The sequence below is a fragment of the Crocodylus siamensis genome, chromosome 1 (genome assembly GCF_052110815.1).
Source record: "Crocodylus siamensis isolate JL-2025a chromosome 1, ASM5211081v1, whole genome shotgun sequence".
Classification (NCBI taxonomy): domain Eukaryota; kingdom Metazoa; phylum Chordata; order Crocodylia; family Crocodylidae; genus Crocodylus; species Crocodylus siamensis.
The window spans coordinates 136,374,153-136,518,331 of NC_143395.1; the positions used below are offsets into that span (position 1 = coordinate 136,374,153).

At 45.3% G+C, this 144,179-nt stretch overlaps 2 protein-coding genes across 5 annotated transcripts; one reads left to right on the top strand and one right to left on the bottom strand.

Moving 5' to 3' along the window:
* The first annotated feature begins 16,013 nt into the window (after positions 1-16,013).
* AGT (angiotensinogen) lies at positions 16,014-37,526 on the top strand. 3 transcript variants are annotated; one of them, XM_090043780.1, is made up of 5 exons: positions 16,014-16,099; positions 23,062-23,863; positions 33,661-33,925; positions 34,641-34,785; positions 36,041-37,526. In XM_090043780.1, the coding sequence occupies exons 2-5, from the start codon at positions 23,086-23,088 to the stop codon at positions 36,227-36,229; spliced, it is 1,377 nt and encodes a 458-aa protein (XP_089899906.1). In that variant the 5' UTR covers positions 16,014-16,099; positions 23,062-23,085; the 3' UTR covers positions 36,230-37,526. The 3 variants fall into 3 exon arrangements, with proteins under 3 accessions (XP_089899906.1, XP_089899922.1, XP_089899912.1); XM_090043796.1 differs by lacking the exon at positions 16,014-16,099 and adding an exon at positions 18,504-18,656; XM_090043786.1 differs by lacking the exon at positions 16,014-16,099 and adding an exon at positions 18,532-18,682.
* A 5,875-nt stretch (positions 37,527-43,401) lies between these two features.
* Positions 43,402-88,893, bottom strand: COG2 (component of oligomeric golgi complex 2). Of its 2 annotated transcripts, none has more exons than XM_090043759.1 (18): positions 88,777-88,893; positions 80,018-80,179; positions 78,662-78,727; positions 77,475-77,555; positions 76,708-76,811; positions 75,184-75,292; positions 74,126-74,305; positions 68,247-68,371; positions 66,928-67,054; positions 55,944-56,083; positions 52,799-52,860; positions 50,560-50,711; positions 49,375-49,575; positions 48,521-48,593; positions 48,031-48,173; positions 46,208-46,347; positions 44,620-44,800; positions 43,402-43,839 (listed from the first exon to the last, which is right to left on the bottom strand). In XM_090043759.1, exons 1-18 carry the CDS (start codon positions 88,846-88,848, stop codon positions 43,744-43,746), a joined length of 2,214 nt encoding a protein of 737 aa, XP_089899885.1. In that variant the 5' UTR covers positions 88,849-88,893; the 3' UTR covers positions 43,402-43,743. The 2 variants fall into 2 exon arrangements, with proteins under 2 accessions (XP_089899885.1, XP_089899893.1); XM_090043767.1 differs by having other exon boundaries at positions 88,695-88,803.
* Between the last annotated feature and the right edge of the window lie 55,286 nt (positions 88,894-144,179).

Consider the following 144,179-nt stretch of genomic DNA (forward strand, 5'->3'; position numbering starts at 1 on the left):
TGATACATGAAGCCATGTCATCCAGCCCAGGAGGGTCCCTATGGGCTCAGAAATATGGTGATGGGTGAGCAGTGGGCAGCATTATTTGCCAGTCTAGGAGCTACAGCAATTAACTCTCACTAGGAGGGAAGTAAAGCACTGGAACAGGTTATCCAGAGAAATGGTGGACTCTCCCTCCTCAGAATTTTTTAAGACCCAGGTAGACAAAGCCTTAGCTGGGATGATATAATTGGGGATGGTCCTGTTTTGAGCAGGGATTGGACTAGATGACCTTCTGAGGTCCCTTCCAACCTTAATTTTCTATGAACACTACTACTGCTTCCCTACTGCCAAATGTCAGGACCTGTAGGGAGTCTTGTCAAGCACATGACATAGGCCCATGGTCTGTAGGTTGAACACCACTGCCCTAACCACTAGGCAGGGAGTTGAGGTGTAGCAAGGTGGCTTCTTACCCTGACCACTGCTGGTGGACAGGGCAGCACCAGTTGTTGTGCTGCCAGCATCAATGGCTCTGCTGCTGTAAGAGTGGCTATTTTTGCTGGGAGAGGTCCCCAACATGGGACCCTGGGCCTCTGTCCTAGTTGCACCCCCTCAGTTACACTGCTGGCAGGGAGTCGCATTCATACCTTCTCTTGTGGTCCCAAGCCTAAAGAAACTTTATTTCATTTAGGGGCTGAACTCCTTGTTTGGGGCTGACCACTAGTCCCTTCAGCTTGGCATCTTCTTCACTAGACATTTAAGAAAGCAAAAGTATTTACCCAATTCCAATTAAATGTCCTTTACAGTTGATGTTATGACTCTCAATAATACTGGGTCTGCCACTCTCATCTCTATCCGCAGCCAAGGAAATAGGAAGCAATAGGCTGGGGGGAGGGTCTATCTAGCAAGCTTCTGACTTGTAGGGGTGTAACCCCATGAAGGGTGTTGTTGGGGAAGGGATTCAATTTCTGGTGATATGAGTGGGGGTTTTTTACTGATAAATGTTTCATGCTTGACCCCACACACTTTTATACTTTCACCTTTTCTTTTTAACCTGCCTTCCTTGCTCTACAAAGTCTAGAAAGATTTTCTGAAAAGATAAACTAAATTATGCATTGCAAGATGGCCATGTGGGAGAAGGACTAGCGTATTGTATGTCCTCCATCCCCTGAAAAAGGGAATTTAGCTGGATGAACAGCTACAATAGATCTTCATTTGTACCTTCTGTAGGCTAATGGTCTCTACATACTTTCATTATTGTGAGTTGCAGTACCCTGATCAGAAGCAGAGAGGATCTGGGGAATGTCTTAAGTTTGTTTTTTCTTCCAGTGTGCTCTGGGCCAAATGTAAACTTCTTTCTCTTTAATCCATAGAAAATAGTAGAGTTATTCTATTATTAATTTTAGTCCTTGTTCTGAAGTCATTCGCTTTTTCAAAAATCTACCTATTGAATCAATGAAAATAATAAGCTAAAACTTTGGATCATAGAATCATAGAAAATTAGGGCTGGAAGGGATCTGAGGACATCATCTAATCCAACCCCCTGCTTAAAGCAGAACCGTCCCCAACTATATCATTCCAGACAGGGCTTTGTCAAGCTGGGCCTTAAAAACCTCCCAGGTCCTTTTCTGTAGAGCTGCTGCTTAGCTTGTCAGTCCCCAGCTTGTACTGTTGCATGGGACTGTTCCATCCTAAGTACAAGATTTTGCACTTGTCCTTATTGAACTTCATTAAATTTGTTTTGGTCCAATCCTCCAATTTATCAAGGTCCCTCTGAATCCTTCTCTATCCCATCTTCCAGGTCACTGATGAAGATATTAAACAAAACCAGCCCCAGGACCAACCCCTGGGGCACTCAACTGATACCAGCTGCCAGCTAGACATTGAGTAATTGAGATTACTACCTTTTGACCCCAATAATCCAGCCAGTTTTCTATCCACTTTATAGTCAATTCATCCAACCCAGACTTTCTCATCTTGCTTGCAAAAATGTTGTGGGAGACGGTATCAAAAGCCTTGCTAAAATCACATCCACTCATCTCCTCACATTGGCAGAGCCAGTCATCTCATCATAGAAGGCAATCAGGTTGGTCAGGCATGACTTGCCCTTGGTGAATCCATGCTGACTGATCCTAATCACCTTCTTCTCCTCCAAGTGCTTAAAAATGGATTCCTTGAGAATCTGCTCCATAATTTTTCCAGGGACTGAGGTAAGGCTGACTGGTCTGTAGTTCCCCAGATCCTCCATCTTTCCTGCCTTAAAGATAAGTACTGTCTTTGACAGTTTGCATTAAAACAAGAAGCATGTGAAGAAGGACTGTAAAATGCAACACAATAAATATTTTTAATGAAATATCCAATAAAATACAGAAGAACCTAAAACTCCAGTTCACAAAATGACTGTAATCCTATTTATCTCTGAAATCCATTTCAAGCTATTCTTTTTGTTTCTGTAAACCACAGTGGGCAGAATAAGTACATAAAGTTTGGCCTTCTATTTTATTAAAAGTTAAAGGTATAATAAGGTAGAATAATAACATGATCTCAAATGACTATAAAGTAGCCACAATTACCGGTAGTATATAGAAAATAATACACACAACATACAATACCTGCATTGCAAATTTTCAAATGCTGTATACTAGCTGTGTACCTCCACAAGAGGGCAGAATTGGCTAAGAAGACGTGATGCTGGAATATAGTTTTCTGATGAACTGGGTAACTCCCTTTCTTTTTCGGTGAATTTTTAGTTTCTTCTAAACTTAGATTAGAAAATAATCATGCACAGGCATTTTTGTGTATTTCTAACAACTATTGAGAATGGTTTTCACTCTGAGGCATATTTCTGTAGGTCTGTGGTAGATCTGCCTTCTCTGCCACAGACAGCTGCTAACTTTCCAAGATGTACCTACCTTCCATACAAAATATGATTATAGAGTGAATACAGCTAGACACAGCCCTCAAGAACAGCATTAGTGATGAACTTATTGGAGAACTAGAAAAACTGCAAGACCACTAGGTTGATTAAAAATTGCATGCTGTGTCATAAGTAGCCTATATCCAGCCCTCACCTAATGCTGACAAAACGTACCAAAGCTCAGCTTCAAAGTATCCCTTCTCTCTTTAGTTATATGTATATGTACACACAGAGACAAACACTTTGTTAACAGCAGCAGTGCTCTCTCTCACAAACATTATATAACCAATATAATAATATGCAACTTCACTAAATTGCTAGAAGAATGCAGTGCCTGGTAAGTGTCAAACAGATTAAGGCAGTGATGTTGCTACATCCTCAAGCCAACACTGACCTCTAATTCCTGAGCCCTCCCCAACTGCTGCTCTGACCCTCTTTCCCTCTCTGAGTGCCACCCTAACCACTACTGCTGACTCCTCCTTTAACCCAGTTCCTGGGGCTCACATGCCAAACACAATGACTGCCTGTACCTCTTGTGGCACAAATGCCATGGGTTGGCCACACTGAATTAAGGCATTCAGCTGAATGCCTATCAAGAAGCCTATCTTATTTTTCAAGAGCTGCTACAGACCAAGGGCCTTGTCACATGTTGTGCTTAGTATGCATTTTGTTTAGATCAGAGTAAGCTTTATGATGAGTTAGAAAGTTTTTTGAGGTGTCACATGGTAATGCTTATTCTAATATAAATAAAACACATCCTACGTGCTGGAGCCCTTGAAGACTCTGGTGCACTGTGGTGTGCTACATGGCCTGGGAGCAACTTGTCCAACTGCTCCAAAGAGGTAGTATGAACAGGAGACTCTGATGTGGTTGGATGGCCAGGACCAGCAGCTGTTTGTCAGTTCCAACCCTAACACGGGATGAGAGCCATGCAATGTGCCAGTGCAGTGTTGGGCTTGGGATTAACAAAGACCCATTTGTCAATCCCATCTCTACCACCACATTGCAGTCTTCTGATCATATTACCTTCATGGAGCTGTCAAACGTTAGCTCAGCACATGCTAGGCAATACAACCTGGAGATACTCCTTGCCAGGAATGTCCTAACTTTGCTATGTTCTGACAAGACATAGCATGTTCTACTGCTTGAACACTCAGACACCAGCGTTTTAAGTGTAATTAACACAGCCTAAGTCAGGGGTGGAAAATTATTTCAGGTGGAGGGCCGCTTACTAAGTTTTGGCAAGTTGTTGAGAGCCACCTGGGTATCCTAGTCCCTTGACAGGTGCCCCGCCCCTGGCCACCATGTTGTGACTGGAAGTCCTGCCCTCTAATCCCTGATCCTTGCCACCAGAAGTCCCTCACTTTGCCCCCAGAAGTACTTCTTTCAGGAAGGGTTTTGCTGTCTTGGAACCAGAAAAATACCAAACTATATTCTAAAAAGCGAACAACTACAACTTTCATTACTTTGATTTCAAAAAAATATTTTTATCCAGATTTACATGTGTTTGTGTAGCATATACATAGGTGATTGCACAATAGCTCAAAATGAAGTCTTACTCTTGTATATTGTGAGGGGTGTGAATAGGTCTGTGGGGGCTGTGGGTGTGTGGGTATGTGGGGGAGGGTGGGTATGGGGCTCGTTCGGAACTGTGTGTTGGGGGAGGGTGGCTGGAGTGTATGAGGGGGTGTGGGTGTGGAGGTCTGCATGTAAGGCAGTGCGAGGCGGGGTGTGGGTGCATGTGTATGGTGAGGTGTGTGTATAGGACTCACCCTATGAACACACATGCACACACACTCTGCCCCTGCCTGCATACACATACACCCCCCCAGCCTGCACACACACACACACACACACTGCCCCTGCTTACAGACTCACACACTCTGCCTCTGCCTACACACACACTTTGCCCCAGCCGACACACACACACACGCACACACACTGGTGGGGCCCCATGCTCCCCAGCATGGCGATGCATCTGAGAGCCACGTGGTGCTAGATCAGGGTAGGGGCAGGAAGGAGTGAAATGGCTAGAGGTGGAGTGGGACTGGGTTGCTCAGTCCTGCTGATGGCTTCCCCCGGGTCAGCTTTGACAGGCAGCCAGGAGCAAATAAATATTATTTTACTACTTTTTTTAGGGGCCCTGCGGGCCAGGTCAAATGGCCTGGTGTGCCAGATCTGGCCCACAGACCATATTTTGCCTGCCCCTGTCCTAAGTGCAGTGTGTGACAAGGCCCCAACATTCTGATCTTGGGCAGATCATTTCACCTTTCTGAACTTACGAGAGCTAACAGCCATGCAGCTCCCCACTGTAACTCATGGCACTTCACAAAAAACACCATGAGTTACAGCAAGACCTTTCGCCCGCCCCCCAACAGACACTTGCTCTTTGGTTGGAGGAGGCGATCAAGCTCCACTTTAGATCCAATCCAGAGGAGAGAAGCAGTGTGTCTGCAGCCTCTGTCTCCTAACCCTGCCCCCACCCCCAGCTCCAGTGCTATCTTCTGGATGGGAGGGGAGAAAGGGAGGGGAGTTTGCCAGCTTGCACTGGAGGGTAGGGCAGGTGGATTGGTAGCCCCCACCATCCTGAAGACAATACTGGAGATAGCCCTGCTCCTGGGCAGGGACAAACAGAAGTTAATGAAGATGTTCTGCTTTGGCATGCCTTTATCTGAACTCTCATTAAATAAGTGTTAATTTGTCCTGTGATTGGGCACTTTTAAAGCACTCTGCAGCTGTGCAGTTCTGTCAGGGCATGGCTGAGGGTAGAGTGCTTTCCAGGTACCACTTGTGCAACAGACAACTTCTGTTTGCGCCCTACGTCTCCCATACTATCTTTTGTCAGCCCCAGTTCCAAAGAGTTTACAATATAAAGAGAAAAGGTAGCCTCTTAAGGAACCTACTACAATTGGTTCCAATCTCAGATGTATGTTATGGTCATTGCAAATCTCTCTGTGTTACTGTAATTATAATGGCAGGTTGTAAATACACACACATGCACAGTCTATACAGTGATCTCCATCTAAATGCATAGTCTAGGGGCTGAGAAAAGGCTATGCACTTATCCAACCTTAAATAAAATTCCTTGGATCTACAGGGCTGTTGGAACTATGGCATTAGCAGCCCGAAGACTGGATAGCTCTTGTCATTTTAAAGGGCTTCTAATAGCAGCCATTTCATAGCTGCTTCCCTTTCACTCTTTCTGGCACCAATTAGTATGCAGTTAAATGGAATATAATCACATTATAAAGCAGACAATGTGGCTGAAAGATGCTATACATTTAAATGATTCATGCACTTAACTGATATGGATATAATCAATGTTGGTTATAAGTAGGGTGACCATATGTTCAGAATTATAATGGACGTCCCCCAAAAAAGGGGGCACAGGGCACTGCCTGGCCAGGAGTCAGAGTGGTGAGGAGGGCTTGGCAGGTGAGTAGACAGGTTCAGCTGCCTGCCTGGCATGCAGCTCTGCCCCTGTTGACTTGTGAAAGTGCGGGGCAGGGGGGAGGGGGCAGAGCAGTGTTCTGGATTTCCGGGATGAATGTCCCAGATATACAGGATTTCATTATGGTCAGCCTACTTACAAGCAATAAGCAGTAGAATGGGATTGAAACTTTATTAGGCAGGTGAGTGAATGATGCTCTTAACTGGTATACTTGAAGTAGAGCATATATATCTACATATCCATTGTATATACACGTATACATGCACACAACACACATATGCAGATAGAGATACGTAAAACAAATGGGAGAGACTGTTATGTGCACCCCCTCTACAGGTATCTAGAACTTTTGATTCTAAAGCATTTTACACAGTCTATAGCTACAGTTTCACTAAACTGCAGTCACTTTTGAGGTGAAAGATCATGATTATTGTATATATGCAAGCATTTTTAAAATGCTGCTCAAAAAACCTGTCTCTTCCACTGTGAGAGAAAAAGAAAGAGAAGTTTACACAAATTCAGAGAAGTCTCTTTACTGTGGCTTACAAATAAAATGCTTATCAAGCCAAACGTAATTATAAAATGGAACAAAGTGAGCCTGTGTTAATATAAACTCATTTGGAGGTAATAAATCATTAGATGAGCTCCACAGATAGACTATCAGTGTAGCACAGACCGCCCTCAAGGGGAACATTCCTTTAGAAGCTTTCTAGACTCAAGGTACTAGTAGCTGTGCTGACATTTGGATGCGGATGAAGTTAATTAAATTGAGCAAAGCAGAGCCCCATCTCTGTACACAAAGGTACATTCTGAAAAAAATTGCTCAGGGTAGTAATCTACAAAGCAACAGTTTCTTTTACTTGTGACTGTGTGACTGAGTTGGAGGGGCTGGGGGCTGCTAGGTTTTCAGGGTGGAATACTGGCTATTCTTTCAAGAGGAGCTTGAAAAGATAGTAAACTGGGACTAACTGCCTCTTAGCACATCCTCTAATGAAATTTAAGAGTGGAATTATTATTCAGTAGAGGCAAACATTGCAGTTGGACATCAGATAGTTACCGAAGGGCTACATTTACTATCACACAGAAAACTGTAGGCACCTATTCCTTCATTACGTTTAGGTAGGACAAAATATGAGGGAGGAAAAAACCAACTCTGAAGCCTAAGGTATGGCTATCTGCTCTCACTAGGGAGGCAGTTTAGTTGTCCCCCATCCCCACAAGTTTAATTCTATTTTAGAGAACTCACCAAAAACCCATCCTCCTGCTGTGGGACAGAATTGAGTATACCTAGACCATTTTTGACAGTTGCTTGCCTAACTTGTGCCTAGGCTCTGCAAGCTCCCTAGGAAACCTATTCCAGGGCTTAGATGTCCTTATTGTCAAAAAGTTTTTCCTAATACCTAACCTAAATCTTCTTTGCTGAAAATTAAGCTGATTACGGTATTTCTTATCCTTAGTAGACATGAAGAACAATTGTTTTCCATGCTCTTCATAATATCCTTTTACACATCAGAAGATTGTTAGCTTGTCCTTTTTGCTCCCAGTCTTTTCTTTTTCTAGAGAAAACACACCCAGTTCTTTCAGCCTTTCCTCATATGCCAGGGCCCCTATTTTCTAAAGCTAATACTATTCTTTTTGCTCTACCCTGGACTCCCTCTAGTCTTCCTGCATCACCTGTAGAGTGGAGCTCCTGAAGGTCAACACAGTACTCCAGTTAAGTCCCCAGCAGCACAGCCTAGAGGTCTTGCATTACCACATACTGTTAATACATCCCAGAATGACACTGTTGACTTTAGTTCCATTATCACTCCCAGATCCTTTTCTGTAATACTGCTTCCTAGCCAATTAGTCCCCATGAAGTGTACATGCATTTGATTTTTCTTTCCTGAATGTCTTCACACTTGTCTTTATTGGATTTCAGCTTGATTGAATTTAATTTATCCAGAGTCTCAAAATCATTTTGAATTCTACTCATCCCCTGCAGAGCATTTGCAATACATCCCTGCTTGGTGCCATCCTTAAATGTTATGAGTGTGTTCACTTCCAAGGGATATGGCAAAACAATTAAAGCATTCGACCATAGCACCAGAGGTATGTGCTAGGGCCCTCCTCTGGGCAAAAGTCCACCCCTGGTTGAGCTAGCTGTAAAAAGGTACTTGGTCATTCAGGCTAAGAAGTCAAAGATGGCTGAGTACGATGCTGGCCACATAATTCCCTTGCTGCAAAAATTGGTGTGCTCTGCTAATCCAATAAGTCATTCAAGCGTAGATGGACCGTTCATTTTTTTCACTCTCTATTTCAACATCCAAGTTATTAATGATAATATTGAATAAAACTTGTCCTCAATAGACTCCTGAAGGACTTCACTTGAAATGTTTTGCCAGTTTGACAGCAAAAAACTGATAATTATTTTGTTTTTTCAATCAGTTGTGATATGGTGATTTCATTTGGACAGTGCTTTCCCAGCATGCTCCTACTCACTGATTAAATTATTGATTAAATGTATTATGTTGTCACAATTAACCTTTTTTGTGAAGAATAAAAGGCATTGGATAATTAATATTCTCTGTACCAGACATTATATGCTCACTTTCCCCATTAAATAATGGACTTATATGTTATTTGTTTGCATTGGTCAGGAATTTTGCATTAGCTGCTTTGTGGCTGCCCTACCTGGAATCTGTACTGCTAGTCATTGCTGCAATCATGTTGCAAAATTTAATGTTTGGCATGTTAGAAAGCAGTGAATCCAGTACATGCAAGAGCAGTGTAGCTCACACCTTTTGCCTTAAGATAATAGCAGGCTATAACTCATTGGCTTGCAGCCTTTTATATTAGATTCTTTGGGCACCTCCCCATGAGCATGCGCATGCCTTTTCCCAGGAACAAATAGCAGTGGCACATATTTGTGCTACTGCTATTGGTTCCTAAGGAACACCCCTACATGCATGTTCTTGCACACAGCAAGGTGGAGTAGGGGAAGCTGGGGCCAGCACTGGGCCTGGCTTCAGCAGCCTTACCTGGGATCCTGCAGGCCTCCTGGGGCTGTAGTGGTGAGGATCCAGGTATGCAGAGCCTGGCTGACAGCTGAAGTGCAACTCTGGCTGGCCAGGCTCTGATTCCTGATGGCACACACTGCTGCCATGGGTGCCGCACCACTTTTTTCTGATATGGTTTTATTTTACACTGGGATCTCCGGGTGTCGAAAAATGCTAATTAGCAGCACGGCAAATGCCTGCTTTGTGACACATGTAGTTTGTGGCTCTGCAAACAGTTTTGTGGCACTGCAAAATGCACATGTGCACTTGTCTGGATATGCCCCTTGGGCGCATCCAGACGAGCATGCACATGCAGGGGCATGTGTTTGCTGCAACAAAAATAGCAGTGGCACAAATTTGTGCTGCTGCTTTTTGCTACTGCACATGCCACTGCACCCATGGGTTTTGGTGTGAGGCAAAATGCCCTGCTTCAGGGAAACAGCCATTTCCCCACTCCTCATGGCTCCTGGCATGCTGGAGGACCCAGGGTACAACTAGACCAGATGAGATGCTCTGGCCCACAGCCCTGGATCTCCCTAGTGTGTGCTGTGCGGGTTTTTCTGTACCATTTTTTTTTTTTACACCAGGATCTCCATGTGCAGTTTGTAGTGCCTCAGATAGCTTTGAAGTGCCACAAACCTCATGTTTGCACTCATCTGAATGCACCCCTTAGGTACAAAGGGTGGGGGTTAGTGGCTGCTTCCTAGTATCCTTCTGTGCCATTCTCTGATACGGTTATCATGTCTCACCCACTTTCTATCTATATCCTTGTGCCAACATTGTCTTTTAGCCTAAATAGTTCTTTTCCATCTTTGGTGTTTACATTATAAGGAACAATCATAGCCCCTTTCAGTACCCATTCTCCTAGGCTAAACGAGCCAAGCTGCTTAGGTCTCCTCTCAGATAGCAGGTTTTCTGTTCCCAGTAGTTCTTCTCGTCACCTGCTCTAGTTTGAATACCTCTTTTGAATATGAGTGACTAAAACTGCACACAGTATTCCAAATACAGTTAGATCGCACCAGTGTCCTATTAGTGCTTTTCTGGATCGACTGGAAATGTCTCTTCTGATATGTTCTATGATTATAGTTTTAATGGCTGAATCTTTTCAGTGGTTCATAGCCATACTGTGCTTGACTGATTAATATACTCAAGCCCTTTTGCTCCTCTTTATTTCCAACTGATGAATTCCTGCTTATGTCAGAAATTCTTGCTATCCACTCCCTAAGACCAGGACTTTTCACTTTGTCCTGTTACATTCCATCCATTTCTATTACTCTGGTCCTTAAGGGCATCCATTTCTTGTTCTCTGATATTGTAATCCACTTCCATGTTAATGCCTCACAACTTTACATCACAAGCAAATTGCATTGGTCTACCTCTGCTTTTTGTGCCAGAAACAGAACAAGAATGGTTCCAGAACCATCTTAAAGGAATTGAACCGGCAATGCCACTCCAGCCTGACAGTTCACCTGTTCAGCACAATTTGGAAGTTAAGATCTCCCACAATTCCTAGTAGTATTTATTTTGCTAACATTTTCTTTTGCTTAATGTTTATCTTTGTTTTTCAGAGGAAGAATAGTCTAATACAGTTGAGGCTCTGGATTTGGGCATTGGAGATTCCCAGACCTGTCACAGACTTTTGGATGATCATGTGCAAGTCACAACCTTTGTCTGGAGATTCTCTTCTTTTCTCCAGCCTTTGTCTTGTTTGGTTAGACTGACGGTCCTCAAGAGCTATCTGCTACATGTCTGTACAGATCTAATGAATTGTGGACCTTATGTTGGCTGGGACACGTAGGTATTGTATTTTATACAAATAAAGTCAATAAATAATAATAAATAGAAACATTTGCTCTTCCATTGCCTTTTTTTTTACCACTTACATCTCCTTCCTACCTATTCTCCCGCTCCTGGTTAAGCCAGTCTAAGATTCCCAGCCAGGTACCTTCCAGATTGCATTAATCATTTCCCCTGGTGGCATTACCTTTCACTCTTCCCTTGCTGTTATCACAGAGACTGCAGGCAATGTTGTATTATGAGGTATCACTGTGGGAGAGAAAGAGAGCTCAAGGCCTAGTAAGGGTTTCTGGCTAGTGCAGGGGGCAGCCTGATGGAATTCTCTAGGCCTCTTCAGTTGAAAAGCATGGCATTTATGGATCATAGAGCAGTAGTTATACTAGAATTGGCTGAACAGAGACAGACAGGCTCTGTCAAGCATTGCCTAACCAAGGACCATTGCTAATAAGGACAGAATGAATAGACTGTTTTGTATCATAGAATCATAGAATATGAGGGTTGGAAGGGACTTCCTCATGTAGTCCAACCCTCTGCTCAAAGCAGGACCATCCCCAGCTAGATCACCCCAGGCCAGGCTTTGTTGAGTTGGGCCTTAAAAACCTCCAAGGATGGAGATTCCACTACCCTTCTAGGTCACCTGTTCCAGTGTTTCACTACCCTCCTAGTGAGAGAGTTTTTCCTAGTATCTAACCTAAACTTTCCCTGCTGCAACTTGAGATCATTGCTCCTTGTTCTGTCATCTGCCACCACTGAGAACAGTCTAGCTCCATTCTCTATGAAATCCCCGCTTCAGGTAATTAAAGGCTGCTACCAAATCCCCCTTCAGCCTTCTCTTCTGCAGACTAAATAAGCCCAGTTCCCTCAGCCGCTCCTCGTAAGTCATGTGCCCCAGCCCCCTATGCATTTTTGTTGCCTTCTGTTGGACTCTCTCCAATTTGTCCACATCCTTTCTGTAGTAGAGGGGAATAATCACTTCCCTTGATCTGCTGTCAGCACTCCTACCAATGCAGCCCAGCATGCTGTTGGCCTTCTTGGCAACAAGGGCACTGTTGTCTCATATTCAGCTTATTCACTGTAACCCCCAGGTCCTTTTCTGCATAACTGCTGCTTAGCCAGTTTGTCCTAAGCCTGTAGTGGTGCATGGGATTCTTCCATGTTAAGTGCAGGATTTTGCACTTGTCCTTGTTGACAAGTATAAGATTATCACTATGGTTGTGGCATCCTTGTTACTGGGTTCTTGCTGATGATGTCCTTCTTTGCACTGTACATGTTAGGGGGAAATCAAGTTGCTGTAGATGTTCTTATTTGGACTCTGACACGGGGTTTTAAATGTCTTGCGTCACTTAGGTCCAGCCAAACCTAGCATAAACTGGATTGCTGGGATAGCATGGGAAAGCTGGTTAATAATATACCTATCACACAGGTAAATGGAACAATTCAGACTCCAGGGCTGCATCCAGATGAGCACAGATGTGCAGTATGCAGTGCCACAGACCTGTCTACAGTGCCACATGCTGCACACACTGTACATGCAGGCATTCCCTGAACTGCTACTTTGCAGAGTGTTTTTTTTTCTTTTCTTTTCAACCCAGGAGATCCCAGGAACAAAAAAACCCCCACACCTAAAAAGAGTAGGGTGGCAGTGTGTGCTGCCCAGAACTGGAGCCTGGCCAGCCAGAACTATACTCCAGCTGCCAGCCAGGGTCCCAGCTGCAGGATCACTGTGGCTGCAGCTTCTGGAGGCCCCCCAGGGCCCCAGGTGAGGCTGCTGGGGCCAACAACTGTGCTTGCCCCAGCCTCATCTACCCCACCTGGGGCAACCTGCTGCATGCCAGAGTGCACATGGCGTGGGAGTTCCCCGGGGTCAAGTAGCACCAGCACAAGGTGTATCACTGCTACTCATTCCTGGAGAAACATGTGTTCCTGCTCTGTTCCTGCTCATGGGGATGCACCCTGATAGGGTCACCATAGCATCTTTAAGATGCTGCAGATACACTTGAAATAGGACTTTCCTGAGTTACTGTAGGGAGCAGTGATATTCTGTCTCTTTCTGAAGATACCTGTGACAGTTGAGCCCCAGGATCTTTCCTTTTTTCATCAAAATCCTGGAGCCCTTCTAAGAAGTCTTTTTAAAGATGAACAGGTATTCTGCCTGCATGAAGTATTCCAAAATCAGTGAGAATGTCTGAAAACTTCTCCTTCTGCATTAAACCTGGGAGCTGTTAGAGCTCCTTGGCTTTTGTCTTGGATAAGTCACAATTTTTTCCATTTCTCTTCCCTGTGAGAACAGGCAGCAACCATGTTTGGTAAGGTCTCTTTCATCATATGTATTTTGAATGTTGTTGTTTTAAAGGTTTTTTACACAAAAATTGAGCAAGCCCTGTATTCACCACCTGTCTTCATGGTACATTAAGCCAATGAGGCCAGATGTCAAATGAGTCAATAAATGCATGAAAAATGAAAGAAGCACTTACAAAGCTCTTCCTTATCAAGGTTTTATTGAAATGGTTAACAGAAACTCACTTGGTATAGACTTTCCCACCAAAGATAGCAAAAATAAATAAATCAAGCTCAGACCAGTGACAGCTTGCTGCAAGGGAAGGGGGAGAAAACTGGCTTTTGCTTCTGTATACAAATCTGTTTTTGAAACAAAGCCCAATCTGTACCCTTTTCAATTTGTTTTCTTTGAAAAAAGTCACTGGGCACATTGGGTGAGATTCAGATTGGTCTCAGAGGCATCAGGGGGACTTTGAGGGATGGTACATTATATGTGTGTATAAAAAGTGAGTTATGAGAATACAAGACTAGTAAGAGATGAAGAGATTGAATTATGTGTGTGTGCGTGCACGCGTGCATGCACATGTGTGTTTGTGTATATATATTCATAGATTGTTAGGGGCTGGAAGGGACCTTGTAAGATCATACATGAATTCATATTTTATTTTTATATAGTTGATATTATATTATATATATTATATTTATATATAATCAGGATCCCCATGCAACATATATATTTGATATATAGTATATATAATTAATATATAGCTGATATTTACATATATATGTATATCTATACATAAGCACATATATGCCATATAATAATTCAGATATATGTAGTTATGTAATATATATAAATTCAATCTTTTCATATCCTATTAGACTTGCATTCTCATATACACACACACACACATACATGCAAATATATATTTGTGTTGTAAATAAGTTTGAGAATGCCCATCAGTGATATATACATTTTATATATATATATAGCAATAGAGAGAGGGAGAGAGAGAGAGAGATTTCTATCTATTTATATATATCACTGATGGACATTCTCAAACTTTTGTGTATGCATGTATGTGTATATATGTATGTACGTGTGTGTGTATACACTCACAAACACAAGTTTATATATAACTGAGATATATATATATATAAGTTTATATAGCACTGATGGGCATTCTCAAACTTATTTATGGCACAAACATCTTGACAGAGTGACGGAAAACTTTCCAAAAGCATCTACATGGCCCAGTGTCAAAAGTGACTTTTAGGTATTTAAACAGACTCATATCAAGGACTGGGTTATGTATACACCACTTCTCTTGTGCTTTCCAGAGTGTTGCTGAACAAAACTCCCACCATTTGCTCCCATGCAACATGTGCCAATACTGAAAATAAGAAAGTGAAGGCACTGCAGGTTTCACTGCAGGAATGGATGGGTCAGGTCTGCTCCTCAGAACTGTCTTGAGAGTGCGGGTAAGGTGTCACCTTATTCTCTGAAGAGGATCAAATGAGGGTTTTAAGTATCATATGTGGGGTAAATCTACAAAGGTAGAGTCATCTAGTACCTTCTGTCCATCGCACCATCTTTCAGAATAATTCCTAGCATAGCTTTACTGAAGACGAGAGGAATAAATTGAGTTCCTTGATTTCAAAGCAAGATTGGAGTAAATGAGAAAACAAATTATCCAAAATATTTTCATTTTTTTCTAGGCAAAGGGAATGCTGAATTTCCTTCAGCCTTACCCAGAACCACTCTGATCAATGCAAGTCATTCACATCGAGTTCTCGCTAAACATTGAGATCTTCCCCCTAGATAGGGATACCTGCTTACAAGTCTGGAAACCCTAAATACTTTGCAGTGAACTGGGGGCTGTGTTTTATGCTGTTGCCACGCTTGCAGATAACCTGGCTAATATCATGCCTGGAGCATGATGTTAGTGCCTAGGGTTCTATGCAAACAATATACCCAGAAGAGTCCTTTGTTTCTAAGAAGTGAAGCCTGTGGTCTCTCTGTTACAACTAGCAATGTCATTAGGAGTAGTAACATTGTATCAGAGGTGCTATCCTGATAGCATGCACACAGACCATACAAAACTGAGGAGCCTGATGTGATCAATGCTACTTCACCCCTGAACACACCTGACAGAGGCCAAAAATACTCTGGTAGGGTCAATGCATGTGAAGTGTATTTGACAGGATTTACACTGGGAACTATTCTTTGAACAACAGCTACATTGAGAAATATTTCTTTGAACAAGCAATGATTCCATATTTGCCCTTTGGGGCATTACAGGCAGATGGCAGAGACTGACTTAATTTCAGTACAGCAAAAGAGAGGAGAAGGGAAAAAGGAGCAACAGAAATAATGATGAAATCAACTCTTCAACTGCTGTTTGCTCTTTTTCACTGGAAGAGGAAGATGAAATGACCATTAATAACAACTGGAAAAATACAGCAACGTATCCCAGAACACTGTGAACGTGGGGGAGAGGGGGGCCAGGGGAGGGAGAGCTAATATATAACTCAGATTAGGTAACCGTGGAAATAAAGCACAAAGTAAAAGTACCTCTAGAAATCAGAATCAAAGCAGAAAACAAGAACACAAGACTCATTTGGGAGCAGGTTTGGGAGGTGCGTGCTACTTTGTACTCTTGATATAGCTGTTATGGGATGGGATTCATTAGGAAATATATGTATATGCCTCTGCATTTGTGCAAGGAATGGACTTGCTTTTTACCTTCTAGAGTTTCTAATTGGTGCACAGGTTTAGTTAGAGTCCTGTCTGATGCAGAATTTGACTATCTTTGGGAAACCATCCTATTGGATGCCTTAAATGAAAGATGGTGAAGAGATTCTTTTCTTAGAGAAGTCAAACTTCTATCTTTAGGCATGTGTTAATTTTGAAAACCACCTTATTCAACCTTATTCTCTGGCAGATAAAACCTGACAAAAGGTCCACATCTAATTATCTGAATAACGCCTGTGCAGTCTAGCTTAAAATGATTTGAAAGTCAATCACTAAATAGACTTACACCAGAGATGAATATGGCCCAGTGTCAAGCAAGATATCAATAGTTAGCAGGGAAGGGAAAGGAAGGAAATGTCAAAGTGCAAAGATCTGAGAAAAGAGCTATTGCATCCATAGCTTTTCCAGGGGCTATTAATTAGGTGAATGTAAATAAGCAGGACAGCAGGTGTTTGTTGTACCTGTGAGAGTAACAGCACGGGGCTCTGTACTATTGTCTAAGTACAACAAGCTGAAATCAAAAGATATGACCTATCTGGGAATACAAGGCAAGAATAACACAGTATTGAGTAAGGTATAAAATGTTGCTGCTTCTCTAACTTGTGAGAAGACTGTGTCATTATTTATTACCCACTAATGAAGTTGTTCCCAACCTTTTCAGATTCAAGGCCCTACCCCCTCAGAAAATGCCAGCTTTTAATTTTCACTTGTTTTTTCACTATAGTAAAATATTAAAGCAGTTCTTCTATTGCACAGAATCAGAAAGTGCACAGCAGGTCAGGAATGTTTTTAACACTATGAATTCCTCTTTGAAATCTTTGGGTTTATCTTGTGAATCATAATGGCACACTTAACAGTATGTGGCAATCCATGGTACCTTTGAAAAGCTCTTGAGGCACCCCAGGGTGCCACTGTGTTAATGGCTACACAAGGCACAGAAGTTATGATTGGAGCAGGTTGGAAATTTTCTATTGAAATTCTTAAAATAGAAAAATGGGTTTAATCACCTGTCTGTAGACAATCTTAACATTTTGTCAAAAGAAAAGATACCTAAAGAAAGCTGGGGAAAAATGAGCCTCTGTCCGAAAACAAAAATTTCAGGTGAAAAATTAAATGACTTGTTCAGAAACCTCACCATAGCTGCAGGAAGCTTTAATGGGAGCAGAGTTAAACCAATGATGAGTGCTTTGAAAATTCTGTCCTAGTTCCACCCTGCATAAGTACAACCGTAGAACACAATGTCCCAGCACAAGCGATTTGCTCAGAAAAACAGGCAGAGACTGAGTGTGGACCATGGAAACCAAAACTGACTTGGTCCAAACTCGGTTCTTATTGACCCAAATGTAGCAGTGGCACAAGAAGATATGGGACCTCTCCAAATGCAGCAGTAGGTCCCTAAGTCTCCTTGCATAGTATTTGAAAAGAGGGATGGGGGTTCCAAAACCAGGAGGGGGATGGAAGAGGGAGAGGGAGAAGGGGGATCTTCTTTGGAGACCAGGGCCTGGATTTCCAATTTATCCTGTCTGGTCTTAACCCTTCACTTTTCAATTTATCAGTTCTCATTGCTTTTAGGAGATGGAAAGGAGATTACCTGGATCATGATAGCTAGGTCAAGAGGGAGTTAAAGACACAAACTTGAGAGTTACTTAACTCCAAATGAGGGCCCTAAGGAGCAGTGATAGTCCAACACTGTTGGTCTACAGACTTTAAGAGAGATAGAGGGCATGTTTACACGAGACACTACTGTGCAGTTGTTACTGCACATTTATTTAGTACTTGTATCAGAAAATACTAAATAAATGCGTAGTAACTAGAGTTCCTGTCCAGTACTGCTGGCAAATGTCTTTTAGGTGATGCTACTGCCCAGTAGCCTAATTATACTGCACAGAAAGTTATTAGCACTATCCATGCTGTGATGCACTACTATGCAGTATTTTCAGCTACTGTGCAGTCAGCATCTTGTGTAGACATGCCCAGAGAGACTTGTTTATACCCTGGCTCATCGAAAGTGAGGGAAAACTGGCTTGAATTTTATAAGATTCAAAGCCAATGAAATCTGCATTTCTTTGAGTCAAGAAGGAAACAAACTGGGTTCTTTTCAAGCTCTAATACAAGTCTACCTGCAAAAGAGACAACCCCAGTCTCAGTAAATGTATAACTGAAGACTATTCAAATGTACTTGCTTGGTTAAAGGTTGTGTATTGATCTGTAAGCTCTCCAGCTGGCGTAGCAGTGAGCCATACTCAAGTTTCATCTGGTCCCATCTGGTCGCAGCTAGCCTCACTCATGCCTTCACCTGGTGACGCAATGTAGCAACACTGGAGACATTGGGAAAGGGTCTCCTCCTTTGAAATGGCATAAATACCTCAGGAGTCCTGCTACACTGCCTCAGATGCAGGCAGCGCTGAGAGGGGAGCCTAGTTTGCTGAAGATAACAAAAGGGTGAGGTAACATCAAGGACAAAGCTGGTAAATATGGTCTTTGACTGGATGGCTTTACTTTGACTGGAGGTATTTTAATGTTTGTGAAGGGCCCTGGCCTGTGGAAGCAGACCTTCTCTTTATCCACAGATGAGGCTAGCACAGGTAGCAGCAATGCAAGCTCCCTCACACTGCTGGCTCTTCACAGGCCTCCGTGCTCATCTGGAGGAAGTAACTCCATAGTTTTGACTGCACTGAAAAGCTGACCTGCTGGTGATAACTATTGCTTGCAGTGAACCCCCCATCTGCTTTATGGCAGATGATAGTTTTACTGCTAATGGGGTGATATCATTTGAATTGCCATACCCGATAGGAATTTTAAGCCATGGCTTCAAACTTTGTGTTATAGATGAGTACGGAGGGGGTGGCAGCACCTTTGCAAGGGGAGGACCCTAATTTGGACAATACTGACACAGCAATCTGCCCCGAAATGTGATCACAAACCAGCAGTTGGGGTATCTAGGCCAGGGGTTTTCAAGCCTTTTTTTATTGTGCACCTCTGGCAGCCAGATGCAGAGGTGGGGTGGGGGTGGGTGGGTGCATGGCTGGATGCAGAGGTGGGGGGTGGCATGCGGCTGGACATGGAGCGGTGGCAGTGTGGGGTGGTGGGTGGCAGCAGTAGCCACTGCATGCGAGCTTCCTTCCCCGCCACTGCATCTGGCTGGCTGGCTGGTGCTTGTGCAGCCCACAGAGGGGTGCTGTTGCCCTTGCCCCCACCGGCCCTGCTCCTGGCAGTCAGCAGGACGGGTTGGTGGGTGGCGGCACTCCATCTCCGCCTGCCCGCCTGTAACCCTAGGGCCTTCCCAGTTACCCCTAGGGGTACGCGTACCCTTGGTTGACAACCCCTGATCTAGGCTATATGAGAAGGGGTCTGGGAAAGCACATTTTTTTAGCTTGGCTGAAATGTATGCAACACAATTACTAAATAATCAGAGCAGATCTGGAAGTCTTTTAGCTCTTTACTTATAGGTCTGAATATAGGATCTGAGAAGAAAAGTTTGTTTTGACAGATTTAAGCCAAAAGCTGTTGTTAAAGGAAAGGAATGAATGGTGCTGTGTTGACTGTGATTGCCTTAAACTGAATGGGAAGTGCGTGGTGGGGGGGAGATAAGGGTATTAACTACAAATCGGAGACAGAACAAGTACTTTATGGCTGTAGCAATTGGGAAAGTGTTTTAATGTCCCTAGCACATTAGCAGATCCCCAGGTTGCACTTATGGGTAGACCAGCATGTGCAAACTGAGGTTGCAAATGTGAACATGCCAAAATTCAGTCCATGTATCTCTCCGAGTACCAAAGCTCTTCTATTTGCAAAATGGGCAATGCCTCAGATAGATGCTTAGGAACCTCAGATAAATGCTAGGAGGTATGGGGCAGGAAGAGTTGTTGAGCAGTTGGGAATTCTACACTGGAAGGCCCTGCATCAACACAACACAATAGCATAAATTGTGCTTTGACAGTGCTCACCATCCAGGGAGCAGATTCAAATCATGACACAGTCACCTTAGTGTAAACACAGATTTCAGAGGAAGGAGTAAGACTTAAGGAGTGTGATTTAAGGAATGCTTCAGCAGGCTCAGAGGGTGCCAGCCAGGCACTGCTAGAGAAATTTAACATTTTGCAGAATGGAGTGCAGAGCTCTGTTTCACTCAGGCATGCATTACCTTTTTGCCCCATTCATGAGCTCTGCAGGGTGGAAAGGGATAAAAAGATTAAATTTGTGAAAAATAATTAAGAGGAGAATTAATTAAAAGAAAAAAAAAAGTCCTTGTGACTCAGGGAATTTGGACATGATCCTAAATAAAAACACTTTCAAATGACAATGGATGTTGCTTCCTTGTAGGGTCATAACTCCTGACATTTTGATTTGAAATGTGCAGGTTTCCAATCCACAGCTTCAAATTTAGAAGATATGTGGAAAGTTCTACAGGAATTGGGTATACAAGCAGTTAGGACTGTAAAGTGCAAACTCTATAAGAACGCATGTAAGCTGTGCATGCATATTGGAGGAAGGAGGACAGGAGAGGGCTCTTCCTTAGGAACATGGGCAACTGTTGCCTCTTGAGCCAGGGGGGCACTTGCCCCCCCAGTGGCCAGTCAGCAACTGGGAGGGGTCCCAATCCCACAGCCAATCCCACAGCTCCTACAGACCTGCAAGTGGCAGTAATGCACTGCCGGCACTTCCAGGCACACTGCTGGCACTTCTGAGTGAACACAATTGGCCACGGGGGGGAAGGGGGTGCTTCTCCTGGCGCCCCCCACTTCCCAGCCGGCACTCTCAGTGCACCAGTGCTCTCACCTGCCCCCCTTGCCTGGGAATGCTGGCTGTCAGGAGGTGCACCAGCACTCTCAGGGTGTGCATGTTCACCCCTGTGCACTCCCTATGCATCGCCACTGCTTAGGAACATGGAGGAACCTACAGATTGAGCATAGATAGAGTGAAATTCTACTCCTAGAGCAGTAAAATAAAAGTCCCAAATGGTCTTTGTACACCATTATGTCAGGAAAGATAATGTAACAAAACTTCATTCAGGACTGCTACCTCTCAACAATTAATTGTAGGGTAGGTGTTAGGTGGAGAAAACACAGCTTCACAATAAGCATACTGTGTGGAAGAAATCTGTCTGCATTTGTACTCACATGCCTGTTTCAGTAGTGTTATAAGAATTCATTTTTGTATTATGCTATGAAAATATTAAGTTCTGTGTTAGGATTAGCTATTAGGAGGATTAACTACATAGAGAAGAAAGTGGGGGAGCAGACTGTAGATTGAAAGCAAAGGGCTCAAGAGACATGGTTTCAAATCCCTGCTCTACCACGGACTACCTGTGTAACCTTGGATAAGTAGGGACTTAGCCTATGTTCCCCACTTGTAAAATGGGGCAACTCAGAAGGGTGTTGGTGGGATAAATGCATTAAAGATTATGATACAGGGGTGAAGGTTGTAGCCGTGTTGGTCTAAGGACATAGGCAGACAAAGTTCTTTGCATGAATCTGATATCTTTTATTAGACCAACTTAAATAGTTGGAAAACAATTATTATGTAGGAGAGACCAAACAATAACTGCGCACCAGAATGAATGCACACGGGAAATGTCAAAGACAGGAATACCCAATTACCTGTGGGGGCACATTTCTCACAAGAAAACCACTCTCTCCAATCTCTCGGTCCTGATCCTCAAAGGAAACTTACAAAACACTTCCCAGAGACGAGCCTATGAATTCCACTTCATCAATCTCCTGGATACTAAAATTCATGGACTAAATATAGACATTGGATTTATGACACATTATAATCTGCCTGACATCTGACTCCCTAGGTATCTCTCCACTATTCATCCCCCATCTCTGTCTTTCCCCCTCCCCCACCACCTGTCTGTCACCCTTTGACTCTTCAATCTACATTTCCACTGACTGCCTGTCTTGTATGCATACCAGCCCAGCTTCTTTACTTTTCATTCCATCCAGGAAGAGCACACACCGACTGCTGAAACTTCCTTAGCCTGTTGAAGGGTTTTTGAACCCGAAAGCTTGCTTAATAATTGTTTTCCAACTATTTAAGTTGGTCTAATAAAAGATAAAAGATTCACGCAAAGAACCTTGTCTGCTTAAAGACTATGAAGCAATCAGGTTGTACAGGAATGGGATTGATATGAGAACCAACTACAGACACATTGAGGGAAGGATCTGAGTGGAACACAGAGGGGAGGAGCATCTGATTAGGGTTATCAATTCATGGCCGCATCCAAACTGGCATGGAGGTTTGGTTCTCCCGGGACTGCTAGTTGTCCCTGGGGAATGCCTGTGCCACATGCCCTGTGGCATGCAGCAGGTTACCCTGGGTGGGGCAGGGGAAACTGAGGTCAGCAACTGTGCTGGCTCCAGCAGCCTTACTGGTGGTCCTGGGAAGCTACAGCTGAATTGCTTTTGCAGCTGGGAGCCTGGCTGGCAGCTGGAGTGTGGCTCTGGCCAGCCGGGCTCCAGTTTTGAGTGGTGGGCACTGCTGCCACGTGTGCCACCCCACTTCTTTTCTGTGCAGGTTTTTTTGACCCCAATAAATCCCCAGGAGATCCTGGGTCAAAACAACCCCCCACTCTGCAAGGTAGCAGCACAGGAAATGCCTGAGTGTCGTCACAGGTGGGTCTCCAGCACCACAACCTGCATGGCCACACTCGTCTGGATGTGGCCAATGTTTTCACCACTGGGACCAAAATAAGGGGAGCACAAAATCCTTTTGAAAATCTCATTCTTATAATTTCTTGAACTTGGGAGACAAAGAAATACAAACCTCTTACACTATCTACCCAAGAAACAAAACGTATATCAAGTTAATTAAATCTCTGCCCTTCTCCCTCTGTTTTAAACAGGCATTACTCAGGTGGCTTTTCAACATGAATCCAACGAGTCTCTTCAGCTTCTTCCTGTGCCTCATTGCAGTAGCTGGTGACCGGGTTTATGTCCACCCTTTTACTTTGTTTGCATATAACAGGAGTAGCTGTAAGGACCTGGAAAACTTGATCCAGGAGGAGAAAACATTTGTCCCTATCTTCATCAAGTCTCAAGCCATCCCTGCCTATGAAGAACAGCCCAAGCCAGAGATGCAAAGCTTAGGTGCCAATGGCAAGCAAAGACTGAGCTACCTGAAAGACCTAGTGTATGTTCTTGGTGCGCGTTTCTATGGTGCAGTGAGGGAAACACGAAAGGGTCAGAACATTCTCCTTTCCCCCACAAGCATCTATGGGTCTCTGGTATCTTTCTACTTAGTGGCTTCAGGCCAGACAGCAGCTGATTTACAGGACTTCCTGGGATTCATCTCCCCCTCTGGTGACCCAGACTGCACCTCCAAAGTGGATGGGCGTAAAGTCCTTTCAGCCCTGAGGACCATTGATGACCCGCTCCTCACCAACACGGTTGATGATCTGTTCTTTTCAAAACTGTCCTGCCTCTTCTCTGCCCCAAATGTCCGCCTAGCTGAACCATTTGTGCGTGACTTGGCCCTTGCTGGTGATGCTTTCTATGCTCGAGCTGTTGATTTTACAAACCCAAGACAAGCAGTAGAACAAATAAACACTTTTGTGGAAGCCAAAGTCACCAGCAGGAGCAGCAACTTGCTGACAGACATCGACCCAACAACCACCTTGCTCTTTACCACTGAAATTCACTTAAAAGGTAAGGAAAACCAGCAGTAATTTCAGTGGCTATCTCAGTAGAGGGTAGGCAATGAACTCCAGCCCTATCAATTTGGGTAGACATCATCTAGCGAGGATTTAGTTAGGGAGCTTCTGGAGGGCTTGGGCGTATTCAAGTCAGCCGGCCCGGATGATCTCCACCCTAGAGTTCTAAAGGAACTGGCCGAGGTCATTGCAAGTCCCCTGGCACGGCTTTACTAGCACTCGTGGTGCTCTGGTGAGGTACCAGAGGACTGGAAGAGGGCCAACGTGGTTCCCATCTTCAAAAAAGGGAGGAAGGAGGACCCGGGAAACTATAGGCCGGTTAGTCTTACCTCAATCCTAGGCAAGCTGTTCGAGAAAATTATGCTGACACACATCCAGGAGGGGCCAGCAGGGGACTGCATGCTTAGGGGCAACCAACATGGGTTCATCAGTGGCAGGTCCTGTCAGACCAACCTGGTGGCCTTTTATGATCAGATCACCAGATCATTAGATGCAGGGGTAGCAGTGGACATAATCTTCCTGGACTTCCGGAAGGCTTTCGACACTGTCTCTCACCCTGTTCTCATTAAGAAACTGGGGGGCTGTGGTGTAGACACCCACACAGTCAAATGGGTCGCCAACTGGCTGGAGGGCCGCACCCAGAGGGTGGTAGTGGATGGGTCCTTCTCAGCCTGGAGGGACGTGGGCAGTGGGGTTCCGCAGGGCTCGGTCCTCGGGCCCGCACTGTTCAACATCTTCATCAGTGATTTGGACAAGGGGGTAAAAAGCACCCTGTTCAAATTTGCTGATGACACTAAGATGTGGGGGGACGTGGGCACATTGGAAGGATGCAACAGGCTACAATCAGACCTAGACAGGTTACAAGGGTGGGCGGACAAGAATAGGATGAGTTTCAGCACAGACAAGTGCAAGGTGATGCACCTTGGGAGGAACAACCGGCACCATACCTACAGGTTGGGGAACTCCCCTCTTGTCAGCACGGAGGCGGAAAGGGATCTGGGGGTCATCATTGACTCCAAGATGAACATGGGCTGGCAGTGTGGAGAGGCAGTAAGGAAGGCCAACCGCACCTTGGCATGCATCCACAGATGCATCTTGAGCAGGTCCAAAGAGGTGATCCTCCCGCTCTATGCGGCACTGGTCAGGCTGCAGCTGGAGTATTGCGTCCAGTTCTGGGCGCCACACTTCAAGACGGATGTTGACAGCATGGAGAAGGTCCAGAGGAGGGGCACTCGTATGATCAGGGAACAACAGGGCAGGCCCTACGAGGAGAGGCTACGGGACCTGAACCTGTTCAGTCTCCACAAGAGAAGGCTGAGGGGGGATCTTGTGGCCTGTTATAAACTAGTCAGGGGGGATCAGCAGGCATTGGGGGAGTCACTGTTCCCCCGAGCACCGCCAGGAGTGACCAGGAATAACGGTCACAAGCTGGCAGAGGGTAGATTTAGGTTAGATATCAGGAGGCGCTACTTCACAGTCAGGGCGGCTAGGGTCTGGAACCAGCTTCCAAGGGATGTGGTGCAGGCTCCTACCTTGGGGGTGTTTAAGAGGAGGTTAGATGAACATCTTGCTGGGGTCATTTGACCCCAGTATTCTTTCCTGCCATGGCAGGGGGTTGGACTAGATGATCTGCTCAGGTCCCTTCCGACCCTAGAAACTATGAAACTATCTCATTTTGTATCTTGAAACTGCACCCTGCTGGGCTGTGCTCCTGTGAACTCAGCACAGTCAGGTAGGTGACCTCAGAGAAAACTTTGAGCATTACAAGGCTTAATATTGGCTTTGCACTGTGCTGCCATTGTTCTATTTATAGTGCCTAGAGGCACCAGCCAAAATCCAGGGTCTCATTGTACTGTAGGGATATGGAGTAAGAGAGGCACCTCGTATTTCAGAGAGTTCATAGTTTGCATAGGGAAGACACTGGGATTAGGTAGGATCAGGTGGCTATCCCAAGGTCACAGAGGAGATGTGAGATAGAACTAGGAACTGGTGCCAGACCTCCCAAGTGTCAAGCCAGTGCCTTAACCACAAGGTCACACCCATGGTGTATGCCTATCACTGCTACCTGAGCACTGCAGTGTAGTCAAAATCCCATTAGGACAGGGGCAGGCAAAATACACCAGGCCATTCTATCCAGCCTGTGAGGTCCCTAAAAAATTTAGAAAATTAATATTTATCTGCTCCTGGCTGCCTGTCAAAGATGACAGGAGCTAGGGGCAGTAGGACCCAGGGGGAGCTGGCAGGAGCCAGCAACAAGGCCATCCCCACCCGGCCCCCAGCCTCCTCCCACTGCTGCCCCCCCAACTGGAAACCCCTGCCTGCCCCAGCTTTCACTCCTTCACTGCATGTCTGCTGCAGCACCATGTGGCCCCAGGTGCATTGCTGGATCATGGGAGCATGGGGCTGTGACAGTACCTGGGGCCAGGAACAGGAGGGGTGTGTGTGTGTGTGTGTGTGTGTGTGTGCAGTGAGGGAGGGGGAGAGAGAGACTGAGAGATAAGAGTGTGTGTGTGTGTGTATGCAGTGAGGGAGGGAGAAAAAGAGTATGTGTGTGTTCATAGGATGAGTCCCACAAGCACACCCTGCCATACACACAGAACCCCACCCCCACACCGCTCACACACCGCAGCCACCCTTCCCCCCACAAACCCTATACCCACACCCTGTATATCCACATACACACCCCCACATGCTCCCTCACCCCACATACCTATCCACTCCCCTACAAAACTCCCACACACCTACACCCTCCGCACCCTCCACATACCCACACAACCACAGCCCCCCACAAACCTATACCCACCCCTATGCCCCCCCCACAATATACAAGAGTAAGACTTCATTTTAAGCTATTGTGCAATCATCTCTATGTACACTACACAAGTACATGTAAATCAGGACAAAAATATAGTTTTAAATCAAATGAATGAATGTTGTAGAATGTTCAATCTTTAGAATATAATTTGGTATTTTTCTGGTTCTGAGATGGCAAAACCCCTTGCTGAAAGGAGTATGCCTGGGGGGCAAGGGGAGGGACTTCTGCGGGAAGGACTTCCCATCCCAAGAGGGTGGTAAGGGGGTGGGGTACCTGTCAGGGGGAAGGGCCACCCATGTGGACCTCGACAGCTTGCCAAAACTCAGTAAGTGGCTGTCTGCCCAAAATAATTGCCTTCCCCTGCATTAGGAGACTACCAGACTACAGGTGCAGGCAAAAACAGCAAGACAGGAAGTGCCATTGCACAAAGTTAGGGGAACTAAGGGGAACAGGGAGGGACATTTCCTCAGAATAGCTGTATACAGATCTTCAACATGCATAACAAACCAAGCACACCCTGCCACTTTGTTCAGTGTGCCTATTGGCACTGTGCAAGGCAAGGACACTGAAGCAGAAACCAACCCCAGATTGTATATCTAGTCTGTCTGTGGACCCCAGAGGCCTTGAAGATGGAAGTCTATACTGCCAAAGACATGCTGCCTAACAGCCATGTGCTACTGCACTGATATACTGGCCAGGAACAAAGCCATAGTTTAATGCATAGTTTAATGCCAATATTGGCATTTTGGTGCTTATGGCCTTTAGTTGGATTTTCAAATGGGCTTAAGTTTGGCTTAATGGCCAACTCAGAGGGCTGTTTGCCCCATCTGGAGCTCTACCTGTGATGGAATGGGAACAGAGTTAGGTCCCCAGACATTTTTATGAAACAAAAGTTTTTTACTTCAGCCAGTGATACAAAGGCATCAAGTGGCAGCAAAGAGCAGCTCAAGCAACAATCACAGTCCAACACACTGTACATGCCCATTCATAGCAAAAACCAAGACCAGGAGGGACTAGGATGCAGTGGCTGAGATGCAGACCTGGGAATTGGCTGATCTGAGTTCCTGAAGTTTTTGGTAAAATTTTCCAACCCCCATAAAAATTACTTAAGTTCCCCTTTCAAAAGTTTCCATTTTTTTTTAAAGATGCCTTTAGGCATTTAAAGGCCTAAATTCCCTTAACTTTTAATAAGGCATCGGCTCTCAGCCCAGGCACACAAGTCACTTTTCAAAATGGAATGTCAGTGCTTTTTGAAAAATCTGTCATGCCTTAATATGTGAGCTGGAGGTAAGATCCCCCACCCCCCTGCAGTGGGGGATTTAATCCTTTATCTTTTGTAACTGGCTTGAGAACTTTGGATGAAAGGTGCTGGCCCTTTGAGGCAGTGACCTAGTCTTTATTCTTGTTTATGAGGCATTAACACAGTCTTAGCACTGTAGAAATAGCTGGTATTGCTATGAAAAGCTGACCTTTTAACTCAGTAGAAAACTGGTTATTTAGCAGTTATTCCTTTGGTGTTCCAGCATGTGTTGGAAAATAACCATCTGATTGATTTGGGGACATGTATTTGCCATGTCTCTCTGCTTCCCTGGTTCCCCACTATTTCCTTTGCTGTCTTAGGAAAATACACTCACAGGATATGTCCTGATGAGCATGCATGTGCGTTTCCCTAGGGACAAAAAAAAGTGGCACATATTTGTGTTGCTGCTAGTTGTCCCTGGGAAACACCATGGCACGTGTACTCTGGTGTGGGGCAAATTGCCCCAGTAGGGTAGAGGAAGCTGGGGCCAGCACCTGAATTGTCCCCAACAACCTTATCTGGGGTCCTGGTGGCCTCCTGGGGCTGCAGCAGCAGTGATCTGGATGTATGGAGCCTGGCCAACAGCTGGACCATATCTCTGGCTGGCCAGGCTCTGGTTCCATGCGGTGCACGCTGCTGCCATGTGCACTGCAGTGCTTTTTCTCAGAGCACTTTTTTTTGGTAATGAGATTTCCTGGTATCTAAATTTGACTCCACACTACAAATATACAGCATGGAGGACCAAATCAGATGAATGGGATGCATTTTGCGGCACCTCAAAAGCCTTTGAGGTGCTGCAGGGTACGCATGCATTCTTGTGTGGATGCACTCACAGGCTGTGTCTGGACATGCAGGGGAGTGTGGTTTGTGGCACCACAAACCTCTTTGGAGTGCCACAAACTGCATATGGTGAATGTTAAAATGTGTCAAAATTTGCTACTGAGATTTCCTGGTACTTAAAAAAAAAAAAAAAAAAAGATGTCCAAAAGAAAAAGCAGCACAATTCATGCATAACAAGTGTGCACCAGCATACACAAAGGCCGGGCTGTCCAGAGCAATGCTGTAGCTGCCAGCCAGGCCTCTATGCTGCCTAACCTGTGCCCCTGCTGCTCTAGGACACTAGGTAAGACTGCTGGGCCAGCACTGGTGCTGGCCCTAGCTTCCAGCTCTCCCTGGCTTCCAAGAGCCAGGAAGAGCTGGGCAAGTGCAGTTGACCCGTAACAAAGCACACATGTAGAGGCATGCACTGCGGCAATTTGTGCCACTGTAAGCAGATGCCCCTGCTTATCTGGATACAGCTACAGATGGCAAAGACTTAACATGTGGGTTGAAGAAAAGCAGTTCATGCATGGATGAATTAGAAACAACTCATTCTTCAGCCCAACCCTAGTCTTCAGCATTTCTTGACTGGAGCATCCATATTAATGGAGAATTGTGAACTTCACATTCTCTAGTAAATGCGGGAGAGGAAAATACTTTCAATTCTTCTAGAATACACTAAATACAGTCATAAGATATGACCTGTAGCAGGGAGCCAATTAGGCACGGGCAAGGTTTTAATATTCTAAATCTTCATTTATTCTTAAGAAAGGCCTTAATAAAGTCCACATTACAGCATACCTGGTGGTACAACCACCAACTGCAATAAGTGACTACTAACTATTGTATGGCCAAAACAAGAACCATAAAAAAATATCTTTTGTGGGTTACATTTTAATACTACATTTATTGACATGAGAGGCTTTGTAAGTTGCAAAGTAAATAATTAAAGTAAATGCCTGAGAATAGACACTACTTGAGCAGAGCTGGGTAGAGTGGAAGTCAAGACATTTCCCCTCAGACTGTTTTGCAGTGGAACGTGGTTTCCACAGAAAGTGTCTGTGAAAACCTTGACTTCTCAATTGGGGAAAACAAAGAAAAAATGAAAGCCCCCAAACCAAAAATTTACCAAAATGTCAATTTTTTCCCTGAATGAAAAGCTATTTGACCGGCTCTGATACACAAGCATAACATTTGTGTCACAACATATAGAAAACTTGAAACAGAGAAGAAAGATGGGTCCTTCCCCAGCTTGCCAATCTGCAGTTTTAGCAGGTCTCTGGTAGCCTCTGCGGTGTTTACTCCTTGCTTTCTCTTCACTTTCATTTATCGATATAGGTATTTTTCTTTCAATATGGTGATAAAAATCTTACTCAAAGGCACAGACTGCTCTGAGCTGACAGAGTTGACCCACTATAATAACCTTAATAGTACAGCTAAAGAAAGGCCTTATCTTTTTTGCATTAAAGAGGTGTTCCTCTTGTTTTATTTTCACTTTTTTGTAATGTTTCCTGTTTCAAATGCTTAGAAGAACTAGGGTGTATTTAATGTAACATTTTTTGCCCCTTACATCTACTGAACACAATGACATGAGAATCAGACTGTAATAAAGTCTTATTAGTGTGTTGATTGCCTTTCAGCACGTACTAGGAGTGAATGTTTCATTACCAGGCAAATGGAAATAGCTCTCTTTGTAGGCAGAATGCCCATTAGAAATAAACAAGACATGATTCCTTTGCTAGGATGCCGTTAAATCTACATTGCGCTATTGAAATTAGGGGTGTGAGGTGGATTTACAGTGGCTGAAGGCCCTGACACAATTTTAATGGACTTGATCCTACATCCAAAGTCCATGGCAAAGCTCCCAAATGTTACAAACAAGCAAAACCAGGCCCCAAATCCCCTATACCAGGGGACTCCATGTGCTGAATGAGGGTTGCTGGGCTGGCATGTCCTGCATGTGGGGCTGGACCAGTTGTGCATGCTGCACACAGCATAAAAGGCCAGTATGGGTCGTGTGCTGCATGTAGCATCCCACCACACTGGCCCTGAGTGCTGGCTCATGTGGCCCAATGCAAACTGGCTTCAGAGCCAGTGCTTGGGCCAGTCTGGCATGGGCATCTCTTGCAAGCCCACACCCTGGACTGACCTTCAGGTCTGCATGAAGAAGTCTTGGAGCTGAGACAGGCCTGCACACCAGACTGGCTCTGCTTGCTGCATGCAGTGCTCAGGGTCAGTCTGAGACCCTCAGGGCAGATCATAGGGCTCCATGGGGCACTGTGGACAATATATTTGACACTCCTGCCCTATCGGAAATAGTATTTATATTGCAGAGGTAACTCAGTGTCTCAGTCATGGTGATTTGTTTGTCAAACCCAAAGCTCTTCAAGTACAAGATCCAAGCAATTAGCTGTCTGCTACATTGAGGCACCTCATTCTGGAGAGCTACCTTTATGCAGTAAGAACAAGGATCTTAAGATCCGTCAGTAATGCCCCTGCTCTGATTAAAGACATTACCAGTTGCTCCAGAGGAAGGTGCAGTAAGCGGTTTCAATATAATCTGCCCATTCCTAAGGGAAGTTTTCTCTTCGTCCAAAGCATTTAAAACTTGGTTCGTATCCCTTCCAAGCCTCTTTAAAAATATTAATGATCACCACTCTGGAGATATTTATCCTATTTGAAATCTCTGGGTTTATCTTGTGAATCATGTTTGCACACTTAACCAGTGATAACATTGTATGGCACCCTGCATCACCCCTTGAAAGGATCTCAAGGCATCCTAGAGCACCATGGCTCCCTGGTTGAGAATTACTGGTTGAAGCCATTCTTAAACCTTGCTACAGTTGTCTTTCTTGGGGTCTTGCAAGAATGAAGTCCATGGCCCATCTGAAAGCAATTTTTAGCAATTTAAAATTTGCTTCTTTTCAGTCTCAGCTCATGTTCCCTTGTTCTTGTATTATGAGGAAAAGGTGAACTACACTGTCTGCTCTAGCAGCTCTCAATACTTTGCTATTTCACATATTTCTTCTAGATTTCCTCTTAGCCATTTCTTTTCTATAGGACAGTAATACTGTGCTTATTGCTCTTTTCATGGAAGATTAGTTCAGAAACAAACATTTATACCAAAACAGTCATGTTGAGAGTGAATTTCATGTGCTAGAAACAGCCTGGTTTGCTCTATTACAAATCTAAGTGTCTTTAGCAACAAAGATTTGATTTATTAATAGAGATTAGGTCTAGGTTTGAACAAGTAACGCTCTCCATTAATATAATATTAATGCATGGATTTTATTTAATTGGGCTAAAAGATAATACCCCTCTCCACCCTAGTACTTTATTTTCTAAAATAGGGCTTCACTTTCCTCTTTTTCACCTGCTTGCCTTACTCACAAGAGCAACCCCCGCATGAGCTGCAGACAAGCAAGGTTTGATCTATGGCTATGATTAGGTTGTGAGCAGAGTTCATGTTGAAACTTTAACCTGAGAAGAAGCAAAAGGGGTAAGACACAGGAGATGGTACTTACAGCTTAATGGGGAAGAAAAAGCTTATATTTAGAAGGTGTTGCAGGACTGCCCCTGTAGCCTACTTGGAGGCAGTTAGCACTTTGGAATCCTTAAAGTTGAAGTTGTTCTCATTGGCTAGACAGACATTCAAAAAGCTTGAACCTGAATTGATTCAATCTTTGCATGTTAGTCTAACCAGGCTAGGCTGACCCAGTTTGTAATTGTACAGACATCCCCTCTGAGCTGAGGAAATGGAGGCACATGCCTGCAGTGGCTTGGGCTAGAAGCTGGGGGGGTGGTAGAGAAGCCCTCCCTTCCCTTCTATAGTGCTGAGTGAGGGGGGGCATGGCCAGACCCCGACAGGACACTCTGATTAGGGAGAAGTTGCCCCCCACCCCTTGCTGCTTCTCTGACCAGTGACAGAGCCAGCAGGGAGTTACACAGCATTAATCAGCCCATCAGCCAAACAAAAGCCTTTGTCCTGTCGGCCTTACAAAGATGTGTCTCAGCATTAGCTAGCATACCACATGTGGGGTATGGTCCACTTGCTTGAACAGTGCATGGTGAGGATGGGTGTGGGTCAGGGGGAAGCCAGGCAGAGCCTGCTGTGCCTGCAAATCTCTGCCCAAGCTCCAGCCAGGGAGCAGAGGGGCAAGGCAAGCCCAGTTCTCTGGAGCAGAGCCCCACCCAAGGCTGCAAAGCATCTGGGATGCTGGGGGACTTTGGTTTAAGTTAACCAGGAAGGATCATTTTCAGCCTACAAGGAACTGATCCTAACATCATCATTTTGCTTTGGTGCTTTTATCACTTGTGTTTGGCTTTAGCTCTGGTGTGGAAGGGAGAGGACTCCTTCCATAGTTTCATATTCCCCTCCTGTCACTAGCTTACCCAATTGCTTCCTTGCATCCTCTCCTACAAAAAAGGCAGAAAAAACCTGGTTCTGTTTCTGGACCCCTTTGCACCCTCAGTAGATGTGAGGCAAAAGAGGGATAACAGCAGCCAATGTATAGAATGTGGGGGAGTAGAAGAGGCCAAAGACAGGGCCGCCACCCAGGACTGTAAGCAAACAGTATGCAGACAGCTGAATGAATGGAAACCCCAGTGGCTGAAAAAGGACTGCTTGAGAATAACGGCTGAATGTCCACAGTGGTTTTAACAACAGCCTGATGTTCCTTCAATCTGACGTTCTGTCAGGTGTCATGTCATAGATATACTAGGCCTTTGCCTAAAGGTACAGTCAGCAGCTGATCGTGTGCCAGCAAAGCAGTTAAATAAGATTTTATAAAGGTAGTTCTCTTTAATCACAATATGTATTGTTTGAATTCCTTAAAGAAAACTCCTTTGTGCTTTTCAGCCAATGTGAAGAAAGCTTCCCAACTGAAAGAGCCCCAGGAGTTCTGGATTGATTCCAGCACAAAGATTTTGGTACCCATGATGTCAGTAACTGGATTGTTTCAGTACAAAAGAGATGCCAGAAAGCATTTTTCCATCACCACAATCCCCATTACCAAGAATGCGCTACTCGTCTTGGTACAGCCTATCAATGGCAATGACCTGAACACAATAGAGTCTGAAATTTCTTTGCAATCCTCCGATTGGCTGCAAGACCTGTCACCAAGGTACATTTTAAATATACATGCAATCTCTAACAAAAGTTACTAACAGAACAACTTAATGGTTCATGCTAGCCCAACTCCTAATAGCTGGAGCACAGTATAATACTCCTTCCAGAATACCCATGCAACTCGACTATTTTCTCAGTACCCAGGCACCAAGGAAGCTTCTTCCCACCCACAAAACGGTGGTCAGGTCACATGTCTACAAGCATGATGAAAACAAATAGTTGTCTGTCCTAGCTAGTGAAAGTGCAGGAGCTCTTGAGTCACTATTTTTCTTCAGCTTTGTGTTGTCCTTTCCATTTATTTGTAACTAAGCTTATTGGAACTAGGGAGGATATCAACCCAGAAGTAGATGGGAGTTTGGCTTGAGCAGGACCAGAATTTCATCCCAACTATTTGCCTTGAAAGGAAGAAACAAAACATTTTATATAAAGCAGTAATCTATCAAGATGAGTTACTCATTCCTAATCTTATGACTAAAATGCTTCACTGGATTAGAGCCATACTGCACTCTTTTCTCAATCATGACATGCAATGAATTACAACATGCATTAATTACTGGCCTGTTACACCTTATAACTGGATTGTACCTCTGCTTGAGCCTCACCGTCTGTAAGACCCATGGGCACCTTATGGGTGGAGAAGGGGGACTTCCTCAGAGAGATGGGGGAATAAGTCATTAATATTATTCCTTCTTTATGTACATTTTCTACAGACGTATTAAATTATCCTTGCCACAGTTAACATTAGAGAGCACATATGACCTTCAGGAACTTTTTGTAAACATGAATTTGTCTACACTGTTGGGGAAGGAGGCAGATCTCAGTAAAATAAGCAGTGCTAACCCTACAGTTGGAAAGGTACAGTATGCACTATCAGTATTTTTTGAAGTCATTCTCTTCAACATATATCTTTTTCAGTTAAATATAACTAAATCAACTAAATGCCAGGGGAGTAGGACACATGGCCACTGAATTGAAAAGGAGTGAACATTCTGCAAATGGGAAGCTGCAAATAAAACTGCTATTATCTAACCTCCTCAGTGTCACAAAAATTCAATTTGAGGTTTCATTGTATTAGGTCTTGTACAACTACATAAGATGACATGATCTTTATCCATTACAAGTTGGTCGAAGTTGGTCTAGAAACAGAAATACGATTGGCCGTGTTTAGCATGCAGTGTACAATTGAAAGAGTAAACCCTGCAGTGCTGCGCGGGGGCTGTCCAGGGCCCTCTCTGAATGCTTTGGAGCTCATAGCCAGAAACTACACTACCTTTCCAGGAATACATTGGAGTAAATTATCTGAAATCTGCAACTGAAAGCACTGTGTTGTCAAAAAAGCAACCGCATATAGAATTGGGATAGAAGAGAGAGAAAAATCCCTTTCATCTGTAGTTATCAGACATGCTCTTTTTTGAAGTAGCATTAATGCAATTCAAAGCACTGAACAAAAACTCAGTCCATCACTGACTAATGTCCAAACATATATCTGTCTATATATGATATTCTGTCTGATGTACATCTTATTTAGTTTATAAAGGTGTATATTTACCCTGCTTTCTAAGTGATTTCAGACTAACATGGCTTCTAATATCCATACAGAAAGTGGTCAACTGGTATGTTACTAATGCCTTTTCTTTGAATCCTTTAAGATTTTATCCTTTGGAAGTTAATATCCAAATAACTAAGGCTTGAGAATGGAATAATTGTCAAAGTTGAAAAAACGGAGGGAAAGTGTTTGCCGTTTAAGGCAGATTTTATTGGCCACAGGAGTGTCAACAATGATTTTTACCTATGTATTAATCCTCTACGCAGAACACAGGGCAATGTGGCTGAAATTCTACCCTCATAAAGTCTATGGAAGTTCTGCCATTGGCTTCAACATGGCCAGGATTTTATCCACAGTCAAGCTTTGACTAGATAAGGCTGTCTAAGTCTTTTACGTCAGACACTCTCAGGCCTTCCACAAACATTGGTAAACTGCAACTTCTGGTGTAGTTACTACTTACCTCTAATTCACTAGCTACTTCATTGGTTGTTTCTTCATTTATGCTTGCTTTCATTTATCACCTCATCTGGAGACCCCAGACTCACTTACACATTTGCTTTTCAGGTTATAAATAAGGCCTTTTTCAAACTGAACAACCTAGCAGATGAAGAGGAAGACCCTTCAGAACAAAATGAAGATGTGATGCCCATGGAAGTTACATTGAACAACCCATTTCTATTGGCCATTTATGAGGAGAATTCAAAGGCAATGCTTTTCCTTGGCAGAGTAGCAAACCCACTGAATGGTGTTTGAATGCAAGGGAGGAGGAAATGGAAAGTTCATAGATAAACAAAGCATCTCACATTTCCGATCTCCAATTCATCTGCTGCTAGAATCCTCTTGAGCTTGTGTAGTTAGGTTTGAAATAAAGCAAATGGTACTTACAGTACAACTTTTCACAAGGTGCAAGGTTATAACTAGCATCTTATTGTTTTTCTTCCAATCAAACACACATTTAATAGGAGAAAAAGTTCTTTTTGTCCACTGCAAACGTGGTTATGGCAGCATGAATAGCGCCATTAAAGACTGCAATTTTAGGAAATTGATGGTTCAACATAATTGGTGTTCAGTAAAGAGACTTATCGTCAATGTTTTTAGATTTTGAAAGGTTGGTCAGATTTGAGAGGCATACTTGTGCAGCATGAGAAGTATTGAACAAAATCAGGACTTACAAGGATTTCAGGTTAGATAAGCAATATTTTTCCCTTAAATTGCTGCTCATAGTACATGGCATCCATTTGGTCATACCACTTGTACCAGTTTTATCTTGAGATAGAATGAGCATGCTTTGGGAAGGTTTAAAATAAAGGGTTTTGTTTCGGGGAACGAAATGAAATTGGAATATGGTCTTACAACCCATTGGTATTCCTTTCTTTTTAATTATGTTCCATTGAAATCCTTCTTTAGACAGATTAAGACCTATTTATTTTGGATTTAATGGAAAAGATGACTATTATGTAGGGTCCAGATCTATAAGTCTTGACTTTCATTGGGTAGTTTAAGCTCAATTAAGTAGTCCCTCTGGAAGTAGTTTGGGCTAGTGGTGTAAGTACCAGTTGGGGAGGTGCAAGGGAGACAGGGAATGACCCATCAGGTTCCTATGGTCCAATCCATTTCTTACTATAATCAGAGGAGTTTGCTTGTTGTTTCTAATCAGCGTTTCTCAGGCTCTTGCACTGAACGCCTATGGAGGCAAGAACTATGGTCCAGTGGAAGTGCATGGAAGCTTTGCCACTAACTGCAGTCAAGTCAGGGTTTTATCTCGTCTCCACAGCAGTCTGCAAATGTACGTGGGCAACCGATCGTACTATACAAACAGTAGAGTACTACAGAACGTAACCTTTTGTGTGCCCTAATGAATAAAAATAATACAGCCAAACCTGGAAATACTATTCATGGCTTTTGAAATCACAGCTATATATTTATTTGATTCTGCTGCACATAGTCCAGACACCGTAACATTCAATGTGCTTGCATTGTATACAGAAGCAAATCTTATTGTAAATAAGCAAAGTAGGAAAAAAAATAAAATAAAACATTGACAAACTGCTTTCTCAGTACTATAGTTGAAGAGCTTATGCACAATATGAAACTAAATCCCCTAATTCATACATAAGGTCATAAGAAGTGGGAAAGGCACACCTTAAAGCACAAGCCGTGAATTAGCACACATTAGAAACCTAGCTATAATTGTCAGCTTAAACACAGGCAATTTCCAAAAATGTTCAGTAATGTGGTATTTATTAGGGGGGGAAAAACCCTAATCTTATCCTTTAAGAGAGATGCAGGGCTGCATCAGTGATAGCCAGAAATTTTAGCCCACAAATGGCTTAATTTTTCTTGGGAGGACTGAGATATGTATATGTGGGGAAAGGGGAGAGGAGGATAATGTATTCAGAAAATTGAACTCTCCCAGCTATGCTGCTAGGGAGTTCTGTGAAAGAAACAGCAATAATAGTACTCAGGAAATTGTACACGGTTGGGTGAATCCCTGCTCTGCCCTTGCATGACCAGGGAAAAAGCACCTAGCCCTCCAGGAGCTGCATGGAACAGTGTGCCCATGGAGCAGTGTCACAGGGAGGGAAGGAAAAAGGAGCATGCAGAGGAAAGGAAAGATGTACTGAGAGAGGCAAGGGAGTTAATCAAAACTGGGAATGGACAAATGCTGGCTCATGCACTGCAAGAATGAAAGTGGTTTTAAAGAACCAGGAGAGACTAAATAAAATCCATCTTCCTCAGCTTGGGTCCCAGTGCCTGTTACATTTTTTACTTGATTTTATACACCTCTTCCTAGAAATCCAGTAAAACCATAGCATAGAAACATGAATTCTTTTCTGGCTCAGGCACCAACAGGACTCAGTGCCAGCTGCACAATCTTTAGTACCGGTGATGATGCCCAAGCCAGCAGAAGCCAATATTGATTTTCATGCTCATGGGTGATTTGCAGAGCTGGCAATTAGAAGAAGCTATTATCTTTTGACTCCTATGCTGAAATGCATTTGTGCAGGAGTCACTGAGTGAATGATTGGGTACCCTATGGTACTCCACATTATGCAACTGCACAGCATGCCACATAAGCACACTATTAACAACAGCAGCCATTTATCAAAAAAAAAAAAAATCCCAAACCCAAAAAACCCTAGCACTTTATTAACAGGGGAGTAATATAAAAACTTAAGCCCCCTTGTAAACACATTCTTTCCACGAGCTCCTGTTCACTTATCCAGACTCAGACATTACCACATTATCTCCAACTTAGTAACTGCTTATAATCCTCGTTTTTTTCTTATTACCTTCCTCAGCTTTTTCTTATTAGTACAATAATGCCCTTCTTTGTGCACATTCCAAAAATCCCAGGTTTAATTAATACGGTGGTTTCGCTGGGGAGGTCTATGGCTTACCAATAGTCCACAGAATGACATGTAGGGAACCATGCACTGGCAGCTGACACATTTGGAAAAGACAGGTCTACTGTTCTTTTAACAGGATTTCACAGTGAAGTACTTAAGCTCTGAGCTAATTGAAAAATTTAGTACAGAAATGCAGTTATAAGCTATTTCCTTTTTAAAATGAGACCATTTTTGCTAGTGTTTTCACACTTTCAGAAGTATAATTATTGATGGAAGAAGAGAACTGGGGAAGAAAGAAGCAGAAAAAAGCATACCACATTGATCTGTCGCATCTTCTTTTGGAGATTAGATGAAACTAGAGTCTGACCAACTTTTATGAAGCACCGTAAAAAACTTCCTCTTCTAAAAAGCCTCTGTACTAGGTCTGTGTGAATAGGGAACATGCAATTTGGATTCAGCCGATTTGGAGGACAGTGATTCGATTTGGTGATTTGCATCACTGTCCCCATTTGATTTGGCCAAATTAGCTTTGAAAGATTCGGCACCAATTTGGAGAGATTCAGTGATCTGGACTGGCCAGGGAGAGGCAGGCACAGCTGGGTGGCTTCAGGTTCTTCTGCAGCTTCTTCAGCTATGCCTGCCTCTCCCTGGGTTGGGGGAATGGCGGGAAAAGCCCCCATGGCTGCCCTGCCTGGCCTCATCCCCTGCCCAGTCCCCCGGCACTTAAAAAAAGGCTCCACACTCACTGGCTGCAGTAGTGGTGATTGGGGCTTCTTGGTGCTTGTGGCACAGCCCCCCAGTGCAGTGTGGAGCAGTGGGGATCACCCCCCAATGCCTGGCACCCATGCAGCAGCTGTCTCATGGCACAGGTGCAGTGTGGCTCAGTAGGGTGCTGTGAGCTGTCTGAGAGTTTGGCCCATGGGGCTGACCACTGCCAGGCTCTGGGTGACTGCTCCAGCTGGTGAGTGCAAGCCTTTTTTTTAAGTGCTAGGAGGCTGAGGCCAGGCAGGGCAGCCATGGGGGGCTTCATCTGTGGTTCCCCCAGCCCAGGGAGACAGACACAGTTGGAAGAGCTGTGGGAGAAACCGCAGCCACTCAGCTGTGTCTGCCTCTCCCTGGGTGATCTGAACCTCCAAATCTTTTCTGAACCAATTCAGAGCTTTAATGAGTCTCCCGATTCAATTTGGAGGAGATTCAGCCCGATTTGGAGGCTAAATCTCCAAATCCAAATCGAATCGGTGACCGAAGCTTTGCACAGCCCTACTTTCTACCACAACACAAATGTCATTTATAGCTACCTCTTTCTCTGTCCCCTCCCTACAAAATATACTGTATCCCAAGGAAAAATTTCTGTAATCAAAAAAAGAGAATACAGGAAACTCCACAAAGAAGTCCATTAAGGCTTTTAAAACTACCAATTATTTAACTCAGAAGATGCTTACAAACCCTACAATCGGGCTAGAAGTAAGCATAGTCTGGATCCCTTATAACTGAACATGGTCTCAGGGGGTGGAAAGATTTAGTTTTGAAAGGTATAGTAAATATTTGGAAACTGTGCTCTGCTACACTGCTTTCAAAGAGGCCATTTCATGTCTCAGCTGTCCCTTGTTCAGATGACATCTTATGGAGAGGTTCTGTAAATTTCTTCTGGTTTCACCATTCACCATTCTTCAATCAAAAAAAGAACAGATAATAAAAAGATAACAATGTTGCATAACATTGCTATGACTGCTGTTTATCTTATGCTGTGCTGGTCTTTGGTAGAAAAAGAGCTAAATTGAATTTTGTAAGTGTAGCAGCTTAAGACTGTAGAAATCAAAGGTTTGGCAAAGCAAAGCAAAAAGCCACAAGGTACCAGTCTCACCTTACTATTCCCCCCTTTATAGATTATTCCAGCCTCTCTGATTTTAGAAGATGTAGAGAAACAAACTAAAATACTCCTCCAACAGCACTCAGTAGCACACACATATGGTGACCATAAGGAAATCTGGGACACGCAGGACACTGCATCCCCCCCGCCCCACTCGGTGGCACTGCTGCAGACAGTGACAGAGGTTGGCAGGCAGAGGCATAGGGGCAGTCTGCTTGGGAAGTGGAGCTGCCTGGTGTACCATGAGGCTCCACCTCCCTGCCAGCCTGCACCCCTGTGATTGTGGGACTCAATTTTTTTGTCAGCCAGCTAGGACTGGCTTTCAAAATCCAGGACTATCCTGGGGAAACCAGGACGTATGCTCACCCTACACATACAGGCCCTGGGATTCACTGTTCCTTCAGTAATGTAGTTGAAGATTTAAATCCATATATATTCTTCACAGAAAAATATTAGTGGGAAGAACCACGAGTTTGTGGCAGAGATCACCTACGGTTCTATTCTTGACTATTTGACTTCTGGCAAGTGGCTTAACTTCTGTACCCATCATTATGTCTGTAAACTGAGATAACTTTCTCAACTTTGTAAAGTACTATAATATGATCATCAGATGGGTGGTGCTATACAATTACCAAAAGCCAACTTCTGTTTGGTTATACATATGCAACTCCAAAACAAATTCAACACATTACAAGCTAGAATAACAATGTAATAGTGCCACAGCTGGAGAACTATCATTTTAAGAGTTACATTTTATGAAGAGTCACCAAGATCATTTAATCTTACTGAATTCAATGTCCTATAATCAGGAAATCATACTTCTAGCTAACAGATATGGCCAACTCTCATGGCACTAAGGTGACAATGCCTCAATTTTTGAAAGATTTGCAGACTGCAATTTAAATGGCAATCAGAGGATAGTAGTCATACAAGACTTTCCACTATTTCACTGGCATCGAGATGATAATATTTTAATCCAGGTCCTATCAAGTTTCATTTTAAAAGTGTTCACAGGGGAATGGTACAAGCCATTACAACTGCCAAAATAAACCAGCATATTCTTTTGTTCTTTTAGAGTGTTGCGCACTGTATTTCAAACTCAGTGGGAAGCTGACACTTATAACCAGGGAATGGAAAAATTAAAGTGGTATTTTATTTTTAAAAAAAACAACCCCCCCCCACTTGTATTTGAAAAGAGCAACCTAGGAAGCAGTCACGCACAGCTCACTTTAAACACAAAATCCAATTTTAGCATAATGCAAAGGCACACCAAATTGTCTTCAACCAGGACATTAAAGATCATATATGTTTGAGTTAGCAACAAGGTAAGTACCACAGTGTTGCTTCTTTTGGCATCGGTCAGTGTATGAGAGTTGCACTAACCAAACTGCTGCTTCTACTACTGCATGAAGATCAGATCTCTTTAGGGTCTTCTATAATTTGTGAAGAGGAGCTGCACTTAAGTCAGTCTTCTGGACCTTTCCAAAAACTTTAAAATGTTCATATATTTGTAATAATACGATCTGTTAAAAATTTCCACTTTAAAACCTCTCCCACAGAAAATTAGACACTACACACTCACATCGTAAGATACCTAGAACACGTCAATCTTTTTCCATTTGTATGTGTCCAGTCTTCCCAAATGCCTATTAAGAGAAGTGGGTTTTGCCGTTTTCCTGGAAGTATCAACAACCCATTATGGGAAAACATCTTCCCTTCATTTACAAGGAGACAGATCTCACTCAAATGCTGCTGATCTCAGTTATGCATTTCTCCCGACTGTACTTAGTTTTCCATATAACCAGATCCCAAAACTATTCTCAGATCTTCATAGGTTAAGCTGAGATCTGAACTCCACTCAGCAATTTTTTATTTCTTTCTTCAATTTTCAGTCACAGTTCCTAAAAACACAATACTTGTTCCACTGAAATAGCCAGATCTGATGTGTTCAGATTGTATTCAGCATGCTATGGCACTAACTTTTTGTCAGTTTAATATTTCTAAATGGATTTAAAATTTCAACTACAATTTCAAGCCAACCTATACATCCCTAGCAAAACTGAAAATTAGTCATTTTACTGGCAGATGAAGAGATCTTATGATCTGTGAAGTACCCTAGTATCCTTCTGGATAATAAGAAACTACTCTATATACAAGATGTGAAGACAAATCCAGCTAAAGGGACAATAAGAGCTTTTGATTCTTTCATTTTTTATTCTGGTCCCTGGCACATGTTACACTTAAGATGTGAATAATCTTGTAATCATGTCTCAAGAAGTTACCCGACTACATGTTAATACAGTTGATGCTGTGACAGAACAAGGAGTAAGCCACAAAGTTATTACACAAACCAGCTGATGTCCTCCAGCTTCAGAGGTGCATGGTGTCCCCACATGGCTGGGAGCCCAGCAGCTGATGAGGATCCCAGCCATGGGAGCCTGGTACTTGCTGGTTTAAGAGGAGCTCCAGATCTATATCCTGGGCTCCCCCTGTACCAGCAATAAGGTGTGATGGGATCTGATGCTTGATCCCACAATTGTATCTCCTGCCATGCCCATTTGGCATGGCTGGAAATATAACTGCATCAGACCCCATCATAGCTTTAACTGCATGCCTGCCAGGGGCCTTTAACTGAAAAAACCCTAGAACCACAGAGTCCATTGCGCCAAACCTCCTCCCACACAAATGATACAATTAGAAAGACAGAATTCATTACATATTTATTTTAATCACGTTAAATCAATTCTTCCATATTGTAAGATTTATAATAAAAATAAAGACTTTTTTTTGTTTTTATTCTACAATAAAACATTTAGAACTCTTCAAATCGTCTTCCATACAATGGAAGGACTGGTATATGCTCTCTTAGGTGGTGTTTTTGGTCAGACAAGTCTGTATCTTGACAAAAGGTGCATTGACTTGTTGCAGGAAATACGTCAGGAAGCACTTTGTTGCTAAACAGCATTTGAGAGAGAACAGTAAAACAATTCCCCCGTCTTTTGGAGACATGGTTCATCTTCATATGCTTTCCAAAATATTTAAGGCTATTATTCCACAGCAGCCTGATCCTTGGCAGCTTGAACAAGCTCTGTGAGAGCTGAAAAACTTTTTGTGTCACTTGTCTGCAATCCCATCTTTTGCATCTAAAAAAGCCATAGGAAAAATATTAAATTGTTGCCCTTTTTCCGCTTTTGTGGGATTAGCGGATGACACCTTACTAATTGGCATCATATTACTAGAAAAAAATTAGAAAAGACCATATGAAACTTTGCCTTATGCTGACCTGAAGCAAATGCCATCCCAGCAAATGATGCTTTCCATAAAAAGGCTCCTCTCCAAACTTTGTTCTGTTATCTCTTTTCACTTAACATACACACATTTTTCAGGCAAACATTTACATTTTCCAGGCCATCCATCACTAGAGCCAGCGGGAATTTTTCCAGTCAAATGCTTTTGTCACAAAATGCTGATGACACTGATTTTTTGTATGGAAGCGTGCAATGATTTTTAATACAGCTTTCTCAGATGAATTTTCTGGCTAGAGCATGAAAGACAGAGACACCCATCCAGCCCAGAACAGGCAAGCAAAGCTGGGGTTTGAACCTGGGAACTTTGGTACCCAGGGGATTGCTATAAACACTGGCTGTTCTGGGAACAGTCTCTTACTCTGGACTTTCAGAAAAGTATTTTGACTGGCCTTAGGTTTGCCCCCTCTGGAACAGGAACACTTATGATAAATCTGACAAGTTTCTGCAGCACAGGAAAAGCTCAAAGGTTTAAAGGAGAAACCTCATCCAGCACAGACATTTCTACTGAAAGCTCTTTCTAGTCAATCCGAATAAAACTGAACAATTAAGTTAGGCCACAAAATACTCTGCAATAGTAATTCCATTACAATGAAACTTACTCCTATTGCACCTTACCTGGTCCCCAAAGTACTCAACATCCAGGGCTAACTGTAGTCTGATTTTGTTATCATCACTCATGCCCCCATTTGAACCAACATTGTTTGGAGTTACAGTTTTTCTTGCCTGTTTCAGCCTTTTCAAGCTCTCTTCCATTTTCTTTACAGAGCTCAAAACATCTGATACAGTTTCATAATATCTGAGTAAAGACAGAGTAATGAGAAAGAGAGTTAAGCTCTTACATACACATGCACGTCATACAACACACCATGCATACAACAGCGCAAAAGAGAACCCCCCCACCAATATCATTTCTAGACTTCAAACATTTTGAGATGGCTGATACCTGAACCTTTTTCCATTTTTAACTATGAAATACTTAATAAAACACTAAAAATATTAAGAGCTTCATTCCCAAATCTCAAAGCCATTTTAAAAAAGTGGGTAACCACTAAATCCAGTTTAAGATGAAGAGAAAGGCAACACAGAAAGGTTAAGGCACAGATTTTTAAAAGTACTTCAGCGCTGTCCGCTACCAGTCAGTGAGGGGTTCCAGAGCACTTCATTCACTTCTGAAAATGAGACGGGTTCTTGTGTTAGCTCAGCACTGCAACACTAAGGCTCCCTCCAAACATGCAGCTAAAGGTGCAACTGGAACTAATGTGTGATCCACACAATTACTCCTCCTGCCACGCTACGTATCTGCCTTGCCACGTGATTGTGGATTGTGTATTGAACCTGACTCATGCCTTATTGCCAGTGTAGGGGGAGTCTGGTTCTGGGCTCACCCTGCATGGGCAAAAAGCAGGCACCCACAGCCGGGAGGCCCCTTTGCTGAAGTGGCTTCAAGCCATGGGGGACCATGTGCAGCCAAGACCCAAAGACCCTGCAGTTGACAGGGCTTCAGGTCCTCACTGTGTGTGAGGTGCAGCCAGGAACTGGGACCCTGTTAGCTGTGGGGTCTCTGGGTCCCATGCAGGAAGCAGAGCTGAGACTCAGAGCCCCATGTGGGCCTAGGGGCTTCACACACCTGAGCCCTGGGGATCACAGCAGCTGTGATCCCCAGGGCTCCAGGTTTGTACCCCTGAGGCTGGGAGGCCCATCAGCTTATGGGGCTCCCAATGCATGGGAGAGAGCTCTACATGTGCAAATTAAAGCTCAGTAGCAACCAGCTATAAAGCTAGTATGTGTTTTTGAGGTCTAACTTTAAAGCTGGTTGGAGATTTTTATTGTATGATAGTTATTTTGTAGATATAACTGGTCTCCATGTAATCATGGAATTAATCAATTAATTGCGCTAAACCTGTAACACGTAGAAAGGGCCTAAGCAATGCATGTGTGCTTAAGCCCAGGTTGAGTAGCTTGCTGGAAGCAAAGCTATGAACAAGAATCCAAATCTGCTGACCCTTAGGCCTGCATCCTGTTTACACAGACTACACTATGTTTGCACAGATATATTATTATGACAGAGCAATTAATTCTTGCCTTATTTTTACAACTGCACTAAATTATAGATAATTTTTCAGATATGACAAACCAAAACGCATCAGAATTTCAGCTAATAATGTTATTGTTCTATATACGACTCTACTTCTTTTTTACTTACTTCTGTGTGCTTTCAGAGAAGGCACCTTCCAACCACTGATGAACCATGGGCTGTTTCAATATATCTTTGTACTCACTCCGCAGTCGATAAAAAGGTTTCAGAGCACTGTCTACGTATGGTGAAGCTTTAGTTGGTACCTCCTGGTAGATGATGTAGAAAGCAAGGTGGGGAAAAGAAGAGATAAATATTCTGTTATTTAAAAACTTTAGTGCCAAGTATTACCGTGTGTAACGCAAATGCAAGACACATAAGCCCAAATGCAAGACACATAAGTCCAAGGCAGACTTTGTTGATAACAATCTGGCACATAAGATTCCATGCTCAGGAAAGGGAAAGAGTCACACAATTACCCAACAAACCAGAAAATCTTGAGTAACATTAAGTAGCAGCAAACAGGGAACCTGCTGGTTGTAACAATGTGGCAAACTACTGTCTGAAGAGCAGTGCCCCCCTGCAACTAATATTTGCTTTCTACCCACTCCTGGAAAATGTGATATTCCCTAACTCTGGCCTGTCAGAGATGCAGCCTGTGGACCGGATCAGCCATAGAAACCCACCATCTGACCCTTGTGCTGTCTCTGGGTCTGGAGTTGACCCTCACACTACATGTGGTGTGTGCAGGGCCAGGGCACATAGCGCCTACTCCAGCTGACCTGGAACCCATGCTGCACGTGGTGCACCGCGCTCCCCCCTGCCCACCGGATACTTCAGTGGAAGATACCACGTACAGTGGGGGGTCCTGGATTGGCTGGAGCAGGCACCATGTGGCACAGGGTCCTGACTGGCCACAGCAAGTACCACATGTGCTGGTCTGGCTTGTGCGGGAAGCGGGGGGAGGGGAAAGAGGGGGTAAGGGAGGAATAAGGGCAGGACCACGGCCCAACTGTGGGGCCAGCCACGTGCCAGTGACCTACCACATGCCATTCAATTGGCCCATGGACTGGCCCCACACCACTCATCTGACCTGTGGGGTCACATGAGCTTGACACTCCTGCACTAAATGAACAGGTTTGACAGCTCCACAGTTTAAAGTTTCTCATTTGTTCACAGAACAGGTAGAGCAGTGGTAGAGCCAATGCACTTTCATCTTCAGCTCTGGAGAAGTTTGACTGGGAAGATGAGAACTAAATCTGAGGAGGAGATGGGAGGTCACTTTTCATGACCATGACAATCTCCCCTCTTAGCAAAAAATATCTACAAGTGTACAGATGGCTGCAGTACATTGGACAAAACTATACATCTGGTTCTGGAAAAAAACCGTTCTTGAAGGTTCCCAGCCATTGGTGGCTTAAACACAATTATTACAGAATATCACATTTTACTCAATAGTAAGTTTATTCCATAGCAAGGAACAGATACATGACCAGTCCTCCTAAGCATGTTGCTTGTAGTATGCACTACTACAGTGCTTGGCAGGGGAGCAAGTCTGCCGTTACCAGAAGGTTGGGTTATCTGAAAATGATTAGCAGAGTGGACATGTGACCATCTACCAGTGTATAGTTACTCCTAACTTTCTGCAGGGTAACTCTACCCCAGGAGCGGAGTGACTTACATTGGTGTAAGGCTGTGCATTGTGTGTCCACTTCACTTTTCTTACAGAACAGAGCTAATTTACTCTGTGACAGATGTACTGGGAGTCTGTACTGACAGTAGGTTTTAACTATTTTAATAATTGAGCCAGCTGGTAAATATGAAGTACTCATAGAAGGGGGTTATTGCAAGCTCTTATAGATACATTTGATAGGAACTCTGAATCATCGTCTGATTACATTCACAGTCTAAATTTTTCATAAAAGCATTCTTTTCACAAGCATTGTTGTTACCTTATTCGTTCTCCTGTAGAGCCTTGGAACTTCTAGGGCACTTTTCAGGTAACTGAAACAGTTCTCACTTAAATCCTGAATAATCCTATCATTCAAAGTGGGCATGCAGGCTGATAAAGAAGCCTTCGAGTCTTCTAAGGCTCCTGTTGAAGTACAAAGACTGAGGTGTAAACTGAGCTACCTTGCTCAACCACAAAGATTAGCAAACTGATGCAACTTTTCCCATTCCCAATGTCCCAGAACAAGATGCAACACCTTCAACACACAACCCTGGTATTACTGCAGTTCATATCTATATATGGTATTACACAATTTGGAGAACTATCTACTAACAGCTTATTTCATAGCCAGTTCAGTTTCAACACCCGACCCTCCTCCCCAGATCAGTGGAAACTTTTCTGAAGCTGGAGGTTCCCATCAAGACCATTTTTAGTTAACAGCTATGGCTAAAAAAATTAGCAATGGCTAAAAGTCAAACCCACAGCTTTACCTGTGATACAGGATAGATTCTTGAAGCCAATCATTTCAAGTTTTGGTATGATTATTTCCAAGAGTTCAGGAAGCTGAACAAAAACACACATACAACCACCCGTTATGAATGTATTTGGCTCTGTTTTTTTAAGTTCTGCAAATATGTCATAAATTAAAAAGAAGAGAGGGCTATGTTAAATCAATGTCTGTATTTTACTTACTATTAGATGGGAATTAACATGATCAAAGTGTGACATGACAATAAAGTATTACATATTCAGTGCCTTCTCCCATTTCCATCCCCAATGCAAAACATCTCAAGCTAATAAAACAACATTATTCCAAAGCAAGTCTGTTCATTCAAGGGTTTGGGAAACTTCACCTGAATCAACTGAAAGTACAGCGGATGTGCAAAATGTAAGCTAGTTGTGAGACTTGTAAAACAGTAAATGTCTGTTTAAACTACTAATGTGTTGGAACATGGAACCCAATCGTGTACGATGTCCCTGAATACTAGTCTTTCTGACAACTGATATCACACTGAGAGGTGAGAGCCTAGCTCATTGATACCAAAAAGGAACAAAATTCCTGGTTTCAGCAGCTGGTATAGTAACTATCAAAACAGTGTTATACTGAGAAGCTAGAACCTTAAAATTATCTGTACTTGAACTAGTTTCTCAGAGACTAGTTTCTCTGTAAGATCCAAATTAAATATAAAACAGCCTCTGTAAGGCTTCAGTCCTTTGAATATCTCCTAAACGTAGACTGTGCTAGCTTCAACACTGGTAAATATTTAATAAGTTATGAACACTGCCAAACAGTATGAACATGCAGTCAAATAAAGCTTTCATGTACGTACAGTAACACACAAACCTGCTCTTGAAGTTTCTCCAGATCTGCAGCTACATACACCAGCTGAATATTGGATATAGAAGGTAAAGGCTGTGCTTCTGGAGAAGGGACACTTCCCTGATCCTCATTTGAGTTCAGGTTTACAACAGATTCCTTGCTAATGGTTGCCACAGATTTTTTGTTGTCCTTTGTACTTTCATTAGAGATAGGCCTGAGCAAAAGCTGTGATATCAGAATGAACAATGAGCATCCTTCTTAGAAAAGGTTTCACAAGCTGGATATGCAACTCTGATGTGGGCAGGCCTCCCATCTTTCCCCCCACCCCAATAACATATACTTACAAGTTATCAGCAATCAACACAAAGCTTATTCCTGTTTTCTCAGGATCATGTTTTTTAAACACAAACCTAAGACCTCAAAGAGTCTGACCCTTCACAGCATCACCCAAGAGCTGCATTACATAAAACTCAAATATACCTTCTTTTAAAAAGACGCATGTAAAAATTTGGTATTGGAGTCAAGTCCATAAAACAGGATGTTCAAAGTTATATCACTGTGCCTGAGTTTAGACTGTACTGGAAGAAGGCATAAGGGTCATGACTTTATGTTTTTTTTCCATTTTGTAAAGAAATGCGACAGTTATGTTACTTTCACCTTTGTAAAAATATATCATAACCTTACACTTACGGCACCCATCAGAGAATGTAAGCCCTTAGCTTTCACTCATTTTTGGTTATGAAACAATAATAGAACAATTCTTCTGTTGCAGAGCACTCAGAAAGACCACAACAGGTCAGAATGATTCACAGAGATTTCATATAGTAGTCCATGGTGTTGAAAACATATATAGGTGTTTGCACACCTACCAGTGCACCCTTAAAAAGGATCTCACAACACCCTGATTGAGAATCATTGCTCTAAACACTACAGGCTTTGATGAATAATTTCCCAGCAATAAAGTGACAGGGTCAGCAGTTTAGTTGTTTCAGCTATAACACAGAACTCAAGTGAACACTATAGTGAACAACTGAACTGTTTTTTACGATGACCAGCTGGTGAACAGGCTGTCAAGAACATTCTTGAAACAGTACTGACACACCAGTAACACGGAACATGTTTTGCGGTGGTACCTTTTTTAGTGTCATGGACCTAACTAAAAATGCAACAATAAGCATTTCTTCACCTAAAAAGGTACTATTTTCTTACCTCATTAACGAACACAGAGTAGCGTGCTAAGATCTGCAGGGTAAGCTTCCACAAACGATGTGTTAGTAATGGTAGAAAAATCTGATCTGACCAACACTTCAAAAGACTCACCCACACCATGTGAGTGGCTAACAGACAGTATGAGCTTTCAGCTAAAGACAAGAGAGTAAAGGTTAAGTTACTAATCATGAGTCAAAATTGTATTTTTTAAAAGCCTATAATAATGTATTTAAACTGTTTTATTATTAACTTCTAAAAATCGAAACGTTCTAAACTTCAGCAGTCACAAATTATTCTGAAGGTGGCAAAGATAACTGAGTAAGAACGTTTAAAGGGAACTATTTAAGTTCAGATCCACATTCCTCTAGATTAGGGCTGTCCAGCTGGTAGCCTGTGAGGGGCCAGCATGTGGCCTGTGGGCCCTGCAACTGTCTTTCTCATCGCTGTGTGGCAGGAGAGGGCCCTGGAGTTCTGAGTGTCACCACTGCAGCAAGAGCCTGTGCACCACCTGTGTAGCCAGTGGGTCAAGGGACCACATACCACCAGCCCTGCCCTGCCTATGGGGCAGTGGGCTGGTTGGGGGGGGAAGGGAGAAATCCCAGGAGCCCACGATATAGTTCATGTAGCACATGGCCAGCCCAAATTGGACATCTCTGATGTAGATCTCAAAGAACCCCTATTTTGTGTAGGAAAGTGCAACATAAAGGCAGCAGATAAGAGTACATCCCTTGGCAAATGTGGTGAGAATGCAAATCAGGTCCCTGGTGATCTGATGAAATAACGAAAACCAGTTCTGGAAATGTTATCTAATCCCAGGTTTCACAAGGGACATTACAACAAACCCCCAAAAACTACAATGTTGACCAAGTGCATACAAGCTGCCAATCAAAACAGTAATCCTTCCCTGTACTGACAACTGCAACAAGCTATAGTGTTGCAACTGCCAGTACTAGGAGCCTACTTCAAATATTTATTGACAACTCATAAAAGTAACACCCATAATATAATCACTTTTAAGCAGCTTTGATACAACTGTTCAATAGTTTACTATTTGGGGGCTAAGTACTTCTCACTTAGTTTCCAGATTAATTATAAATACTTGAAACAAAAGCAGGGTGTTCCATCCACAACCTGGCTGTCTGATTTTCAACTCAGTCATATGCTTAGAAAATCTAGTTCATTTTATAAAAGTGCTGATTTTAGCTGGCTCTTCTTCATATTCTAAAAGCGCATTAAGTCCTACTCTTATACCACCAGCCAGTTTCCTTCAATCCTATTTAATATTATTCATCCTCCCAGGGGTGTATCCAGGGAAGTGCACGGGAGCACTTGAACCCCTCTAATTCCTGGTCCACCCAAAGTTTAAAACCAGTTACCTGGCAGTGCCAGCAGCATTTCTAGTCAGGCAGTGCTAAGGGAGTCTCTTGACTTCTTGCCTCATTATAGTCTACCTGGCCCCTTCTAAACTCTTCATTTCACAAATGTTTATGCCCTTCTCTTCTTTTAATGATCTTGATGTTCCACCAATCAAGCTAGCCTTTGTTCTGCAATGGTGCTGTCTCTTAGTTGTTCCTAGTAATGTAACTCCTATTTCACAGCCCTGCAGACAATTTTTAGCTCATTCCAAATAAATTATACTTGTTTTTGCTTCAATCTTAAACTAAATAATACAGACCTATGCCCTAGCATATTAGTAAAGCTTCTATTTTAATCCTAACTGGAAAAAAATGTGTCGTTTTATATGGGATGATGCATCTCACCATCTGCACGCCCCTTTTCAAAATTCTAGATCCACCCATGCACTGTCTTAAATTCACTCCATAGATATGAATTCACTGTTACTTCCCAATTTACAGCCAACATGGCATACAAGCAATTCCTTGGTATGACACCAACATCACCAAGTGTAACAAGTACAAATGCTGCAGAGAATCTGCTATTTCCTCCTTTCCTACTTACAAGCTTACAGCTGCTAAAGCAAGAGGTACACACAGATGGCATAACCTTCTAATTCCCCCCATAGGAGACCTACACTAATTTAGAAAGGTCAGCTGAATTGTATAAAGAAAGATCATGCTGCACATTTTACTGACTTAATTTAGCCTTTTCATCTGACTTACTAGGAACAAATGTGATTTTAAGTATTTAAGATTTGGTCATTAACAACCAGTCTTCATCATTACCTGGTAACAATTTATAGACGCTATAAAAATTGGTAGGCATAGCACAGGAAATTTACCTGGTGCATCTTCTAGGCTATCAGAAAGTGCTGCTTCTAAGGCCTCTGCTATCTCTCTAAACCTGATGGAAAGAAAAATATTCAATGTTAATGATAAAAAACAATTTAAACTGGTGTCTAAACATATATCTTACATGTCAGCTACATAAAAAAACCAAAATGTTTGTGGTTTGGAAAGGATTTGAAAGAGAAACAGTGACATTTCACAGGCTGAGATATAGCTTATACAGTATAAACGGGAAGTGATAAAAGTTATAATTTTAACCATTCTGAGAAAAAAAATGGCACCTTACAGACATTGCCAAGTCCTCAGCTTTAGTGAGAAAAAAAGTGTTTAGTTTTAAGTGTTTTCACATTGAAAAAAGTCAACACATCTCACATTTGCTTTAGCTGACCTTCAGGTGCATCACATGATTATGGTGTCTGTAGCTTTCTACATGTTTGCTAATGAACAGTGGCACAAGGTTCTGCAAACAGGTCTGTACCTGAGAAAAATCAATAGTTCCTCCCAGGATGCCTTGACCTCTTTTTTCCAAGAAGATAGATTTTTGGGTTATAAGCAGAAAAGTTAGGATTAAAACCTTCAGTTCCTTCCTGCATTCCAAGATTTGTTACCTCAACAGGGTGCACAGGCACAAGGTACTTATCTGCCTAGCACATTATGCAGCTCCAGCATCCTGTTTTTCAGTGTGTTGGTTCTTACCAAGATTTTCTTTAATTACCATGAAGCAAAGCTGCCCTTTTATATTTGTCTATTAGGAGAATTTCTCTTTTGTGTCATTTGTGATTTGCCTATTTTTTGCTTCAATTTCCACAGTATAGACTTTTCCATGCAATTTTCACTAAAAAAGTTCATTATTACCCACTACAAAGTTTGCAGTAACTTTTGAAGTGTCATCTGCGTGCCAGCATCATCCATGACAAATGTGATATACTGCACTGGACCACAGGCCTGATCACAAAGAGCAGTTCCCATCTTCTCACAATAAGCTGTATAAGCTAATATTCTTTCTAATCATAACCAATTAAATACTGCATTCCCAACACTGCATTATCTTTATAAACTACCAAGCTGTGACAGGCATGTTCATGTTTTCTAAAAGCAAGAAACATGACTTAATACTAGACAACTACCAAGACCTTTGTCAAATGTGCCATGAGGCAGAAGCTCCCTAACAACATCGTAAGCATTTATTTCAGCCCCAGCAACTCCTCTGTGCAGTTTTCTCTCTCAGCTTATACAGTCAACAGAAATCTTAACGTTAAGAACACATAGTGGTTTCCATCAAAAAGCCTGTTCAATTTAAATGTGTCAATGAATATCAACACTTAATCTAAAGCTAAAATCATGCTTAAACCAATAGTTTCCCTGATGTCCATTCATGATTTGAAATTAATGTATCAGTATTTTCAGAATCTGTGCAAAAGAAATATTCAATAAATATTCAATGATCTTCCTGAATCACATCACAAGATTCAGAAGTGATATGAATAACTTTATAACTTTCACAAATGACTTCCATCATTTTATCATTTACATTTAGCTGAATGGCTAAGTAGCAACCTTGAACAAAAGCACAAAGGTCTAAAAGGAATTATTTTTTATATTTGTTTTAATCAGTGGAAAAAAGTTCATCTGATCTCAGGTGTCCTACAGGCAAAGTATTTTCAGACAAAGGGATATGCCAAAGCTCCTTTCCTGTTTTATTGAAACAATGCTGAAACCTCAATTTTGGTTCAAGAACATTTAATCAAAATTACATTTTAAAGTTTATGAAGGAAATGGAGCTGCTCTGTAAATTTTATATATCTCATAAGCAGGAAGGCAAACAAAGTTTTTAGATAGCTATCTATAGGTAGATATTACAACAGAAATATCCAGACAATGCAGAAACCATGCATATCTGCTAAGCTCATGGCACTAGCTTGGGTTAATCATCTGAGCTCCCTCTTTACAGGAGAACCAGAGTCCAGGAAACCAGAGACAAAGAACTTCTGGGGTAAGAGAAAAGATGCTGCTGAGGAAGGGCACACAACAGTGTTTGAAGGGAGTAAAGTGAAAGCAACCCACCTACAATTCTTGTCAAAGGATGACAAGCTGCTAGACAGCAAAATCATGTGTGCACCTGTTTTAAACCGGTTTTAAAAATCCTCTCTTAGCTATGCTTTGGAGAGAGGCAAGGATTTCTTCGCTATCGTTTATTGAACCAACTTGGTGGTTGGGATAGAGCTGGACAAGCGTTTGAACGGAAAACACTCTTTATCAACCCGTGACCTGACAAAGGATGTCGTGAATTCAAAAACCTGTCTAACTTTATCCCAGCTACATAGTTGGTCCAAAAAAAAGTATCACCCTAAGAAATACTTGCCTCTTAGATGATTGACACCACTCTTACACTACCTATGTTCTAGACTAATTGTTAAGATGAAAACACAACTTCCGTTTTTTAAGAAGGCTGCTTTGGGTCACTAGTCCCAAGCTCTCTGAGTAAAGAACCACAGTCCAATTAGACCTGCTGGATGAATAGCATTGGTACACGATTGGTACAAAGTTCGGTAAGCCCAGGATTCAGCCTAAAAGTGGGAGAACGGCAAGACTCTGCTCTGGAAAAAGCACAGGCATAACACTACGCTTCAGGAAGTGCCCAGACGTGATCAGAGCAGGAGGCAGAGATGCACTGGGATACAGAACTGTGACAAAGCTCTCAATGTCATATTCAACCCCTCACATCTTCAAAGTCCTGCTAACAGCAGACTTATGTCTTCCATGAACTTTGCTCAACCAAACACTCTAATTCCAGAAATACTAGAGAAGCAAAGGTTGACATGCACAAGGTAAACAAAAGGTCTGAAAGCTTGTCTAGACCAGCACCTGGCAGTCTTATCGGCCATGTACCAATGTAACTAAAGCACAGTATAAATGTGGCTGGTTCTGACTGGTTTAGCTCAATGACACATATGCAAGATAACTACCATACCCTGGTGAGCAGTGCAGTAGACAAGCTCACCTGGTTTCAACACAGCTCTTCTTAACTGACAAGTGCAACTTCCAGGAGTAAAAGAGCTCTGACCTAGGACTGGGCTTTTTAGCTAGAGTTCAACTTTACTTCTGCTCCCTCCTTAAAAGTAAAGAATAAATACTAACCTTATTTGGAAATAAACAGGCAGATTCCACTTATTGTTAAAGCTATGGTAGGTAGGATGAGATCTCAACCTTTTCACGCTGGCCTGCGAGCCACACTGTCGTTCAAATTTCCGTACAAAATCCATGCTTGTGGTGTATTTCTGTCAGAAGGAAAAACAAGTTCTGACAACTGCAATTCATAATCTCCTATTAAATAATGAAACCCATAAGCCCTGAAGCATATTAAATTATAGTTGCACCCATTGCTCAAAGTGACCATTTAGTCTCCCTGCCACCAGATCCCTGGATTGCAGGAGAACTGAAGGACACATTCAGTACTTTCTTCTACAGTGAAAAGCAGATGTGTCAAACATATGGCCCATGTATCACATCTGGTCCATGGAGCGCCATTTTCTGGCCCAAGGTGCTGCCCCTGTGGCTGAGCTGACCTGAACTGGCCCCACAGAGGGCTTGGAATATGCACCGCAGGTGGAACTTGTTCCAGCCACTCCAGGAACTGCATTGCATGTGGCACCTGTGCTGGACGCTCTGGGATGTGCATGCCGCCTGGTGCCTGCTCTGGCTGGTCCCACACGGCTGCATGCAGCGCACGTCCCGGACTAGCTAGAATAGGAGCTGCACAGTCCCAGATTAGCCATGTGTGTTATGGATCCTGGAATGAGGGTTGTGTGTGGCATGGTGCCTGTTCCAGCTGGTTTGCGATCTGTGATACAAGTGATACCTGCCCCAGCAGGATTACACCAGCCACTCTGGGATCTACACCACATGGGGCATCCACAGCATACAGTGGGTGCTGAATCTGGCTTGGAGGTGGAGACAGGGGAGGCTCCTGGTCCATGGACCAGCCCAGTGTTACTCATCCAGTCCATGGGCCACTGTGAGTTTGACACCCTGGTGAAGAGAAATGAAAAAATGACCAGTGTCATAGTTGGTAGGGTAGGAAGGGACCTGAGCAGATCATCGAGTCCGATCCCTGCCATGGCAGGAAAGAGTACTGAGGTCAAATGACCCCAGCAAGGTGTTCATCTAACTTCCTCTTAAACACCCCCAGGGTAACAGCCAGCACCATTTCTCTTGGAAGTTGGTTCCAGATCCTAGCCACCCTGACCGTGAAGTAGCGCCTCCTGATATCTAACCTAAACCTACCCTCTGCCAGCTTGTGACCGTTATTCCTGGTCACTCCTGGCAGTGCTTGGGGGAACAGGGACTCCCCCAGTGCCTGCTGATCCCCCCTGACTAGTTTGTAAATGGCCATTAGATCCCCCCTCAGCCTGCTCTTATGGAGGCTGAACAGGTTCAGGTCCCGTAGCCTCTCCTCGTAGGGCCTGCCCTGCTGCCCCCTGATCATGCGAGTGGCCCTCCTCTGGACCCTCTCCATGTTGTCCACATCCCTCTTGAAGTGCAATGTCCAGAACTGGATGCAATATTCCAGCTGTGGCCTGACCAGTGCCGTATAGATCACCTCCTTGGACCTGCCTGAGATGCATCTGTGGATGCATGACAAGGTGCGGTTGGCCTTCCTGACTGCATCCCCACACTGCCAGCCCATGTTCATCTTGGCATCAACGATGGCTCCAAGATCCTTTTCTGTCTCTGTACTGACAAGAAGGGACTTCCCCAGCCTGTAGGTATGGTGCTGGTTCTTCCTCCTGAGGTGCATCACCTTGCACTTGTCAGTGTTGAAACGCATCCTGTTCTCATCCGCCCACCCCTGTAACCTGTCTAGGTCCAATTGCAGCCTATTCCTCCTTTCTAGCGTGCCCACATCCCCACACATCTTAGTGTCATCAGCAAATTTGAACAGGGTGCTTTTTACCTCCTTGTCCAAGTCACTGATGAAAATGTTGAACAGCACAGGCCTGAGGACAGAGCCCTGGGGGACCCCACTGCCCACATCCTTCCAGGTCGAAAATGACCCATCCACCACCACTCTCTCGGTGCAGCCCTCCAGCCAGTTGGCAACCCAATTGACTGTGTGGGTGTCGACACCACAGTCCCCCAGTTTTTTAATGAGAACAGGGTGAGAGAAAGTCCAGAAAGACTATGTCCACTGCTACCCCTGCATCTAAGGATTTGGTGATCTGGTTGTCTGACAGGACCTGCTGCTAATGAACCCGTGTTGGTTGCCCCTAAGCATGATCTCCCCTGCTGGCCCCTTGTGGATATGCGCCAGAATAATTCTCTCAAAAAGCTTACCCAGGATCGAGGTAAGACTGACTGACCTATAGTTCCCCAGGTCCTCCTTCCTCCCTTTTTTGAAGATGGGAACCACATTAGCCTTCTTCCAGGCTCTGGCACCACACCAGAGCACCACGAGTGCTCGTAAGGCTGCCAGGGGTCCTGCAATGACCTCAGCCAATTCCCCCAGTACTCAGGGGTGGAGATCATCCAGATCAGCTGATTTGAATACATCCAGTCCCTACAGAAGTTCCCTGACTAGATCCTCCCTGACCCTTGGCCTAGGTGCACCTCCCCTGGGGCCTGAGGGGGGGCCTAGTGGGGGAGTGACTGTTCCGGTCCCTGCTCAGGAAAATGGAGGCAAAGAAATCATTAAATATGTTAGCTTTGTTGTCTGGTGTGACGACCAAATTTCATGACCATAGTGAAAAAAAAAAAATCACTAACATGAAAAATGATCATAGTGAAAAAAAACCAAATCACTAGCATGAAAGTTCCCTTTTGTTGGAGCACTACTCTGTTTGAGCAGGTACACTGAAAGAGCAGATTAGAAGTGAAGAACTTATGAGCCACTTCAGTAGCTGGCTACCACACTGCACAGTACTGAGAAGAGAGGAAAATGGAAGCAGGTAGTAACAGAACAAGATCAGTGCCAGACAACTTCAATAAAGTTCAAAAGGAAAGAACAAGGATAGAAATTTAAGAAGCCAAATTTCTCTGAATTTAGTATATTAAACTATTTATGAGCTGCATTAGTATATTTTCATAGCCTATGTAATTCATAATTGAATTCTTACTAATCTGATTTTTTTTGATAAATCACCCAACCTTAGCAGTGAGGTGAGGCCTGCAGGGCAGGGAAGTTGTTCACAGTTAACTCTGACGAGGTCTCTGCTCCATCCATTACTACATTTGTACATGCTGCAGCTTAGTGTTTATATATGCAAGCTAGCCACTAAATTACATTTTTCTTATTTCTCCATCAGCAGAATGGTGCGACCAACTTGTAGCATATGGAAGCATTTCCATACTGCAAGTTATTCTGAGAAAAAACCCCTGTGATTTTTAAATACTATCAAATTAAATATGCATTTCCAAATGCTACTAGTAGACCAAACACATCATTGTACTTAAGAAGTGTCCTGCAGACATTAAAAAATCCTTCATGGGTATAAGTGAGGATGAGGTAGATCATGATGATGAAAGTACAAGTAGCTCTTTCCAACATTCTTGATCCAGAAGTCTTCCTACTTCTGCTGCTGCTGCTTCTCCTATAACATCAGCGTCAGAGTGTTACCCAATCAGAAACCTCAAGTAACCAAATATTGCAACCAACTGCATACAAAAGACTCTCAATAGCTTAATTTGTAGACAAGATGACACCTGAAGATCAGGAAAAAATTAAGCAAGTTCTTGCAAGAGCAATATATTCTTCTGGGACACCGTTGTCATTAACTGAGAATGCATATTGGCAGGAAGCTTTTAAATACCATCATCCTGTTTGCCCAGCAGACATTCTTTGAGCAAGCCTCTTTGCACTGTCAGTCAGCAAAGCAAAGTAACATGAAAGCAGCATGGGAGATCATAATGGATAAATATCCACATATTACTGCAATAGGATGTGCATCCCATGGGCTAAAACTTGCTTTTTAATGACATCATGAAGTTGGACAGTCTGCAAAAAATCTATAGAAGAGCAAAAGAAGTTATAAAACACGTAAAAGCTACTCATACTGTAGTTGAAGTCTTTAAAAAGAAGCAGGAAGAAAAGAATGGAAAGAATGAAATGTGACACTCAAACTGTAATAACACTAAAGGGGGTGGAGTGGTGATCTCATTTGAAAGTTTACTAAAAAGCAAAAAAGCTCTTCAAGAAACATTAATAACTGAGGGTCTTAAGATACCCAGAAGTGTAAGGAACACTGTACTTGATGAGGATGTCTTCTGGGTTCAGCTGCAGAACTCCCTGAAGATTCTAAGGCCAATTTCTTGAGGAGTCACTGCACCTGAATCAGACAGTACACTTCTGTCAGACATTCCTTACCAAATGGCCAAGATAGATTCTCAAAAACAGTTGATTTTAAGTGTACCTCTGCTTACAAGTACAGAAGAAAGAAAACTGAAAGACTTCATTAACAGATGGGAAGAATTTTGTAGCCAATCAATTCATGCTGCTGCATGAATTCATTTGTTTGGTCCAAGAATGCAGTCAGGGACTCTGCCAAGCATATCCCTCCTGCAAAGTGGTGGCAAGGCCTTTGCACAACACAGCCTCTGACTCCTCTTGCTTCTCGCCTGCTTCAAATTCCTCCATCTTCTGTAGCATGTGAAAGAAACTGGTCTATGTTTGGAAATACTTGCATCAAATCAAGAAATAAAACTAACATGTGAAAGAGTAGAGAAGCTTGTCTCAATTCGGGCAAACCTTGAGTTTTCAGAAGTCCATGAAGATGATAAAAATGAAGGATCAAAAGAATCAGAAGCAGCAGAAACTGCTGATAGTGACAGATCAGAAAATGAGACTGATTAGACAATTTCATGTTGCAAAATTTGTATGCAATGAGTCTCGTCTTTTTTCCCCTTTTTTCAAAAATTAAAACCATTTGAAAGTAAATTCAATTAGTAATCAAACATGATAATTTTATGAGCAAACCAAGTTATACCTAATACATTTTACGTTCTAAAAGAAGCAAAGTGAATTTAGATCTGATCTGTAAAAAGTGCCCAAAAACCCCAAGTATTGTATATATTTCAATTTCTCCCAAAATTTCCAGGTTTTTTTCCTATGGCTTCAAAATTTCTGGAAATTTTACATCTCTACATAGGCAGTTCTATGGAGTTACCGCAGGCCTGTCTATGCATCCCTGCAACAGCCCAGAGCCCATGCATTCTGCAGCTCTTCCCTGCCACTGTCAACAACACACAACCCCAGCCCCAACCCTGGCCCACCCCATACCCCCTGCCCCAGCCTGAGTGGGCCAGCTGGAACCCACATGCACAGGCCTGAACCTGACCCACCCCATGTCTGCTCTGGACTGCCCGCCTATGCTGAGCAGCAGTGGCAGCAGCCAGGCAGAAGCTGATGCTTGGCATGGGGTAAAAGCAGCCCCCTTCCCCTCATTGCTGCCAGGCCCTTCTTGCTGCAGCTGCCCAGATACCATGCTCAGGCTGCCCTGCTGCTCCTCTCCTCCACCATCACCACTGTCTCTGGGCTGCCGAGCGGGGCAGTGGTGGCACTGCAGAGAAGCTGCAGGGCAGCCTGGGTGCAGGCTCCAGGCAGCTGCAAGAAGGGCCCAGCAGTGGCAAAAAGGAGGGGCCACTTCTCCCCTGCACTGAGCAGCACCTTCTGCCTGGATGCTGCTGCTCAGTGTGGTCCGGCAAGTCCGAAGCAGGCACATGCTAGGCTGGGGTAAAGGCTGTGCACGCGAGTTCCGGCTGGTCCACTCTACCGGGCCAAGTCTGGAGCAGGCAGGGGGCAGGCTGAGGTCAGGGCTGTGCATGTGGGTCTCCATCAGCACCACTGTGCTGGGACCAGTGGCAGTGGCAGCCGAAAGGAGCCACTGCTGCCTTGGTGGCCTAGAAAGGCAGGCCAGCTGCGGAGCCACCCCAGCCCTGCTGCATACCCAGGTGAAAGAAATATTGCGGGGGAGAGGGAAATGCAGTGGGGGGAAGGGGGGTTACCTGACCCCTCTGATTTATTTTCCCTCTGTAGCAGTGGGAAGGGTTAACAAATTCAAGGCAAATTTCCAATAATTAAACTCTATACCTAAAAAATTATAACAAATTTGTAATTTTTTAAATATACAGAATCCAAGTATGGGGAGGGTCGTCTTACATTCAAGTAAATATGGTATATATGTATGCCAGCTCCCTGCCTGGAGAGCTACACAGGCAAGCTCTTCTGCCAGGAGGCACTGGGGAGCTACTTACTCCCTGAGCCACCCCTGCCCTAAAGGGAACCCATTACTCAACAGCCTGCCTTTCTCTCCTCCCTGGGAAGGGGGCAAACTGTCAACCTGTCAATAGGTAGCCCCCCAGTTTTAAACTGCCTTGTGTGAGATGGGGTTTGGAAGGCATTCTTCTGGGGCTCCAGGAAGGCTCCAGCCCCAGGAGCACCTGCCTCCTGCAGAGTGCACCAACTGAGGCTTGTTCTGAATTAAAATAAATGTAATGAATTAAAGAATACAGGTGATCAAGAGAAGGCATTTATTAGGCTACTGTATGGCCAAGCATAGCAGTTGCTGTTACAGAGTTGGTATACTGCCATAATGGAATCTGAACTGCTCCAGCATTTCCTTCAAAATGGAAATAAATTAATTCTCAGATTATGATTACCATGGAAAGTGCTGCCTTGAGAATAAACACCACCAAGCAAGTAACACTGCACATTCCCTCACTGACTCTAGCAGGAAATCTCCTCAAAGTATTTATCCAATCTCATGGGCAAGCTATTTGCCAGATCTGTTTAGTAAGCAGACATTGGCTTCATGGAGTAGACCAGAAGGAACAGAACCATCACCTTCAACAGAACATCTTTACTGCAGTGAAGTGCATTTGTATTAGGCAGCCCTTACCATCTACTGCAGCACATTGTGCACCACTGTGATGAGAATTTCTTATGAAGCACTAAAACAACCACAAGCAAAGTCTCAGAGCTGCTATTAAGTACATTGCTTTTGAAAATTCACTTGGGTCTAAAGACCTACCGATAGTCAAGTAGGCTCTTAGGCAGCCTGCAACAGAAGCACTGTTTTTCTTAAAATTTAGATATAGTCACACGGTCAATATTGAGTTGGGAATAAAAATTACATCACGGTTAAACTACGTGAAAACTACGGTTAAACTATGTGAAAAACTACGAAGAAAAATATTTTAAAAATTGTGCTGAAGCATTTATGAAACTACCCCCCTCCCCCACGACAGCTGTATGTGAACTAGAATGTAACCATAAGAGCAATAGAAATAACATCCAGAATGAATGATAGAAATTAGAGATAGCTTTTTCAGGGCTTCTTTCTTATTAAATGCAGCACTCCAAAGATGAACAGTATATGTTATTGCTTTAAGCAATGAGTGCTTTAAGTAATAATGTTCTAGCTACAAATGCAAGCCATGTACTCAGAACAGACCCTTATTCCAGCTGTACAACAGGAAAAAGCACAGAAGCACTCATCCAGTTTTTTTTTTTTTTTTTAATAATGACACTGTCTAACATAGCAGGGGACTCAAAGTTCCAAGTCCATTTTCACTACTTAATAACGTGTTTGCTGACCTCGAACAAAAAGCTTAATGGAGACATTAAACCCCAAAACATTAAAGCAAGGGGCTCTAGAATTAGATTCCTAAAATTGCATTTAGGCACTCAAATGTAAGTGCCCTTAATTTCTGAAGTGTGAGCATCCACAAATCTTGCTGAACTCAACCAAGGCCAGAGGTGCTGAAGCTGTAGTCAATTTAAAAATAGGTTCCTGTACTACACCTGTTCATGAGACCTTTGCAGTTGTTTAAGAATACTTTCCAAGGGTTTTTCCATCCCCTTATGTTTATGTTCTGTTTACAAAACCAAAACCTTCAAGCCAGAAAAGTTAATTTTGTTATTTTCTGCATTGCTCTCAATTTTTCACACACTTGTTTATAAAATACTAAACCGGGAATAGAAAGTAAATAGGGATTTATTATTTACTCTCTCTCCCAGTATAAGAACTAAGGGTCACAAAATGGATCTAGTAGGTAGCAAGTTTAAAACAAATAAAAGGAAGTTCTTTTTCACACAGATTATAAGTAACGTGTGGAACTCACTGCCACCAGATGTTGTGGAAGCTGACAGTTTAGCCAGATTCAAAAAAGGACTGGACAAATTCTTGGAGGAAAGGGGCATCAATAACTAGGGAGCATGGGAGTTAGGAATACAGCCTCTGAATCAGAACCTGCAAGACCTTAAATGCTGGATGCTGCAAATGAAAGAGGAACAATGGGGAAAAAAACATGGTCATACCCAGTTCACTCTCCCTTTGCAGCATCGACTCTGCCGCTATTTGACACAAGAGACTGGGCAAGATGGACCTATTGTCTGACCCAGTAAACAGCAATTCTTGTTATGTCCTTACTTGCCAGTGAGAACCATTTCATGCTGAGATTCTTAGAGTTGCAATATCTGAATTAGGAAAAATACAGAGAAGGATTTAAAAGCATTAAAAGGGACTTTTTAATGTTACAGAAAGAATTTTATCTGATTTTGGATGAACACAGACATAACAGCATCTTGAAATCCTAAAGTTAAAGTTGTGGGTTTTAGATAACAATACTTTAAATGACGCCAATTCCAATTGCTAGGTTCTCAACAATTAGTCTTAGAGTAACTCTAGAATGGATGCATGATATAAATGAAAGTCAAATTCTTTTCAACTAAATGATGGGTCAATATCATCTTAATATAAAAATACAATCTCAAAAAATTATTCATTTAAACATGATGTCACCCTTTCATTAACAAGACAAGACATTCCAATTAAAACCAAGCAGCATTGCAGGACAAAAGCACAAGGGAATTTATGATTTGTCACACAGGATATTTTAATGGAAAATTTGAAAAGTAAATGATGTCTTATGGAAAATTAAAGTACATTCTCATTAGAAATAATGTGCACATCAGTATCAGCCATGTAGGGAAAAAAAAGAGGGGCCTTTCTTAACTTTCTTATGATACTCGTTCCTCATTAAATCCCAAACCAGAAACTCTTGTGCTCGTGTTTAACTTAAATAATGCAGTTATTCTCATACTTAACGTCTATGTGCATGAATTCTAAGGGAAACTAATCTATTTTTATTATGGATAATTTTGCACAAAAGCAGGAAGAACACCTTTGTCACATCATTATATGGGCAAAGCATTCAGCGTTTTCTTAAACAGTCTGACTTACCCTGTACGCTTTTCCTGCCCCTCTAGGATAATTTGTTATTCTCACCAACATCTTGATAATATTAATAAAGTCCTTTATAAACAAAACTAGTTTGAGGTGAGGTGAGGAGGGGTGGGCAGATTTATCTCTGGATTAAGCACGCTCTAAGAAAGAAAACTAAAATCCAAAGGAAGAAAAATATAATTTTGATAATTGTGTTTAGATAAAGGATAAAGAGAGCTCACCATCTGACATGACACAGCAAAAAGCTTGTATCTCCTACTCTATCATGGACTCAAGTGGCCAACTGCATTCTCAGCACCCTACTTCACATCAGACAAAAAGTTTTCTGTTGGCAATTGTCAGTAAAATGTCATCTCCCAGATGCACACAGCAGCATTGCTCACAGTGAAGAAAATATTACAGTGCAACAGGTTCTTCCATACTCTTGAGGATTCATCTTTAACACACACTTGTTTAATAAATATTTATAGAAAAGAAGCACTCTTTCAAGATGCCATTTCTCTCGCCCTAAGCCCTAGTTCATCTATAAATTTCCTCAAAAAGAGAAGATGCAAAAGTTGCTAAAATTAAGTCATAGCATTGTCTGTGGAAACAATAAGACATAAAGGTTAAAAGAGTAGGATGGGACACCAGATACCAAAGGATGCTTTTTATCTTTCCACAATAAAGGGCATGTCATTTTGAATACCACAAATTACTTCCCAGATGTTTAACAAATATAATAGATGTCCTTTTGTGGCAGTTGCAGCCTTAGACAAACACTAGGTCTCTTTTTACCGCTTTCACTTTTGTGCATTACTTCTTTAGCACAAAAACACCTACTGCAAAATTGAACGGTAAGGCCAAATTCCCAAGACTGCACATCTCTCACTAATATTTGTATGTAGGGGTGCACCGATTAAGATTTTTTTGGCTGATACTGATGGCCAACTGTTAACCAGCTATGTCAACCGATACCAATCTGATAGCCGGTATGTAGCCCAACAGTAGCACCTGGCCATTAAGTCTGTGGGTGGGGGGAAAGAGGTACAGGGGAGAGGGGTGTAGATCAAGGCCCCCACAGTGAGGGAAGGAATGGGGCCTAGGCAGGTGCTGCCCAGCGTGGGCATGGCATGGGACAGAGGTGTGGGCGGTGGGGAAGGGGGGTGGCTTCCCTCTGCTGCGTGCACCCCCAGGGCAGGGGAGTGGGCAAGGGCAGGCTGCGCTAGTTTCTTCCCTATGTGGGGGGTGAGCCAGGGATGTGCTTGAAGTGGGTGGGGGCAGGTTGGGTGGTGGTGCTGGGAGGAGGGGCTACAGTGAGTTTCTGGGTGGCTGTAGCCTACCCTGTTGCCCAACCACCAGTGCTACCTGCCCACCCCAGCCCAGCCTCAAACCCAGAGAGAGCAGCCTGCCCTCTCTGAGGGGGGAGGGGGGAACATGCCCCCCATGCCTCCCACAGGGGTGCTTGCAGTGAAAACATTCCCCCCTCCCCCACAGCTCCATTTTACACCTCACCCCGGCAACGCCTACCTCTCCCCCACTCCCTCCCTCCCTCACTGTGGGTGCCTTAATGTCACTGATAAATGCCACGCGCATGCGGGGCAGATCATCAGCTACACTGGCCAAAAAATGCTGATTGCAGATCATGACAATTTTTGTTTTATCAGTGCCAAACCAATCTGGACTGGCATACTGGTAAACCTCTATTTGTACGTGCCCTGCCCATGCATTTGAAACTAAAACCTGTTCCCAAGAAAGTTCATCAAATGATCTCTAAAACAGCATGTCATGAAGCAACAAGGATCTTCACAAAAGATTCAGAAAACCCAAGCTAGGAACCATGACTCAATAAATTCTTCCTTGTATCACAGGCTTCCCACTGAAAACATTTAAAAATTAAATACCTCATGAAACACTTCTGGATTTCCAGGGTTAAAAAGCGTTGGCAACTTTTCTTCTAAACCACGTACTATTTCCGGCCACACTGAATTCACTAAAAAGTCATATCCGGGAACAGTATTTGCTTTTTCACTGCAATAAAAGTTTCAATTATTCCAAAGAATTTTGCAAAGGTATGTTTCCCTAGCAAGTTCAAGCTTGACGGTAATAATAGTAAACAACCAAGCTCTGTGTTGTGCAGTGTTTTTCGATTAGACAAATATTTACATAAGTAGGTCCACTCAACTAAAAATAGCTCTTTCCTTTGCAATTTTTCGTGTCTGCCTATCCTCACAGCACTCCTATTCAAAGGAGCCAGATCAGTTTGAATTTAATACACATTCTAGAAAATCAACCAAGAGTAATGTACATTTTTAGTAACTGTAGAAAACAAGTACTTCTCTCAGCTAAAAAAATAAACCCTAGTCTAAAATGCCAGAAATGGCAAGTAAAAGGAACTGCTCTTTGGAATTCTTCTGAGTCAGATTTCTATAGGCAGCAGTTTTTATTAAGATTAAAAAGTTACCTAGAGTTTGGAAAATCGGATATTGAGAACAGGAAGAACATGAACATCCATTGCTCTGATTTTCTAAAGTAGAATGATAACAGAATGTTTCTAGTATTTAACAAGAAGGATTAAAACCTGCTGAGGGATTAACCAAATTGAAATGTTAGTAAAATGTGAAGACGTAAAAAGCACAGCAATGGATGGCTAATTAGAAAAGCAGTTCTTTAGTCTCTAGAGGCTAAATCCTAAGCGTTCACTAATTGCAACAGTCTACTGAGTTAGCCAACCTTTGAACAGCTTAATAAATGGATACAATTTAGTAAACTAGAATAATGGGGACTACAAAACAGGCAATTTAATTGCAAGAGGAATTAAGTGTGTTTGAGAAGACAGCAAAGAGGTACCTAGGGTGGGGGGGACAATAAAATAATTTGAAAATTGCAATCTCCAGCAACTGCCCTGTGCCTTCTTTGAATGAAGGACACAAACAAGTTCCTTTATTTCAAAGACACATGGCACATTATACTGTGAACAGTACTTAGTACTCTGCTTCATTATTCCAGCACATTGTTTCTCTTCCTTCTTGATTCACTACAGGGCCAAAACAACTTGTTCACAGCCTTTATATTTTTTCCATGTGCACATATAAAAGAGAAACTGCACCAACTTTAATCTTAAGGGAAAATCCTTTGTGTGCTATAGTTAAATCATGCAAACCATTGCAGGAGTGTCCAATAATCAAAACAGCTCTGAGGACAATAGCTGAAAGGTTGTTACCTTGAAATAGCTCCCCCTGTTACTTCACGCAGGAGACGGCAATGATGAGGAACAAACTCCAGCAGCTTATTGTACATAGTCTGAAGGCCATTAGGATGAGATTGAACATACTGTTCCACAATCACCTGCCAGGAAGCATTTAGCATGAAATATCAGAAAGGTGAACATGCAGAAATGTAAACCGATGTAAAATAACACACCTTACAGTCAATAAATATTACAGCTACACAGTACTATAATATATAGGATAAAGTTTACGTACCAGACATCTACGTCCAACCTAAAACCAGTTTTTAACGTTACCTGCCATTTTGAGATATATATTTTCTTTACCTTATGCAGCACTCCTCTTGCAATTCCAGTGGCTCATTATTCTTCTAATAAGAGTTTATTAAAACACTTAAATACAGTATGTTAATAACAACGTAAGAATGAACTAGACCAAGCAGCTGGCAAAATACTGGCAGTTCCTGCATTTCAGTCATGTGAAATCAATCCACTCCTGTTTTATTACCGAGTCTCAAGGCTCCCCCTTCCCTCCTCCAGCTTCTATTATATGCCCCCTGCCCCAGAAGGCAGGGTGGGGCATCATGGTGATCCCATGGTACTGATGGAGCCAGCATCCCAGAGTGCTCAGGAGGCACAGTACAGCAGGGGAGCTTGAGGACAAGCTGTTGAAGGTGAGATGGGGCTCTGTGAATGGTGCAGCAGAGGGAGGGGCGATACCCTTTTGGTGCAGCAGTGCACATACGAGTGGTACAGTAAGGGGGAGGGGAGGAGAGGAGTGCTCTCAGGCACATATGGTGTGCAGCCTGGGGGCCTATGCCCCCACTGCTGTCACTGCAGTGGTGTGTGGCTACTGCTGGTGTGGCCCGCAGGATGGGCAGAGCCCCAGCTGCTGACAAGATTGACAGCCCTGTACTAAACTATTCATAAATGATCTGGAAAAGGAGGCAAGTTGTCAGGTAGCCATAATTATTCAAATGGGTCAAGATCAAGGCAAAGTACAAGGAACTACCAAAGGATCTGGCACTACTGAGCAACAGGCCAACCTAACATCAGATCAAATTCAATGTACATAAGTGTAGAGTGATGCACATAGGCAAAAATAACCAAACTATACCTACATGATGAGGGGCTCTGCATTATCTGTTACCACAGTGGAAAGAGATCTGGAAGTCATTATGGACAGCTTGCTAAAAGATCAGCTCAAAGCTGAGCAGCCATCAGGAAGGCAAACAAAATGTTAGGGATTATTGAAAAAGGGAATTGTAAGCATAACTGAAAATATCATTATGTCCCCTTATAAATCCATGGTGCATCCACAACTTGAATACTGTGCCCCATTTTGGTCCCTGCATTTCAAAAAGGAGAGAGAAGAATGAACTAAAAGAACCAAAGGTACAGAAAAGGGCATCTAGGATGGTTAATGGTATGGAGGAGCTTCCATATGAGGAGGGACTAAAGAGGCTAGGCCTATTCAGTTTAGAAAATTGATGCTTGAGAGGGTACATGGTAACAGTTTACAAAATACTAAATGGCGAAGGGAAAATAAATTGTGATTTATTATTTAACTCTCTTGAAATACATGAACTGTGTGTCAAGAAATGAAAGTAGCGGGTAGTAAGTTTCAAACTAACAAAAAGAAGTTCTTTTTTCACACAGCATGTAATTAAAGGGTGGAACTCATTGCCACAAGATGTTGTAGAAACTGACATTTTACCCGGATTCCAAAAGGGATTGAAAGAACTTTTGGAAGAAAAAGGGCACCAGTAGCTACTGAGCAGGGGACTTACAGATATAGCCTCTGACTCAGGACTTCCTAGATCTTAAATGCTGGAGGCTGCAAGAGGAAGAGGAAAGAGTGGAAAAAAAACTCTGGTCATACCCTGTTCATTCTCCCTTTCAGCATCCACTCTCTGCCACTGTATGGCACAGGATGCTGGGCTAGATAGACCTACAGTCTGACCTAGAAAATGGCAGTTATATTCTTCTTAAACTAAATTAACTGTTGAACAGTCCATCTCCAGCCACTTTGGATTTTCAAGATTGCCATACACTGATGACTGGATTTTAAATGCTACAGGAAAATGTGTGTGGTTTTTAATTTGTTAATTTGTTTGTTTTAATATGCTTTAATTTCCAAGGGGAAAAGTAACAATCATGAAAGTTGCTTTAACAGTTTTAAGTTTGTGAAGAAAAAAAAGGCTTTCCAAAACCTACATCTAGCCTAATCAAAAATCCACAGTAGTCACCTGAAAACTTTCTGATTTTAATGAATAATGGATCAGGTCCACAGTCCCTTTAAAAGAATTTGCTACATTCAGTTTTCAAAATGAACCCTAAATCTAGTTCTGGTGAGTTACTAGACAATCTGTAAATACTAAAACATAAGATACAGTGAGCTTTTTATGTGTATTTTATTTAAGTGAATTACTATTTGTATTACATAGCGCCTGTAAATCATAATCACATGACTGGGATTCCCTACACCAGGTGCTGAATATAGAATAATAAATAAAAGATAGTTCCTGCCCCAAAGAGTTTGTAATCTAATTAAGAAAACAGCCAGGAGAGGAAGGAATCCATTATCTGCTGTCTCCTTGCAATTCCCTATCCGTCTGAAAAACATCTCTCCCATTTTAGTTGTTATTGTTATAGACCAGAAGTGCTCAACTTGCAGAGCCTTGGAATCCAACCATGCAGCTCCCCATAGGTCAGGAATTTTAGTGACAGTGGTGCAGTGGCAATTAATATTGCCATCCCACCCCACTGCCAAAATCCCAAGCTCCACACAGTTAGTCGAGCTGGGCTATGACCCACTACCCTACAAAGCCAGATCAGGGTCAGACCACACCCCCTTCCCTCTGCACAGCTGGGTTGGAGCCAAGCTGTGCCCCCTTCTCCCTGTAGGACCAGGCCATGACCATGTGCAGCTAACTCATGGTTGGGTCATGCTGCCTTTTCCCTACCACAGGGCTGGGCCTTGCGCCCTTACCTCTGCCTAGCCAGGCTGGGGCCAAGCCACGGAAGCTGAATCAGGGGTCAGATCATGCCTCCTGCCCCCAGATGGCCAGACTGGGACCGGGGAAAGCTCCCTTTCCCCAGGTACTGGAGCTGGGCTAGGCTGCCCCCCAGCCCCTCTGCACAGCCGGACAGCGCCCCACTGTGCACAGCCTGGGCCCCTGTGCACACCCTGAACCACAGGGAGACTTGGTACTATCTAGCTAGCTCTGCAGACAAAAAGGTTAAGTACCACTGTTATAAATAAGAGAAGATTTGTGGAACCAGCATAACAACAGATACAATTGTTCCTTTTCCATGAGAGCATTTTGGTCTTGAGAGGAGCACGCCTAAAGAAAAGGGTAACAGCTCTATTCCACTTCTCTACCTCCAACTGAAGTCTCTTTTCTGTGGATATTTGCATGCATCAGTGATACAGACAAAGTCAGAATGATTCACAACTATGCCCTCTTTTATTCCAAAACAACTACTGTTTTTTTTCCTTCTCTGAGCAAAAAAGAAACTGTGTTAATGTTAGTGACAGGGGCTATGGATCACCTGATACAAGTAAAGGTGGTCAATGCTTCAAAGTAAGAGGATAAGGGGAAAATGAGGCCAGTTAACAGGCTTCTAGATACAGATCTCTCTCATTACTCAAGGAAGAAATGGTAGTAGGTGCAACAGTCAGATCACCTCTTGCAATTAAAATATACAGATCAGCCAGCCTGAGACTAATGGAAACTGCAGACATGGCAACCAGTAGCTAAAGGGGTTTTGCAATGAGACCACTTGCAGCAAGTTTATGGTCATGTCTACCTATGTGTTCAAGCATGCAGGCCAAGGTGAGAAAGACTAGAGTAGAGACTGAGGAACAGAGGTCAAAATATGAGAATGTGCTCAAGCGTTTAAGAAACAAAATCCTTTTGATACTCGCACTAGTTCTGATAAAGACGCTATTGATTCTGTACTTTAAAATGTTTGCCATCTTTTGCAAGATAGCAGCACAATAAATTTGGTATAGTTAGAAAACAAATTACTTCTGAGAGTAGGGAAAGAAGATGCAGTACCACCCACTGCTCGATTACATTGCCTCGGAGGGATAGAGTACTAGAGCTTGATTAAATCCCTCTCAACTCAAAGAGCAGTGGCCATAACAGAAAGTCTCAAAGGTAAAGGAGACTGAAAATAAACGATTAAAGCAACCTGTAACCCAAAGCCAAGAAATGAGGATGAGAATTATACAATACTGAAAACGTGAGGAAGAAAACATTGCTACTCTTCTGCACTTCGGGGCATACATTTTACAAACATCTTGCTCTTCAGTAAAAAAAAGTTATGTATGTCATCACCAAGGCAACAACATAAGTACTATATAGGTTTTCCCCTCCCAGTACAGACACTGGATGAATGGATCATGTCTTTCAGAAATATATTGCTGAAAGTTTTAAAATACTAATTTTAGGAAATAAATGTTACAGCCTCTAGCTGATAGCCTAATGTGATGCATTTGTTTTAAGAGGAGAGTGAATTTAACTTCTGTGAATAATTCTGATTTATAATTCAGTGAAACAACAAGATGACCACCTGCAGTAAGATAAATTAGGTAACATCCTTGCATAAGATATTCTAAAAGAGATGTTTATTTAGATCCCAGCAAGGAGCAGATATCCTTCAAAACACTACTGTAATGTTAATTATATGTGGACAGAATTTCTAACTTAAAAAAAAATGAATCCCCTTACATACTTTCACCATCTGATCTACACTAATAGTTACAAAAGGCTCATTAATAATGAGCCAATGCCACTCAAGAGACTAATTAAACTTATTACACAATTGTTTTATGCGGCCATTTCAGCATGCAAGGACCTACCATTTGATACATCAATGACATGTTTTAGCACCTTAACATGAAATCCTAGAAAAAGCCTGAAGCCTGACTTACTATAGCCATTTTTCTAAAAATAATTTATGCAGCCTTCTAGTTGAACCTGTAGTAACAACTAGCTCAGATCAAGTGATGAAAGTGCTAGTGACAAGCTGTTGTTCAATCTACAACCACCTTCTACTGCTATTGCTAGTTCACTTTCACTTTTGGGATTGCTTCGGGAAAGCATGGGAAAAAGTGCCCAGAATTAAGAGATCTAATAAGATTCTCTATATGCTTAACACTGAAACCTCATCTGGGCAGGTTTTGGTCTACAACAATCATTTTAGGGCAATCTCTCACTGTTCAATTAGAATTAGTGCTAGCCATCACAGGAATATCAGGGATCCTAGCCACCCACAATTTCAACCATCATGTTGCCAAACTGTAACCACAGCAGGTCTTGATCCTGCTGTAGAAAAAACCCTTGCAGCTGGTTCCTACACCAGTGAATGCAATGATGGAAAGATTCAGTAAACCTGGCAGCATTGATGAGGTCAGAGATTGTTTATTTTTCCTCACAGCATGTTCTCTTTCAGCCCAATATTTTTGGATAAACTAATCAATCTGAAATAAAATTTTTTGCTTCTTTAACAAGTATTTTGTAATTGAAAGGTCTGGTTTACTTAATTACATTTGTTGAGGTTTATATAGTCATTATATTTTGTATGGCTTTGGCTTTTTGATTTTCACCGCTGTCTATCAAATATATTTTAAGGTAAGTTAACAACTTATACAGGACGGAACAACTTATACTATTATGGAATCATTTATATCATCATGAGATGTTAATCATTTATTCCCTCTATGAAGGTAGGAATAGAAACAGCATAACTACATAGGAAGTATTGAGACCACTACCCAAAAAGGTATTAAGGTGCAAAATGCTATATGAACAGAAAAGCTAGGCATGTTTACAAATAATTTTCCTCAAGCATTTGCTTCTTACCTCATCTACATATGGTTTTACAAGCACCTGACCAACTAAAGCCTCTGCATCTCGTGTTTTGTCAATTGTTGCATATGTCCGTAAGCAATGTCGTATTATGTCGATATTTGAAGTCTGAAGGCCTTCTAAGAGCAACCCTTCCAAAGACTGCTGCAGCATGGCTGTTATTCCAGCTATACGCTATAAAAAAGGAGAGACAGTACAAACATAAAGGCAATCCTACTAATAGAAGCTATTTGCAAAGATGTTTCACCAACCTTAGCATTCAATTCTAAATTGAAAATTGAACAGTAAAAGTTGTGATAATGGTCAATACCAATTTAGCATACAATCCAATTAAAACCGTGTAACTTATATTTATCAGTTATTGCTGCATATTTAGCGCCATGTCATAAAGTAGCTACATTTAACAAAGTTACATTACAGAAAGAAAACTGCTTCCATGTAATGAGAAATCTATCTAGTAAAAGGTTTAAGATTTCACTTACACTAGAGAATTAAGTCAAATCAAGCTACTTCCTAACCCTTTTCCCCTAGAAATACCGCTCTGATCCAGGTGGAAAAGTGGGAGCATTACTTTCAGCTGGTGACTGAACTGCACATCACCAGCTACAAGTGGTGGCCTTACAAACCACCTAAGAATCAAAAACTATTACATGCAGCCCATGATCCACAGCTAGTTTAGGAGATTATGGTACATTAACTGAGTACACTGGGCACACCATAATTTATGCTTCAGTCTACAAGATAAACAAATGAAGTACAAGCGATCCCAGCCTCTAAATCTAGGCCTTGTTATTGTGTAGACTTCAAAGACAGTAGGATGATATGCTGACATTTTCATTTTCTACTCTTATTCTGAACTCTTCTTCTCAAGTGTTGGGTGTTGGAAATAAAACCAAGAATGTCCACAGAAAACAGTACTGGAAAAACAGCCTTAAAATTGGTCAAACATTTTCCTCCACAACAAACAACAGTTAGACTGGCAATAGGTAGAGGGAGACATGCCAATACTTCTGTACACAATTTACTGGCTTCAATTTTTGAAAGTTACTTACTGGTCTCACTTTGTCCAAAAGGGGCATTCCTTTGCTTTGTACTGCATGGAATTGTAACTGGTTAAATTCTGTGGCAATCCTCTCTAAAACCTGTCCAGTCAGAAGGGGGCTGGAAAAGAATTGACATATGGAAAAATAACAACTAATAGTTTAACATGCAAAAGGGTCTCCACCTAAGGTTCACTTCCACCTAACAGACAATAATAATAATGGTCTGCCTGCCAAACTTTCTCTACCCATCTATAACAAAAATCATAATGCTAAAAATAAGAGCTGTATTATTTATAACTATGCACCAATAACATCTTGCGTTCAGGGGGCAAGGTATGAGGTTCAGGGACCAAGTATGGTGCGTCTTCACAGTACGACAGAGATAAAAGGGGAAGCAGCAGCTGTCACAAGATTCTGCCTCAACAGCATGCAGCAGTGTTCCCTGTATTGGTGTTACTGCTGGTCAAGGGGAAAGCCAGTTTTACAGAACTCAGCAGCTCTAGCATAGTGTAAGCCTGGCTGGTGAAGAATACTTATTCCTCCATACACCTGAAGCACAGGAACATTAAAGATGGCAATCTCTGGGGACATAATTGTTCCTTCCTGACCCCAGCACAGCCCCACTAATCTCCTCAGTTTTTTACCATTCAATTGCTACTCCACTCTTGAACTCAAGTTTCTACTGCAACCCCCTGTATGTGTAAGATAAATGGAATGTACATGGCCTTCCTACATCCATTTTCCCCTCATGGCCCATCCCTGCCAGCCTGTGTTGCCTGTCCTCAGTTAGGCTCCCTTCCGCAAAACTAAAGATTAGCAAAATAAGTCTCCTGCACCAAAAGGCTCATGAAACCTGCATTTTCTCTGCCTACCAACAACAGCAGAATGGTGAGTTGTGAGGCAGAAGGCTGGCACTTCAGCTGTAAGACAGCTGAAAAGAGAAGCCCCCCCATCCCCAAATAAAGATATGGGGGGAGTATGGGGGGGGACAAGGGGGTAACTTGGGTCCCTGAATTTGTCAGAGAAGTCTAGGCGCCAGTCTCACTTCTCATGAAAAGTCTCTCTTTCCAATAGATGTTATGAAGTCAATCTTCAGATGCTCCAGACTGCCTTCAAGTTATGTGAAAGTGAGGAAAACAGAAAAAGTTATTCCATGTTTTTACGCCCAAACTGTATTGGAGCTTGTGGCACATTTACAGGATTTTGTATGAAGGTGTTAGACATTTTTTACAAACAGGTTTCAAAATGAAACAGGACATTTTGGGAAGGTGCATCCACTTTCATTGAAAATGCCATCAAAAAGTAGGAGGGACTGAAACCTCTGAGTTCCATGTTCAGCTAACTGTCACTCTGCAGAAGAATAAAACTGACAACCACAGCAAAGTACAGCCCTTATGTTTATTCTGCCCCAATGCTCAAAACTGCAAAGATATACACTGGTGTTCAGAAATTTCAGTACACTATAATATAATGAAACAGAAGCTGGACTAGTTGATTAGGAATAAACCCCAAGGATATTTATATATCCCTTACCTGTTTGCCTCTAGTGAAGACAATTCTTTCGAATTTTGGGAATGTAGGATCTTCTCAATCTTCTCAACTGACTGAATAACATGGATAAGTCTCAAGACACACATCTGTTTAAAAAAAAAGAAAAGCAATATTTAGCACTGTGTTTAATCTCATTTCTCAGTCACCATTTCCTAATTAACAAGTCTGAAAATGTTTTGTGGGGAATTCTTTACATTTTTTATTGGAAGTCTTTATCATATTAAGAAACTTGGTTAATACTTCAGCTCTTCTATTACACCTATCACAATACGTATCAATATAAATATTTTAATACATTTCCAAATAAGTATTCTTAACCCAAAGCCTACAAGATCTGTCATGTTATTTCTTGATATCAACATTTTAAAATCTCTCCCCCAGCATGCCTGTTAAACTTCAATTAATTTCATTATGTGGAAATCTACAAACCAGTACAAAATTAGATGAAAAAAGTAATGCAATCATGTAAAAATAAAAGTAAAGATATTAATATGAATGGCCTGTCTTAAAAAGGAAATTCTGGACTTCTACTCAATCTAGCAGAGCACTTATACCCCATCTTATGATTGTAGGGGCCTCCAAACAAGGTATGATATATATGAAGCCTATACATAGTGGAATAAAAACATTCAGTTCCCCCTATAAATTTCTTGTTTTAAGAAAATGTCTTGAATTTTCCAGCTAGAGAAGTTCTGTGTGTTTTTTTCCCCCTAAGTGAGGTCTCTAGTCAAATTAATTGCCTATTGTACCTTTTTTCTTCTAATGTCCTCTTGTTTAGACATACGCTCATCTACTGCTCGAATTCCATCACTGACACATGATCTAAGACTCTAAAACAAACAAGTGAATTTGAAAGTCTGACTTCAGGAGGTGAAGAAACAAATCTTAAATGACACCAGTTTAAAATCTATTTAACTAAGAGACAATACTGGCTGCCTGATAAGCACTATCAATATCTGTGGATTTATAACCATTTTCCAATTTTTAAAAAATGTTTCCACTACAGCAGGAAAGACCTAAACAACAGCAAAAGCTAATTAATTGATATAAATGGAAAATTAAAATATAGTGTACAAACTGCTCACAAACACAAAACAGCAACAACAAAAATCCACCCTCCCCCAAAAAAATCCCCAAATGAAAAATAAGATAAATATAACTGAAAATTCTCCCTTATGCTACCTGTTACAAGCAATGGGTAACAAGTTTTCAGCCAAACCACATCCACTTAACCAATACATTTTTACAGGCAATATGGTGGGCATATTAAATTTCCAGGCCCTGTACAAGCACCCTCAATGCAATTTGGTTTCTTGAAACTGAAAGTAACATGTGGGTTTACAGAATTCTGTCCATCTAAGAGACAGATGAGATACTAGCATGCAAGCAGTTTTCACCTAAAGAAGTAAATGGTTTGAAGAATTTTTTTTCCAAACATCTTTTTGGATCAGCTGCAAAGAAAAAATTTGCTATATACTCTAGATACTAAATTAAGAGTCATATTTGATTACTTTGAAAAGGGAAGAAAGTTGCCTGTGATTAAATCACAGGACAAGGAGGGGGAGGAGCAGGGAAAGGTGTTTTTTTATTGCTTGTTCTGCTATAGAGATCTTTAAATCACTTTGTGCCTTTTCCCCTGTAAAATATAATATTAGTATTTCACCACAGAATGTGGCTGCTCTTTAAACACACACTTTAGGTCTTTCAAAAGAAAGTACTAAAAAATGCAAGACTACTACTTGATGCTAGGCTCCTTACATCATACTGCATTCTCCAAAAAGATAAATATGAAAAGATATCTCAGTTTCAGTTCTGAGTCTGAAACCTCCACTAATGAATTATAAATCTGGGTAATTAAAAAAACCAATAAATATTCATAAGATAAAGCATTTAAGTTTATCAAACTTTTTTAACATAACAATTGGTATGAACATACCATGACCTCTTCTCGTAACTGTCCCAATGGCACTGAAAGCTGGTTAAGGGCTTTATCCATGCCCACCTAAAGAAGTTATCAAAACATGCATTACTATAATCAAATGACTTCCGAATTATTTCAGTTAACACATTAATTTTTTTTGATACAATCCACTAGTACAGCACTGAACTATAAGCACGTTGGAAATTAAATACATACTATCCTCACAAAAAAAGTCATCTTAATTCATTTGAAATGATGATGTGCTAATATGATGGTCTGTTACTGTAATACAGGGATGTCAAACTCACCTCATGCCCTGGGCTGGATCTGAACTAACAGGGCTCCTCATAGCCTGCATCCAGCCCAGGACATGGGGTGCCTCTGGCCCAGGGCACACAGTGAAGGCTGCAGCTGCAGCTGTAGCTCTGCCATGAGGCATGCACTAGTGGTGGCAACTCCAGCACAGGGTGACAGCATGGCCAGCAACCAAGGAGATAAGGCCAAAGTGGTGTCAACAGGCAAAGTGGCTGGAAGACAAATAGGGTGGCAACAGCCCTTGCTTGTCCTCCTGTTGCCAATCACCACATGCAGGGGCCCCAGATTCTGCAGCAAGCCAGCTCCCCAGCCATGACTCCAGTTTCCAGCTCTGGATAGACTGTTTCCATATGTTTGACAACCCTGCTATAATGGAGGCATCCAAAAAGATCGATGGGACTACGGGTGACAAAAAGCACAGAAGAATTAAGAAAAATAAGGATCTATGCAAATTGTGCATTTCTATGTTGTATTCTGTTATGTACCATAAACATAAGAACAAACAAAATGTAATAAATTACATTTAAGGGCAATTTATTTTTTAATCACCAGAATGGCAAGAAAAAGAACAGAAGATGTAGCAGAGAAGACACTTTCTTTTGACAACAATCTGTGGTGATTTGTCAACTGGACTGAGTTATTACACAGTCTGCGTGCTTATAAGCATTCGTAGTGGAATTTCAGACCTTTACCACTCAAGGTAAATACATACTTCATTCCAAAAGTGTTCCATGTACTAGCTCTTCACATCAAGTATTTGGAGAAATTCATTACCTTCATATGAACGTATCTTTTAAAAATAAACCAGGATTGTTGTTTTGCATCTTGCTACACATGTAGCAAGGATATAGCTTTTATAGTTATCTACAGGATATAGCTTTTATAGTTTCTATAAAAAAAATAAATACTTTCTAGTATCCCGTAATTTGAGGTTCAACAAGTTAAGGCTTCTTTACCTATTAGCTCAAGAAAAGAAGACATTCACTATGTGGAGGCATGATTAAGATCACATTGAAAAGCAAACACAAAAATACATAACCCAATTTGAAAACCTACCAGATTTGTTGAAAGATTAACAAAGTCTGCATAGTCCTTGTTTATGAGTTCTACCATAGCAGTTTTTAGGAGTTTATAATAGAGTTCCAGGTCATTTCTGAGCTCTTCCAGCTGGACACGTTTCCTGCAGTCGGACACGAAGTGATCGACATCGAAGTCTGGCTGAAAAGGAAATAGGTAACAAGGTACAGGGATGTTAATAAACAGTCCAGACTAAAGAAAAAAGCCCGCTTCCAATAATAAAGCTTTTCTGGTTGAGTTTAAAACAGAAGTACAAGCCCCTTCCTGGAAGGTGCAGAGAGTCTGCTATAAGGCTTTAATGAGTACTGAAAGTGGTAAGGATTCTCCCAGATGCAAAGATGTAGCTATTTTGTGAAAATATTGTTACTGTTCAGCTAATATAAAAACTCTTTTCAAATGAGAGATTTTGGGATTTGGAAGCACATTATAACAAAAGGGAGGGCAATTATTTGGGCCTGAGAGCCACTTAGGGAACTCTGGTGAGTTGTATGAGGGGGTGAAGGAGCTGACCCAGCCTGTGACAGCTCACCGAAATTCCCAAAGTGGCTCTGCTCTGGGGCAGATGGCTGGGACAGGGCTGCAGGTGAATGGGGAGTGGCATCCAGGAGTGGAATGGGCAGAAGAGGCTGGGATTGCAGGGCTGTGACAACGGAGGGCTGGGACCAAACCATGATCTGCCCCCTGCATGTCCCTGCAATGGGTTCCAGCTCTGCAGCAGGGGTGTGCAGGGAGTGGATGGCAGCTCTGCCCTAGGCCCCAACCCCATCATGCAGTCACCACTTGACAATCTTGAGACCTATGTGTGCAGGGCATGTGGCCAGGGTGATGAGATAGGGCCATCGATGGGCAGGGAGCTGTGTTCAGGAGGGGGATAGGTGGGTGGGGACAGGATCTTGAGGCAGGGACAGCATGTGGCCAGGGCCCAGGGCAGAGCCACAATCTGCTCCCAACATGCCACTGCCCACAGAACCGGCATCCGTTGCGGGGACACATAGCCAGCAGATTGCAACTGTGCCCTGGCCCCGTGCTGTCACCACCCCATCATCCCGGCCCCTCCTACCTCCCAGATACTGCTCCCTGCTTCCCCGCGACCCTATCCCATCTGCCTAGCCACACGCCCTGCCTGTGCAGCTCCCACCCCTGGTGGTGGATGTGGGGTGCCTGGACAGCAGGGCCAAGTCTGGTGGTGGCAGCCAGAAGGAGCCACTGCCACTGTTGGGAAGCGAGTCCAAGTGTCACACCATCTCAGCCCCACTGCATACCTGGGCGTGGTGGGACCAAGGGACTCACTGCGGGCCAGATAATATCCCTTGGCGGGCTGGATTGGCTCGCGGGCCATATTTTGTCCACCACCATTATAACAGGTCATGGAACAACAGTGTCCTAGCAGACAGCCTGTCTTATCAGCATCTGTAGTACAGGTAAGCATTTGGGGGCTGTTGACATAGATCTTACTAGAAATGGGTTTCTAGTTTTCTTTGAAAAGTCTTATAACCAAACTGCATCAGATAAGAAGCGAATAAGATTTACGCAGACCGAATCTGCACCTACCCGATGAGTCTGACATATAGCAGAGCTTGAGCAGGATTCTGCCAAAAACCACCCACTGAGAAACGAACCATAAATTCCACCAAAGCTTTCATTTCTAATTAAAATTCTAAGCCTATTCTTTAGCAGAGACAACTTTGCTGTTGCTAGGAGTATATATTTAACAAAAGGCAAAAAATGCAGATATTTAAACCCTGTATAGAAAATGCCTAGGAAAGAGATTTTATTACTTGAATAAGCATTAAATTTTTTTGAATGCACATTCAACTTTTGGAGACATTGTGCTTGGATGAGGACAGAGCACAATTGGCAGCAAAAGTCAACGTAGCCAAAGTTTCTATTTTTGTTATCTAATGACCTTTCACTGGAAACACAATTTAAAGGCACCAAAAAGATATTAAAATAATACCATATTTTTGGTGTATACTACAGTGCACATTTAAGAAAGAGACAGATATTCAAAATCCCCTGGAGAATGTTAATGCAATTCAGTTTCCTTCTCATTGAATTGGAAACTGTACTTATTGAAAAAATTAGGTAAATTTGGTTGAGCCAGAAAGATAATAGATAGCACACTCAGTTAAAGCTTTGGGTCTACTTTGAGTAGAATGCAAAACTTGTCCCAGACAAACAGCTTTTTTCATTTCTATATCCTATCAACAAAACTTGTTTTCTATAAGGAAATAGTAGTGTGTATTACTTTGATTTACATGAACAGTAGCAACCAGCTTTTATATACAATTCATGAGGATACAGGCACAGAATTATAGAGTTCTAAAGCACATGTGAGTGCAGTATTTTTGGTTTCACACATTTCCAGGAGAATACCAAACCAGTCAAAAAAAAAAAAAAAATCAGATCTATGTTTTGAACGTAATGCAATCAAAATGTAATAGTACCAGAAAAGCTACTGGATAAGTTTCATTTATAACTACACAGGCATTGAAACAGGACAAACATTTACCCAAACCAGCATTTAGCCAGAAACCAAGATAAGCATACCAGCAGAAAGCTGTCCTAGGAAACATTGATTACAAATGATTTCATAGACATTTCATAGACATTAGTGCTGGAAGGGACCTCGGAAGATCATCGAGTCCAGCCCCCCACCCAAAGGGCAGGAAGTCAGCTGGGGTCATAGGATCCCAGCAAGGTAAGCATCCAATTTGCTCCTGAAGGTGTTCAGTATAGGTGCTTGAACCACCTCCGATGCCAGGCTGTTCTAGACCTTGGGGGCTCGGACAGTAAAGGAATTCTTCCTTATGTCCAGCCTGAAATGGTCTTGCAGGAGTTTATAACCATTCAACCTCGTCATCCCTTGGGGCGCTCTGGTGAACAAATGTTCCCCCAGAAACTGGTGGTCACCCCTGATAAACTTATAGGTGGCCATCAGATCACCCCTGAGCCTGCGCTTTTCCAGGCTAAAGACCCTGATGGCTTTCAGCCTGTCATCATAAGGCCTGTTTTCCTGACCTCTGATCATGCGCGTGGCTCTCCTCTGCACCCTCTCAAGCTTCTCCACATCCTTTTTGAATTGTGGAGCCCAAAACTGGATGCAGTACTCCAGCTGCAGCCTCACCAGGGCTGAGTACAAGGGGAGAATGACATCCCAGGATTTGCTTGAGAAGCATCTATGGATGCAAGCCAGCATTTTGGCCACTTTACTAGCTGCAGCATTGCACTGAAGGCTCATGTTCATCCTGTGGTCAATGATGACCCCCAATCTCTTTCTTTCATAATGTTAGCCAGCATAGCACTGCCGAGCCTATAAGGATGCTGCAGGTTTTTTCTCCCGAAGTGGAGAACATTGCATTTTTCGGTGTTAAACAGCATCAAGTTCTTGTCTGCCCATTTGCTGAGCCTGTCCAGGTCAGCCTGGATCACCCTCCTGTCTTCTGGAGTGGATGCTTTGCCCAAAAGTTTGGTGTCATCAGCAAACTTGGCCAGTCTGCTTCTGACTCCAATGTCCACCTCATTAATGAAGAGGTTGAACAATCTGGGTCCAAGGACAGAGCCTTGGGGGACCCCACTGGTCACAGGACACCATGATGATTGACTTCCATCAATTACTACCCTCTGGGTCCAACCACGGAGCCATTTTCCCAGCCAACGGATCATGGTGGACCAAAAGTCACAATTGGCCAGTTTTGCCAAGAGGTGATCATGGGATACCAGATTGAAGGCTTTTTTGAAGTCAAGACATATGACATCAATCTCTTTTCCCTTGTCCAGGTGATAGGCCACCTGGTCGTAGAAGAAAATGAGATTGGTTGAGCAAGACCCACCCGCAAGAAACCCATGCTGGCTATCCCTTAGGATGTTGGCGTCAGCCAGTCCATTAAGGATGGCCTCTTTAATAAACTTTTCTACGATCTTCTGTGGGATAGAAGTCAGGCTGATGGCCCTATAGTCAGCCAGATCCACTTTCCTCCCTTTCTTGAAGATCGGCACCACATTGGCCTTCTTCCAGTCTTCTGGCACTACACTAGAGCGCCAGGAGTTTTCAACCATCCATGCCAGAGGCTGGGCTATGATGCTCACCAGCTCCTTGAGTACCCTGGGGTGTAGATTGTCAGGGTCGGCTGACTTAAAAGTATCCAGCCTCTCAAGGTGTTCCTTCACAAGGTCAGCATTAATGGAGAGCAGGGGATCTCCCTCACCTGGACCTCCCTGTCCTGTGGTGGGCATGGGCATTCCGTGGGACTGATGAAAGACCAATGCAAAGTACCCATTTAATAGGTTGGCTTTTTCCTGTTGTCAGTTGTCCCATCTGGTTCAGCAGGGGTCCAATGTTGCCCTTGCTCTTCCTCCAGCTCCCCACATCTCTGAAAAAGGACTTTTTATTGTCCTTGATGCTCAATCAAGTACTTAGTTTTATATCTCATCCAGAAGAAAGCCATCCCAACAGAAGAATGCTTCCTAGTACCATAGTGGAACATTTGTTCAGAACTGACCCTAAGGCAAGAGATAGATGTTTCTTGCATTTCCTTTGGAGATCTGCCAAGCCACTGTAACCAGGCTTTATGTAGGTCATCTTATGAAAAATGGCAAATCAAAGTTCTGGTATGAAGATACAAAAAATCAAGGGTCTCTCAATGGTTTAAATCTCATTTAAAAAGCACTTGATTAGTCATTTAACGCAATCTGTGAAATACACACAGCTGAAACTAGTTTTAAAAAAATAAACACACCAAAATCAAGCTCAATTTGTTTATTTAATCCTGCCCCCCCAATAAAAAAGAAAACATCTGTGTATACTACCCTTGGAGCTTGCCATATTATCCAGAAGAACAATTATGAAAATATCTAAGAGGCTAAATACACAAAGTGAGAGAGAGGTGCCCAGATAGGCACCTGGCTGGGGTCTTATGACCCCTGCCACCCCCAGTGCTCCTTCCTGCCCATGGCGGGGGGGGTGGACTAGATGATCTGTCTAGGTCCCTTCCTACTCATTGATTCTGTGAGATAGAAGCCTATATATTCTGAAGATGATTCAACTCGTCAAGGCAAAAGATATCTGAACTTACATTCATTTTCACACTTCATTCCCATTATCCAAATAACATTTACTGAATAAATAGGAACAACAAAATTGTCAAAGCATTGATTCTTTAGAGTAACTACCTCCCAACTTTACCACCAGAAAAGCAATCAGTTGGGACTCTGAAGTCAGAGCATCCACAAATAAGTGGGATTAAAGGATGAGATTTTTTTACCTAACACGTAGCAAAACCTAAATTTAGCTGACAGGTTGGTTATATACCTGCAATAACCACTACTAGAAACAGAGAGCTCCCATGCCCAACCTAAAGTTTACAAGACTGATACTGCACCCTCAGATTATCCTTTTCAGACACACTATCAGGCCATTAAACACAAACAGTTCTGTGTAACTGCGATCCCAGCTACTATATTTGCAATTTAAAGTATCATGAAATTTACATGAATAGCATACAACTTTGTAGCACACTATAAAAAAGTTATTCAAAGGGAAAAAGTTTACAATTAAGTTTGAAATTAAATTTTCAATAAGTCTTGCTAGAAAATGTAACAGTAATTACTATCTGGAGTTTTTCTCAACTAACTTTCTGCATTATATCACTTGTATTTCCATTCACTTTCCCCTATTTTCATGATTTTTGTATAAAGGAACACTGGATTTTATATACACGTACAGCGCCTTGACATGGTGGCAGCTATCCTGTGAGCTAAGTCGATTTACTAACACAACTAACTAACTAACACTGCATTTAAGTCAATTCTGCTCCACATAGATGTATACGCTCTGACAATGAAGTCAACTTAACTTTTTTAAAGTTGACTTGCCTGTCAGAAAGTTAGTACATGTGTAGGCACCCCTTAAAAGGATCGCAAAGCACTCCAATGCGCTCTAGCGCAATGGCTGACAATCACTGCCCTAGACAATGGTGACAGGCCCAAATTGAAAAATAGAATATATAAATAAAAATAAAGGCACTCATCTAATCTAAATATCCTCAATCTAAATAAAACCATGCCAAAAACATTTCTCAGAGCAAAAAAGAAAGAAAAAAAAAATTCAACATACATTTATCAAGAGGAGTGCTTTTCTGCCTGATGATTAGAGTGAATTATTTTCTGATTAAATAATTTTCTATAGAGAATGCTGATTCCTCAAGAGCACAACATTTTGCAAATGTTACTTTTGACAAATCTCCCTAAAGACCACAGGTGGGTTTCTGACAAAGCACTGCCTGCCAGCTCACTTGCTCAACTCCTCAGTAGCAAGCACAGCTCCTGCGTCATCCTGCAATACCAAAGGACTCAATCCAGTGGCACTTCTGGCGAGCCTGACAGCCCTGGGATCCTTAGCCATGATCCTAAGGAAACCCAACACAGGGCTTCTAGGCTTATGACTGAGGCAGCCAGCTTGGGAGCCATGAACCTTGGTCAAGTGAAGAACATACACAGAGGCTGACCTTTCGAAGGACACACACATTGTGACTTTCTACCAGCCCTAATGATGATAGTTGAAATAGGAACTTTACTACCTGCAATATTGAGCCATGACAAGGAGGCTTATTTTATGTTTTGCACAGGCAAAGCCATCATCAAGCACTTTTATACAAGTGCCAGAGGCTCAATTTACTAACTTTTTAAACTCAGCTTCCAGCAGCAGTGATATTTTTACCCAAATCTGATACAGAAACAGTTGAAGTCCCTACCCTCAGAAACTGAGTCTGCTACTACTGCTATGAACCTAAACCACCTGCAGTGGCAGTAAGCCCACTAGAAAATGTCCAACTTGGGACTTTAATGGCACACAAACTAATGAAGTATCAAATTCATCCATTCTCTCTTGTGACCATCTCATTTAAAAATTAACCATTTTTCTTTTACTACCTACGTCTCAGTTCTCGCTGTAATATAGTTTTCTTGCTTTTTCAGTCTGCAGGCTACTTCATAAGAGAGCCTCACCCAGTGCCAGTCTCTGTACTGCTACTGCTTGAGGTTTTCAAAGAGTTATTGTAGCCACAACTGCCCAGGAAATGCCCAAGCATCAAGGATCTTTTGAGATACCTTTTTCAGAACCAACCATAAAGTTGGGACAAGCTTTCAGGCATCAAGTGCCTTCCTCTCAGGTATTTTTAACCTCATTTTTCAGATTGCCAGAAAATACTTTATAGAGCTGCAGTAGCTGCCACAACCCACCGAACAGGAGGGAACTCACAAGGGCCTGTTCTGTGACACTGGCTCTAATGGCTACAGCATTCACCCTGTCTGAGACTAACAATGAACTCTGAATGGCTCAGAGTGGGTTCAGGTGAGCTACAGATTATTAAGGGTTTTCTAGATCTGCGTGATGCCCCATTTCTCTCCTCCTTCATCAGTAAACCCTGTTATGGGGCAATACTGCTTGTGCATGGGGAGGTTCATTCACATGGGAACACCCAAGCAGAAATCATTTCCCCAGGTTTCCGGGTAGGAGTTTGAGCCAAGGTAAGAGTTATGTAGCACCCCACCTCCCCAACTGAACTGGGTGCCCCCTGCTGCCTGGCAAGTAGCAGCACTAGCAACGCTACAAGGTAACAACCCATCTGGCACATGAACTATCATGGCTTCAGCGTTAGTGATGCCACAGGGGTTAGTGTCCTTTAAGCTACATGCAGTTCACTGGATGGGGGAGAGGTCAGGCTTGCCCTCCCAGCCAGGGCTCCACAAACCCCCTTCTGCGCCCTGTAGCCAGAGGCAAGTCCCCCTAGGCCAAGGCCTCCAGGAGCAGGCACATGTTTCATTATGTGGCATTTACAAAATACAAAAGGGCAAAAAGAAAGTAAATGGGGGTTTATGATGGGCTGCATCTCTCAATGCTACAAAACAAAAGGGACAGATGCTCAGTTTAAATGGAAGTTTCTTCTTCAGACACGGGGTGGCTCCAGCTGGGAACTCGCTGCCACCGGAGGCAGCAGCTGCTGAAGGACTGTGCAGCCAGATCCCAAAAGTGCTTGGACCCGTTCCCTTGGAGGAACAGGCCATCAATAGCTACTGAGCATGGGAGTCGGGAACATGGCCTCAGTCTAGGAACTTTCCAGCCTGGAGGCTGCAAGCAAGAGATGAAGTAGGGAAAACCCTCCTTAAACCTGGGTCACTCTCCCTTGTGGCATCCACTCTCTGCCCCCACCTGATGCAGGCCTGCCCTGCTGTTAACAGAGAGGGCTACTGTGTGCATAACACCTGATTCTTGGGACAACTAGTAAGAAGAGCAGAGAAAGCATAACGGGTCACAGGCTCAGCGCGAGGGCACCAAGGGGTGCGGCAGGCCTATCTGTCCCCTTTTAGTCAAGGAGTGCAACAGGAGATGGGGCAAGATGCATCTATGGCCTGACCTGCTCATACTTCTGTTACTGCCTTGGGGCAAAACTCTTGGGGCAGGGCAGTGCCAGAGGAGTTTGGGAGCTCTTCCCCAGCCAGCCCCTTCATACCCTTTCCCAGCCCCAAGGCACCACAGAGTACGCGTGCGAACCGCATCCTCACCGACCGCCTAACCAACACCCCCGACGCACACCCACCAGCATTCGACGGCGCGCATGCGCACCACGTCCCCTTGCCCCCCCCCCGGCACACCCACCAGCGTTCGACGCGGCGCGCATATATGCACGCACACACGCCGCCAGTCCCCGGGCGCCGCCCTGCCCCCTAGCCCCGGGCACCTTCATGAACTCGTCTTTGTCGAAGCAGAGGTTGTCGGGGCCGTGGGGCAGGTTCATCCCGCGCGGCTCCATCCCGGCTGCCGCGACCGGACGCACTCGCTCCCCTCCCCAACTGAGGCCGCGGCACTTCCGCCAGCGCGGCAACTGGGCTGTGCCTGGGCGCAGGGAGCGTCGCCACTCGCCACAGCGGCCCCTGGCGGGCGCCGGCGGTACTGCAGGCGGATGCTCAGCCGCCTGGGCATGGCGTTTCCCGCGGTGGGGAGCGCAGCCCGGGGGCGAGGACTCAGCCTTCCCCCACCGCAAAAGACCCCCTTGAAATAGGTTGGGAAGAGCAGATGGGGCAGGATCTTTCCACTGCCCTGGGGGGGAGTGCACCCCAGCTTGGCCCAGTGTGCCTGGCTGCTGCTGCAGGAGATGCTGGGGCAAGAGCCCCAGTGCAGCAGGATGAAGCAGATAGAGGGGTTGGGAAATTGGGTGCAGGTGGTGAGGGGCATCGTCACCTGGAGCCAGCCCCCTTCACCAGAGATAATGATGAAGGACAGTAAAAAGTCCTTTTTCAGATAGTGGGGAGCCGGAGGAAAAGCAAGGGCAACATTGGTCCCTGCTGAACCAGATGGGACAGCTGGCAACTGACGCCGAGGGAAAAGCCAACCTATTAAATGGGTACTTTGCGTCGGTCTTTCATCAGTCCCATGGCACGCCCATGCCCACTATGGGACAGGGCGGTCTGGGTGAGGGAGATCCCCTGACCTCCATTAATGTTGACTTCGTGAAGGAACACCTTGAGAGGCTGGATACCTTCAAGTCAGCCGGCCCTGACAATCTACACAGCAGGATACTCAAGGAGCTGGCAAGCATCATAGCCCAGCCTTTAACATGGATGTTTGAGAACTCCTGGTGCTCTGGTGTAGTGCCCGAAGACTGGAAGAAGGCCAGTGTGTTGCCTGTCTTCAGGAAAGGGAGGAAAGTGGATCCAGCTAACTATAGGCCCATCAGCCTGACTTCTATCCCGGGGAAGGTTTTAGAAAAGTTTATTAAAGAGGCCATCCTTAATGGACTGGCCAACGCTAGCATCCTAAAGGATAGCCAGCATGGGTTACTTGCAGGTAGGTCTTGCTTGACCAATCTCATTTCCTTCTACTACCAGGTGACCTATCACCTGGACAAGGGAAAAGAGATTGATGTCATATGTCTTGACTTCAAAAAAGCCTTCAGTCTGGTATCCCATGATCACCTCTTGGCGAAACTGGCCAATGGTGGCCTTGGGTCCATCACGATCTGCTGGCTGGGAAATTGGCTCCGTGGTCGGACCCAGAGGGTAGTAATTGATGGAAGTCAATCATCGTGGTGCCCTGTGACCAGTGGGGTCCCCCAAGTCTCTGTCCTTGGACCCAGATTGTTCAACGTCTTCATTAATAATGTGGACATTGGAGTCAGAAGCGGACTGGCCAAGTTTGCTGATGACACCAAACTTTTGGGCAAAGCATCCACTCCAGAAGACAGGAGGGCGATCCAGGCTGACCTGGACAGGCTCAGCAAATGGGCAGACAAGAACCTGATGCTGTTTAACACCGAAAAATGCAATGTTCTCCACTTCGGGAGGAAAAACCTGCAGCATCCTTATAGGCTCGGCAGTGCTATGCTGGCTAGCACTACAAAAGAAAGAGATTGGGGGTCATCATTGACCACAGGATGAACATGAGCCTTCAGTGCAATGCTGCAGCTAGTAAAGTGGCCAAAATGCTGGCTTGCATCCATAGATGCTTCTCAAGCAAATCCTGGGATGTTATTCTCCCCTTGTACTCAGCCCTGGTGAGGCCGCAGCTGGAGTACTGCGTCCAGTTTAGCTCCACAATTCAAAAAGGATGTGGAGAAGCTTGAGAGAGTCCAGAGAAGAGCCACGCGCATGACCCTGGGCCAGGGGTTAGCGAGGAGTTAGTTAGGGTACTTCTGGGGAGGCTGGACGTGTTCAAGTCCGCTGGTCCGGACGATCTTCACCCTAGGGTTCTACAGGAACTGGCCGAGGTCATTGCGGGACCCCGGCGCGGCTCTATGAGCACTCGTGGTGCTCTGGTGAGGTACCGGAGGACTGGAAGAGGGCCAATGTAGTCCCTATCTTCAAAAAGGGAAAAAAAGAGGACCCGGGAAATTACAGGCCAGTTAGTCTTACCTCAATCCCGGGTAAGCTCTTTGAAAAAATCATCCTGGCACACATCCAGGAGGGCCTTGCGGGGGAATGCATGCTCAGGGGCAACCAACATGGGTTCATTAGTGGCAGGTCTTGTCAGACCAACCTGGTGGCCTTTTACGATCAGGTCACCAAATCATTAGACGCAGGGGTTGCTGTGGATGTAGTCTTTCTGGACTTCCGGAAGGCTTTCGACACTGTCTCTCACCCTGTCCTCATCAAAAAGCTGGGAGACTGTGGTGTCGATGCCCACACGGTCAAATGGGTCGCCAACTGGTTAGAGGGCCGCACCCAGAGGGTGGTAGTGGATGGGTTCTTCTCGACCTGGAAGGACGTGGGCAGTGGGGCTCCGCAGGGCTCGGTCCTCGGGCCCGCACTGTTCAACATCTTCATCAGTGACTTGGATGAGGGGGTAGAAAGCACCCTGTTCAAGTTTGCTGATGACACTAAGATGTGGAGGGATGTGGGTGCACCAGAAGGGTGCAATAGGCTACAAGCTGACCTTGACAGGTTGCAACGGTGGGCGGATGAGAATAGGATGGGGTTTAACACTGATAAGTGCAAGGTGTTGCACATGGGGAGGAAGAACCGGCACCACACTTACAGGTTGGGGAACTCCCCTCTTGCCAGCACGGAGACGGAAAAGGATCTTGGAGTCGTCATTGACTCCACGATGAACATGGGCCGGCAGTGTGGGGAGGCAGTCAAGAAGGCCAACCGTACCCTGTCATGCATCCACAGATGCATCTCGAGCAGGTCCAGGGAGGTGATCCTCCCCCTCTTTGCGGCACTGGTCAGGCCGCAGCTGGAGTACTGCGTCCAGTTCTGGGCGCCACACTTCAAGAGGGACGTGGACGATATGGAAAGAGTTCAGAGGAGGGCCACTCGTATGATCAGGGGTCAGCAGGGCAAGCCTTATGAGGAGAGGCTACGGGACCTGAACCTGTTTAGCCTCCACAAGAGAAGTTTAAGGGGGGACCTTGTGGCCTGCTACAAACTGGTCAGGGGGGATCAGCAGGTATTGGGGGAGTCCCTGTTCCCCCGTGCGCTGCCAGGAGTAACCAGGAATAACGGTCACAAGCTGGCGGAGGGTAGGTTTAGATTAGATATTAGGAGGCGCTACTTCACAGTCAGGGCGGCTAGAGCCTGGAACCGGCTTCCAGGGGAAGTGGTGCAGGCTCCTAGCCTAGGGATTTTTAAAAGGAAGTTAGATGAGCACCTTGCCAAAGTCATCTGACCCCGGTGCTCTTTCCTGCCAAGGCAGGGGGTCGGACTAGATGATCTTCCTAGGTCCCTTCCGACTCTAGCTACTATGAAACTAGGAAAACAGACCTTACGATGATGGGCTGAGAGCCATGGGACTCTTTAGCCTGGAAAAGCGCAGGCTCAGGGGTGATCTGATGGCCACCTATAAGTTTATCAGGGGTGACCACCAGTATCTGGGGGAACATTTGTTCACCAGAGCGCCCCAAGGGATGACGAGGTCAAACGATTGTAAACTACTGCAAGACCGTTTCAGGCTGGACATAAGAAAGAATTTCTTTACTGTCCAAGCCCCCAAGGTCTGGAACAGCCTGCCATTGGAGGTGGTTCAAGCACCTACACTGAACACCTTCAGGAGCAAATTGGATGCTTACCTTGCTGGGATCCTATGACCCTAGCTGACTTCGTGCCCTTTGGACAGGGAGCTCGACTCGATGATCTTCCAAGGTCCATTCCAGCACTAAGGTCTATGGAATCTATGATAATAATAATAAAAATGACCATTTTCATGTCCTCTTTCTGTCCAGGCCCTGGGCAGACACCCAGTTCACCCATGCCTGTGTCCGGCCTTGCCTGGAGCACAGCCCATATTTTTTCTCCGAGTAAAAAGAAAGTAGAAGCTTTGCTCATAGGCCAGGGGTGCAGGGTCCTGCAATCTCCTTTAAATTCAGAGCAAAACTCAATAGAACTTGATTGGACTGTGTTCAAGACAGGCTGTGCAATCAGGAGCAGTGCAGCAGAGGGACTCCAGCCATAGGGCTTGAGCCCAGGACCTTGGGCTCAGGAGCCCAGTTAGCTAGCCACCGTGCTGCTGAGGCAGGCCCTGTAAGTAAGGGTAGGAGGAAGCCAAATTGATGGGTAGGACATCACCACCATTATCAAGATGAGATGGTCATTAACACCTGTGGAATGAAGAGTTTTAGAAGAGATCAGGTAGATAGTTCCTTGTCAAGCCAGGCCCCTCTTGGTCTGCTATTTGGTACCATGTAAACCAGTACAGCCTGTTTCAAGGTTGGGTTGTCAGCAACTAAATCAGCACCTCCCCCTTGGCCAGCTGGGGTGAGGAGAGTGTGTGGACACCCAGCAGGACTTAGAACAAGGCCTGTCAAGGTGTAGATGTCCCTGCAAGCCAACAGCCATCCATACCTGGAGAGGAGCTGGGTGTTGCCAAGTCAGTGTGCTTGAAGAATTACCAATGATGCAAAGCAACTCAACTAGGAAGGCTGACATAGCATCTAAGGTGCCCCAACAGTTGCAGCAGCCTCAGAACTGACTTGACTTGAGGTAGATGATAATGAGCCATGAAGTCAGTTGCCTCCCTCAGCCCTGCCTGACTAGAAATGCAGCTGCCATTGCCAAGGAAGTTGGTTTGGTGAATGAGGAACCAAAGCAGGGGGGTGCAAGTACACCAGTGCACCTTCTCTGGATCTGCCCCTGATTACATCCAAAGCCTATTCGGCATGCAATACACCTGATGAGGTTGAGGTACTAGGGGAGGGAAGGGTGATCCTATACACTGCCAGTGGTGTGAAGAAGATTGATGGCCTCTTGTTTTTCACATTTGCCTCAGTATGCTTGTAATCTCTTTGTGGTCACTCCGCTCATCCTTTTGTCCCACCAAACACAGCTGGCATAGTCAAAACTGTTTCAGGCAACAATGTGATGAGGATCTGCTTAGATTAGTAACTAATAGACCAGACCAATCTCCCATGTTAGGTTGGAGGGCTGCAGCAGAGAAAGTTAGAGCTTAATAGTAACTAACTGCAATTTTTTAACATTCACTAATAAAGTTTTTACCTCTCCCATCGTTCCACCCTTCAGCAGCTTGAGGCTTTCCATATCAACCAGACACCCTAGATTTCATCAGAATTAACCATGCGAGTCCCAACCCAGCCTATCTCAACAAATATATCCACTTTAGGGTTTGGCTTGATCTGTTCTGGGTCCAGTGGTCTTTAATATTTTTATTAATGAGTTGGATGCAGGAACAGAAAGTTTCCTGATCAAGCTTGTAGATGCCCAAAAACTGTGTGGGGTTACAGATGTTTAGAGAATAGGATTAGAATTCATATGGATTTTAGTAAATTAGAGGGGTAGGCCACAGACAACAGAATGAAAGTCAACAAAGATCAGCTGCTATGCCTCGGGAAGAAAAAACAAATGCAGTCACAGTTGGAGATAACTGGCTAGGCAATAGCATTCCTGAAAAAGATCCAAGGATTTTGGTAGGTAACAGGCTCAACATGGGCCAGCAATGTGATGCAGTTGCAAACCAAGTAAATGTAATGTTGGGATGCATCACCAGACATATGACATGTACGTTATGGGAGGTAATGGTATCCACTCTACTCAGCACAAATGAGGTCTCTGTTGAAATATTGTGTGCAATTCTGGCTTTGTATTTTAGGCAGGATGTAAAGAAACTTGAGAGGGTCCAGAAACAAGCAACAAAGGTGATAAAGGGTTTGAAATGCAAGCCATACAAGGAAAGACTGAAAAAGCTAGGTGTGCTTAGCTTGCAGAAAAGGAGACTTTGAGGGGACAACCTGGTAGCAGTTTTCAAATATTTGAAAGGTTGCCATGAAAAAGAGGGGAGAACAACTGCTCTTTCGTATCACAGAGCAAGACACAAAGCAATGGCTATAAACTGCCACAGAGCAGATTTAGATCAAATCTAGGAAGACATTCCTTACTATCAGAGCAGCAGAGCAGTGGAAGAAGCTGACAGGGAACCTGTGGAATCTCCTTCATCAGAGATTTTCAAGAGGGGGCCAGAGAGCTGAGATGGCTTAGGAACAGCACATCCTGACCTGCAAAGGGGGTTAGACTGGATGATTCTTGAAGTCTCTTCCAACCCAGTCATCCTATACCACATCTGGGCTGCTCTCGGAGCCCATTGCCCAGGGGTACTGTGCATGCTGCCTCATTTTCAGCAAACATCAATGCTGAAAATGAGGTTGTGAAGCCACTTTGAGGGGATCCCCTACCTCTCTCAAGTTTCCCAAAGACAGAAATCTAAAGAACAGCTGCAAGACGGACTTTTACTACCTCACTTCCAAGACTGATATGTGAAAGCATGCTTCCAAGCAGGACAGAACTACACATGGATAGATTTAAGTAATCCATGACTGCCATCCATTCACAACTGCTACTGTTCTCCATACGATAGCTCCTCAAAACTTCATAGCAGCATGGGTCTAAGAACTCAGATCTCCTAATACAAAAGCATTAGCCTCCACCGTTGAGTACATGGAAGTGAGCACATAACAATACCCAGCTCACTATGCTATTGTATATATGCTACATTTTCTTATTTCCAAGGGACAGCCTATCTATTTTAGCAAAATATTAATTTTCACACTCTCTCTTCACACTCTTTCTAAGCTGATGTATTTCAAGGTCCAGGCTTCTTACAGATGTCAGATTTTGGCAGGCATGTTTTATAGGTATCATATGTTGGCAGTCAATTTCCTGGATCCTCCTTTGAGCCCTTTTCTTTCAGTCAAGGAGGGTTTGGATTTCAGTGTCACTCTCATCAAACCAGTCTTGGTGTCAATGTGTGGTCTAGCTAATGGATTCAGCACAGGCCATATAGATGTTAGTTTTAAACCCCTTCAAGAGTTCTGAAATGTTGCCTTCATTTTGTGGACAGGGCAGAGAGCTTTACATGGAGACATTGTTGGAAAAAAAATAAAATAAAATAAGCAAGAATCAGTGGTGGCAAGATAAAAACCAAGGAGATCCAGCTTTCTCTATACTGACAAACACAACTTTCATAGCTTTTCCAGGCAATGAAAGTCATCTATGACCTAACTTCTCATGGGCCTACTTTCCTGTCATCACAGGATGGCTCAACACTCCTCAAAGAAAAAGAATTTATCCAAGCTAGAGGGAAAGAGCACTTTGAGGCACTCCAGAACCGTGAGTTGACTGTGATGGATACCACCATTGAGTCCATCCCCCTACATCCTGAAAGGGATTCCTCACTAATCCTCTTATCCTAGAAGAAGCTTGGCAGGCCATCAAGGAAACCAAGAACCACAAGGCTACTTGACCAGATGTCATACCTGCTGAAATATACATGGCTGGGGGTGAGGAACTGGAACCGAGACTCCACAAATTTATTCTTTAAATTTGGAACAACAAAGAACTCCCTGGAGACCTAAGGAATGCCAACATCATGATTATCTTCAAGAAAGGAGTTAAGTCTGTATGTGGGAATGATTGAGGTATTGCCCTCCTCTCCACAGCAGGGAAAATCCTCTCTCGTATCCTCCTGAACCATCTCCTACCTCTTCCTGAGGAAATCCTGCCTGAATCTCATTGTGGTTTCAGACCATCCCATAGGGTAAGTGACATGATCTTTGTTGCCCACCAAGTCCAAGAAAAGTTTTAGGAACAACATCAGGACCTATATATGACGATCACTGACTTTCCTGAGACCTTTGATTCATCAATCGCAAAGCCTTATGGAAAGTACTGGTCAGCTTTGGATGCTCTGAAAAGTACAGCAAGGTCCTGAGGCTTCTCCAGAACCACTTGACTGTGACTGCTCTCTGTAGCAGATCGGAGATGGATCCATTTGTCATCTGAACTGAGGTCAAGCAAGGATGCCTCATTGCCTCAACTTTATTATCAGTTTTTTTGACAGTCATCCTGGTTCTCATTAAGAGAACTGCCTTCGTTCTGGAACTGACATTGAATACCAAACAGATGGAGGGCTCTTTAGTCTGGGATGTTTGTGCTTAAAGCTCAAAGTACTCAAAACAACCGTCTTTGACCTTCGATACGCTAATGACTGCATCATCCTTGCAGGAAAGCCTCCAGATTGCACTGGATCTCTTCAGAGAAACCTTCCAAACTTTGAATCTCTCTCACTCAACATTGAGAAGACTAAAGTGCTCGATTAGCCTTCCCCAGGTCATGAATGTGATTCCCCTCCCTAAATTACTTTGAGGAAAAGAGCCTGGAGGTAATTGATCACTTCCCCTACTTCGGTAGCCACCTCTCTCAGAACACTGATAAGGAGATCCAGCACAGGATTTGGTGTGCAAATGCCTCCTTTGAGAAATTGCTTTGGTGTGCAATCATTGCAATCTTCAGGAAGGCAACAAGATTCAGGTCTACAATGCTGATCCTACTCTCCTTTGTAATTGTGAAACATGGGTGACCTACCATCGTCATCTGAAGAGCCTGGAGAGATGTCACTAATGATGTGTCCAGAAAATCCTCCACATCAAGTGGGAAGATTACTGCACAAATGCCAGCATCCTTGTTGAAGTCAGTGTTACCAGCATTGAGTCAGTGATCCTGAAGCACCAAGTTCACGGGACCAGACATTGTGTGTGGATACTTGACTCTTGACTCCCAAAACAAGTGCTCTACTCCTAGCTTAGTCATGGCCTAAGATCTTGTGGTGGCCAAAGGAAACACTACAAGGACACATTGAAGGCACACCTCAAGAAAATGGATACTGATATCAAGAGTTGGGAGGAGCTGACTGCAGTGGTGACACATAGGGAGTGCATGAGGGTGCATGTGCACCCCCTGAGAGTGCCAGTGCACCATCTGACTGGCCACGCATGCTGCTTAGGCGATGGGCAGGGAGGCAGGTGGGAACACCGGTGTCCCCCTTGTGAGTGCCAGCCGGGGAGAGGTGCTCCTGGAAGCAGCCGCAGCGATCGGCTGCCTTGAGATCAGCTGCGAGGGACCCCCCGCCCCTTGCAGTCAATGAGATTGGCCCCCCAGTTGCTGACTGATCACCAGGGAGGGTGAGGGGGGCATGTGCCCCACCCCGACTAAGGTGGCACAGTTGCCCATGGCTGGCTGCCAACTGACTCCAATGGTACTGCAACCTCAACCAAGTGGCAACCGATTTTGAGGTAAAGCATCTTGCCCCTCAAAGCAGAGAAGAGAAAGTAGAGGAAGGAAAAGAAAATAAATCCTAGCCTTTTTGTCCTTGTAGAAAGGCCTGCAACTTCTGGGGACAGATCTGTGGCTCAAGGATTGGACTCTTAAATCACCTCAAGACCCATCAATGAGTCATGGTAGAGTTCATCTTCAAATTGAGGGACTGCCAACAATGACATTGGCAGTACAAAGTGGTCAGAAAATAAAAGATTCACCCTGCTGCATCAATTCATGTTGGCATTTTTTGCAGTAAGTATGATTCTTTAACACAAAAAGCCTTTTTTACATTCTGTTCTTAACACGTTTAAATTGGGTAAACAGACACTTTAATAATATATCTTTCTTGAATTTAAAAATGAAAAATCTAGTAGACCTGAAGAATGATACATCATTTCTAAATTATACATTATAGGATTTGTAGAGGGGCTGCATCTATGTTTTCATTTGACGATCTTTTAAATATGAACTGGGACAAGAACCACTTGAAAAAGATCTGCTTTCAGTATATGTTTGTGTTTGTCTCCTGTATGCTTTCTACCTACTCCTTTGTGAGCCTCATCTGCTTTGCTCCCCATTATATGCTCGATGCTGCCCCATCATTATGTAATTTCCTTCTGTGTACTTTTATCACACATCACCTCCATCATTATTATCAGTTCCCAATTCTAGCTTTTCATTGTATATAGCAATAATCTTGTCATTTCTTCTTATCTTCCAAGTGTCTTACTGCTGTAATTTTCTCCCAGGAATCAGTCCTTGTAATCATGTCCTTCTACATTTCATCTTCCTGTCTTTTCCAGGGTCTTCCCAATGGCCCCAAGGCCTTGATACACATCATAGTTTCATAGTTTCATAGTAGCTAGAGTCGGAAGGGACCTAGGTAGATCATCTAGTCCGACCCCCTGCCTTAGCAGGAAAGAGCACCGGGGTCAGATGACCCCGGCAAGGTGCTCATCTAACTTCCTTTTAAAAATCCCCAGGCTAGGAGCCTGCACCACTTCCCCTGGAAGCTGGTTCCAGGCCCTAGCCACCCTGACTGTGAAGTAGCGCCTCCTAATATCTAATCTAAACTTACCCTCCGCCAGTTTGTGACCGTTATTCCTGGTCACTCCTGGCAGCGCACGGGGGAACAGGGACTCCCCCAATACCTGCTGATCCCCCCTGACCAGTTTGTAGCAGGCCACAAGGTCCCCCCTTAGCCTTCTCTTGTGGAGGCTAAACAGGTTCAGGTCCCGTAGCCTATCCTCATAAGGCCTGCCCTGCTGACCCCTGATCATACGAGTGGCCCTCCTCTGAACTCTTTCCATATCGTCCACGTCCCTCTTGAAGTGTGGCGCCCAGAACTGGACGCAGTACTCCAGCTGCGGCCTGACCAGTGCCGCATAGAGGGGGAGGATCACCTCCCTGGACCTGCTCGAGATGCATCTGTGGATGCATGACAGGGTACGGTTGGCCTTCTTGACTGCCTCCCCACACTGCCGGCCCATGTTCATCGTGGAGTCAATGACGACTCCAAGATCCTTTTCCGTCTCCGTGCTGGCAAGAGGAGAGTTCCCCAACCTGTAAGTGTGGTGCCGGTTCTTCCTCCCCATGTGCAACACCTTGCACTTATCAGTGTTAAACCCCATCTTATTCTCATCCGCCCACCGTTGCAACCTGTCAAGGTCAGCTTGTAGCCTATTGCACCCTTCTAGTGCACCCACATCCCCCCACATCTTAGTGTCATCAGCAAACTTGAACAGGGTGCTTTCTACCCCCTCATCCAAGTCACTGATGAAGATGTTGAACAGTGCAGGCCCGAGGACCGAGCCCTGCGGAACCCCACTGCCCACATCCTTCCAGGTCGAGAAGAACCCATCCACTACCACCCTCTGGGTGCGGCCCTCCAACCAGTTGGCGACCCATTTGACCGTGTGGGCATCGACACCACAGTCTCCCAGCTTTTTGATGAGGACAGGGTGAGAGACAGTGTCGAAAGCCTTCCGGAAGTCCAAAAAGACTACATCCACAGCAACCCCTGCGTCTAATGATTTGGTGACCTGATCGTAAAAGGCCACCAGGTTGGTCTGACAAGACCTGCCACTGATAAACCCATGTTGGTTGCCCCTGAGCATGCATTCCCCCGCAAGGCCCTCCTGGATGTGTGCCAGGATAATTTTTTCAAAGAGCTTACCCGGGATTGAGGTCAGACTAACTGGCCTGTAATTTCCTGGGTCCTCTTTTTTTCCCTTTTTGAAGATAGGGACCACATTGGCCCTCTTCCAGTCCTCCGGCACCTCGCCAGAGCACCACGAGTGCTCATAGAGCCGTGCCAGGGGTCCTGCAATGACCTCAGCCAGTTCCTGTAGAACCCTAGGGTGAAGATCATCCGGACCAGCGGACTTGAACACGTCCAGCTTCTCCAGAAGTACCCTAACTAACTCCTCGCTAACCCTTGGCCCAGGCGTGTCTCTCCCGGGGCCCGAGGGGGGCCCAGCAGGGAGGTGGCTGAACTGGTCCCTACTTAGGAAGACAGAGGCAAAGAAATCGTTAAATATGTTAGCTTTGTCATCTGGCGTGATGACTAAGTTGCCCATCGTGTCCTGCAGGGGCCCCACATTACCCGGGACCCTCTTTTTACCCCCTATGTATTTGAAGAAGGACTTCTTATTGTCCTTAATCCGGGAAGCTAGTCCTATCTCCAACTCTGCCTTGGCCCTCCTGACTGCCCCCCTACATCCTCGGGCGACTATAACATAGTCCTTCTTGGCGATGACCCCATCTCTCCATTGGGTATATGCCTCCCTTTTAGCAAGGAGACATTCCCGGATGCTCTTAGTGAGCCATGGGGGTTTATGTGCCCTCCTGCTCCCTTTGACCCTTGTTGGGATTACCTCCCTTTGGGCATGGAGGATCGTCTCCTTAAGGAGCAACCACTCACCTTCGACATCTGATTCCCTTCCCCTCTGGGTCCTCAGCGCTTCCCCAACTATCCTCCTTAGCTTGTTGAAGTCAGCCCTCCTAAAGTCTAGGGCTGTTGCCTTGCTGCAGCCCTTTGCCACCTTACGCTGGATGGTGAATTCCAGCAAGCGATGATCACTGTCTCCCAGGTGGCCCATCACCCGCAGCCCCCTCACCAGGTCATCACCCGTGGCCAGCACTAGGTCCAACAAGGCGTCTCCCCTGGTGGGACTGTGCACCTCCTGGGTTAGATGGAGGTCCTGTAGTCTGGCTAAGAACCGACGTGAGCGATCAGACTTGGCTGACTGCTCCTCCCAGCAGATGTCTGGGAAGTTCAGGTCCCCCATGATGACCACATCCTCAGCATTCCACCCAGTATTCTGTCCTCATGCATTCTTTTAACATGTCCAAACCACATAAGCCATATATTGCATCATTAAATCCATTATTGATGCATTGGCCTTGATGGAAGCATCAGTGTTGGCTATTGTCAAATTCAAGATACCAGAGCAATGGGTTACTTAGCTAGTTTTGATATGTAATTCTACATTCTTATCAATATTTTGCAGCATTGGTCATTGCCAACAAAGATGGTTTTGGTTACTTCATTTGGCTACTTCTAGGAAGCTAAGGCTTCTGCCATATTTATTATTACATTTCATTAAAAAGAATGGCTCTCAAATGCCCGTGCATGTATGTACTGTATTAGATGGAAGTCAAGCCTCACAAAGTGGACATAGAAATACTTTCAGGCCTTTCAAAATCTTCCTCAAGCTAATGAACTATGGAGATTTTGGAGAACTTTGAGATGAGAACCAAAACACACCATGACTGCAGTGGTCTAGAGCAAGACAAGTGCAGACAGGGAAAAACTGCAACAGGACTGACTTGGAACAGCAGGGCTAGGGTGAACCTTCTTCACTATTTGCACTTACACTGGCACTATCATACTGGTTCAGCTCCCTAATATAGATGAGGCTTCTTATCTCAGAAAGTTCAGTGTTTTTTAACCTATTCTCTCAGAGCATGTAAAATAAAGACTTTTTCTTATTGTCTTGCTATGTTATGACAACAGTCCAACTTCAGAATTATTTATCCAGCTGTCAGTATGTGAATATGGACACCCACTTCTTTTGAAAGTTATGTCTAATACCAGCATGAATGTCATGTGCTCCCCAAGGCTGAGGGGCATGGCAACTGCCTACAAGTGGTGGTGGCAGTCGCAGCAGCAGGGGCATGGCAGTGGCGAGCAGGGAGCTTCCGCAGGTGGCCACAGCGGTATTGGGGGCTGGCCAAGTGGGGAGCTCCCACAGATGGCCTCAGTGGTGTCAGTGGGCAGGGGGCGGGTGGCAAGCACTGACCAACGATTGACGACCTTCCACAGACACTGACGGCAGTGGCCAGTGGTGATTGGAGACCGTCCGCAAGCAGCGGGGGGATGAGAACGGCAAGTGGTGACTGCCCACGGGTGCTGCCAACAGCAGGAGCTGTGGCCAGTTGCAGGGGGTGCACTGCCAATCTCAGGGGGTGCACATGCACCCCCTACGCATCACCAAGGAAGCCCAGACATTCCAAGTTGGTGCAGCATACCAAAGGCAGATTCTAGTTTCAAACTAGCTTTGTTAGACTGGAATTTAAATCTAAATATGTATCTGGATTTGCATTTTCATTGTCACTGCAATGCTGCTTAGACATACATTGATCCAGGGTAAGGAATATGCCTTCTTTCATGTCTGTGCAATGGCAAAAGCCTCTGGTTATTACTGTTATATAAATATATGGTGACAAAGCACTTTCTGGAACTGCCAGAGTTAATCTCACCATTTACCAATAGAAATGGTGACATAACATTGAAAGGATTTACCTTGACTGGAAGGTAAGGGTTTTTTAATTTTGTTTTTTTTTCTTTTTTTTTACTACCCTTACTTCTCTACCATGTCTCCATGGTAATTTCTTTTGTTTTAAATCCCAGGTCCATCCTTCTTCACTTTCCCTTTCTGTTCCTGTTCTCATTCCTAGATTTTCAACTACCACTAGCTGCTTTGGGGTTTTTTTTTAAATTCCATTTATTTTATTAATTTATTAATTTAAAATACAAAGGCCCAGGGCAGCTTACAATAAGAGCAAAAATAACTTTTAAAAAGGAGACTGATAAGAGAACAAAACAGTGCGTTAAGGTACTAGATTATCAACACTAACAGACAATATCTAAGCCAAACTTGTTTACTAACTACCTACAGAATTAGGAAGGTCTTACAGGCTGCATTTACACAAGATGCTTTACTGTACAATAGGGCAAATTACTGTACAGTAAGCATCTGCATCTACCCATGCAGATGCTTATTGTGCAGTAAGTGGCTCTACTCATGAGTAAATTTGCTACCTGCAAATGCAAGTAGCAAATTTACGCTCAAATAGTTACTGCTCAGTAGCACGCGTTTAGGCGCTGGCTGGGAGCAAATTTGCAGTAAGAGCCTCCCTTGTCCCAGGGCTGGGCTGGCTCTATACCTGTCCCAGCCCAAGGCCCTTAAGAGCCTGTGGGGATGCCGGGGCCCAGGGCTGTGTGCTGGCAGGCTGTGGCCACTGAATCCCCCAGCACAGGTCACCAGGCAGCTGCAGCAGCCTGCCTGCATCCTGGCACTGCTCCCTGGCACCGCAGTGCCAAGCAGAGGCCAGAACCAGACCGTCCAGCTCCACAGGGTGGTACAGACACCTGCCAGGCCTGGCAGTACCCAGGGCCACCTGCAGCCAGCTTGCAACCTGGTCCCACAGCAGCTGGCCGCAGACGACCTGCAGCAGCCTTCCTGGCCCCTGCAGCTGCTGGCTGACATTGCCTCACCATGTGCCTGTCAGTCCTGCGCTGTGCTCCTATGCTGGGCACTGTCTGCAGCTGCCCAGGCCTAGCAGCACCGGGAGTGCCATGCAGAGGCCCAGTGATCCATTAAGGGAGCCATGCTGGCACCCTCCTCAATGCTGCATACTGCCACCCAGGGCTGCAACTTGTTCCAGGAGGAGACTCTGGACCTGAGTGTGCTGTGGGGTGAGGCTGAGCTCCTCTTGCAGTTTGTATGGGGCAGGCGCTCCAATGCCCACATTTACGAGGGGCTGTCAGGCCACGTGTAGGAGTGCAGGCATGATCAGTCGGTTCACTGGTGTTGCATAAAGGTCAAGGCCTTGCGGACACAGTGGATCACCATCACTGACCACAACCACCAGTCAGGGGCTGTCTGCAAGTCCATGTCCTTTATGTGACAACTGGACCACAACCTTGTGCCCCAGGACTCTGGCTGCAGCCATGCTATCTATTCAGGCACAGGTGGCCTGCCCAAGCCTCCTCTGTGGCCTGGCACCTGCAGTGACGCATCACCGAAGGAGGGCCCTTTGACCCACCAGGAGCCCATCCCACTGAGCTCCCCATCCCCAACATTGTCCAGCAGCTCTGGCCAGTACCTGCCCCACCAGCTCCATGGGCTCAGCTCTGGCCATGAAGCCAGGCCAACCATGCCACCACCAGCAGCTCCAGCTCCTCCCTGGAGGGGGTCCATGTCCAGGCAGCCAGATGCCATGCCCCTGTGCCCCAGGACACTGCTAGCAGCTGTATGCCCTCACCACCAGAGAACACCAACCTGGGCTGCTGGGCAAGCCAGCCTCTCCTACACGATAAGCTCCACACATCGGAGGGAAAGAAGGGGCCCTCCCTGGCCCCAGCCCTGAAAGAAAAAAAAATATATAGCAGAAGAGAAAAGGAGCTATTCTAACTGATGGCAGCTAACTCCCATGCCTAAAGAGACCGCAGGCCAGCTGAAACAGCTGAAAGTACCTTGCCTCTTTGCTTTTCTTTCCAGTCCTGACATGAACCATATGCCAGAGTGAGGCAGACTGACATAGAAACATGGTCTATTCATTTAAAGTTATTTGAAAATTTACTTTTGTTGTAGGACTTCTTAACTGGCCAATTATGGCCAAATGATGTCCTCCAGCAGTGCAAGAGCTAAGAAATGTACTGGCTGATATAGCATAGTCTTACTTCCATTTGATCTAAACTTTGGATCCTACAGGTTGCTTCCATGAGGAACAGAAATGTTTTTTATGCAGTCTTGTTTACAAAATATTTAGTTATAGTTTCATAGTTTCTAGGGCTGGAAGGGACCTGAGTAGATCATCTAGTCCGACCCCCTGCCATAGCAGGAAAGAGTACTGGGGTCAAACAGCCCCAGCAAGGTGTTCATCCAGCTTCCTCTTAAAAACGCCCAGGGTAGGAGCCAGCACAACTTCTCTTGGAAGTTGGTTCCAGATCCTAGCAGCCCTGACCATGCAGTAGCACCTCTTGATATCTAGCCTAAATCTACCCTCTGCCAGCTTGTGACCGTTATTCCTGGTCATTCCTGCTAGTGCTCGGGGGAACAGTGACTCCCCCAATGCCTGCTGATCCCCCCTGACTAGTTTGTAACAGGCCACAGGATCCCCCCTCAGCCTTCTCTTGTGGAGGCTGAACAGGTTCAGGTCCCGTAGCCTCTCCTCATAGGGCCTGCCCTGCTGTCCCCTGATCATACGAGTGGCCCTCCTCTGGACCCTCTCCATGTTGTCCACATCCCTCTTGAAGTGCAGTGTCCCGAACTGGACACAGTGCTCCAGCTGCGGCCTGACCAGTGCCGCATAGAGGGGGAGGATCACCTCTTTGGACCTGCTCGAGATGCATCTGTGGATGCACGACAAGGTGCGGTTGGCCTTCCTGACCGCCTCCCCACACTGCCAGCCCATGTTCATCTTGGAGTCAATGATGACTCCAAGATCCTTTTCCACCTCTGTACTGACAAGAGGGGAGTTCCCCAGCCTGTAGGTATGGTGCCGGTTGTTCCTCCCCAAGTGCATCACTTTGCACTTGTCGGTGTTGAATCCCATCCTATTCTCATCCACCCACCCCTGTAACCTGTCTAGGTCCGATTGCAGCCTATTCCTCCCTTCTAGTGTGCCCACATCCCCCCACGTTTTAGTGTCATCAGCAAATTTGAACAGGGTGCTTTTTACCCCCTTCCCCAAGTCACTGATGAAGATGTTGAACAGTGCGGGCCCGAGGACCGAGCCCTGCGGAACCCCACTGCCCACGTCCTTCCAGGTTGAGAAGGACCCATCCACTACCACCCTCTGGGTGCGGCCCTCCAGCCAGTTGGCGACCCAATTGACCGTGTGGGCGTTGACACCACAATCCTCCAGTTTCTTAATGAGAACGGGGTGAGAGACAGTGTCAAAGGCCTTCTGAAAGTCCAGGAAGACTATGTCCACTGCTACCCCTGCATCTAATGATTTGGTGATCTGATCATAGAAGGCCACCAGGTTGGTCTGACAGGACCTGCCTCTAATGAACCCGTGTTGGTTGCCCCTAAGCATGTTAGTTAGGTTTCCTGAAACACTGTGCAAATCAGATAACAGATGACAGTTTGTTTCTTCATAGTTCCAAACCTCCATCTCCAGCACTTAGTCCAAAAAGCTCGCTCTCAGCTTTTATAGTCATACTACCAGTGGGCTGCACTTTTGTGGCTGAGTCCAGAGCTTCTTTGCTTGCTTATCTGTGTCCTTCTGTGGTGTTTCTCCTGCTCTCTCTCACACAAATGCACCCCTACCTCCCCCACTAAAATTACACTTGGTGAAAACTCACATCACATACATTCCTGAGCAGCCTCACACATGCCCATTTTGGAAGCTGCTTTTGTTTCAGCAACCTAGTTCTATGAAGAAGCCTTATTACAGCTGTCTTAAAGAAAGAGTGGTAGTTACAGATCCTAGTTTCAAACAGCTTTAACCAAACCTGTAATAATACTGAATAGTGCAGGCACAAGGATATCAGAATTGTTGCTGTGTTCCACCTGCAGAAAATAGGACGAAGTAAATGTACCCTGTAGCAACCATTCAGGAAGGGAGTGTAGAATAACAGCATCTACACACGTAGCCACTGGATGTCACTGATGCCTCATAGAAACACAAGGATACATGCACATTTTTGTAAATAAATTTGCTTGCAAGACTGAAGTCTAGAAGAGAAGTATTTCTAGGTGCTGGGGATGGCTACAGGGGAGCAGGGTTAAAGTAATGTGCAGTAAACATTGATCAAGTTGGGACTGGTGAGTTGTTCTGAACTCTGGTACCTCAGACATACCAAACACTCGACTAAACAAGTCTAGGGCACGCCTGCCAATGCTAAACTTGCAAAGAGCTTTCATGCAACCTTTGGTTATTAGGCATGTACATAACCCAGTTGGGAATTAACAACCAGAAGTTCTGTATATAGTTATACATGATGTATGCATAATATCTGTCCCACCACCACCACCATGGGAACAGAAGTAATGGCTGTGACTCATTTGTTCCATTGTTGTCTAAACTGGTTAAAAGAGAAAAATGCACACTGAAGGCTTTTGGCTATATTTGCAGTCTAAAAGGGTAATGTATACTTCAGAAGCAGTTAACTTATTCCTTGCTGGGAATATTGATCTGTATTTACACTGTCTCTGAGGATGGTTCAAGGAGCCAGTATTCTAAATGGCTACTCCTTAAAGATGGCTCATATTGTAAATAGCAATATTACTGTACTATTGTTATCATTTTTATATTACAGCAGCGTCCACAATACAGTAGATATTCCACAGGCAGACAGTAAGGAGTAGTTTTGTCCCAAAAAACTTAGAATCAATCAACACAGACATAAGAGACTATATAACCAAGATGCTCTGGGTGATTAGTCCACATTTCGTAAAATATATTTGCCTACCCACACCCATGCATGCACACCCCACCTCCCCCATACCTAGCTATTAATTATTTTTTGTTCTGCTACTATTTGGATTATTAATGTATTCTTTCTCTTTTGTAATAAGTGCCAGTTATAATTTCTTTTCTTTGCCTTTCTTTTTGCTTTTAATTTTTGTCTATTCATTAAATCTTAGACACAAATCTAGGCAAAAACTAGTATGTAGACAATTTATCTACTAGTGCTCTTTCATGGGATTCAGAGAAATATTTTAAAATGATCTATATTAACAAAATTATTATATCAACACATCTACTATGAAAGACCAATTTAACTATCAGTTGTAGTGGCACAGCCCTGTTGACTTCAAATAGACTGTACTAATTTAACAAGCAATGTTTTGATAACTAATATGCATTACATGACAGAAAGGCACAGCTGAACCTAATATAGAAAATTGAGGCAAAGGCAGACAAATAGAAAGATAAATGTTTTTAGGTTTAAAGAACAGAGAGTTTAGAGACATCATAGTATCATTTTGTTCAGTATTTACGGTGTTCAGTATATTTGATGTGTTATCCTTCAAACAGGGTAAGACTTGTATATTTAAAGTGAACTTCAAATCTGAAATTTAAAACTAGAAGCTGTTGCAAATATGCTGGATTCAGTTTTCTTGATCCCAAGCATTCAAAGATCATAAACTAGGTTGGAAATATTATGAAATCACTTTAAACACCATAGGCATGTCTGCATGTGCTTGCAGCAGCTCATATAGCAGCAGTACAAATTTGTGCCAGAGATTTGTGTCTCAGCCCATGTGCCTCCAGTTGCTTCAGGGCATATTCCAGGAGCACAACCTGCACCACTTTTTTCCAGTGTGGGGTTTTTTTTTGGATACTGGGATTTCCTGGTATCAAACTTAGACTCCATGCTGCAAATATGCAGTGCAGGGAACTTTTTTTTTTGTTCCTAGTGTGCCTCCTGTGGCATCTCAAACTGCTTTGAGACGCTGCAACAGGTGTGTGCTTGCTCATTTGGGCACGGCCCATGAAGTTGGGGGGCAGTGGTGTGGGGAGAACAGTACATTTTGTGTATTTTCTATTTGCGTGCAGCTCTCTGAGCCTTGCTTGTGCTTTCCTCCACAACCATGAGAGCTAGGAACTCTCTGAAAATAAATGAAACATGCAATTGTCACAAAAAATCAGGGCTTCAAGCATCAGTCACCATATTATGCTACTCATGAAATGTAAAGAGCTGCAACATTATGAATGCCTCCAAAGAGCAGGGTTAAGAAGAGAGGTGGGACCCACTATGGATGCAGCGCCAGATTATAAGGCTGTTTCGGTGCTTAACTCACTCCAGTTGAAATAAATGAGAGTGAGGCATCTGGGGTATGTCTTAGACAGTCTCTGGAGAGAGCCCAGGAGTGCTATTGAAAAATAGGCCACATTCACTCCATGTGCACACAGTTAGGCAGTTTAGAAGCCAGTGGGCACATCTACATGTGTATTAATGTGTTGTAATTACTGCACATTGTTAGCACTTGTAATAACAGGTACAAACTTAACATGCTGTAATCAAAGCTACTGCTCAATAGCACTGGTGTACATCTTTTATGTATGTGATTTTAATGCACACTAGACTAATTCTACTGTGCATTAGTGCATTTGCACGGCTTTTGCCATGATGAGCTTATGTGCAGTATAATTAGTTTATTGCATTTCTAGCATCTCATGTAGATGTGCTCAGTTTGGAGTAGCCCTGGGGATAAGCCCAGCTCTACACTCAAGCTCTCCTGACAGGTGTTATGCCTATGACCCCTCTGAGATGCTCAGACCCACTCCCAAGCTGCCTACACTACCTAATTTGCTGGTGCTAATGGGCAGAGCTTATTCCTTAGCAGTGCTTGTATGACCATGCAGGAGATGATACAGGTACAACCTAAATATCTTTAAAAAAAACCCTGACCTTCAGGACTCACCATTTTTTCCCCTCTCTCTCAGGTTCTTTGGCTTTGTAGATGACTGACTCTTCAAGGAATAACTTAGCACATACTATGCTAGAGATGTTACCAGCACTATGGAACCCCACACTGACACAGAAAAAAATATTATCCATAACTCAATTTAGGTTTAGTTAAAGCTTCACCTGAAAGTTTGGGACAATTTGAATTTTGGTTTAGTGAATGCTTGTATTTTATCGGAATTAATTTAACCGATTCATACTAGAAACCTGTAAGCCTGCATGCAGTTTTCTTCTAAGAAGAGTTTTTCTCCTCCTGCAGATGGAAAGTAACAATAAACACCATCTGTTGTAAATTAAGTTACTCTCTTAGCAACCAGTTAGACCAGGCTCCTGTTCAACCTCCTGTTTTCTGTGCTTAAGTACCCACTTGCAGTTCAGTCCACAGTAGAATGACTGATCAGAAATGAAATGGAAATAAGGTATGTGCTGATAACTATGCTTTGCAAGCATTTTACTCTTCCCATCTCCCAAAGCATTAGCAAATAACATTTTATATTCAACTGCAAGATTCAGAGCTGCTGCCCACTCCCAATCCCCATCTAGGTTCTAAGTCTTCTCTGAGGACTGGAAGTGGCATCACAATGCATTTGCAACCACTGTCTGCTAAGAGGGGCTGGAAGTCAGCCTAGAAAGTAAATAGGTCAGCAGGGAATGAGGAACCCATCAGGTGAGATATAAATTAAAGTGCCTGCCTCTGGCAGAACCCATGGGGGAAGAGGCAGCAGGGCACTCATTCATTGCTGACCTTCCCCAACTGTGACCATTCCCTCTTGCGCAGTTTTCCCTGCAAGTGCAATTTTCTTCACCAGTCAGCCACCAGCCTTTTCATTTTGTGTTCCATTATGGCATTGCTTGTGATTACAGTATCTCAAATTGTTTAGGACAGCAGGTGTCTGAGCAGACATTTGCTATTAACTTAGCGTAGAATCTTTTCATGCAAAGCTTTGACTGCTATACCAGGGCAAGGTGATTTTTTTTTTCAGGAGGAGGAGGAGGCCTGTTTTTCCCTTACTCTCTAAGGGGCCAGAAGTAAGACAGATAGATAAATAATAGTAAATTATATTGCAGTAGTGCCAAAAGGCCCCAAGCAGACTCAGGCAGCCATTATGTTAGGAAGCATATAGATCTGTAGGAAGATATGATCCCTGCATCAAAAAAGCCAGATAAACCAAGGACCTATATTTGATTCCTTATCATTATAAAGCCTGTGCTATTCTTTATGTGAAATATTAAAGCAATATTAATTTTAAAAAGTTCAAAATCTTAAACATTTTTAAGAATTCCTATTAGAAGTATTTTATTTGCTATTCATCATTTGTCACACTTCTGTTTAAAATGCTTCTATCAAACTCTTATGCTAAGGATCTTGCACATGATCGGTACTCAAGAAATAAAAGTTTCCCTCCGATCGGAACATTTTAGCGACTCTGCATTGGATCCACTAAATTAATCCAACCAGAGAGAAGAACCAGAACTACATGATCAATCAAATGCCATGTATGGTGCAAAGCAAACAGTTGCAATGAGTGGTTCACAAACTACTGGTAAAGTTAACATCCATCTGGTTTTCACCCAGCCTGGCAATACAGGAATCAGGGTTCTATGTTCAAAGTCTGGTTGGACACCTGACCTGGACACTAGAGGGCAAAGCCCTCTACTGAAACAGAGGGGATGTGGGTGGGAGCACCTGCACTCTGCAAGTACCTCAACTCCCACCAGGCCTGGACACAGTGCAGAACCCAAGCCACGGGAAAGACAGCAGCATATGTGGAGGAGCCATGGGGAGGACAGTGAACGGTGCTGAGCCTAGATGAATAATTCAGTGGGAGTCTGGAAATGGTTTCAGGAAAAGGGGGCATCCCTAACTACCTGACTCCAGATTAACACAGCTTAACTACCACCCTGCACCCATCCTTTGTTAGCTCAAGTATTTCAGTCAATTACATCTGCTGTGGGATAAGTAGGGCAAAAACATGGTTTTATACTGGTAGAGTCTTCCCTATTGGCAGTGAAAGGGAAGGATGCAATAAGCCAACACCTCTCATTTGTTACACTAATTGCTGATATGTCCTTTAGGATTACTGTCCTGAAAATGTACTTCTTCTAATGTCTCCTTTATGCTCTAAAGAGAACATCAATCACTTGTGGGGAAAAATGATAGCTTTTATTAAGGGGCAGTAAAAGGTGTGAGCACAGAACATAGCCTCCTTCTCCTAATGCCTCTCCAGAATGTGGACAGGAACATGAGACTTCAAAAAAGCATAAAATATTAGACACCACAAATATTAGAGTGAAAACAGCCCCACAAATATACAAAAACTAGAAAAATACATGGCTGAGATGCTGCTTCCTACACAACACAATCACAAACCCCTCCCCACCAAGCCTTCGGCTTGCCAGCACCTGGAAGCAATAGGAAATGCTGTGTGATTCAACCTTTTGCAATTACTGGGTTCAGTGAGTTGCTTCTTCTCATTGCTGCAAAGCTTCGCAATCACCAAGCCACAGGGGACAGAGTTTAGACTTAGTGCTCATGTTAACCCACCAACCCATCACTCAGACTGGTAGTGTTGGTATCTAAACCATATGCAGCTTGATCACCTCTCCTGCAGCCAGGGAGTGAGCTGCCGGTGGGCCCTGAGCTGCAGTGAGGGCCCTGGACCTTCTGTTCATGATGGCAGCGCTCCCTGGACAGCACCTGCCCACTAGCAATGATTTGAAGGAACAGCGTTCTGTTTCAAACTTCATTTCGATTTGAAACAGCTGTTCTGTTCCATTCTGTCGAAACTGAAAGGCTGTTTCGATGTTTTGCAGGGGGTGGGAAGTCAGCCCAGCTAGGCTGGCTTCCTACCACCAGTGCTAGATCTCACAGGGGGTGGAGAGTCAGCCCAGCTGAGTTGACAACCCATTCCCAGTGCTAGATTGGGCAGGGGGGAGAGGAGAGTCAGCCCAGCTGCATCCCTGTCTCCCCCCATCCCTCCCATGCTGCGATCAGGTGCAGGGCAGAGAATAAGGGTGGACTTCTTCCACCACCTTGCAGGCCCAGCCCAGCTGCCCTCAGTACCCCAGCTAGGGGGGTTGGGGAGGCCACAAAGTGCAGGGAGGGGAGGGCAGCTCTGATCCACCCCCCCTCCTCAGCTAAGCCTAGCTTGCAACTTGCTGCTGCTCACTCCTCACTTCCTCCCTGCTGACAGGCCCAGGGGTGGGCCTGGGCTGCATCAACCTAGCCCCAAATGCATGAAGGATTAACCCTAGGGAACACAAGTTCCCTAAGGTTCTTTAAAGCAGAGTGCCTTCATCTGATACCTCATTTGAGGAGGGTTAATTCTTGTTTGCAATCAGCCACTTTAAAAGTGGTCTGCAGCTGTGCATATGTGTCATAGAATGGCTGTAGAAAGCTTTCAGGGGCCCAGTCACAGAAAACATTTAACTTCTCTTTGTGCCCCTAGTGTTCTGTCACTGGCACTGCTTACACAGGTCAGAACTTGTCTCAAGTTTAGCAGGTGCATATCACTTGCTAACCCAATTACTAATCTGTCTGACATATTCACCTGAAGTGTCATAGGTAGATTACAGGCACTTTGATACAGGGACTCTGATATGAGCATAGTGCCAAGCACAGTGAGAATCTAATCTATGACTGGGGGCTCTAGGCACCACCATATGCAAATAAAAAATAATAATCATTAAAGAATTGATAATGAATTAAATATATTAAATACATTTCCTGAAGCTTATCTAGAACAAATATTAAATATTTTAATATTTACTCATGACAAATAATATTTCACACTCTATGTTCTCTGTGGTACAATAGTTGGGACAGGATAGGTCAAAAATGAGGGAAGGTACTTGCAATTCTGGTTGCTCAAGTTTTCAGGTGCCCAAGCCCTTAACTATCACAGCTGCATAAAGATTATGAGTTCCAGTGTAAATATACATGGAGTCACCTTGCTACCAACATAATTCACTCCCTACTTCTTCATTGTTTCAGAGAGCAGAGCAGGCTAGGTTTCAAATCCACTATGTCTATAGTCAGGGGAATTCTAGTTATCTTCTATTGTAAAATGAAGCTCCTCTAAAATACCTTCCTGTTCCTTCCTGAATGATTGTTTTTTTAGTTTCCTAGTAGACATTTTTTCTAGGAACACAGGAATTTTTTTTTTAAACCAGCCTAGTGGCTCAGTCCTATGTTCTGTCTCTGACAGTGACAGGTACTAGCATAAATAGTATTTACTGAATGAATCTAAGGCATTTCATTTAAACATACTCCTAGCTAATGCTTATAAAGACTCAGCTACTGCAGGAACAGACACCACTGAGAAAATATGCACCCTGAAAGGCTGCAATCATCCATACACATAAGAGTTGCATTATCACCTAGAGGGCATGTCTATTTGACACAAGGCAGTGCAGTGCTTATAGCCAGAGCTTATTGGTATGCGTGCAGCACTGAACTAGCAGAGCTGTGCTGCTTCTGGTTCAGGACTAAGGATGCAAGGAGCCGACATGAAGTCTCTCAGGCTATTACTATCTTAGGTTTTGTAGGGGAGGCAAAGATTTCTTAGAGTGATATCTTTTAGACCAACTGCATTGTTGTGATAGAGTTACACTGTATAGATATACCTGCGAGAGAAAAGGGATAGCTGCTTTTGCATACAGTACAAGTATACACTTCACCAGATAAAGGACAGGTTTCTTAGGAACACCCAGTGATGGAAGGTTGATTGGGGTGAGGTAAAGAAAAAAAAAAGTGTTTGAACCGTACTTAGTAAGACCTGTAGGTCATAACATGGCAATTTGTCTTACCACCTCAGAACTGCAGGCAGCTAAGTAGTGAGTGAGTGCCTCATCAAAGTTCCAATTTGTTTGTGACTCTAGGCCAGTCATTTATACCATTTTTGCAATGGGTCTTAGAAATATTGCAGACAGAGCACAAAATATTCCACTCCTGCTGTAACAGCCTGTGCACTTCGTTGTCCTCCATCTCATTCCGGTTATAGCTTGAAGCTTCCGCTGGCTGGAGCAGACTGCATAATTGTTTTAGTTCATTTGTTAACCATAATTGTTTTTCCCTAGCCTCTTTCTCTTTGTTTTGATGTACGCTATATAACTTGGCCTGTAAAAGATGCGACTAGTAATTCCTGCAGTTTGGTCAGGGACAGGGCAATTGCATCATTATATTCAAGATAATTCTTTAGTTTGTGTCTCAGGCACCAATCTCATGTTTTAGTCAGGCAAAAGAGAAATGCTAAGATGTATGGGAGCTTCAAGAACTTTGCTCTAGCTATATCTGCCTCTCCACAACCCAATGGGACTATAGCTGTGATTGTCAACCTTTTAGAGTCAAGGCACCTTTTGCTAGACTGCCCTATCTGCCACAGAAAATGCAATCTGTTAGCTTTCACTCATTTTTTGACTAGCGAAAAATAACAGCAATTTGTCTTGCAAAGAACTGGGAAGAACACATCAGGTCAGAATGTTATAGATCCTATGGATTCCTCTTTGAAATCTCTGGGTTTATCTTGTGAATCATGTGCAGGTGTTTGCACGCATAACAGTGCTAATATTGCTCAGCACCCTTAAAAGGATTGCATAGCACCTCACGGTGCCACAGCACCCTGCTTGACAATTACTGAAGTGGGGTATGGAAAAAACCTGTTGTAGTACATACAAAAATTTGTATTAACTCAATGGGAAATTAGAAATAACATGATCTGGAATGACTATCATGTGGAAGGAATGTAATATAATGATATAATTCCTTTTGGAAGCAAGAAATTTCTGGAAGTCTTACTTAGTGAGCCAATGTCAGAACTGTACTCTGGAACTACAAGATCTGATACAAATGCCTCTGAAGTCAAGGAGAACTTTTCCACTGCCTCCACTGTATCTTGGATAAGACCTCCAGTGTTCACATTCTTATGGGAAAGGATGATTAACCTTTTAGCTTTAAGTGAAACGTTTCCACAATCAATTTACTACTGATACAGAGCGTGGTACAGAGCTTGGAGACTGTATACTAGAACAGGGGTGGCCAACCTGTGGCACATGTGTCTTAATTGGCATGGGTAACCATATGACAGATCAGTGAGGGGACAGGTAGCACAGTGGCAGATAGGGCAGGGAGAAGAAAGAAGAACCACAGATTGAGCAGGGGAAGGGGACTGGAGTGGCAGCTGGGGAGAGCGCAAGGCATATTTGCAGCACACCTTCTAAAAAGTTGACACCACCCCCCCAACTGCTCTGGCATATGGCGGACTTATCACACATGGTCATATTCTTCTGTTGCAGAGAAACAGGCATAGATGGTCCTTTCACATGTCTTCCCATCACCTGTGTCCTGCATCCTGTGCCCTGTTAACTGGGACATCCATGCTATGTAACAAATTAATATCTTGAATTTGTATAATATCAGTATTTCTCCAAAAATAAAATTGCTTGTATGCTTGGCTTCTTTGGATAAGTCATGCCCTATACAAGCCATGGCATGAATTTCTGAAGGGGCCCATTTTTCACTAGATTATGTATTTATTTAACGCAGCATTTACACTGAAGCCAAGTGTAGAGAAAGTGTATGGAGGAGTGTATGGTGTTCTTTTGGGACAATGGATTCCAAAAATATATACAGTGCTTAACAAGAAGGAAATATGGATTTTTAAGGTGATTCTCATATATCTTTCAAAGTCCAGAAGACTTCTTAAAGCAAAGTGAAAAATAAAAGATCAAAAAGAAAGAAAGAAAGAAAGACTTTGACTTTTAATTACTTTATTCAGGGGTTCAGGTATACAAAAATGGTGGCCGCTTACAAAACGAAAACACAAACAAATTACTACCAAACCAAACCAAACCACCAAACCAAACCACCAAACCAAACCAAACCACTCCACCAAACCAAACCAAACCAAACCAAACCAAACCAAATCACCCCACCAAAACAAACCAAAACAAACCAAACCAAAACCACCAAACCAAACCAAACCAAACCAAGAATATCATATCATTGCATCCAACACATCACACTGTGACAGACACCTTCACTGCTGTCACGGAGTCACGTAAGTGCCCCGTGACTGTGAGGGTGATTGGCAGAGCTGCCAATCACCCGGGCAGCTCAGGTGACGGTTACCAGGGCGACCAGGCGGGTCACATGGGCAGAAGGGGGCAGGGCCAGACCTTTATAAACAGTTTAGGCCGGAGCCTACCTCACAGTTCCCTTCTGGCTGCTGCAGGAGCAGGAGCTCTGTGGCTGAGCTGAGTGGCCTGAGTTAGTGGTCACAGCCTTATCACACTAACCGGCTGCGATGATGCGGGGAACAAGAACACCCTGAAGGGAGGTAGGATTGAGAGCCCTGGTGGGGCTTGGAGTTTATGGTTTGGAGTACGGAGCCTCTGTGTTTATGTTACAGCCAGATGGCTTGAGCTTATGTTACAGTTTGCACCGGAGGACCGGGTGAGGCTGTAGGGGAGTGAGGAGGCCTCACGGGGGCTCCCCAGCAGCTTGGGGGTTCCCGGTGCCCAGTAGGGGCACAGTGCCAGCGGGGCACTATTGTCGGTGCCAGAGAGGCACCGTATTGTGCCAGGGAGGCGCGGTGTGCAGGGTTGCAGACCCCAGCCCATAAGGGCGGTGTTTTGCCTAGTGGGGCAACTGGACCCAGAGAAGGGTCAAGGGGACAGGCACGGCGGCGATCGCCTGTGCCCCTAGCGTGCGGAGCGCGGTGTCGGCCCCTGAGAGGGCAAGGCCCCAGGGCGGGGCAGAGACGGGGCGCGAGGCGCGCGGTGTCGGCCCCTGAGAGGGCAAGGCCCCAGGGCGGGGCAGAGACGGGGCGCGAGGCGCGCGGTGTCGGCCCCTGAGAGGGCAAGGCCCCAGGGCGGGGCAGAGACGGGGCGCGAGGCGCGCGGTGTCGGCCCCTGAGAGGGCAAGGCCCCAGGGCGGGGCAGAGACGGGGCGCGAGGTGCGCGGTGTCGGCCCCTGAGAGGGCAAGGCCCCAGGGCGGGGCAGAGACGGGGCGCGCGGTGTCGGCCCCTGACAGGGCAAGGCCCCAGGGCAGGGCAGAACAAGCAAGGTAGCGAGCCAGACCCAAGGGTGCCGGGATTAGGGCGGCGGTAGCGAGCCAGACCCAGGGGCCGCCAGCGATTAGCCGGATGCCGGCGAGAACCCGGCCCAAGGGCGCTGGTATTGGGGCAGTGGTAGCGAGCCAGACCCAGGGGGCACCAGCGATTAGCCGGATGCCGGCGAGAACCCGGCCCAAGGGCGCCGGCATCAGGGCGGCAGTAGCAAGCCGGCCCGAGGGTGCCGGTATTAGGCGCCAGTATTAGGCGGCGGTAGCGAGCCGGACCCAGGGGGCGCCAGCGATTAACCAGACGCCGGCGAGACAGGCCCAGGGCGCAGGGAGCGGGCTGGAGATAGGAGCCCGGCCCAAGGGGGCGCCAGGTGGGCGAGGAGCCCAGGGTGCCCGAGAGAGTGAACGAGGGCACCCGAGGGGCGAGGGACCATACAAACGTCCCCAGAACAGCTGCGAGGCTTGGGGTGTGCTGAAGGGGAGGTTTGGAGGCACACATAGCCCTTAAGGCGGGGCGCATATAGATACCCCATTTAGGAGTAGGGGCAGGAACATCGGTACCGTCCACTAGGGACACAGAGGCAGCCTCCCATACAACTTATTGGTCATCAAAGTCGTGGCGGGCGAGATTCTGAGGGTGCTAAGTTCACCCTAACGTGACGATAGGGGGCGCTAGGGAGTTCACGGCCGCTCCTAGGCCCCACGCCCTCACAACTGCATTTCACGCCGTGTCTTACATGCTAATTATGTGGTCGGAAAGCCGGCCACACAGTCATAACTATATAGATAAATAATTCATACCCTGCTCCATCCCATCATACACGTAACAAAACCTTCAACTTCCCACACAAAAAGAAAGCAAAAAAGCAGCCTGGTGAGGGCCCAGGATGCAGCACGAGCTGGAAGTCGTAGTTCGACACCGAGCCAGCCCGGTCGCCCAGACCAGTCATGACATCAGAGCGCGTATTTGAGATGGCCATCCTCCACCTGGGCACAAGGGCCCAGCGTGTCTCAAAGGCAGGCACCGCCCGCCAGAGCACAGCGTGCTCAAACTCCAGCGAGAGGTGTGCCTGCACCAGGAGGCAGAAAAGCTGCAGGGCATCATCTGAGCCGGTCCCGGGAAGCCGGTTCTGGCAGCTCTTGAGGATGGCCAACTTGGCCTGACCCAGTACAAAGTTGGCCAGGCAGACGGGGCCCCTCTCAGCCGCCCGGTACGGGCAGGAGCACACGTAGGTGGTCTCCGAAAAGCTCCCGCCCAGAGCCTGCAGCAGCAGCCCAAGGGTGACAAAGAACGCCTGAAGGCGGGGGCAGTCCAGGAAAGCATGAAAGAGGGTCTCCTCAACACCCCCCGGGCAGAAGGGACAGGCCATCGAGGCGGCTGGGTCCAAGTGGGACGCAAACGTGCCAGTGGCTAGGATGCCGTGCAGCAACCGCCACTGCAGGTCACCAGTCTTCTTGGCGATTGGCGGCTTATACAATGTGCGCCACGCTGGGTGGGCCGGTGGGGAACCTGGCAGCCCCAGGCGCCGTCGCCACGGTGTATCGGGGCAGCCCGCCAGCACTTGGGCGTGGTGGGCATGGATCACCCAGGCGTATAAACCTCTACGCAACAGAGAATCAAAAGGACAACCCATGTCACTGTCAGGAGGCACAAGGAGCATCAGCAGGGTGCCAGGGCCGCCAGCCAGATCGTCGGCCACGGCTGGGGTGACTGGTAACGCAGGGAAAGCCTCGCTCGGGGCATCCTCAGTGCAAGGGACCTGGCCCGCCCAGAGATGGTCCTCCAGGGCGGCTGCCGCCTCCAATGGGAGGGCAGCCCGGATGTCACACAGGAGATGGCCCGCGTTGCAAACGGAGCGCATGCCCAGCCGGCTGCTCAAGGCCTCGGGCGAGAGCCAGGCTGACCGAGCGGGGTCAAGGAGGTGGCCCAGGCAGAGAACATGCGCCTGAATGAGAGCGGCCGTGAGACTGGCAGAGGCCAGGCTCGGCACGGGGCGCCTCAGCGCTGTGTTGTGCACTAGGGGTTCCCCCAGCAACTGAGGGCATTGGAGGTGATGGGCCTGGGACTGGGGGTGGAAAGGGGTTTGCCAGGCTCGTACCACGCTACAGTAAAAGGCTGGAAGCACGGCCCAGTTCAAAAGCGTGAGGTCCAGCAGGAAGAGCTCCCGGTCAAAGCCGAGGGCCCCCACCCTCTGCAGAAACCAGCATGCCAGGTGTTGCCAAGGTGGGTGCTCCTCGCTGTACAGGAGTCGCTGGAGGGCCTGGAGACGGAAGGAGACCACCCTGCTCACCAGGTCAACCAAACTCTGGCTCCCCTCAGTCACAGGTAGGTAAAGGACAGGTCGTGGGAGCCAATGGCGCCCGTCCCAGAAGAAGTCAACCAGGAGGCGCTGGAGTCTCTTGAGCAGGTCCTCTGGCGGATCGAGTATGGCGCACCGATGCCACAGGCTCGCCGCCACTATGTTGTTCACGATGAGGACGTGTCCACGGTAAGAGAGGCTGGGTAGGCGCCAGTGCCACCTTTGTAGGTGGGCCTTCACTCCTTCCTCGAGGCTGTCCCAGTTGCGCGCCATGAAGGTCGGTGGCCCCAGGAACACGCCCAGGATCTTAAGGCCCTCGCGGCGCCAGCTGAGGCCCCCGGGCAAGGCCGGGGGGGTCGTGGCGATCCACTCTCCAAGCAGCAGGGTATCGCTCTTGGCCCAGTTGATATGGGCCAAAGAGGCGCGTTCGTAAGCTCGCTGGCAGGCTGTCGGGGCCTCCATGTCTTCCTGGCTGTTAAGGAAGATGGTCACATCGTCTGCGTATGCTGAGAGGCACAGTGGAGGGGCAAGGGATGGGCCCACGGCTGGTGGCAAGGCCACACCGCTCAGGCGGCGCCACAGCGCATGCAGCAGTGACTCAATAGCCAGGGCATAGAGCATGCCCGACGGGGCAGCCCTGACGGATGCCTCTGCGAGCGGGGAATGGGGCACAGAGCATGCCGTTCACCTTGAGCAGGCTGGAAGTGTCTCGATACAAGACCTGGAGGGCGCCGGTGAAAAGGGGCCCAAAGCCAAAGGCCTCCAGGATCCGAAAGAGGTAGGCGTGGTCCACCCGGTCAAAGGCTTTCTCCTGGTCCAGGGAGAGAAGGCCAACGTCCAGGCCAAAGAGTTCGCTGGCTGTAAGTAGGTCACACAGCAGAAACAGGTTGTCTTAGATGGTTCTGCCCGGCACGCAGTAGCTCTGCTCAGGCCCAGTGATGGAGGCCATGACAGTGCGGAGGCGGGTGGCCAGCGCCTTGGCCAGGATCTTGTAATCCGCGGACAGCAGGGAGACTGGCCGCTAGTTCTTAATGCAGCCAAGGTCTCCTTTCTTGGGCAGCAGCGTGAGCACTGCGCGGCGGCAACTGATCGGCAAGACCTTGTTGGCAAGACTCTCCTGGAAAATGCGCAGGAGGCAGGGGCCGAGAAGAGGCCAGAAAGCCTTGCAGAACTCCGCAGGTAGCCCGTCGAGGCCTGGGGCTTTGCTGGAGGCAAGGCCAGCTGCGGCTGCTGCCAGCTCCACCAGAGACAACTCCTGCTCAAGCTCGCCGGCCTCCAGGGCACCAAGGTGCGGCAGGCCCGCATGGAGTTCCCGCGTGGCGTCAGGGCAGGATGGCTCAGCTGCAAACAGATCACGATAGAAAGCAACAGTATGCTCACGTACTTTACCTGGGTCAGTGATGACCTGGCCCTCAGAGGTCTTGAGGTGATCTAAGACTTTGCTCGCTGCCCGCTGTCGCTCCAGGTTGAAAAAGAAGCGGGTCGGGGCATCCGTTTCGGCCAGCTCTTGGCAGCAGGCGCGGATCCTCACTCCACAGGCCGCACTCTCTGCCAAGTCACGCAGGCACTTCTTCCGGAAACGGAGGCTCTCGCACAGCACCGCATCACTGCTGGCTGCCAGCAGGGCAGCCTCGAGCTATACCACGTCCTCCTCCAGCTCTCTGATACGGCGGCACAGTTCATTTGTGGCCAGCTGAGTGTACTGCTGGCAAAAGGCCCGAATCTGTACCTTGCCCACATCCCACCATAGCTTCCAGGAGGAGTAATTCGGTCTTGTGGCCTCCCAGCCCCACCAAAAGTTGGCAAAGCAGTCCCGGAAGTAAGAGTCTTGAAGCAGGCTGACGTTGAAGCATCAATAAGGCGCTCGTGTGCAGGTTCTCCCTGGCAGGCTCAGTTCACAAAAAGCTAGGCCGTGGTCTGACAGGCCCAAGGGAACGATGCAGCTGCTGCGTAGGAGTGGCAGGTGGCGCCTGGTGACATAAATGCGGTCAAGGCGGGCCATAGTGAGACCCCCGGCACTCATCCTGGCCCAGGTGTACTGGCGCGTGTTGGGGTGCAGGGCTCACCAGACGTTGACGAGGCCTGCAGTCTCCAAGACGGACTGCAGCTTGCGGGCTGAGGGCAGGTGAGGCTCGGGCCCTGTATGGTTGAGCAGGGTATTGGTGGTACAATTAAAGTCCCCATCTACAAGAAGCAGGTCGTTGTCCTCGCTGACGTCGCGCAGAAAGCCGGCCAAGGTCTCAAAGAAAGTGACCTTCTCCTGGCCATCAGAAGGTGCATAGATGTTGCAGAGCAGCAGATGGTGTTGCGCTAGGGTGACGTGTACTGTCAACAGGCAGCCGGGGACAACTGCTCGTGCCACTGCCGTGTCATGCTGTAGTTGTGATGATAGGAGAGTCGCAACCCCGGTGCTAAGGTTGGTGCCGTGACTCAAGAACACCTGGCCTTGCCAGGCAGCGTGCCAGGCCAACTGGTTGTGCCTGTCAGAGTGTGTCTCCTGGAGGAAGGCAACAGCCAGCCGCTTCTGGCGCAGGAGCTCCAGGACGGCCTCTTGCTTCACCGGATCTCGACAGCTGTTGATGTTAAAAGTGCCAATAGTTGTGGCTGCCATGGGTGTGAGTATGGGAGAGGAAGAGTGAGGTAAGGCATAGATAAAAAGCAAGCCCCCAAGAGCCAAGTAAAGGCAGAGACAGGTCGAAAAGAAAAGGCCTATCGTGCCCTACTCTAGTCCAGGGACCCCGCCAGGCCCCACTCATCTCTCACCCACTGGGCAAGCTTCTCCAGATGATAGGCCAACTGCCTAGTGCCCAGATCTTGCTGTATGAGCTTGGCCGCAGCCCTGGCAGCCTTGATGAACACTTTAGGGTCTGCGCACCATTGGGTGATGCGCGCGCCACTATGTTCTTTTGTCCTTTTGTTTGCTTTAGAAAGGTCAAGAGCCCCACACAGTCATGACCAACCCAGGGGGGGTCTGCCATCATGGGCTGCACATTTCCCACAGAGGAGCGGTGAGGTCACACACTGGCTGGGAGTGCTGCATCCACACCCTCAATATCCAAGCCCATCAACCTCCTCTGATCGTCTAGGTCGAGGTCTGGCTCTTGAAGAGCAAGCCCCACCTTTGCGGGGGGAAAGGTCATCCCACTCTCGAGGTCGCTTGCGACACTCAGAAAGCTGGATTTCCATCTCACAAGCCTCCTCATCTAATTCAGTGGCCTGGGACGTGACCAAGAGGTCAGCAGACTCCTCTGCTGCTTCCTGGGTCAGACCTCCGGAAGCGACACATTGTGCATACATCTTCTTGCCCCCCATCTCCGAGAGCTGGGAGATGGGCGAGGCGTTAAGGACCCCTGTCTTCGCCTCCCCCACCTCCAAACTGCCCTCATCCCCGGTCAGCAGAGTTGCTGATGTGACAGCCGGAGCAGGGCCGGGCTCTCCAGCAGGGGCCTCCCCAGCACCAGCTGAAGAAGGCCCCGGGGGGGGTGGGGAGTCCTGAGGGGTCTTCTCCTTCTCCTTCTCCTTCTCCTTCTTCTTCGTGGCAGATGACCCATCCTTTACAGAGGATGGGCCAGACTGTGTCTGGCCTGTCTCCCCAGATCCAGCCACCTCAGCCAAAGCTGTGATGGAGGGCAACTTGCAGGAGGCCTGATTCCCGTCGTCCGACAGGGCCTCAGTGCCACAATCGCTGACCACCCCAGCCTCGATCGGGGAGGTCAGAGCAGGCAGGGTGGAAGCGGAAGCATCCGCTTCTCCCCCTGGTGGGGGTGGGCACCGTAGGTGAATGAGTGGGGAGGAGGGTCAGGGCCTAGCCCCAGCCCCTCCGCCAGACGACACTCCCACGCCAGAGACTTCAGCCCCCTCAGATGGAACAGGGGCAGGAGGAGGTCGGGAAAGACTCTCGGTCTCACCGGGTGGGGCCTGCATCCCGGAAGTGGATGGGCCGTCCGTCAGTGTTGCTGTAGTCACCGACATCTTGGCCGATTTTTTTTTTTTTTCCCCCCCCCCGTGGGCACTGAGCTGCTAGGTGGGAAGAGCTTCCACACTGAAAACACGTGATCTCCCCACAAGAAAAATAAATCACATACCTCCGCCCGTTGGCCAAGAGGTTCAAGGACTGAGGCAGAGACCATGAGCCCTCCCTAAAGAGCATGAAAACCTGCCTTCAAAAAGACAGGACATGACTCAGTTTGGGGTTTTTACTCCCTATGGTCAACCGGCGAATGGGACTCATAAGCACCCCATAGGGCTCAAGTACCCTGGCGAGGTCTCGATCGGTCACGTGCGGAGGCACATTAGAAATCACCACCCTCACCGCTAGGGTGTCTAGGGGGGTGACAAAATAATGTGCGCTCGCAATGTCCAGGTCCTCTACGCACACCCTATAGACTAGGGTGGGGTCGCTCAGGTAGATCATCGGGACCGTGTTGACACGACCTGTGTAATGGATGGTCTGCTGTCCCAAGAGACTAGCCAGAGCATCCACGCAGACCTCAACCCCAACGAAGGGAGGGGTGCGCACCCTCAACCCATAGGTAATGGGGAGGTTCTGGGAGGCATCCTCATGCCAGCTGCTGGGTGTAGGAGCAGCCATTCCTGATAGGACAGGGTTAATCCCCAACTCTAACTAAGCAAAGCAACAACAAAAAAAGTTTATAGTAACTAAAAAAGATAAGTGTCTGGGAGGCGGCCACAAAACTCTAGATGGGAGGGGGGAAGGGGGCGGGAAAAAAAAAGCGGCTGGGGTTTGAAAAAGTGAAAAAAAAAAAAAGAGGAAAACAAAAAGGGGGAGAAGGGGTAATTAAGAGCACCCCACGGAAGGCAAGCTAATGGACGATAACTCCCCGCTACAAGCAAGCAGAAAAGAAACAAAAGAGAGAAAGAGTGAGAAAGAGACACAGTAAGAAAGAAGGCTGCGAAGACAAAGAGACCGGAAGCACGGGGGGATGGGACAAAGAGGAGAGAAAAGCGGGGAAAAAAGCTGCAACAGCAAGAAAAGAAAGAGGATGCAAGATAAACAGAGGCTAGAGACCTTTACACAGGTGGGAGTGAGAAAAGAAAAGAGATAGGAAGCTGGGGAGTCTTATGCCCAGGATCGCCCCACGCAGCTCCAAGCGAACCTGGTCCGGTGCGTCCAAAGCAGAAGGAAGAAAGAAAGAAAGACTTTGACTTTTAAGAGGCGTTTATTCCGGGAAGGGTGACAAATGGTGGGCAGTAAAAATTATGTACAGTTTCGGTCCGAGGACCTGGGCCTTGAGGACAAGGCCTGGGCTCATGGTCTGCAAGGCCTGCCCGCACACTTTAGACAAAGAAAAACAAAAAAACACAAAGAACAGAAGTATTTACATATGTACATATATACAGGTCTTGCCGATGGGGACCGGGGAGACATCAGGGGTCACCCCACCTGGACAAAGCCCAAGGTCTCATCTCGCTGGGAGTGCCTCTGCACCCTGAGGAGCTGGTGGTGCCAGAGGGCAAGGCGCAGGTGTCCTGCCTCGACTCAGCACAGTATACTGTCGATAGCCCAGCATTCCTCAACCGTCCGCCAGAGGACCGCATGCTCAAATTTAAGAGAGAGGCGGACCCGCACCAGCAGTCGGAAAAGCTGTAGGGTGTCGTGCATCCCAGTCCCGGTGATCTGGCTCCACCAGCTCTTCAGCGTGGCCATCTTGGCCTGGCCCACCAGGAAGTTGGCCAGGCTGACTGCGGCCCACTCAGACGCCTGGTACAGGAAGGAGTAAATGTAGGTTTCCTCAGAGAAGTCCCGGCCCAGTGCCCGAAGCAGTGCCCCGAGGGCAGCAAAGAGCAGCTGCAGTTGGGGGCAGTTGAGGAAAGCATGGAAAATGTCCTCTTCCAGCGCCCCTGAGCAGAAAGGGCAGGCTGCTGAGGCCACTGGGTCCAGGTGGTGCACAAAGGTGCCAGTGGCCAGGATGCCGTGCACCAATCTCCACTGGAGGTTGCCGGTCTTCTTGGTGGTGGGTACCTTGTAGAGCATGCGCCATGCTGGGGCCCCGGGCCATGCCAGGCGCCGCCGCCACACAGTGTCGGGGTGGACAGCCAGCACCTGGGCACCACCCATGCGTAGAGTCCCTTCTGGGGCAGCGTGCCAAAGGGGCAGCCTGTATTGTGTCCCACCTCGGTCAGACCAACCTGATTGTCTTTTATGATCAGGTCGCAAAGGCAATGGATGCAGGTGCTGCCGTGGACGTAGTCTTTCTAGACTTCAGCAAGGTCTTTGACACCGTCTCTCACCCCATCCTCTTTAAAAAACTAGGCGACTGTGGCATTGATGCCTACACAGTCAGAGGGATTGCAGATTGGCTCAAGGGTCGTACTCAGAGGGTGGTCATGGACGGGTCATATTCAACCTGGGGGGAAGTGGGCAGCGGAGTCCCCCAGGGCTCAGTCCTGCGGCCTGCGCTGTTCAATTTCTTCATTCAGCAATTTCGACAATGGGGTGAAATGCAACCTGTTTAAATTCACTGATGATACCAAAATTTGGGGTGAGGTGAGCACGCTAGTAGGGAGGGAAAGACTGCAACAAGACCTGGATAGGTTACAGGAGTGGGCTGACATAAACAAGATGCGCTTTAATACTGACAAGTGCAGGGTGCTGCACTTAGGCAGTAGAAACCAGCAGCACACTTATACGATGGGAAACTCCCTTCTTGAGAGCACGGAGGCAGAAAGGGATCTTGGAGTCATTATTGACTCTGAGATGAACATGGGCCAACAATGTGAGGTCATGGTTGGCAGGGCTAACCGGCCCTTGTCGTGCATCCACACGTGCATCTCAAGTACAGCCAGGGAGGTGATCCTCCCCCTCTATGCGACACTGGTCAGGCCACAGCTGGAGTACTGTGTCCAGTTCTGTGTGCCCCATTTCAGGAGGGATGTGGACAACATTGAGAGGGTCCAGAGGAGGGCCACCCGCATGATCCGGGGACTACAGGGCAGACCCTACATTGAAAGACTGCGGAACCTGAACCTGTTCAGCCTTCACAAGAGAAGGCTGAGGGGGGACCTGGTGACTGTCTATAAACTCACTAAGGGGAACCAGAAGGGTTTGGGGGAGACGCTGTTTCCCTTAGCGCCCCCTGGCATGACAAGGAACAATGGACACAAATTATTAGAGAGTAGATTTAGATTAGACATCCACAGGAACTACTTGACAGTTAGGGCGCCTAGGAGCTGGAACCAACTTCCTAGGGAAGTGGTGCTGGCTTCTACCCTGGGGATCTTTAAGAAGAGGCTTGATGACTACCTGGCTGGACTCATTTGAGTCCAGTCTTTTCTCCCGCCCAGGCGGGGGTCGGACTTGAAGATCTACAAGGTCCCTTCCGACCCGACTTCTATGATTCTATGATTGCTGCTGGGGGTCACAGGGAGCCTCAGTGTGTTGGGCCAGTGTGTTGGGCCAGTCAGCCAGCTCGCTGGCCACCGCTGGGATGACTGGCAGTGGTGGAAAGGTGTCACCTGCGGCACCTGCAGTGGGGAGGGCCTGGTGAGCCTGAAGGTAGCCTTCCAGGGCGGTCGCTGCTTCTGTCGGGAGGGAGGCCCTAACAGCGTGCAGAAGCCGGCCCGCGGTGTGGACATAGCTCAGTGCCATCCGAGCAGCCAGGGCTTCGGGTGACAGCCAGCCCGACTGAGCAGGGTCCAGGAGGTGCCCCAGGCAGGTGATGCACACCTCGATGAGAGTAGCCACGAGGTTGGCGGAGGCCAGACTCGGCATGGCATGCTGCAGGGCTGGGTTGTGGACCAGGGGCTCCTGAAGCAGCTGCGGGAAACGCAGGGGCCTGGCTTGGGGACAGAGATGCAAGGCAGCCTGCCAGGCCCGCACCATGCTGCGGTAGAATGGGGGGAGGACCGCCCCATTCAAGAAGGTGAGGTCCAGCAGAAAGAGCTCCCGGTCAAAGCCAAGGGCCCCCACTCAGTGCAGGAACCGGCACACCAGCTGCCACCATGGGAGGTGGCCCTCGGCATACAGGAACCGCTGGAGGGCTTGCAGGCGGTAGGCAGCCACCCTGCTGGCCAGGTTGATTAGGCCCTGGCCCCCCTCGCTGGTGGGCAGGTAAAGGGCAGCTCGCGGGAGCCAGTGGCGTCCGTCCCAGAGGAGGTCCACTAGGAGCCACTGCAGTCTCTCGATGAGCTCTGGCGGAGTGTCCAGCATGGAGCAGCGGTGCCACAGGGTCACCGCTGCCAGGTTGTTGGTAATAAGGACCCGGCTGCAGTAGGAGAGGGCGGGCAAGCACCAGCGCTGCAGGTGGGTCTCCACTCCCTCCCCCAGGCCCTCCCTGTTGCGGGCTGCAAAGGCTGGCAGCCCCAGGAACACTCCCAGGGCTTTGAGGCCTTCCTGGTGCCAGGCGAGGCCCCCCAGCAGGTCCGGAGGTGGCCTGCTGGTCTACGTCCTGATCAGGAGCGTGTTACTCTTGCCCCAGTTGATGCGGGCCGATGCAGTGAGCTCGTAGGTGCGTTGGCAGTCCACCAGGGCCTGCACATCCTCCTGGCTGCCCACGAAGACCGTCACGTCGTCTGCATACGCCGTCAGCCAGATCAGGGGGCTGGTGGTTGGGCCCAGTGCTGGTGGCAGGGCTAAGCCGGTCAAGCAACATCACAGAGCGTGCAGCAGCGGTTCAATGGCCATCATGTACAGCATGCCCGAGAGGGGGCAGCCCTGGTGTATACTGTGACACACTGGGAACGGGGAAGCACAGCACACTGTTCACCTTGAGAAGGCTGGAGGCGTCATGGTACAGGACCCAGAGGGCTGCGATGAAAAGAGGCCCGAAGCCAAAAGCCACGAGGGTGCCGAGCAGGTACCAGTGGTCAACACGATTGAAGGCCTTCTCCTGGTCCAAGGAGACCAAGCCGATGTCCAGGCCAAAAAGCTCCGTGGGCCATGAGCAGGTCACGCAGCAGAAACAGGTTGTCCAGGATGGTCCTGCCCGGGACACAGTAGCTCTGCTCCGGCCCGATGATGGAGGCCATGACAGTGCGGAGATGGTTCGCCAGTTCCTTCACCAGAATCTTATAGTCAGCACACAGAAGGGAGCCAGGCCATCAGTTCTTAAGGCAGCCCAGGTCCCCCTTCTTGGGCAGCAAAGTGAGCACTGCCTGGCGGCAGCTGGTTGCCAGGGTCTCTTCAGTGAGGCTCTCGCGGAAGACGCAGAGGAGGCTGGGCTCAAGAAGGGGCCAGAAGGCTTTGTAAAATTCCACGGGCAGTCCACCCAGGCCCAGGGCCCTGTCCGAGGCAAGTCCCCCCACAGCAGCCTCAAGTTCAGCCAGGGAGAGTTCGTGCTCCAGGGCCCCAACCTGTGAAGCACTGAGGTGCGGCAGGTCCTGAAGCAGCTGCCGAGTGGCCCCCGGACAAGGGGTCAGCCACAAACAAGTCCCGATAGAAGGCAACGGCATGCCCCTGCACTTCGCCTGGGTCCGTGAGCAGCCCTCCCTCTGGGGTCTGGAGATGGTCCAGCGTCTTTGCCACAGCCTGCCGTCTTTCCAGGCTGAAGAAGAAGCCAGTTGGGGTATCAGCCTCTGCCAGCTCCTGGCTGCGGGCATGAACCTACTCACTGTGGGCCGCACCCTCCACCAGCTCCTGTAGGTGTTTCTTGCGGGACTGGAGGCTCTCAAGGAGCGCCGCGTCATTGCCTGCACAGAGTAGGGCTGCCTCAAGCGCCACCATGTCCTCCTCCAGCCGCTAGGAAGAAATCTCTGTTTAAAGTCATGTATAGAAAATGCCAAAGTAACATCCAAATTTAGCACAGCCCTCTTCCTATTGGATCAGCCCAGAGACCTGCTGCCTTCAAGAGTCCAACAGGATCATGTGATGTGCCCCATACAGTCTGAGCAAGTCCAGCTACTGGCAGAGGTTGAAGGGTATGTGGCAGACTGCAGCATAGTATAGAAACACCTGAATTAACTTTAAATAAATATTGAAAGCAATCTAGTCATGGCATTAAGGAACTTAGCAGGGGTTAATCTGCCCTTTTTTGACAGGATGAATTATTCTGCACTAAGTTCTGTGCTGCAATGGCTAGATGGCCTCTGGTACCTGCGCTAACTCATTTACAGCTGTTTCAACACTATACTGCAGCCTGCAGTGTAGTTATATCTAATTTATGCTAACACATACAGCAGTATGTAATACCTGTGTTCTAGCAGCATAGGATAATATGGAACAGCCAGTCAAAGAGCTAGTAACTCAAATCACTGTTATGGATCCTGACGTTGAATGAGCTTTGGAATACCCTGCCTTAGAAACCTACCCCAAGCTATACAAGCCTCTAGGACAATCAGGAAAATGGGAAACCTCTCTTATGAGAGACTGAGGGAGGTTGGTCTGTTAGCATGGCAAAATGAAGGCAGAAAGAGGAGATAATTGCTCTCTAGAACTACATCAGGGAGTTAAAAACCAGGGAGAAAATAAACCTACTTAAGCCAGGAATGACAAGGATGTGGCCTGCAGGCTGAATCTAGTCCACAGAGTCCTATCATCCAGCCCTCTGTGCTGCCCATGTTTCCTGGACTAGATCCATACACTACATGACTGGTCCCATGCACTGCACACTGTATGGGGCCAGATCTGTCAAGCACTGCTTGTGGGGCTGAATCTGGATCATGTTCTGCATGGCACATGGGGCTGGATCCAGTGTGTACGCCACCTGGTACTCTGGTCTGTTTTTACATACATGGCATGCAGGGCCACATCTGGCATGTGCGCACATGTAGAGCTGGATCCGATACATACACAGCATACAGCACACAGGGCTGGTCTGGCACCCTGGATCTTGAGTGCAGGGCTGGTTTGTGGGTCTGATCTGGGCCTGCACAGGCTAACTCTATGCTACTCATCTGGCCACACACCACTCATCTGGCCCACTCCACCTGATGAGTTTGATACCCTTGACTTCAGTTACAGGACAATGGAGATAAACTAGCCGTTAATAAATTTAGGATGGAAATTAAAAGGTTTATAACTATCACAACAGTGAGGATTTGGAACAGCCTGCCAGTTGGGGTACTAGAGCAAAAACCTGGCTGCTTTTAACATGGAGATTTGATCAGGCTATGGAAGAGATTGTTGACCCATGAGTTTCCTTCCGGCCCAATGTTCCCATGACTGTGGCCACGCAAACAAGTTACCATAAAATAAATTATTGTGTAAATTTACCATGGAGAGCTGACGCAGTGTAACAGCCTGCAAGCACGCTTAGCTCCTCAATGCAAGTGGGGTATTACTTTATATTTACTGGGTGCATCTACACGTGCACTTTACTGCACAGTAGATTAATTTGTTGCACAGTAAAGCATCACTGACTACATGTGCATGGCAATTAGGCTCCTGTAGACTAATTTACTGTGCTCTTGGATAGCCCCATTAGACTCAAGACCGCAGAGCAAATTACTGCGCTTAAACACATATGTAGACAGTGACGTCTGGATTAGTTTATTCAAATTCCATTGGCGTTTATTCAGTAGTATTAAATGCACATGTAGATGCAACCACTGTGGACTAAGAGCATACATACAAGCAGCTGTCTTTAGCTGATGCTCTGTAAGCTCATACCTTAGCTTCTGTCATGGCAATTTATTTATGTGCCCATATCCTATGCTTTTGTAGGATATACTATGCTCTCAGCAGGCTTCTTGTGTAAAATAACTAGATGGCAAATGTTTCAAAACACAACTATGGGAAATATATAGCCCTTAATTACAAACAACATGTTTTCTAATAGCTGTACTTTTTTGTTAATAAATATAATTTTTCCATTGAACAAGCCTACTTCCTGGTATAAGTACAATTCTCACAATTATATTTTTGCTTCTTTTACAGGCAGTGAATAGTGGCAATGTTGAAAAAATAGAATGGTTATGAAATGCAATTCTGGGTATTTCCTGTCTGTTCTTTCATAGATTTCATAGACATCAGGGCTGGAAGGGACCTCGGGAGATCATCGAGTCCAGCCCCCTGCCCAAAGGGCAGGAAGTCAGCTGGGGTCATAGGATCCCAGCAAGATAAGCATCCAATTTGCTCTTGAAGGTGTTCAGTGTAGGTGCTTGAACCACCTCCACTGGCAGACTGTTCCAGACCTTGTGGTCTCAGACAGTAAAGAAATTCTTCCTTATGTCCAGCCTGAAACGGTCTTGCAGGAGTTTGTGACCTTTCGACCTCGTCATCCCTTGGGGCGCTCTGGTGAACAAACGTTCCCCCAGATCCTGGTGGTCACCCCTGATAAACTTATAGGTGGCCATCAGATCACCCCTGAGCCTACGCTTTTCCAGGCTAAAGAGTCCCATGTCTCTCAGCCTATCATCGTAAGATCTGTTTTCCTGACCTCTGATCATGCGTGTGGCTTTTTTCTGGACTCTCTCAAGCTTCTCCACATCTTTTTTGAATTGTGGAGCCCAAAACTGGACACAGTACTCCAGCTGCGGCCTCATCAAAGCTGAGTACAAGGGGAGAATGACGTCCCGGGATTTGCTCGAGAAGCATCTATGGATGCACGCCAGCATTTTGGTCGCTTTATTAGCCACAGCATCGCATTGCAGGCTCATGTTCATCTTGTGGTCAATGATGACCCCCAAGTCTCTTTCTTCTGTAGTGCTATCCAATGTAGCACTGCCGAGCCTATAAGGATGCTGCAGGTTTTTTCTCCCAAGGTGGAGAACCTTGCATTTTTCGGTGTTAAACACCATCAGGTTCTCATCTGCCCATTTGCTGAGCTTGTCCAGGTCAGCCTGGATCGCCCGCCTGTCTTCTGGAGTGGATGCTTTGCCCCAAATTTTGGTGTCATTGGCGAACTTGGCCAGTCCACTCCTGACTCCAATGTCCACATCATTAATGAAGATGTTGAACAGTATGGGTCCCAGGACAGAGCCTTGAGGGACCCCACTGGTCACAGGGCACCACGATGAGTGACTGCCATCAACTACAACCCTCTGGGTCTGACCACAGAGCCAGTTTCCCAGCCAGCGGATCGTGGTGGAGCCAAGGCCACAACTGGCCAGTTTGGCCAAGAGGTGATTATGGGATACCAGATCAAAAGCTTTTTGAAGTCAAGATATATGACATCAATCTCTTCTCCCTCGTCCAGGTGATAGGTCACCTGGTCGTAGAAGGAAATGAGATTGGTCAAATAAGACCTACCCACAACAAACCCGTGCTGGCTATCCCTTAGGATGTTAGCCTGGGCCAGTCCCTCAAGGATGGCCTCCTTAATAAACTTTTCTAAGATCTTCCCCAGGATAGAAATCAGGCTAATGGGCCTGTAGTTAGCCGGATCCACTCTCCTCCCTTTCTTGAAGATCGGCACCACATTGGCCTTCTTCCAGTCTTCGGGCACTACACCAGAGCGCCAGGAGTTTTCAAAGATCCGTGCCAGGGGCTGGGCTATGACGCTCGCCAGCTCCTTGAGTACCCTGAGGTGCAGATTGTCAGGGCTGGCTGACTTGAAGGTATCCAGCTTCTCAAGATGTTCCTTCACGAGGTCAGCATTTATGGAGGGTAGGGGATCCCCAACACCCGGATCTCCCTGTCCCATAGCAGGTATGGGCGTCCCACAGGACTGATGAAAAACTGACGCAAAGTACCTATTTAATAGGTTGGCTTTTTCCTGGGCATCAGTTGTTAGTTGCCCCATCTGGTTTAGGAGGGGTCCAACGTTGCCCTTGCTTTTCCTCTGCCTCCCCACATATCTGTAAAAGGACTTTTTGTTGTCCTTGATGGTTGTAGCTAGTTGGAGTTCAGTTGCAGCCTTGGCTTTCCTGGTTTGCTCCCTGCAGGACCGGGCCAGCGCAGAATAATCCTCCTTGGAGGAATAATCCTCCTGTTCTTACTTGTCATATACTCTGCTAAGGCTGGAGATGCCACTCTAGCCTTGATCTTCTTCTGTTCACAGGAAGCCTTCTGATAGTTTCTCTGTAACTATGTCCAGTCTAAATACTAGTGGTTCTAAGAAGAGGTTCTAGAACTTTAATTTGGGCAAAGTTTGTTTTTCCGTATCTTTAAATTATTTCTTTCCCCAGCAAACACATTACCAAGGGTTTCCTCCTGTCTGCTTGCAGCTGAGATTTTGGTGACTCCCCCTTCACAAAGTCACCAGCTAGCAGTGCTCATGTAGTCCAGGTTCATTGTTACCATTACCCTCTTCTTTTTAGAGACCAAGAAAGATCAACTTCAGTGAAAACCTGGAGCTAAGGCCCAAAACATACCTAAATCCCTGTGCTGGGATCCGAAACTCTGTGGGTGCATCTACAGGTGCACTTTAATGTGCAGTAGCCTATTTTACTGCACATTAAAGTGGCACATAAAAAATGCAATTATGCTAATACACAGTAAAATAGGCTACTGCACATTAAGTGTCACTTAAAAATGTGTACTTGTGGTACACTTTATTATGGCAGCCTAATGCACATTTATTTAGTACCTCACATTGGCGGTACTAAATTCAATGCGCATTAGGAACAGCACGTTAATGCACATGTAGATGCGCCCTGTCTCTACTATAGAATGCTGTAACCAGGCTGCCACTGTGAATGACTCTTCCATACCAGCCGTGGTCTTTTTCATGAAGGTTGTTTTATAGTTAGCTGAGGGACAATATCTTCATTCATAGAAAACTGCCATGATGGTGCAGTTTGTGAAAACCCCAAGCGTGACTGATTTAAATGATTCATTACAGTATCCTTACTCCTTAATTTTTAATAAAGTAGTTTAGGAAAGTTCTAGCTATTAAATAATAGTTATTTTTATCTCCACTGTGGCTTAAGTGCTATTTTCCCTGCAGTTTCCTTACTCCAAAGAGGAACATAAATCTTCAATTGTGTATTATTGCACAGAAGACATCCTTCAAAGTATTAGAAGGAAGCCAATTACTACTGGAATTATTGTAGAGAGCAAAAGAAGCTTACATCTCTTGACAAGTCATTAATATTATGCCAGCAAAACCCTCTTTTTCTTTTTAATCTATTTTTTTTTAAATTAAGCATCTGTATTGATTTTACAGAAGAATAATACAAATAGTGCAAAAGCAGGGCATAACATTACACAGAGGAAACAATCAAGAACAGAAAAAGAACCACCAAAGAACCTATTATACTCAGGATTGGTATTACCTGACATTTCCCTTATGAAACTCTGCTTTCTGTTGCTTATAATTTTGCCAACCTGTTTTTACTGGAATTTGCCGTGCTGGTTGCCTGCTACCAGCTGAACCTTTTTCTGGAAGATTTCAGCCAAAATGGTTGAGTTATTTCTGTGGCAAAGGTTAGAGGAAAATTATATTGTTTGCCCACGTTAGAAATTCTTTGAAAAGCAATAGCAGCTTTTTGCTTTGGAACAGAGGCCTGAAATTTGGTAGCAGGGGTGTCATCTGTCATGGGTGTGCTTCTTGCCTTCTTGGTGCAAATGCACCCAAATCTGGCTAAATTATAAGATTTTGAAATCATGATTTGCATGTGCTCAGTATAGACTCTTTAGCTTTAAACAGATCTGTCCAAAGATTCTTTATATTCTGAGGTTGAGCAAGACTTTCTTTACAGTTGTGGCTCTGGATTGCTGGGGAACATACAAAGTCTGAGTGTGGGGACCTGTATTTAGAGCAGGAAAACTATACTTCCTGTGCTCTCAGTGAACCCTGCATTCAGCCAAGGTGGTGGAGGAAGATGTTGAATTCAAATGCAGAGGGGATAAGATCCAGATCTATGGACAGGTAGGGGGAGTCAACTCTGACAGGCAATTTGGGTAGCAGGTGGAAACTGGTACTAAAGGATGGGGCGGGGGTGGAGGGAAATTGAAACAGTTCTGGTGGGAAAGAGACTGGGACTAGCTCAGCAAAGAGACTGAGACTGGAAGTGGGGGGAAGGTATATGCCTTGCCAAGGAGACTAGGACTGAAAACAAGAAGGGAAAGAAGGCTTGGGAGTAGTAAGCGTTGTGGAGAATGAGTTGAGTGAGAACGCTAGTTTCAGCCTTGTTTGTGTCACGCGTTACTAGATTGTCTTCTGCATTCAGTGAGGGACCTGCACTTTCCTTGGCCTTCCTCTTTTGTTATACTTGTAGAATGCTTTTTATTGTCTTTATATACCTTGCATACTGGGCTATATTAATAGAAGCATCACTTGCAAATCAAGGGAAGTGATTTTATCCACTCTATTCAACATTGGTTCCAGTTTTGGGTCCCTCATTTCAAAAACATGTGGACAAATTAAAGTCTCATGGCAAATGACAAAAATGATTAGAGGCCTGGAAAATACGACTTAGGAGGAAAGGCTGAAAGAACTAAAATTAATTAGTTTTGAGGAAAAAAAGGCTGAGCAGGATTTGATAACAGTCTTCAAATACCTGAAAGGTAGCATTGTTATCTTACATTCACATACAAGGAAACCTCACTAACTACATTGTCTGTCATTAAACTGCTGTAAAAAGCAATATGTGTGCAGTACCAGAAACCAACTATGAAGCTGTTAAATGCCGTAACACTGAACATGACTGTCACGGGGTGACTGGTAGCAGGGGTTGGAAACCTCAGGTGAGGGGTTTGAGCAGTGTTAGAAGGGTGCAAAACATTCTGACAAAAGGCCCGGTTAGGGCTGGAACTGAAGAATACTTAAGTAATGCAGGTGCAGCAGTGGAGGTTGCATAGTGGTGAGCAGCACTGCCTGTGCAATTTTTAAGCATGTTCTCATTGAAGCTGGGGAGGCATGGAAACGGGACATCAGATGCCCACACTGGGAGCCAACTACAAGAACCTGTACAGAGCAGCCTGAGGGAGAGTGGGGAAGCTGCGCTGCTGGAACAAACTACAGGTTAGTGCAGTCAGCAGAATGCCGAACCAGTTCTACTGGCAGGATACCCAGAGGGGCATCCCCAGCCTCCTAGTCCCGGGGCCGCTTGGCAGAAGAAGGACCTGGAACATCAAGGTCCAGATAACCAGAGGGATGTGCAAGTGAGCCTGAACATAGCACCCTCTCTTGTTTTACTTCTGGATTCACCTTAGCTTTTGTTGCTTTGTTGTGTCTTTTCTTTTTGTTTGAACTTAATAAGAAGGACCCAAGATAGGGCTAATGCCTTGCAAGTGGTGCCGTATAGACAGCACACAGCCAGGAGGGTCATTTTCCTCAGAATAAGGTACAAGGTGGGCTTGAGAGGTCCTGATGGTCTGTTGAGGACCAGGGGTGATCCTAAAATCTGGTTGGGAGCAATTCCCATTCTGACAAAGGAAGCGGAATGAATTAATGTGTTTCATGGATTAATTTTGGGTTTGTGATTAACTAGACCTTAATCAAAGGACTGCGAGAAACACCTTAATGAGGACTTAAGTTTACTTTTTCTTATGTTTGAATTAATTGATGAAACTAACTCTTGTGAGTCACAATATCTCTGAGGCTACCTAATTTATACGTGAAATTCCCTCCTATAAGAATACCCGTGAGGGTGGGAAAACACCTATCGCCTATCGAGAACCATTAGCATCATATGATAAACTAACTATAGTTGGTATATGGATGGGGTGTAGATGAGGAGGAGCCCCAGAAGCACCTATACTGAGTGCACCCGAAGGTGGTCCACAACACACTAGGAACCTCTCTTATTTTCTTTAAGACCAAGACTTGGCAGGTGAGCAAGAAGAGACCCCTCAAGGGAAGAGTGCTGAATGTACTAGAGAGCCAAAACCAGCAGGCACCCAAACCTGGTTAATACAGTCCCAAACCGCCGGAAAAGTGCTGGTCTGGCACAAGTAGGTACAGTGACAATAAAACACGTGGCCTATATGGGATAAATATATGACAGAAACTTATATATATTTCATAATCCAGGTCAAATTAGCCAAATCAGTTCCAAATCATATCGATTGATTAGAACTCAGTTGTTCCAAAAACCACATTGATTGAGCAGGCAGAACTCAATTGTCCCAAACACGATGTATGGTGCTACAACTGGCAAGTATCCTCCATCCCAGACCCATTACCCTGGGAATTGAGATATTCCCAAAACCATTGGCAGGTATCCTAAGTGCAGGTCCAAGGCCAGAGGTTTTGGGGTTCAGATGCCCCTAGATACTACAGGCACGCATCCTCCATCCCAGACTCTTTAGTCCAGGACTTCAGATACTCCCTGCACTTGATCTTGGCTCACAAGAGGCCTTGAAGCAAAACTGACAGAAACTTAGCACAAGAATAAGTTAGTGGAACCCATCTAAATAAGATATATGGAAGTGCCCATTGTATGCAGTCCCCGCTCAGAGCTGATTCTTTTTATACTCATGATGAACCACTGTATTATGTACATTTCAATTTCTTCTTCACTCTCACAGCTGACCTGTGCCTTTCTTTCCCATTTCCAGTGAGTCCTGTTTCTTCACCAGCCTTAAATATCTGGCAAATATTATCAAGCAGGGCCACAAACAGTTCATCCAGAATCCCTCTCTTGCCCCCTCTCTCAAACTATTACATATAATTAGTGTGGCCCTGTCTTCCATGAGGTGGAGGCAGACCGGGTTGCCCTGCAAATCATCTGCACAGAATTTTTTGGAGGATCCCAGGACTCATGACAAGAACACCTGGCTCCAGTCATGAATGGGGGCTAGTTAGCACATGGATACTTTGTGGAGGGTATCTGGAGTACACACACACATACTGAGCACTACTGAGCTGTGGGGTCACCATGACTTGAAATTCTGTTGACTCTGTTGGGGTCTAACCCATTGAACCATACGGTAAATCATAAGCCTTTCAGCGTTGGACTAATATCATGCATAGTTTGTACTATATGGTATACCCATGGTTCTACAAGATCCTGAAAAAGCTTCCAGGAGAAATAGAAGCTGCATGACACTACCCTAGCAACCCCAGTGAACCACCACAAGATACGGGAGGTGGTAAGGTCAAGAGACATCATATCACCCATGGACTTCCTACCTGGTGACAGCTGCCACACTGTGTGGGAGCAAATCTTTCACAAGGACCTGCAGAAGGATTACAGAGACCTAAATTGGCAAGCAGCCCACCGGGCACTCCTTGTATGGGCATGGAAACACAGTGCATGGCAGAGAGACCCATCAAACTGCCCAAGACAGACCTGCCGTTGGCAGGCAGAAACAACTGACAACCTCTTCTGGGACTGCCCATATACCAGAGAAGCGTGGAAAAAGGTCTGTGCACCCCTGGTGGTGACAAGGTTTCAGAATCCTGACCAGAGACATGGTCCTCTCTGGGCACTTGACCAAACAACAAAGGGCTCTGACACCTCGCTTCAACCAGTTTATCTCTTGCTTCAGGTATGCCCTTTGGAAAGCCAGGAACCTGTTCATAAACAGACACTCGGACCCCACAGTTGAGGACTGTATTAAAATGGGCCCGAGTGAAATGTAGTGGTACTACAGAAAGACAGAAGAGGGCAATGGGAAAGAAATGGCAGAACTCATATGGTGGAGAGGGGACTGGAATAGACTTTTTCAGAGGCAAACCCTCTGAAAGAACTATGAGTGATAACACTGAAATAGTGATGGGTGCACGGTGCAAACTGTGTAACAGGACTACAATAACTTAACTGTCAAATTATGTTTTGATCTGGCAAGTGAAACACAGTGGTCATTTGACAGGTTATTAGAGTTGTTATATATAGTACAAAACTTTTTCCCTTGCAAATATATATATATATATGTCGGAAAAAAGAGTTTGTACTATATATAAGTAGGTACAAAAGTACTACTTAAAAGTGTGTTTATGGAGAGTACCTGTGCTAAAACTTGCAGCACTTTCAACAAAGGTAAAATGCATCTCTTCTGGTTGAATTAAGTATATGGATACCTGTAATCATTTCTCTATATGCATGTTAGTACATGTATATTTATCTCAATGCCAGTATTCTAAATTTGTCCTTCACTTCCATGTGTTCAGGGAGTATAGGCTCTGACAATAAGGAAGGGGTTGCAGGGGAAGGAAGTTTGGGGGGGGGTCAGAGGGTAAGGGGGCTACCAGACTCCCCAGATTGATTTGTCCCACTGTAGCATTGAGAGGGGGACAAATTCAAGGCAAATCTCCAATAATTAGATTATGTACCTTCAAAATTATAACATACTTATAAATATCCTGTATATAGAATCTAATTATTGGGGAGGGGGTGTCTTACATTCAGGGGCATCTTATATTCGAGCAAATACAGTATATGAAGAATGGAGATAAATAATTTTCTCTGGCTGCAGGGGACAGGACAAACAGCAATGGTCCTAACTTGAAGCAAGGGAAAATTAGGTTAGATATTAAAAACTTTATTACTGTGAGAGTAGTTAAGTATTGAAACAGGCTACCCACAATTGTTGTGGAATCTCCAGCTTTTGGAAGTTTTTAAAATCAGGTTGGACAGACACTTGACTGGGGTGGTTTAGTCAGGGTAAGTCTACCTTCAGTACAGGATTAGACCTGATGATCTTCTGAAGTCCCTTCCAACCCAAATATTCTATGAGTAGCGAATTGCCCGTCAGAATGATGTGGGGGATGGAGTGCCACATGCCACCGCCCCATGCCATTACCCTCCCAGGAGTGGGGGGCAGGGGAGAGGAGTTTGCATGCACCACATCTGGCCATCTGCCACCCCTCCTCCCTGCTCCATGTCCAGCCCCATGCCCCCCCCCACACCCACTCTGTGCCCCCCCAGTGTGGGGCAGTGGGTGGCCACTGCCACTCACCACCCCATGCTGCCACCCCTCCCCCCGCATCCCAGTGGTCTCCAGCCTTTTTAAGTAGGAGATCACCTTTGGTATTTAAAAGCAACCTAAGATCTACCGTGTGCCACTGCCACCCCCCCATTCCCTCCCTACCCAGCAGGTAAATCTGTGGGTAGGGAAGATCGAGGCAGAGGGAGAAAAAATATTTGGGGGTACATCTCCCCAGCATATAAGTCCCACCCTGCAGGGGCCCCACTCAATTTATACTTGCTCCTGCCTCTACAGCATTGCCCCTCACTGTGGGGGCTTCAATCTAGCGTCTTTCCCTCCCCCACAGACTGCCAGCTGGGCTGTGGCACGTGCGTGCATGCATGCAGGCACTCAGCCCCCCACCCCAGCCTCAGATCAACTCCAAGAGGCTCCGAGATCTACTGGTGACCACTGGTCTAACCTAAACTTCCCTTGCTGCAACTTGAGACCAATGCTCCTTGTTCTGTCATTTGGCACCACTGAGAACAGTTTAGCTCCATCCTCTTTGTGGCCACCCTTCAGGTAGTTGAAGACTGCTATTAAACCTCCCCTCGGTCTTCTCTTCTTCATATTAAATAAGCCCAGTTCTGTCAGCCTCTCTTCATAGGTCACGTGCCCCAGCCCTCTATTTTCATTGCCCTTTACTGGACTCTCTCCAACTTGTCTAGATTCATCTGAGCCCTGTCCTCTTCACTCTTGCACCCAGAGCCCTGTAGTCACTATTGATCTGCTCAGGGTCACCCAAGGAATTATCATTTGTGCCCACATGGATGAGCAGCATGGGATAGTAATCAGAGGGCTGGATGAGTCTCCGTAACCCTCTGTGACATCTCAATTCCAGGCTTTGGGCAAGCAACAAACCTCCCAAGACAACAGGTCAGGCCGGTAGACGGATGCCTTTGTTCCCCATAGAAGGGAGTCTCCAACCACCAACACCCTTTGCTTCCTGTTGGTGGCAGTGGTCTCAGTCCTCCCAAACTTGGCAGTGCCTGGCTTGGTCTCTTCCACCAACAGAACATGCTTCTCTTCCTCTGTTACTAGGGCTCCATATCTGTTCTCAAAGCAAACTGCTGCAGCTGGAGATGAAAACTTCTGCTTGCTCCCAGAAGTCACAAGCTTCTACCTTCCAGCTTCCACTTTCCTAGGAGTTCGTGTCCTTTTCGTTTTCCAGTGCTGCATCTGGTGGTCCTTCCTCCACAATCCCTGAGGTCTTCTTCAGCATTGAATCAATGAAGTTCTCATGGTGGAGGATGCTTCAGAGCCTACCTCTTCCTTTACCTCTCTTGCCTGTTCCCTGATGGACACCACCAGGAGGCACTGCTCACATTATAACGGGGTGGGCAAAATGCTGCCTGCAGGCCGGATGCGGCCCACCAGGCCATTCTGTCCAGCCCACAGGGCCCCCCAAAATTTAGAAAATTAATATTTATCTGCCCCTGGCTGCCTGTCATGCGGCCCTTGATGGCTTGCCAAAACTCAGGAAGCAGCGCTCCACCTGAAATAATTGCCTGCCCCTGCATTATAGGCAGTACCCCACCTGGCTGTCACTGAAAGGACCTGTAAGCTGCAACCTCCACAGCACCAAACCAGTTAGAAGCCTTGATGGCAAGCAGTCCCGCCTGGACAAACACCTCACAGGTGCAGGCACAGTCCTTGAACCTTACCATTCCTCTGCTGTCAACAAATATATCTGAGCTCTGCTGGCAAAGTATCTTCTCCCCTTCCAGTTCTGATCAACACAGAGCATGTCAATCTACTACTACTGTCTGTTATTACATTAACTCAAGAGGCACAGGTTCTATGAGATAGATTTAAGTTCCATTCCTGCTAGTGACCCATGTAGGTATCATTATGATGCCATATAATTGGCTTTAGATTTGGGTTCCTTTTCCCCAGTTTGCTTTTTTTAAAAATCGAGGATATTACACACACACAGCAGCATGTGTGCACACACCTGCATCAAAAGAATTTTCCAGTTAGGAACTCTAAAAGTTAAGGAAATGCCATAACTAAGTTTCCCTCTCAGTATCAAGTTAACTCAGCACCTTTGGGCAGTTGTATTATGATACAGTCTTTAATGACATGATTGCAAGCTATTTTTTTAACAGGATCCCTGCTTCATTCAGCTTATGGTACAGACAGTGCTCTGCGGATGAGTCAGTGGTGTAGAAAAGCCGTTGTTTTCTGTAGCTATCTGGCATCATTTATAGCTTAACTTAGAATGTGTGTAGTGAATGAGGCATGGGATCACAGAAAGAAAAAAGTTGGCCCTCAGGTTAGATAAGGTGAAGGTTGCCCTGGAGAACTATCCTTGGTCTGTCACAGAGTCTCCATTGTGATTCTTGGGAAGTCAATGAAAACACATTTCACAGGTGGTCACTAACTTGCAATTCTCAGTTTCAGTGTGCTTGACTTGTGACCCTGAGTACTGCAAGCTTCTGATGAAGTCAAGGGAAGCTGCGAGATGGATGTAAACATATGGAATTTCAGGTCCTAAGTATCTGAAATTGCCTGATCACAATTATCAAACAGTTTCATCTCTCTATGCTTCAATTTCCCATGTGTAAAAGAGAGATACCACACCTTCTTTCAAGTGGTGTTGGGAAAATGACTTTGTTCATGTTTCTGAGGCACTCAGATACCATTTAGTGATGAACACTACAGAAACTCGCACAAGCGCATTAATAATTAATTTTGTCTTCGGAGAAGGCTTTGAACACTGTGCAGTAAGTAAGGCTTGGGGGCACATGTTGAACTGAGAGGAAAAGCTAATATAATGAATGGGCATTTATTACATGAGGATCATCCTTTCTGTGCACTGACTGAGGCAAGGGTGTTGTGGAAAAAATAGAATGGAAGCATGTAGTTAAAGATTTCAGAATTCAGATGTGTAAGGGGGAACAAAGTCAAGCTTTAGCGGTAAGCATTTCCTAACTCCTGAGTGCCTGCCTTTGAAACCTCCATGATTTGTGTATAATTAAAAAACAAAGTCTAATTCTTTGTGGTAACAAATCACTTCTGCTTAAAATCTACCCAGTGTCTCAATATTCCTCCTTACTTCTAGTCCTAAACTTTTGTTTAGTTTGACTGGGTGTGTCTACATGTTCACTTTAATGTGTAGTAGCCTATTCTACTGCACATTAAAGTGTCACATAAAAAAAATGCTATTATGCTAATACACAGTAAAATAGGCTACTGTGCATTATACATCACTTAAAAACTGTCTGCATTCATTACTGAGCATTAAGGCAGTCTAATGCACGTGTTTAGTACC

Excerpts from the sequence above, each read along its gene's own strand:
- AGT (XM_090043780.1), top strand. The coding sequence starts at position 23,086 with ATGAATCCAACGAGTCTCTTCAGCTTCTTCCTGTGCCTCATTGCAGTA. Across the intron at positions 33,926-34,640 it reads CTGCAAGACCTGTCACCAAG|ACGTATTAAATTATCCTTGC; the intron begins GTACATTTTAAA and ends CATTTTCTACAG. Across the intron at positions 34,786-36,040 it reads CTAACCCTACAGTTGGAAAG|GTTATAAATAAGGCCTTTTT; the intron begins GTACAGTATGCA and ends TTTGCTTTTCAG.
- COG2 (XM_090043759.1), bottom strand. The coding sequence starts at position 88,848 with ATGGAGCCGCGCGGGATGAACCTGCCCCACGGCCCCGACAACCTCTGC. Across the intron at positions 80,180-88,776 it reads ACAAAGACGAGTTCATGAAG|CCAGACTTCGATGTCGATCA; the intron begins GTGCCCGGGGCT and ends TTTCCTTTTCAG. Across the intron at positions 43,840-44,619 it reads TTGAGTACTTTGGGGACCAG|ATGCAAAAGATGGGATTGCA; the intron begins GTAAGGTGCAAT and ends TGGCTTTTTTAG.